The sequence below is a fragment of the Zonotrichia leucophrys genome, chromosome 4 (assembly GCF_028769735.1).
Source record: "Zonotrichia leucophrys gambelii isolate GWCS_2022_RI chromosome 4, RI_Zleu_2.0, whole genome shotgun sequence".
NCBI classification, from domain to species: domain Eukaryota; kingdom Metazoa; phylum Chordata; class Aves; order Passeriformes; family Passerellidae; genus Zonotrichia; species Zonotrichia leucophrys.
Genome location: NC_088173.1, coordinates 3887910 through 4032088, shown reverse-complemented (window position 1 = coordinate 4032088; position 144179 = coordinate 3887910). Strand labels below are relative to the sequence as shown.

Below are 144179 nucleotides of genomic sequence, written 5' to 3'. Positions count from 1 at the left end.
GACTTGTGAAGTAATTATCCCCTTCTTTATGCCTACCTTGCAGGGCTCCTCCAAGAACAAGCTCAGCCCTATCTGCTGATGATCTATTTGAGGAAAACCTTTCCCAGCCCCACCCTTCTGGGTGTTGATAGGGCAGCAAATTAAAAATTCAAAGCCTCTGGCATGGGGGTGGCTGTTTCAGATACAGCAGAAACTGAAGATCCCTCCTCCTATCTCTCTTTGATGTTAATCAGTTATCAAGACATTGGCAGGTTCCAGCACTCTGTCTAAACCAATGATGTAATTTTTACAAGTAGGCTTGAACCCCTTGGCAAACCAGCCCTGTTTGTTTCCCCATCCTTAAGAGCTCTGTTATTGCTATTCCTGACTGAAATTCAGGGACTTCGGAAATGCAGTAGATGTTACAGCCAAACCCAGAACCCTGAAGCTCTCCATTCCTGGACACCTCTTGGGGCAGGGACCTGAGCATAGTTCCTGTGCCAGAGCTGGCAGCAGCTGAGTGACCAGGAACATCTTCTGGAAGGTCACCTTGTCCTTGGCTAAGCCATAAAATCTCTGTAAGAGATTATATGATAAAATGTGACTGTAGCGGAAATATCAAGAGCAGGCATGATCAGTGGGTCAAGAATCTCTTACTTTTCTCCCTTTACTTCTCTCACAAAATGCTCATGCATTACACAGAAGTCCTAAAGCCACTTGCATCCACTCTCCATGTGAAAGAGCTTCTCCCTTTGTGCCTAGTCCAGTGCCACATAACCTTTTTCAGGCATATGATTTTATAAATGAACAGTTATCAATCAATTCATCGTCTCTATCACACCATGACCATGACCAGAGACACTGAAATGAAGAAAACCATGTCTAATTCATACTTGCTCAGAGACCCCACCTGCTCTTCAGTGACTCCCTCTGAGCAGCCTTTTTTTTTTTTTTTTTTTCCCCCTATGTGCTGTCAGTTTTCTGCCCCAGGTAGTGGGAATGCCCTGGCATTCCTCTCTCAGGGCACAGTCACAGGAATTCCCAGGGTGCTCACTGCTCAGAAATGGCAGGCATGGCAGAGGTTACACACAAGACCAAGATGGAAGTAAGTGGAAAACTTAACTTAGCTATAAATAGGCAGAGCTAGTATTTAAGCTTCCACATATAGGAGTTAGCTACTTTAAGGAGGACCTTTGGTATGAAAATTCTCTAGAGAGGGTAACTGGAGAGGCCCCAAATAACCTTACTTATGTTTGCCAAGTGACAAAAGCCAGTAGTTTGCTGTTTAAGGGGTATTGTAAAGGACTCCAAAAAAAGAACAAAATATCCTTTTAAAGTCTAATAAATATAAGGTGATAAGTAATTTTACATTATCAAAGATAGTATGGGCAACCCCATCTCTGTGGGGAGAGAGCATTTTTCACAGTAGTTACTACAGAGCCTAGCAGTAAGGTCTGGCAATGTAAGACTGAAGCTAGAAAATTTGCTATTGGAATTGAAGTACAAAATTTTAATTGCAAAGTTAATTAAAAATTGGAGGATCTCACTGTGGAGTGGGGTGGATTCTTCACCACATGAAGTCTTATATCAAGATTGAATGTCATAGAAACCTTTTCATTATTTCCTCTTGAGATTACTGGACCTTATACAGGACTCACTCAGAGAAACTCTATGTTCTGTATTTTGTCAGAGGTGTCAACATGGTCCCTTTTGACCTTAACACCTGTGAAAAAAATCAGAGCCATTTTCCCTCTCAGTAATAAGAAGGCATTCCATGACCTGTCAGAGTGTATGAATGGAGAAATGTGATAAACTTAACCCAAGAAGAAAAATGTGGTTTAGTTATGAAAGCAAATGTCAGTGTTACCATTGCTGTCACTCTGTCACTGCAGCACACAAGATCAGGTGCTGTGTTTATACACAGAAGGAAGCCAGTCTCTAAGGCAGGTACTCTGATAGAAAACTGAAAGTCTGACCAGAGGAAAACATGCTCCTTGGGATTACTGCTGAAGTACAACTGCAGAGGAGGTTCTTGAGGCCTCCAGTCTCCAGGCTGGCAGGAAAGGGCAAGGCTGGGTTCGCTGGAAAGGGCAGGCTGAGTTTCTCAAATGTGTGGGGACAATTATGTAACACTGACTGCTGACTTTTACCATCAAATTTTATATATTTGACTGCTACTTTTATTTGTTGCCATTTTTAAAGCCATTCGTTTCTGCAGAAATAGGGTTTGGCTCTTCAAATATGTGTAGAAATGGAAACCTGAGCTTGATCCTGTTTTCTCTGCCACTCCTTTAAGAGTAGGACTTTAGGCTCAATAGAAAGGTTTTCTGGATAAAAAAAAGTAAGAATATGGTCCCATGCTTTAGGTTCATTCTGAAACCATCATAACAGAAGTAAAAGCTGTTCCATTTTCTGGGATAGGACAAAGATTGGGAAAGCAACCCCCTCCAAAACAAACAATGTAATTACAATGGCAGAAGAGGACAGGTGAATAAAGCAAACTGGATCCACCAAATGAAAACACGATGATGCTGTAACACTACCTTCCCTCACTGATCTCACCCAGTCCAACGTTCACATAAATCAGGCAGGGGTGTGCCTGGGAGGCATCAGTTCACCGAAGACATCTGACCCAGGTCAGAGGCTGCGTGATAAACTGGAGCATGGCTGCAGGCACTCGCCTTGGGATTGAGCAGCAGCCTGCACAGATATGCCCAGCTGAAATGCATCCAGAGGATCTGGTTCATCAGGTCAAAGTGATCCCAAGCTTCCCACCCCACCCTGTGTCCCATCTGGTTAATCCATAGGTGAGGCTTACCATTGCTTCAGGCTCCTGGTGGCACGGGGCTGAGGAGAGCTGGCAGAGGCTGCTGGGCAGCTCTCTTACAGTACATGCTCCATTTCACACAGGCAGCAAAGTACACACACACGTGGCATTTTCAGAGAATCTGCTCCCTAAGTCAACATGAGAATCCCTGCTGATGTCAGCAGATGAGGTGTAGGTCATTGCTCGGTGCTGTTATGCTCATTCAGTGTCCTTGCAGTGGCAGAGCAGCACACAGCACACACACCTCAGTGCAGCAGGCCCAGGGCCCGCAAGGCCTCCTGGCGTTCAGCAGCCTAAGACAGGAAACGCCGAGTCATGATGGCTGAAGCCCCTCTCCCGGCCTTCGGACACTTGCTTGTCTCTCTGTAAGACTATAGGTCACTTTCCCTTTGACCCTTACTATTGGACAATTTCTAAAACTCCTGTATCCTACAAAAAGCCCTACTTTTGCCCAGCTCAGCAGAACAGCTGTCCCTGAGAGCCTTCGTGGAAGATTCAATAAAGACGCTCCTGTGGAACCTCCCACAGCCTTCTCCTCTCTCTCCCTGCATCTGCCTAAGGCACTTAGCAAGCAAAGAGCTGAAATCATAAAATGAGCTGATAATCATTAAGAGCTGATATCACCTCAGCTTGCTAAGGTGGCCTGCAGCTAGGAGCTGCCTGGGAGCTCGGACAGGCTGTGCTGAACAGGGCTGCGCTATCGGGATCCATTGCAGCCTGCCGGGGTTGCCCGGAACCCGGGGGAGGCCGCATGACATCAGTGTAACATCGGCGTGAGACAGTGACACAGAGAGCAGTGCCAGCCTCAGCTTCAGCTGCCTCAGTTCACCCCAAAACAAAGGTGTGGAACAAACCAGTCCAGCTGGTGCTGAGGGAAGGTGGCCTCCTAAAAGGTGCTAACAGCCTGAGCACACTGCCCCGGTGGGAGGAGACTCTTCCTGGGAGATTCCCAAGGGAGAAATGCCTCAGGACAAGCTCAGGACCCGACCACTTAGAAAAATCAGATGAAAATCCATTTGTCTTACTTCATATGATGGAAGTTCATTTTTACCCAAAATTGAAATGCATTTTCATACATTTTCTAAGTAAACATATGCTTACACAGTGAGCAGAGGCTTTCCTCTGTGAGCATCCCCTTTCATTTCCTCAGCAGCCAGTCAATCCACATCCTTTAAATAAAAACATTGATAGGGCAGTTGTAACCAGCACTGCCTTTACATGTGTTTTCCCAGAGCACACAGACAAAAACCTCTTTGCTGGAGGCAGCTCAGGCTGTTTAAGATGGAAATAGTTGTTGGGATAAGTATATACTAGAGCTCTACCTTCCACTAGTCTCCAGGCAAGCCATGCTTTCCTCCTCCCCTCACCTTTCTCATGCCCTGGGGAAGCCTCTCAGCCTGCCTCCTCTGTTCCCACACCCAGTGCACATGTCCTTCTTTCCCCTTACACAAGGGTGAGGGAGGAGCTGTGCTCTGGCTCAGACATCCCAGGCTGGAACTCTCTGCAAAGCAAGCATAGCTGGAGATGAACGCTGTAGCAAAATCTCAGGTGAAATCTCTGCACGTGTGACAGTCCCTTGTGGTCACCTCTGGAAAGGTAGCCCTGTGTTTCTGAGGAACACCTACCAGATATTTGTGTTAAGAATGTGATAGATGAGTAATGTGATGATTGACTCTCACAATTAATGGACAAATATCATGTATATAGGTTAAGAAAAGTTTTAGGTTAAGAAAAGTTTTATAGATTTATAGTTATGTTTTACCCCCTTGTGTGGTTATCAATGGACAGCTGGAGTTGGGACATCTGGGAGGGCTGGCTTGTCACTATGGGGACACCTGACCTCCAATCAGGATTTGAGGAAGAGATCTCCACCACTGGACAGTGAAGAAGGGGTCGATGGACAGAACTTTGGGAGGGATTAAAGGGTTAAAAAGGGAAAGCCTCCACTATGAGGGCGCTGAGCACATGGCAGGGAAAATATTTTGCTCCCAGCGCTGTAACCTTGTTTCTTTATTCAGTCTTCTGTTGTATTTTTGATAAGATTTAATAAACCTTCCCAAACTGTGAAAAGTGAGTAGCTATTTCTCACAAGGGGATCTGGCTGGTCTTACCCACACTGAGAGATAGCCCAGGGAAGTGGTGGCTTTCCCAGCCAGGCTTTCTCATGCAGCTCCACACTGTGATGAGGTGTGAAATCCAGTCCTGAGAAGGGCACTTAATGAGTAAAATTATATGCTTAAAACCCTTTCAGACTTCACAAAAATAAGAACAGTTACTGGCAAAGATTAATTCTGCTGATGGTCCCTGGAAATGCCTGCGTGTCAGTGTTCTTGTCAGTGGAGAAAACTCAAGGCAATTTCACCTGAAATCTCTCTCAGACAACATTGGAGCATCTTTGTATGCAATATTTGTATGCACCATGAGAAAGCACCTTTGTGTGCAATATCATAAAGAAATTTCAGCAAGGTATGTGGTGCATGCCAACCAGCATTGCCCCAGAAGCTGTCACTGTACCACCTGGTACTGCTGACTGGCAAGGAGCACTGGGAGACTTTCAGTTTCTCTAATAATTAAGAGCTTGCTCCTGCCAGCTGCTGAGCATGCCCATCTTGTGTCCCTTTTGGCTGAAGGTAAGGACAGTCATATCTGCATGACAAGAAGCTTTGGCAGGATGACAGACCAAAATTTCATCAATAAGATCACATTAAACGTTTACATGGTAAAAAAAAAATCTGGAACTAAAAAAAAATCAACACCTCCGTCCACCAATACACAAATCTCTTCATTTTCTTGCCTTTCTCTTGATCTGGGTTTTAAAAACATGCTGAATTGTGGGGAGCTGTTCCAGACCCTGCATAATGAAAATGCAGTCTGTGGAACTGATGAATTGCAGTTAGCTGTTAATATACAGGACATCCAACCTTAACTGCTGCCACAAGCAAACTTCTTGGCAAAATTTGGAGAAAGCAGACAATGTTATATATGAGTAGAAGGACGTATCTTTATTAAATACCTCAAGGAGAAAACTTGTGTCTATATCATGCATGTTCCTGTCAACAACAATCTGGAGAATTTGAGACAACCAATGGATTCCTAATTTTGAAATTATGTCAAATTCAGAATGCAGAAATAATAATAGGATGGTAAGATCATGTTATGGTCATCTACTGTACAGAGCATTCTATGGTACTCAAATAAATAAATTCATTTTATAATCCCTGAGAGCTCATTTGATCTGTGGAGAGTTGGACAGTTTAAGCTTCTGTTAATAGCTTGGAATGTTTTTTATGCTGCAATTGAGAAAGCAGCTTTGAAGTCATTCAAAGCAGGGACTACTTTGAGATAATCAGATTTTTGAACATTCTTGCTACTACTTCTGAATGGAAGAAGGAGGAATAAGGAGGAGTTGAAGAAGGAGGAATTGACTGAGGAATATCAGAGGCAGGGATATGGTGAACATCAGTCAAAATCCTGGAAGACCGAGATTTCACAGGTGATATCTGAATCATTGACCAGACATGTGACTGCAGGGATTTACAATGGGAGGAAACTGAAACACAAACTTGCAAAGCAGGAAGCTGATAGAGCAGGGAAGATAAAAAGGATATTGAATAATGTAGCAAAACACACAGACTGCAGAAGTAGAGTCATTCAGGCTGAAAACTTTGTGAGTTTTGATGCTGTGACATTAAAGCAGATAATAGTACTGGGAATGGAGGGGAACCAGTTGATTTTACTGTTTCAAAGTGATGTGTAAATGAAGATTAATGGAGAAATAAACTTCTATTCTAAACAGAATCTAAAGGAAATTTTATTGAACAGCTCAGAGACACTGGGGACCACAAAGGAACTGATGAGAACACTTCTAAACATTGCTATGCCTCCACATTTTAGACAGTAATGGATGGTTGGATGGATGACAAATGAGAGCACAGCATAGTACAAGGGAGACACATCAAAGCTACTATTAAAGAAAGTGGAAATGGATTACCCACTGTCTGGGGAAATCAGATATCAGAGCTAGCAGTCAAGCCATGGAGTGGAGTCTACAGGGTACAGACAAAAAAGACCATAAAGGTTTATGCTAAAGAAGATTTGTCTGGCTTGGGCGGATATCAAACAGCACTCTAAGAAAAAGATGAGTTATGGCTCATCTCAGAGGCCCTAAGTGTCTCCTAGACAAGTAGTATTAGGAGGAGACTTGTCCAGTATGCCTTTAGACAAGTCTCTGTGAAGTGCATTGGAAAATGGAGCTGTGTTAAACAGGTGGTTCACTTGTTCTCATGAGGGAGACACTTGACTGTGCATTGATGGTACAGTGGCTGCCTAATCAATATCTGGTGGAAATACATGGCAACTGTAATTTAGGACTTTAATAAAAGACAGTTTTCATTTTTTGCTCTGTACTACTATATGGTTGATGGCTGCTAATGTCCAAAGCAATTGTTGTGACAGAGACACATTTCAGCTTTTTCTTACCCTGTCACAGCAGTGACTTCTCTTCGCTTTCCTCCCTTCTCTCCTCTCAATGACTCTCCTGTTTCTCACTTTGTTCTACACTAGCCACAATTTTTTCTCAGCCACTTGTTTCCCCTTTACTGTAGCCACTGGCTTCCCTCACTGCCTTTACATAAATTTTGCTGTGATGAAAAAGCAAGAACCACGAAGTGGACTTCAAGTTATATGGAGGGGAGGAGCAGACACAAGTGGGGACCAGACACAAAGACCTGTATCTTCACACATGTTTTGTAGAAAATACAAGCCACTTTCCTTCATGGAGGGGCCAAGCTTCCCTCCTAGGAATCTACAGTAGAAATTGCTCTCAGAGGAAAAGAGAGAGAAAAGTTTTGTATTCCATATTGGCATGAAGTTAGCTAGCAATTATTTGGGGTGAGCTAACCAAACATCAAAAGGAACTAGATGGAGCACACACAGAGCTTTCATGTCGAGAACCTTGCAGAGTGATTGCACTGTGTCTAGTGCTTATGAGTCGAGGAAATTATCCATCTCACCAAAATACAATCTTCCATCAGGCAGGCTACTGGAACTAGACAGATTTGGAATTATTGACATTTAGAAACTCATTTTCAGAGACAGGCATCAGCCAACAAATGGGAAATATCTAAGCCAAAGAGACTATTGTAATGTGCAAAATAAATAATGCACACACTGAATTATTTATTAATTAATTAATGTTGTCATAAACAAACTTTTACTGCCTAGCCTTTCAAAAAGTGTAAACTCATCTAAGTAAAAGAAAACTCAAGCTAAAAAGAAGGGGAAAATATTCTGGATATTGAAAGCAGTGAAGTAAAAAATCCTAAGGAACATTTTTGCTAAACTTCCTACCTTGGGGTTTACAGTGACTGGAGCTTCCAAAATAGTGATGAAAAAGGTGGTGTCTCTAGTGTAGAGATTTATCAAAATACTTCACAAAAGTCTCAACATACATTGTTAAGAACACAAATTCCTCAGTGGCATTTCAAACTAGTTATCCTAAAATCCTCATCTTTAATTTCCAGTGACTTCACTCAGGCCTTGTTAACAGTTATTGCCTCAAAGAGTAGCAGTGGCACAAGTATTTGTCTAATGCAAACCTTTTTTTCCTTTAAACACATCATTATTAAAACAAGTTTCTATGAAGTGTAAGTTTTCTTACCTTAGAGTTGCTTACAGAGAGTTAAGCTCTTTATCTCCTTGTCTGCTAAACTCATAGCCCAAATGATCCCCAACCCAGTCTCAAAGAGAAATATCCTTCAGCTCAATTTTTAGAACAATGTTTTTGGCTGAAAACACTTTAGGGAACTCTATTCTGTTACAAGCTCACACAGCAATGCAGGCAAAATATGAAAAACCCTGAAGTGCAGTAGACCCAACCATTCCTTGATCCCACTAAAAGTAAGCCTGACACATGAAGACTTTGCTGTTCTGGCAGTTTCCTTGGCTGCTTCCTAACTTGTTTTCTGAGGAATAGCATCTGGTGGAAAATAGTTTCTTCCTCCCACAAAACTGCAAGACTTTGAAATCTTTCCTATCCTGAGTTGGACAAAACCCAAGACTTTTTGAAGCAGTTTGTAGCAACCAAGACATGTCTCACCAGCCAAGAGCCTGGCCTGAGGTGTTCAGCACTGACTGTCCTTCTCCCTGGGCTGGCAAGCCATTTGTTCCACCTGCCCCAAGGTGAGAGCGACCATTCATAAAGAAAAGAAACAATTATGTCTGCAAAATGAGCAATTTTCTCTAACAAGCATGGGAGCTTTCACAGAAACCACCCAAAACACATTCCTTATCACTCCCCAACAGAGAAAACACTTGGGAAGGAAAACAGTGCTGTTCCCTTGGCCTGGAGCTGGCAGGGTATGGATCCAGCCTTGGGCTTTTTTCTCATTCCAGGGGAGGCATCTAATCCCAACCAAATGCGATGTTATGACCAAATAGACTGTTCTGTCCTATAAACACTACTCTTTCTCTCCCTTAGAATGAAAATGAAGGAAAAGGAAAAGGAAAAGGAAAAGGAAAAAAAAAAGGAAAAGGAAAAGAAAAAAGAAAGAAAGAAAAAAGAGAAAGAAAAGAAAAGAAAAGAAAAGAGAAAGAGAAAAGAAAAGAGAAAGAAAGAAAAAAAAAAAAAAAAAAAAAGAAAAAGAAAAAAGAAAAAGAAAAAGAAAAAGAAAAAGAAAAAGAAAAAGAAAAAGAAAAAGAAAAAGAAAAAGAAAAAGAAAAAGAAAAAGAAAAAGAAAAAGAAAAATATTTGTTTGATATATACACATCCTACTGAAAGATTCCCAAGCCTGACCAGAGCAGGCAATATCTAATAAAAAGCATTTGGCTGCAAAATTCATGACCAACTCTGTTTGAAAACTGCTATTCAGAGGTGGCTTTAGCCGCCACCACCGCTCTCTCCAGGCTCCTCCGTGTTTGTTTTTCCATATCCCCGGGTAAATTTGCACAAGGGTTCAAGGTCTGCTGCCGTGCGTGCCCCCTTTGCCAGCCGTGTTTCTGCGACGTGCGCAGGAAGCTCCGGGGTGACATTTGAGTCCCGCTCCATCCCCGGCCCTCGGCGCTGCCCGTGCGCGGCCCGGCCCGAGGAGCGGGATGCGGGATGTGCGGAATGAGGGGTGCGGAGTGCGGGATGAGGGGTGTGCGGGATGCGGGGTGCAGGAGGCAGGATGAGGGGTGCGGGATGAGGGGTGCGGGATGAGGGATGCGGGGTGCCGGGTGTGGGATGCGGGGTGTGCGGGACGCGGGGTGCGGGATGAAGGGTGAGGGGTGCGGGGTGTGGGATGCAGGGTGCAGTATACGGGATGCGGGATGAGGGGTGCGGGATGAGGGATGCAGGGTGCGGGATGCAGAGTGCTGCCAAGGGACTGCCAGTCTCCTGGAGCAGTGCGGAGCGGCTGGGGCTGCCTGACCCTCCGGGACAGTTTGTCACTTGGCCCCCAGCACGCAGCCCTGGGCGGATATGATTTCTTGGCTTTGCCCCCAGCACTCCCTGCCTGCCAATTTCTCCGCATTTGCATTCTGCCGGCGCTCCCGACAGAAAAGGCGCTGCTGCCGCCCGCGCCAGCCACACCTGCTCTGGGTCACAGTGGCCCAATTCACAGCACGAACCTTCCCAAACCTCAGCCTCCCCTCCTGCACCTTCCGCAGCTGCCTCGAGGAGTCCTGCGTGGTGATCTCTCCCAGGATAAGCCCCTGTTCCCTTCACCCCTCTCCCAATGGCACATTGCACAAGCCAGGCATCCAGAAAAATAATTTTAAAGTCTGTGTTAGTTACTCTTCTAAATGTTAAGGGGACAGCAAAGGAAAAAAAAAATCCTACTTAACTTTCAGATCCTTGGTAACAAAAACTTTGTTGAGTCTATAACTAAAATATTAGGGAAAGACGATCAATAAATGAGATTTCTTTGGATGAACAGAAAACTCTGCAGAAAGAAAAAAAAAAAGACAAAATTAGAGTGGGGTAAAATCAAACAACTAGAGTGAGGTGAAATCCACAGTGGGATCAAGTGGTTGGCAGTGACTAAATTAAGAAGACGTAGCTAAAGAAACACAATATTTTAGTCTTGATTTTCATTAGTAGATACAAGCAAGTATGCATAGAAAGTAATCCAGACTCACTGTGCACCAGCTGCTCTGAGCAAGCACAGTAAGGACAGCCCAGGCACTGGTGCAAGCTGTACACAGCCCTAGGGCACAGTCTATCCACAAGTCACTTCTGTCTGCACTGCTTCACACCACAAAGGCAATGCAATTACATGTGCTCTTGCTTTTCCTCATCTCTTTTTTGGTTTTCTGTCTCCTTTTCCTTAGATTCTCAGTCTGTATCTTAAAAAAAAGGATTACATCACTTAGTACAATGTAATTAGCTTAAACAAGGGAAATTGAATTTACTAGGAGGAAATCCTGGTTTTGCTCTAATGCTTCCTACTTGTTCTGGATATTAGGCTCAAAAAGATCTGAGGGAGAGTACCTGTTTCATTATCAGCATGTTTTTCCTTAAAATCTCTAGACATCAAATGTATGCATTTACTTTCCAATTCATCATAGGTTGAGGCATCATCAAAAAGTCAACTTATAGCACATGACATTCATGGTTTAGCCCCTTCCAGTTCTTCTGCAGTTTTACCCCAACCTACACCAGTTTGAGTAGTGCTGCCCTCTTCATTAGCCCCCCTTTTTCCTGTACAAGCTTTCTTCCCTCAGTGCCGCTCACATTTCAAAGCACACAGGTGCTACAGGTGAGGAATTCAGCTCAGCTTCCCCTCCCTTTACCTGCTGCAGGGGGCTCACCTTGATGGAGAGGCTCAAAACAGGTGAAGCAAGGATGCCCTGGGAGTAGGAACTGAGGGAGCAGTTTCTCAGCATCTTTTGTAGAAACATGTGGCATTGGGGTGCAGCTTGAAGCTGGCCAGCTGTGCTGCTTCAGTGACCCACAGGGACTTGGAATGCACCTCTCTATCTCCCACCAGTGATGGGAATGCACGTGGACCCCCCTATGCTGGTTTATGTAAGGGCAGCAGTGCAGGGAGCTCTGCTCCAACTGCAGAGCTGTCCAGAAACAGGTGTTTAGCCTGTGGGAAGCCAAGACACGAGCTTATGTTAGGCCATGGCTCCTTTGACAATTCCATGAATGGCCCAAGAAGTTGGTGTCACCCTCTGCCTGAACTCAGCTTGGTTGCTTGTAGAGAGGCAGCACAGAATCTCACCACACTTGCTCTCAGGCAAAGTGATCTCAGCTCTATCAGACTGCCTTCTCCCAGAGGTATTTCCTGCTTCCCCTCACCTGTTTTGTTCTGCACAGACTGTGACAGGATGTATCTGTCCCCCACTCTGTCTGCCATGCTGTACTCCTGTGTCCCTCCAGGATGAACAGGCAGTGACACATGGGAATAATCTGGGACACCAGCCTGTTCCAGCCTGTATCAGTCATGGCCCAGTGGCTCTCACATGTTGATGCTTTTCTCAAGGCCCCCTCTGCTCTTAAGAGATACTCTCTGGATCTGCCACTCTGCTCACACCAAATACAAAGCTAGGGAATTTTGGAGGGCACTGCTCAACAAAATTGGGCTCCTGCAGTGCCTTGCTCAAGCCCTGCCCTGTTCACACATCCCTGGCCAGTCACAGTGGCCCCACATCAGGCAAGGGGTGTTTGCTGTCCAGAGTGCCCTTGCCCAGCCTCTCATTGCTTGCTGGTGCTTCATATATTTAGCTTGTTGCATGGGACAAAGCATTAGTCTCAGTGTTCTTTGGTGTTTTTAATAGAAATTCATTAATTTGGAAAAAGGAAGTTAATCACCTTTTGCTAAAAATAGGGATGACTGCAGTGCAGACCTAGCAGCAATATAGATCTGTGGTGATTTAGTGTTAGGGCCCACTCTTGGAAGAACAGCTAAATATTTCAGCTTTCCAAAGGTTAAGATACCTGTCTAATCATGATCTATTTAGATAAAATAGTTCAGACATCTAATACATAGCCCAAAGTGGAAGGTATTTGTTAGAGTCTTGGGTACCAAGCAGGCTGCTGCCTGTCCCTATGCTCTAGCATTACTCACATCCCCCCAGCCCTGCAATAACTTTCAACATTTTCTTTCTGCCTCTACAGCTGAGCTTCTTAGTCCTGGCTCAGTGCCACCATGCTCTGCACTTCGATGAGTTTATGCCCAGGAAAGGCAGGGCTGTTTCAGGGTTAGAGTGTCTGAGTGGGGCGAAAGGACTTTCCAGCACCCATCTCCATCCTGCCTCTGCTTCTGCAGAGCACAGTGAGCCCAAACAGAAACATTAAACTCATTATGTTCCCACCACTGTGCTTATAGAGGGGGAAAAAAGGGGACATCCTCTTCAAGGCACTTGAAAAATCTGCAGGTGAGAAGTTCTATAGAAGAGCAGAGGAATGGAATAATGCTTTCAACTAGCTCTTTGGGAACAGAGGGATGTAAAATTGCTGGATTCTAATTTGAAGTGATAAGTTGAAAACATTAATTTTTTTCTAGGTAAGAATTTTAAAAAATTGTCAAATTACAATAGGAAGTATTAAATTTCGTAATATTGAACGATTATGAGACTATGACACAAACATCTTACTCATGTCAACTTGAACAAAAAATCTGCATTTTCAGATCTTTTTCTTTGCATGTATCTAGCAACCGAGCAGTGACCTGGCAGCTGTGCCATGTGTCAGCAATGTGAAACAGGTTCTGCCCCCACACCTGACCCACAAGAAAATTGTGAGGTCAAGTACTGCCTTACCTCTGGCAGTCTGACATCTAAGACATTCTGATGCCCCAGAATTAGATGGAACAGCAGGTGCAAACTAGGAAAAAACCAAGAAGGTTTTCCTGTTCTCTTGTGTATTTTCTCTGGAAAAAGCACGTTTGGGTTGCTCTGCCAACAGTCAGACACTTGCATTGTGTAAGGCTGACTGGGCCTTGTGGATTGCTGTCACCAAGTACAGACAGAAATTTGTATTGTGTATAGAAGATGGGCTGCCCAGAGATTTTCTTAAGGGCTTGTTCTGCAAAGCATGTCAGAAGTGCTGCTCTCTTTATGCATCCAGATGATCACAACGTGAAGAAACAAACAATATAATGCGAATCTTAAATTATCTTTTTATGTTTCAGAGCAGCTGTTTGTGACAGAATATTAAAATAATAAAATCAGCACATGTGCTGTGGTGTGGTGCAAACTGGGAAAGCACGATGCACTCATCATTCTTCTTGGTCTTTGGCCTTCAGAGGCAGTTTTGGCAGAGATAGCATAATTTACAATCTTTAGAAAAAACACCACCTTTGCCTTCTTAAACTAAGGTGTCTGACTTGTGTGATTGCTACTCAGCTGGGCACTGAATTGGTCACAGCCACAAGAAGGTGTCTGTGGTGGTCAAGCCACCAAAAGCAATCAGGGTAACCAGTGTGGAATGCTTGGGATGCCCAAGCATTCCACACAGAGTGGGGGCAACCTTCCTTCAGTTCTGTTACTGCAGCCTCCTGCCTGGACAAACAAATACAATCTGAGCCCAGAAGGATATCAGATGGGTTAGCTCTGATTAAAACTGCTACCTGTCATTGTAAATGCTGCCTCTCTAGATAAGGCACAGGCACAGCAGCTGGCAATGGGACAGTGCCCTTAGAAGTGCCTGCAAAGTCTTCCTTGAGTGTGAGATTCATCTCATGTCTCTTGAGAGAGGGATAAACCTGCTTCTCTGATTTAAAGCAAAACTGACAGTTATCCATTGTTCCATCTAGCAAAGAATAACAAATAGGATCCCAAACGTGAAGCAGAGGCAATACATTTTTCTCATCCAAACCAAATGGTGCCTTTCCATAACTGTATCAACAGCTACAACAACATCTGCAGCCAAGGCTGGATTAATTGATTAGTAACAATGAGATCACATTGCAGAACTATCAAATTCCAGAACTGCTTTTTAAATTTAACTTCTCTTGAATTTTCCTAATCTCTTGTCCCAAGTGAAAGGTGAAAAGTCTTTTTTTAAACTTCACTTTATTGCTAAAAATAAAACTAGCACAGATGAACTTTGAAGTATATGTAATTGAGTCTCATGTGATCAGAGGATCCAGTGTTGACAGGGACTCTCTTACTTTATGTAAGTTAAAAGATGACATTCTCAGCCAGTCCTAGAAGAGAGCTGGTTATTGTTTGCAAACAGCATAAATCTGCTCTTGATTTGTAACATTGATGGGTCACTTCGAAGAAACAAACTGAGCTAATTTTAGGTTTGGATTTTTAATACATCGGTTTAGACCTGTCAGCACATTACAGTAAAATTTAATTTTAAGGATTTCACTGAATTTTATGACAAATCCTAATACAGAAGCTGGAAACCTTGGGTTCCTAAGGTGGAAACAGTGTTCAGCTTTAATGCTATGCGCTATTTAAAGACTTTAAAAAACATTTTCCAGAGCTGCACCGGCCTAGGATATTGCCTGGGAGCAAGCCTGCAGCTGTTTGCTTGCAGCACACGCTGGGACTGTGCTTCTTCTTGTGGGGCAAGTTGGCCCCTTTTTGTTTCACAGTGGTTGTGTTTTGCTGAACACAAATAAATAAATCATGTTTGTGTGACAAGGGCCGTCCTTTGGTCCCTATGCAGCCACATTCCCTGTGAGCACTCAGGAACTGTCTCCTGCTCCTGCTGCTGCTCCCAGCGCTGCTGAAGCTGCCTGGCAGGGCTGCCCTGCTGCTCTGCTGGCACAGCCCTGCACCCGTGAGTGTGCTCGGAGAGCAGGGCCCTGCCAGCATGCAGGGCTGCCACCTGTGCGGCAGGCACAGCGCTGCAGGGCTGCCACCTGCATGGCAGGCACACTGCATGTGCAGCCTCCATTGCAGGCACAGTGCTGCATGTGCAGCCTGCCAAAGCCAGCCCCAGGGAGCAGGGCAAGGGCAGCACAGCTGCTGTTTTGCCCCACATCCTGATGGAGCCAGAGAAGTTTTCTAGCACCGTGGCAGAAGCGTTTTTTTACTCCTCTGTCTCCATTGCCATAAAAGGAGGAGAAGAGCACTTTCCTACTCCCCAGGAAAAACTGTGGCTAAAAACAAATGAAGGATTTTGAGTCACTCAGTAACAACGATGGGTATCGGATAGCATGAAGTAGAGATCACTCTGCTTGTCTTCTGCATTCTCTGTCAATTGATTCATTGCTTTCAGACCTTTTCAAACTTGTTTCAGGAACTAAGACTTCCATGATCCTAGTAATTACAGTATATACAAAGTTTTCATCAAAACCTTTTCAAACCAAAAATTATTTATAATAACTGGAAACTTTTAAATTTTCCAAGTCATCCAAAGATAATTTCTTGGACGTATCTCATAGCTTCCGCTTGCTTTCGGAGTTGTTGGCAAGGAAGCTCCTTTAAACACAAACTATTTGAAACAACATTACCATCTAGTGGAGAATATGATCCAGGACTGATGTGAATTCCTCAATGCAGAAATATACACTGTGTGACTATTGCACAAAGACTGTTCAGCACTTCCTAATGCTGAATTAGGAAGTCAATTAAATACTCATTTTGAAAATCAATGCTTGAAGTTAGTTGACTGGTTTAACAGAGCAGTAAAAGAGTCTTTCAGTTGTACTGTAGATCAGTAATATTAGAAATTTAGGAAATCAGTACAAGAAGCTCTAGATTAGTTTTAATTCCCTAAGATTTTCAGAAGAAAGCTTTGATATTCATTCCGAAAAAGCTGGTCACAGGGCTTTCACTTCCTGCCCCTCCACCCTGCCCTTCCTACACTTTCTCTCTGATGCTCAGTTTGTTTATTGGGTTTCTTTGCTGTGTCCCACCAGTTGCTTCCCCTGCACAGGCTTTGGTAAACAGTCAGCATTCAGTGGGGTCTCCACAGTGGGAGTGTGCAGGACATGAAACAACTCCCCTAAATCTGTCTGGTCTCATCTGTCTCATTCCTGACCTACCATGCTTCCTCCCTCATTGCCACATTTACTTCAGCTTTGTGGCTGAAACCACTTTGCAGTTCTAGACTTGGCAAGTTTGTCAATCCTCTGTGGCCTAAACCCCTCTGATGTAGGTGAAAGTTAACTGTGAGGAAAACACTCCGTCCTCTAGGGACACTAACTTTATACAGTGCTCAACTGCCAAAGTAGAAAAATCAAGGCCAATGGCTGCTTTTAAATCCACCCATGATGAGTGCCATACTTTCACTTGCAGAAGGTTGCCTAGAGCAACATGCACACGTGTGGAAGGTCATACTGGGAGCTTGGTTCATCCCCCACTTTCCCTGCTGCTCTGCACGAGCCCTGGTTTCCCTGAGGAAAGCTGCACTCGTGGGAGTTGCAGTCTGGAGGAGAGGGAAGCGCTCTGTGCAGCACAGCCACAGGGGTTGCACAACACTGAATAACAGCCTTGCAGCACCTCCTGGCCTCGGGGTCACAGCAGCTGCTTTGCTGTGGAGATTACAGGCTTAGGTCTTAAACTCCTAGGGTAATAAACACATTAAAAAATAACCCAGCAGCAACAACAGAGCCCCTCCCCCAGAGGCAGTTTTTATCTGAGGGTGTCATCCTGTTCCTGTTGGAATCGATGATCAGCTTCCTCCCTGGGGATAAATTTGGGTACTTGAATATTAGCCATTAAAAGGTAAGTAAAATGAGACAATAAAATATCTGCCAAAAGTTTTGTGAGTTTTCTTTTTAGAATCAAATTTCTTCCCTTCTGATGAGATGCACCAGGGTAATACTTCACAATTGTTGGTGTTTCTTCACTTACACAGACAGAACATGGTAGATCTGAGAGACAGAAAGCCCTTAAAAATTGTAATTAAGAAGATCATTACAATATGCCCAGGGTAAGACTATGTTGAAATCAGCTTGATTTTTGTGAAGGGTCTGGGAATGAGACATGTTTAATTTTTAAACCTTCTCCAGTAACAGCAATAGCTACATACCCAGGCTAATTACCTGAAGCTTTATAATCTTTTTGCAAAAGATGGTTGGAGAGAGCTGGAAAAAGCTCTTTCAGTACAGTCAAAAATAGGAAAAATGGCCAAATGAATTAAGGCAAGGGAATGAGCTCGGCATTTTCTTTGTGGAAAAAGAAAATAAAAAGATGCAGTAAAGTAAAAAGATGCAGTACATCTTTTCACAATTTTGTTTAACCTCAGTGAGACTCATAACTGGCTTTTTTTGCTTCCAAATTAGGCCAGTTTGGTATCCAGTTAGAAAATTAGACTGGATGTCCAGGGGCTTGGTAAACTAACACAGCTGACATCTCATGAGCACTTGCTTTCAAATATTGCTTGCTTTTAAATGTTGCTCCTACCTTTAAAAAATGAAACCACAATCTGGTCCCAGACAGCTGCCTTGCCCATCTATGTAACAGTGGGGACTGGAAACAGGACTGGGAAGCTGGGGGGTCATGATGTACAGAATTCCAGACTGGAAACTTCCGCGAACCTTGCAAACCTCTGAAGGAGAAAAAGAAATGCAGGTATAGAAGATTTTTTGCCCAGATGATGTTTCAGAAGGTTTCGGATGTTTAGGAAGGTTTCTGACTGGTCTTGATTCTTATAATGATATTGTGTCCTGTGGAAACAAAATGCCTTAATACAGTGGAAATTACATAATTGGGAATGAATTATCTATGCTATAACTACAGAATAAATCTTGGGATGATAAAAAATGACTGAAAAGGCCTTAGGAGCCGTGGCTATTGCCAGCAAATTTAACATGAGTTCCCTATGGGTGCTGGAACAAGAATGCTATCTACAAAGATGGAAATGAAGGACTAACCAGGGGCATGCAGAAGACCAGGGGCATGGACCATCCCATGGAATATCTGTTCCTGTCTTCCAATAATGATGAAAAATGAAAGGTGATACAGAAGCCCACAACATAAATGGTTAGGGGCTGGTAAAATGCTTCATATTACCTGCATGCTCATTGTACTTTGGTGAAGAGAAGTCTTGAAACTGACCTGAAAATACACAAAGGAAGGCAACATGGAATGGTGTAGACAGACATGAGTGAGCTCTTTCTATACTCCAAGCTTGATGGGCACAGAGTAACTCCAAACTGGGAATCATGCAACTCCTGAGTTTGGGACTGCACTGAGCTCAAACCAACAAACTTGGCCAGGAAGCAGAGCAGTAAGTTGTGGGTTCTGGGTAAAATTAAATACCTCTTTTGTAAGGCTTAGTGTATCTGAGATCACAGACAGCTTTTTGTAAATCTGCTTCTTGGGAATTGTGGAGATACACATTGGGAGATAGCCAAGAATCAAGAATGGAAGGGAGGAGCTGAATTTGGAACCATTCATCAGGAATGGTGGGTGCATGTCTTACTTACATCCTTCTTTTCTGACTGAAAGAGCCAGATCTTGGTATGAATAAAAGCTTCAAGACTGCTCATGCCCTTAATTTCCTTTGGGAAGAGGGCTGGCAGTGCCAACAATTTCTGGGCAGAAACCATGCTTGGTAATGAAGGAAATCTGGGGGAAAACATAAAATCTTCCAAGAACTCCATTCCACTGGCTGATCTGCCTCAACAACAACAACAAAATCTTTTGGCTCTGCAGGGTCTTCAATGTTTTGTTCTTGTTTGAACAAAAGAAGGGTCAACCCTTCTAGATCAAACTCTCATGGAAAGTGGAAGAGTCATTATCTCTTGACACTTGCTGGATCATATGCTGCTGGTTTTTTTTTTTTTTTTTTTTTTCTCAGAAGTGCTTCACCAGAATGCACAGGACTGGTGTTAGTACAGAGCCAGTGATGCTCGTGGACCTCACAGCTCACAAAGGAAAATACCTTAGTCCTCAGTGATGCATTTCCTCTTGACTGTTTGGCTCATCAGGGCAGGGTGCTCAAGTGACAGACAACAGAGCTTGCAGATGTTCTGCTTATGTCTGTGTTGTGTGCGTGTCCCACCTTTATGTTGCAAGACAGAATAGTTGGTGGGAGGGAAATGCAGAAGAGGGAAAGTATATCATAACCTTCTCTCTGAGAGAACTTTTAGTCACTGCAGTAACTAAAAATTGCTGAAATTCATAGCCCACAGCAGTGAACTGTTGCATGCTTTTTGCTGGGATTTCTCTGGAGGTCACACAAAGGGTTTGGGTAAATCCCTGCTGTCAGCTCTTTGCTTCTGAAACTCTCATTTCCTCCTTCTCTCACATACACTTATGTTCCTTTAATCATAGAACTTCCTATTTCTTTTTTAAGCAAAAGCTGACAATGGAAGTTTTTATCTTTTGTTGAGGCATGAGGTTTTTTAAAAGGGGAAACAAGAATTTACTGTACTTGCAATATAAACTCAGCAAATAATAATTAACACAGATCCACTCAAATGTCCAAATATATATTCTCTTATTTGTCCACAATTTTAAGCACACGTTGCCTTAATTTGTACCTATTTAGCCATGTCTTTTAAACATTAGCCCCAGTTAAAACAGTATTGCTTTCTGGAACAATCTGAAATGCTGGCTTTTTTTTTCTTTCTTTTTCCTTTTAAACAAATGCTAATAATTTTGGATGCCTAAAGATGTGCTGAGGATAGAAGACACTGTTTATGTCTGCTGGATTTAGGCTAAAACAGACTTATTTCTCCTACCCTATATGGAACTTGGCAGCTGCCAGAGTGTGGGCAATGGCTTGCATGGCACCTTTCCTGCCAGCCAGTGTATCTAGGGCAGCATGCAGCAACACTGAAGTCAGCAGTTATATATGACTCCATCACTCTATCCTGTTAAATCCTGCAGGAGAGAGTTGGGCCACCTGGAGTTTCTGCAGCTACAATTTCTGTTCAGACATGGTAAAACACCTACATATGTTCTGTCTCACCATTCTTTTTCTTGTTTTCCTGCAAAGTCAGTGCATTAAAGCAATCTTTCTACCCCTTTGACATAGTTTAGGAGTTTAATGCCAAACAATGAAGGTTAAGGTCAGAGACATGACAATAAACCCCAAAATTGGGAGTCAAACAATAAACCCCAAATTTGTAAGCAAATAACTTTCTCATTAAACATCAGGTAAGGTGGCAGGTATCACCAAAAAATGGTTCCATTAGGGGCTGCATAATAATAGATCAGCATCATGGACTGCCTTCGTGTAAGCTCCAGCAAAGTCACATGTTCTAAGTGTCTGTGGCTGAACTTGCTACTTAAATTATTTGCTTTCTAGGTACTGTGGAAGCTTGTTCTCAGCATGATGAAGATGTCAGTGCACCCCAGAGATATGCCAGAAGCTCTTGGAAGACATGGAAGATATTTTTGTATTAACAAGTCTTCTTTCATTTTCCATTCTAGCAGGTCATTCTGACCAGATGACTATGTTATTTAATCAGGTCTTACTTGACTTTCTCCACTGCTTGAAAAGAACAGAACACTTTCTTTATCAGAAAAACCCTGCTGACACTGAAGCCTGCCTTTATGAGCTCCATCAGGGACTGAAAAAACCTGAAGGTTTTCTGAGGCTTATCCCAATTATTTCACTCTGCTCACATTTGTATTGCCTCTCAGTTCAGTGGGTATTTGCACTCACATCTCTTTATGGTATATCAGACATCCTACTGCAGGTGTTGAAAATGTCACAGCTTTATCCTGTCTGGCCCTACATGCCTTCTTATCAGTCCACCTCTTTCCATTTTTAGTAAGCATCTTGGTTTTTCCTTCTCTCAAAAATGAGCATAATGGCTGTTAACAACTTGCTGGACACATTTCCTGTATAGAATGAGCTTCAAATGCTCTAGAATGATTCTGTACTTACATAATAATTAGATTGCTATTTTACCATTTGCAAGGTTCACTGCTCCTCTGTATCTCCCTGTTACCTCAGTCTCTAACCACTGAAACCACCATTTAAGATTCCTTATCAAATAATACCAGAGACAATTGGTGTATCAGGCCGTTAAACACTAAACAACAACCACATTTCAGGTTCTGTTTGTTTTGCAGTCAGACTTCTTGTGATATGCCCTAAGAGAAAACTGTGAATAATGAACTGGGAAGACATACATGTACCACTAATCCCAGCAAGAATCCATGACTTCATGAGCTCGAAGTCCCAGCCAGCAGAAGACTCTTGAAGCTACTCAGCTTATCTTAACTAGTACATGGAAGAAATGCTCTTTAAGACAACCATTGCCATGGCAATTTCAAATCTGCAACATTACAAGAAGTGTCACTATCTACAGAGCCAACAACATCCTATGCATCAAATGCTGGAAACACAGAAAAAAGAGACTGAATATAGTAGTGTTATTAGCATTCACTCATCCTGTAAAAATTTAGGAAAAAAAAAGAAATCTGAGAAAAATGAACTTGAAATAGGGTAATAGGATGAACCAAACTGTAGCAAGAGTTTTTTTCCTGAGGACCATCTTGATTAGAATGACTTGCACATAACTACTGAGAAATGGAAACTCACTGCCTCACTAGTAGCAGAGGACCAGACAGATACAAAAGATAATTATCATATTCTGCTTTTACCTAGAAAATGAAAAATGTATTTCTCCACAAGCAGTCTGATGTGAAATGTTAACAAAAGGAAAGGTATTACATAGGAGCTCTAGAAAATGACAGAAACAGGCATTTGGTTGAACCTAGGATCAATGGCTGTTGTCAGAACATTTTTGTCAGTTGTTCCTAACCAAAAAAAGAAATGTAATGAAATTTTTCTAAAATGTCTTTGGTTCTGAAATGATGCACAAGAAAAGTCAGGGATGGGGAACTAGTAAAAGCTTCTCCAGAAGCCCTGTTTTAATAATCTCTGTTCTGTCTGCAAGAGGAGTTTCATCATCTTTTAGCATCTGTAACCCCAACACTTTTCTAGCACCATGAAAATAAATATATGATAAAATTAGACAGAAGGAAAAGTGCATTTATACAAAAGAATAACTAGATTCTTGCACATAATGAAGTCCTTCTTAATTTTCTTTGGGTTATGCTGAAAAGGCCTATTTTGAGGCACAGAAAGTTCTTGCAGCTGCAGGTTTGTCTAGATGAAAGAAATGTTTTCTGGCAGCTACATGAGCAAATGAGTGCTTAGTGACCCACCCTAACTTAGGTTATGTAAAACTCACACATGTGCCTCCTGAAGGCACTGCCTGGATTGCAGTCCCCATGGCTGGCCTGGCTGCCAGAGCTCTCCTCCCTCCCACACACCTGCTCCAGTAAAGCTCTGTTGAAGAAAAATTGCTTCATGTCACAGGGTGTGACACCATATAAATGCTGTGCACTGATCTAAGGTGCCCCAAGCAACCATGGCATTTGTCCAGCTGTAGTCAAAATGTATTAATTTCAGGCATTTTTTCTGGTGTCATCAACACCAAAATTGTGTTTGCAAATACGGTGCAGTGTTTGATGTGGAAAAGAATGTGAACATGGAATTTTGAAATGGATAGCAGACTAGTAAAGGGTTGTGTTACACAGAGCCACCATTGTGCTGGAGGTGCCAAAGCAGGCTCTAAGAGAACAGGCTGGCTTGTTCAGGGAAGAGCAGTGGCATGCACAGACACCTAAACAAGCCCTGGCCAGGCCAGCCCCGGAAACAGGAGCAGGGCAGATATGAAACCTGAGCTTGCGCTGGGGAGCAGCAAGGGCAGGGCTGCTCTGACGGGGACACTGAGCCAGGGGCTGAGGGTGACACGCAGGCAAAGGGAACAACTTACTGACAAGAGGCATGTCCCACAGTACTCAAAAAACTGTGTTGGCAGTTTTGGCAGATGACCAGTCAAGGCTGAGCTCAAGCAAGAAAGCCAAGCCCATAGGCCAGGATCAACAAGGGTACATAGCCAGATGTAGGTGTAGCTGCAACATAGCTCAGGCAAGGACCAAGCACAGGAAATGCAGTTTAAATGCATCTCCTAAAAGATGGTGGCAGTGTGGGAAGCAGCTGGCTTCTTCCAGCTTTCTGTTGAATGGGTTGCAAGGCCAGTAGGCATTGAGGCCCAATGCTGAAATGCCTTTAAGACAGATGTCTGCATTATCTAATTAAGCAGCCAAATCTCCAGCAGAGAGGGGAATGCAGTGAGGGCACTGATAGTATCCCACGTGACTTGGCTACAAAGTGGTGTGCTCTGCCATTTTGACATACCAGGCTGTTTTATTACAGTGGAATTGCAGCACCTACTGTAGTGGGCTTGAAGTAAAAAAAAATTGATTCAGTTCCTTGCTCCACTGAATGATGGAAGAAGATCCCAAAGGAGAAAAAGCACCAGATTTGTTGCCTTCTTTGCCATGCAGAGACTACTGCCCTTCATTCAGAGTCCTACTAGCTGCAGTTTTGTGACTTAATCCTAAATAATGCAATTCCTATCAGATTATTGTGTTTGAAAAAAATTCCAAGAATATTTATTGACTGCTATACTACAGTCCTTGCTGATCAGAATTGCTGGCAGTGCCTCCACTCCAGCATGTGTCAAACAAAAGCTGGTGTGTGCTGGGTACCTGCAGAGGTACCTGGCAAGGACACAGCATGTTTTAGTGGGACGGAGAGAGTTACTTTTGGGAGGGAGGAATAGCTGCCAGTAAAGGACAAGGCTCCAGTGGCTGCATTTCCCATTTTACATTGTTTTGGCAGAGCATTGCCTGACATACCAAGTACATGTCACAGACCTTCTGGAACAATCTTTCAGAAAACCAGTAAGACAGTTTGACATGACTTAGAAGATCTAGATTGCACTGGATGTGAGCAACCAGTGAGAAATTGAAATATTTGGTGCAAATCATTGCACTTTTTTGTGACTCAGTTCTCACTCTAAACAAGAGAACTTGTGCCTTTATGAAAGTGCTTTGATTTTCCCACGATAGGCACTGTATCATTTCTCCAATTCTGTATGAAATAATGATCTCTGGAAATAGACACCAGGGCAAGAAGAAGTACATCAGACAGTCAGAAGCACAGCATGTCCCAGGTACCTACCACAATTACTCGCTGGAAGAAAACCAAACCAGACCTGGTGACCACGACACAGCGCAGCCAGTCCTCCGTCCATGCAGCACTGTTCACTGCAAAGGTTTCAGAGATCCTGCCTTTTTCTTGTTGCACGTGTCAACATCAGTTCTTGCCACATTTCAGGCTAGCCTCTCTCTGGACTACTACATCCATGTAATTCACTAGCACACTTACACTGCATCCCTTGCTGCCTTTGTCATGCACCTTTGGAAGCCTAAGTTGCACATACCAATGAACCCCTTCCTTCCTTCCCTCCTTCTTTCTTCACTGTTTTTTCTTTTCTTCAAAGATTAGGCATCACTGCTGGGGATTTTTATCTGTAGAAATGATATGGAGAAAATGTGGATTATTTCAACTTTGATTTTCTGTGAGTGATTAATTTGCTATTTCTGCTGTGAGATTCAATTCAAATTCCACCTGATTTGCAGGTGGCTTTTAAAAAAAATCTCTGAATCAGAAATTACTGTTAATAAAGAAGCTGGTATGTGATGACAATTTCTGGTGCTCAGAAAATAGGAGACCTAATTTTACACATTTTTAAGGATGCTCAGCTACAGCATAGTTGGAGTATCAAGTATCTGGGACTAGCTCTGGGCTCTATTATTTCTTTCTCATACTTCTGGATGGAAAAGCCCTGAGCTTTTTCAAAGTTGGGAACTTGGTAAGTGGTATTACTTCCCTTCAACTTCTAGTCCAAAGCCTTTACTGAGAATTTGTGTAAGCACATTACTAAGTGCACTTAGATGAGAACTAGAGTCACTGTTCTCAGAAAGCATGAACTGGTAAATAGGTAATAAGCAACTTTAGGCTTTTCCAACTATATAGAAGCAACTGTTCCATTGGACCAGGGAGCTGAATGGAAATTAACAACCACTGTAGACAGCACCGTACTTCTAGGGGAAGTCTCATCTCACGTGGTTTTGAACTGGCACCCCACCAACTGTGGTTTTGTGTTTGAATACCAAAAAATGTAACAACATAGATGTAGGCATAGATTATTATTATTTTTATTGCTTTTGTTAAAAAGTCAGTGAATGAACGATGGCACTATGCTGTAAAAACACAACATTACTGAGTGATCGACAGTATGAGGTCCATTATGACAAGATTTTAAACATGAAGCATAAGCTTCACTGCGGATTTCCAAATTAAAAAAAACAAGCTTAAGAGGTAAATGGATTAATAATAACTGACGTATGTGGAATTTCAATACTAAGTGAATACAAAGTGGACTTGCAAAAACCAAACATATAAAAATCATGTCCTGGGTGAATCTCCATTATAACAAAACACCAGTGCCTATAAACTCAGTGCTTAGTGACTGAAAAAAACTATGGCAATATTCCTAATTCTGAAGTTAACCCAACAACAACATATCCAAGGGTATTATTGCACAATGTTGCTTTAACTGGCTTGCAAACTACTTTTGCATTAAGAAAAGTGAGACTTACTCTTTTAGATATGTAATCTTATTTGAAAGATGCGTTGCAAAATAATGGCGTCCTAATTAGAACTTCTATACCCTTTATGAAACAGTTTAAGCATATCTGGCACATCATAAAGCTCTTGAAATGACTCCACTTCAGAAAAAATCTTTAGATTTCCTAAAGGATGGGTGGGCATAGAGTAGTAAATAAAGGGGGAAAAAATGACAGTGGATGTTACTTTCCCAGAAAAAAAAAAGATGTCTTACATTACACAGCAGATCAGAAATAAATAAGATGAAATTTGAAGAGTCTGAATACAAATCCTTGAATGATGCTGCAAGAGTCACAGGCTTCACCAAATTAATGTCAGTATATTTTGTTAAGAATAATGTAATTATTATATACAGTATGTTTATCAGATAATGCTAACTAACAATACACTAAATTAATGGTAGTTAGAGAAGAAATATACTAAACCAACATACTTAAAAAAAAGGAAGGCAACCCCCAGTTATGCATAGTTACATATGACAATGTCCAGCTCCCCGGAGTTCAATGGATTCACACATTCAAGCATCAGGAAGCAGTTTTCTGAGGTGTAAACAACATAATTAACAGAACCCAGCCAAGCTGTAAGGGAGTTACACCAACAAAAATTTCAAGTCCAATACAAATCACCTGTAAATGTTACCACTGCACAGTTGTAATGGGGCAGTCATCCATTCAAAGGTTTTACACTGACATATTTCTTCAAAAGACCTTCTAAAGGATGTGCTATTTAACTTGGTGGTGATCCAGACACAAACAAAAATGTGACAAACCCAAAGCACTTAGGTTTAGAAGCACTTATTGAAGAATCCATACCATATTTACAGTGTATTGCATATGACTGCATACACACTAGCAAGTTTCTCCTGTTTACTATTTCTTATGTGGCATCTTACTCTTCACAGTATTTCTACATACTAAGAGAAGAGTTTTTCCCCAGGCAACCAGCTTCTCTGATATGGAAAGCCACCATGCCCTTATCTTGCTTTGCCACAGTAAGGTGTGTATAACAAACACGACAATGTCAAATCCCCACGGATCATGACAAAATGACTCAGTTCTTCCCTTTGTTTCTTGTTCAGCTTCTCTGCTCCCTTACAGCTGTGCAGGTCAGTCAGCATCCAGTTCTTGTCTAGTAAGAAGAGGCTTCCCATCTGTATCACCCATCTTTTTTTGCATCTCTTCCACAGCTTTCAGCAGAGCTGCTCGCTCCTGCTCAAGAGTGAGAATGGACTGCTTCAGTTTGCCTTCATTGGTCAATAAAAGCTCTACTGTAGCTTCAAGGTTTTGGATTTTTCCATTAGCCACCTATCAAAGTAAAAAGATAGTAGGGGAGAAAGGATGGGAAGGGAAAAACTGGTAAATTTATTAATTACTGAAACCATCTTTAAACTATTTTTTGAGATGAATATATATAAAATACGAAAGAAATTATGAAAAATTAAACTTAGAATATAATGCAAAGTAATGAAATTAGAAAGTTGCCAAATCTCCAGATTTTATACCAAAGAACTGCAGGTTAAGATAAGCTTCTGTATGGGTCAGTTGGGAGATATTTTTGGCCAGCCACAGTTGTTGCTTTGCAAAACAAAGACAACTCAACATGTTAGCTGCATCCTCATTTCACCTCAACATTGAGTCCAATGAATACCAGGTTTGAAGGCAAAGGAGAAGAGGATTTTGAGCAATATGCAAATGGAAAACACATTGTGAAAAATTTCAAAAGTTCCCCCTCAAAAGGCTGCAAGTACTGGCATTCTACTTCATGGTGAAACAAAGTATTAGATGGTTCAGTCACCATGTGAGACCTGTAGGTACTCTGACAACGTCAGGTATCTGTCTGGAAGTTTCAGCACTGGATAATAACATTTGGAGACAGGATGAGTACAGGCTGGTCTTTGCTTTCAGGAAAGTATTTCCCTTTCTGATGAGCCCACTACCCATCCTGTAATTATGATGGGTTAAAAAGTTCAGCCCTTGGGGACAAAGTATTGACAAATGATATTGACCTGTTGACATTATCTGGTGATGCATTTCCCTCCTATCAGCAATGGGTCACCTTCCACCCTATGAAACAAGGTCTGATGCAGCCCACCTCCAAGACAAAGGGATTGCTCCAACACTACAGTGTAAGATAGTGAAGTTCCCTGCTGTGATTCTAGCTGCTGACTTGCCAGTACTCAGGTGGAGACGAGCTTCATAATAAACTGATTAAGGCTGTCAAGTCTATAGGGACAGGAGTGGGTGGAAGATCCCAAAATCACAGAGTGGATAGGGTTGGAAGGGATCCCTGGAGGTCATTCAGGTGCAACATCCCTGCTCAACCAGGGTCCCCTGGAGCATGTCATTCAGGACTGTGTCCTGAGTGCTTGTGAATAGCTCCAGTGAGGGAGACTCCACAACCTCTCTGGGCCACCTGTGACAGTTCTCAGTCAAGGACATTGCGAAGTTCTCATGTTCAGGTGGAACTTCCTATGCATCAGTTTCTGCCCATTCCCTCTTTTCCTATTGCTCTGCACCTCTGAGTGGAGCCTGGCTCCATCCACTTCACACCTTCTCTTCATATCCTGATGACCTGCTCCAGGAGCTCCATGTCTCTCTTGCTCTGAGGAGCACAGAACTGGGCACAGCACTCCTGATGTGCCTCACCAGGGCTGAGTAGAGGGGCAGGATCACCTTCCTTGACCCACTGGCAATGCAGTTCCTAATGCTGCAGAGAATTCCATTGGCCTTCTTGGCCACAAGGACACTCTGCTGGCTCATGGACAGCCTGTTGTCCACCAGGATCCCCAGGTCCTTCTCCTCAGAGCTGCTGCCCAGCAGGTTGGCCCCCAGCCTGTGCTGGTGTCTGGGTTTATTCCTGCCCAGCTGCAGGACCCTGCACTTGCCCTTGTTACATTTCAGAAGGTTTGTCTGTGCCCGTCTCTCCAACCTGTCGAGGCCCCTCTGAAGGGCTGCACAGCACTCTGGGGTATTGGCTGCTCCTCCCAGCTTTGTGCCATCAGTGAACCCACTGAGGAGGCCTCTGCCCCTTCATCCAAGTCCTTGATGAATGAGACAAATAGTACTGGGCCTAGTATTGAACCCTGCGCAACACTGCTAGTCACAGGCCTCCAACTGGACTCTGTGCCACTGATCACAACTCTTTCAGCCAGTTTTCAATCCACCACACTGTCCACTGTCCAGCCCACACTTCCCAAGCTGAAGATCCTTGATACAGGTATTTACAGGACATCACATCTTGAATATCATCCCAGAAATCCGTCTTCCCCTTACTGTATCCAACAATTTCCTTGTCCATATTTGCCCAAAGCTTTATGAAAATATCTTGCAGAAGAGTGCCTCTCCTGACTTCTCTAAGGCTCAACCTAGAACCTAAAACAGGATCAGATCTCACAGGATCAGAATGTACAGCTGAAGCAAATTTTTGTTAGGAGGGGCAATCTAAATCTGCATGATTGACTGGCTTTAGTCAGGAAAAAGAACCAATGTCTGAGAAACCTAAACTTCCCTCAGCAATTATCTTACTAAGTTTATGTCTAATAATAATCAAGAGGTTTGAAATGTCTGCTTCTTACCCTTGAAGTCCCTTTCTCCGTCAAACTAAATGCACAGTCAAAAGTTCTATAGCAAACATCTGTTATAAAGCAGCCAGAAAACTGACTTCTTACTCAGATAAGCAAAGAATAACCCCTTACAAAGAACAGATACGCTGCCTCTGAAAAAGCTGCAGAATATATATTTTAGAAATTATTATTTCATGTAATGTTTAAACAATCTGGAAAACAGCTAAAAAATTGCAATAGAAAGTATGCTTTACAGACAATGCATCCTTCCTCTAATGTATCCTTAAATTGTGACATTAGAATTAGTATACTCATTTTTGGCAGAGTAGTATCCCTGCTGTAATAAAGCAGTGACTGAAAATATAAAAATGCAGTTGAAAAAGCACTTTATTTTTAGTTATCTTCTACAGATATGATTTTAATTAAAAGAGAAGAGGCAGTGTGTTGAATCTTTTCACTAACTACAAGTATATGCTCTAACCACCCCTCAGAATTTCTTCTGCATGTAAAATTTGAGGGCTAAACTACATAAAACTTAAGTGGCTACATTTTAAATTCACTAGACCAAACACCAATCCCTTCTGTGATGTGGAGTAGGAGAGGCTCTTCTGAAAAGGTGCATAAATTAGAAAATTAGAATGTTAATCATATATGAGATATAAATTGTACCTGCAGTTCTTCCAGGAGATCAAAGTTTTGTTTGCGCAAGCTGCTGTTTGCCTTTTCTAATTTATCCAGTCTCTGATTGTCATTTAAAGATGAATCTATAAGCTCGTCCTGAAGCACATGATATTCAACTTCATAAGCTTGCAACTGCTTGGCAATATCCATTTCAAACACCTGTTGTATAGAAAAATATTATTAGGTGCTGTGCAGATCAAAATTGTTGCTCTCTCAAGGCTTTAAAATCTATCGATCTAGACTCAGATATTTAATCAATGCATACAAAAAAATAACTTATTTTTTGGTATTCACATTTTCTATTGTGGAAATGGCAAGCCTGAGGCAGTAGAGTGCAATACATTGGCATTAGATCTACTTAAAAATTTTGCTACTGATTTGCTGCCTGACTTCAGCAAAACTACTTACACTAAAGGTTTCAAGAGTGTGGACTTTGTAGGGTATTCTCCTTTTCAAATTTAATACATCTCAGTTTGGCACAAACCTTTCTAGTCATACCCAGAATTAGTCGTCAGTTCAGAAAAAGTGTGGTCCAAAGTCCTGCCACATGTGTAAGGCTAAGTAAAATAAAAGCCTTAAATGAAAAACAGTAGACTTTGCTATCTTTATTTATGACTATATAGTATTTTTACAGACTGAAAGAAAAAATGTTCTATCCTTACACTAACACACTTAACAAAAACATAATGTAACATCAAAATAGATTTCTATTATTGTTAAATACAAATCACTGAAACGAATGCTCAGTCTTATCCATGAATATTAAGAAAACCTTTTCTTTTAAAAGCAGATAAATAAATTGAGAAGCAGAATGACCCAAGGGGAAAAAAACCTACTATTTTCTTTTCCTTTTTCTAGGTTTTGGCAAACATCTGCCTTCAAATTATTCATTATTATGACTCCAATTTCCACTACAAGCAGTGAAGAAGGTAGTAAATGAAAAGGACAAGTGTGCCAATCACAGAACATAGAAGAAATAAAAGTTGATTTAAAAATGTATTTGAAAAATAGCCCAAGAAGGGAAATTCCAGGGATATTCTTTATTTTTAAACCTCTTGTATTTTATTCATTTTGAAAATGAGTCAAATGTCAAATCCCATCTGAAATACCTGTTAAAAAGTCACAGGGACATTTGCCTATTTATTTGCTCTGTCTACAAATCTTTAACTGTTGGTTAAAGAAAACATCAGATGACAAAAAGTTTCTGTCACATGTCCAATAAAAAATTTTCTTGTAGTTAAATAGCAGCAGAAATGTATGTACTGAGCATCTAAGCACAAAAGGCTGAAATACAATTTTAATTTGAGTTTGATTACGCATAGGGAATTTTCATTTTCTGTGAATCTGAGCATCTCTGGAGAAGACACCCTGTTGAAATTTCACTAAAACAAGCAGTGCAATTCAGCAGGGCAGAATGTTACTTCCTCTCATGACCTCTGCCACTTTTAGCCTCTGTGCTCCTGAGGAGGGAGGGAAATCCCTGCTGTCATAACCAGAGTATGAAATCTGAAAGAAGGGAAACTTGAGGCAATAAAATGTTTGATTTGAAACCTAGCTAAGTGAAGGCATGTTAAGGCACGGAACCAAAGGCCATGCTGAAGAAGGATGAGGAGCATGGGGATTAACCCAGGAGCTGTGTATGGACTGTGGGCTGGTCAAAGAGCTGCTCTCTTCAGAGTCAGCCCTGATCAAAGTGGGGAACTGCTCTTTCTTCTACTCACTTCTACCTTCCCACTGCTCTTCCTTCTACTCACTTCTACCTTCCCACTTCCAATTTAGAGGAGTCAGGGCTGCCTAAACAGAGGCAGCTCTCCTTCAGCTCAAAGCACACGGTTTTCTGCAGGTCACGAAAGCACTGCAAGTTTTTCAGCCTGGCAGGTAACACACAACCCCCTTTGCCCCTTGGAAATTCCTTCTTTCCTTCCTCCTGCACAGACATTCTAGTTCTAATCTCTTTCCTTTGACAGTAAGCACCAGGAGCCTTTTTTCTAGCCCTAATGTGAGCTGTGTCCCCCTGAAGCTTTGCTGCCAGGGCTCAGAGGGAGCCCTTCAGCAGCCCTCTGCAGAGCACTGTGCTGCTGCTTTCTTTATCAACCCACGGGCTTTGATCTCTGGCAGCCCTTGGGAGGTGTCAGCATCTGCAGTTCTGCACAGTACAGCCCTTATGTTCTGGACCACAAAAGGCCTTCAGAAAAAACTGGCTAAAGCCCATCTTCTATTTGTCTGAAGCAGTTTAGATGTCAAGTGTAAAAAACACAGGATTTTTAAACAAGCAAGCCGTAATAGAAATAAGTTCTGTTTTTTTCATAATACATAAGTATCATCTGGAGTGTTACCAATGTTGCCTCATTTTCCTTGTCTGCTGTTCAAAAGAATTGTATCAAGGATTCCAAGTCTTGCTCTCTAGAGTCACTACTCACTGCAACAGTCTGCACTGCTCCATGTACTCCTGACAGAATTAGAAAGGTGCTGCTGTTACACACTGGGCCAGCACTATAAAGGCCAGAAGAGACAGTGTGGATGTGGGAAGGCTTCTAATTTCATTAAGTAAGGTTAACATTTGTGAGGCTCTTGTAAGTCAATTTTTGCTTCTGATATGAGACTTAGAAGGCAAGCTTTGATGAAATAAGAATTAATTTTCACTAAAGGTTTCATAAAGTAACAATAACCAATGGTTACAATATCATACAAAGCTACTAAGTCATCTTGGTTTACAAGTCATCTGCTTCCAGAAGTTTTCAACATCTTTCAAACTTCAAGGGAGTTCTCAGCTTGAAGGAGTAGCTGTTCTGCTTTTTCTGTTGAGAACTTAACAAGAGCATTCCTTTGCATACCTCTCAGGTTTTCAGTTTATTTCATACCTGACTAATGGTCTTTTCCATCTGTACCAAACCCAAGTTGGGGAGAGTGCTTTTAATAAAATCAACAATAGTTTCTAGATTCTCATGCTGCAGAATCAAGGGCTTGTGGCTTCCCAAAAGGCTTAAAGCCACTTTAAATATAGCCTCTGATCCTTGAAGAAAGAGCATATCTGTGAAAACAAGGAAAAAACAGGTTATACCAAGCAAGCACATCTTTTGACAAGAATATCAAAGCAAAAAATAGTCAAAAGACAACAACTTCTGATAGGAGTGACCTGGAGGTTAGATACACTGTGCTGGACATGTGCTCTTGGCTTTAGAAGTTTTATAGCATCAAGATTATTACTGTCAATACCACACTTGACTAACACAATCACTTATTAATTTGTTTAGTGAGTTTTCACCAAAAAAAGCAATTCAAGTTTAAGCTAGGTCTACAATAAATAAGTAGTCAAGTTTATCAATGTTGCCACTTTTTGTGCATGTAATACTTTAGTAAGCTGTTTTCATGTTCGTAGGAATATAAATTTGAATAGAAATCTGCTCCCAGTGTCCTTTAAAAATCGTAATACAACAGGGAAAAAACCTATACCTGAAGACACAACTGAAGATCTGAAATTCGGTTTTTCTCTCATGTGGTGGAAAAGCCACAAAACCACAATAAAACATTTAGCACATGAGGCTAAATGCACACTTTCCAGTAGCCTCAAGTTTCAGGTGCATGTGTTTATTTTTAGTATGTGTCTCAACCACTTCTGTTAATATGCTAATAAGGGTATTAATAAATACTCTGAAATCTTAGTCATACAGCTTAGGTGTAAATACTGCAGGTGGCCCTGCAATGACAGCACCTGGCATACCAAGCACACTGAAACCACAATATACAGTGACCTTTCAGTGTAATGTCCTTTCCTTTCTTTTACAAAGTGCTTATGTATTTACAGAGTAAAGAAATAGAAGTCTGCAATAAAGGCATCCGACAAGAAACCCAGCCTGTACAAACAGCATTGCCCTGCACTTGACTTTCCTGCTACTGTCAGAATCTGCTCCTGGTCTCACTGAAGGGCTCACCTTGCTACAGACAAAAGCATCTAATGAATTAAACAATACTGATGGAGGTGATAAAGGAATAGAAGATACTGTGGAGTTTTTATCATAGTTCCTAAATATAAAATTACTTTGAAAAGGCTTCTCTCTTGTTCTTTCCCTGCTTTGTATTTGAAGCTGTGAATGCAGCCACAATCAATATTTCAATACACAAACACTTCACATAAGAAGTAGCATAGTGACACACAAAAAAAAAAGAGCCTTGATACAAAAAAAAAAAAAAAAAAAAAAAAAAAAAGAAAAGTAAAGCAAAGAGATAGAAAAAACCCAGCATGCTGGAAGGACTACTAGCAAAACTACAGTTATCTCTGATGTAGTGAAGAACCTATGAAAGCACTGGCTAACAGCCTTTCTTAGTAAAACCAAACTATTTCCAAATTTGTATCATAATGAAATTCCCTTCTTGCACTCTTTAGCTTGCAATGTTGAAGCCATAAGTCATTTCACTCTCTCCCTCCAAGAAAGAAAAGCACAAGTAAAAACTAACCACAAATCTCACACTTTCTTGCCATTTGTCCTAGAAGGGGTGTAACATTTTTCAGCTCCGTGTTGAGCTGAATGTGAACTCCCGTGGCAGAAATGATTAAAAAGTCGTAACAGAGAAGGCATCTGCCTCAATTCTCTACTGAAAATCGTAAGTATGGTAAAACGATTCATAGGGAAAGCTCTGTATTAGGACAGGAAATACTGAAGAACAGCTAGAAACACAAAGTGAAAAAAGCAAAGCTAAAAAGAATGTGTTTTTATGATTCAGCACCTGCCCCCTAATGACATGCAGATTAACTCAAGGTGACCCGAAAGTTGTTAATGAAAGTCTGTATGACTGAGCTGGTAATACACAGCTGAAATCCCTCTCTCATTTAAAACAGCAAGTACTTAACAAAGACCTGTTTGTTATCCACTCCCCATGCTTCATATTAAGCAGGCTCCCAGCCAACAACAACACAGTGAAGGTACCCAAATTAATGTCAGCATGACTGGCAGTCTACAAGATTAAAAAAATTAAGTTTTATCTACAATCTTGAAACAAAATAAACACTATTCTATCAAATCTCCTCTATGAATAAGTAAGCAGGGGTACTAAAGAATGCATCTTTCATAACACGCTACTTTCATCAGCTCCTGCTCAGAAGTCTTCAAAGTTTGGACAGATAAATGAAAACTTAAAAGGAGTTTTGCTATTTGATTCATAAAACAGTCTAACCCATTTCTTTTACATATTGCCTTTTAGATGTCTGCAAAAAGCATGCTCTATGGAAATGCAAAAGAATGGTCTGTAACAATTATATAATTAAATATATAACTGTGGGCTAGCTTCAAATACTAGGGGTTCAGAAATTAACATGCTAGAAAATGGCAGTGCAATCTCAGACTAGTAGTAACCTATAATTCAGTCACTTCAGCATCAACATTCTTTCCTCCCAAGGGTTCTAATAAGTGAGCAATGAAAATCTGTATATGTATGTTCTGCAAGAATGTGTGAAGACATAGATCAAAAATGATTGGATTTTAACTTGCAATGTTGTTGCTGACAGCCATTGGCAGAGGAACAGCTCTAACCTTTTTTGTTTAAAGTTGTGTTTCAGAGTCTTTAGTATGGGTGAGGACAAGACTTTACTTTCTAATGTAAGAGAATGTCCAATGTTCCTAACCAACGTAGCTCCAGTAAACACTGTTTTAAGGAAATTACTAAATACAAAGGAAATACTGAATTTAAGGAAAATACGAAATACAAAGCTGCAAGTGTTGGTCACATTGAACTTTCTAAAAAACATCAGAGGTTTCTAAGAAGCAACAGTTTCTGTCACACATGCTTTTCTCTTCTTGATCTAAAATCAGATGTATGGAGATCATGTATCAGTGCCTTCTATTCTAAGGCAAAGTCTTTGTTTTCTAAAGCTCTACAATCCTTCAATGACAGAGAAAATACTAATCTGTGTATTAAGGCAGAAATCCAAATATACTGGATACAGAAGGCACTTTTACAACATCACTGCAGTCAATTGCCCCATTCAAACACTTCTTACCATGTATGATACTATGAAAGATTAAGAATAACAAAAAGATGAGCTGATTAGAAACTCAGTGTATGACACTTGCATACAGCACCTAATTTGACTCCTACAGATTATTACTGTCAGCTACATACTTGTTGATGCACATTAACCTGCTTTGCACTCTTCAAGGAAAAAAACATGCTGTTTTCCCTGGAGTTTGGATGCTAATCATGGGACATATAGTTTTATTCTATACACCATCCTTTTCACTGTGAGCTTTTCTAGCATTTCTTTTAGCATGCCCTTAAACAGAAACTAGACAGGATTCTCTTTGGTTCTTCCTGAGCTCTATATTCCTATTTGTGGTAGGCAGGACCATATTTTTTTAAGTCAAGAAAGTGTCAGTATTAATCTGCTAATGAACAATTTCTTCATTGCATCTCAATGACTAAGGAAAATGAAACTGGCTTCTCACTAGAAGAGAAGAACTTGGGAGAAAGTTCCAATCCACCCTGCTCATTATGGACAATCCAGTACCACATAATGAAGTGGAAAAACAAACAACTGAAAAGGAAACAAAGCATCTTCTCAGACATCAAACAGTCTATGAAATATACATCCAGAAGATAGCATCAAGGTAAATTCTTAACTGGAATTTAATTAAAAAAGAAAGCTTCTGTAGATATTAAAAATAGGCAACAGAAGTGACTTTAGAAACTAAACCCCAGATGATTCCAAACATTTTTGGAAGTTAAACTGTCAGGACAAGAAACACTAGTTTAAATATCTTGTATTTCTGCAGAGTAAGTCCATGATTACACTGCAAGGGCCATCTCTGTGTGTGTCTTAAAACATAATGCTCAAGCTAATTTTCTGCTGACACTGCTGGAAATTATGATAATGGAGTAAATGGATATACTTCTCAGATTATGTCTTTGTTACATCTCTTTTCAGCTTAAAAATAACTAATTGTTGGTGTTGAAGTGTCATTGTCATAATACAATGGCTGCCTTCACGGCATCAAATTTTACATCCTCTCTAAAAGTGGTTACAAGGTGGGAAAATGTAATAATGGGGATGAAAAGACACTAGGGACTGTTGTTTACTTTCCTCCTCTCTCTTCCACTTTTACTCCTATACTGCACATTCCATAGGATGACCTCTGTTGTTTTTCTTCTGTTCACAGTAAGCAAAATATTTCTCCTGGGTGTCTGAAACTGCTTGGATAGTAATGCTATAATAATACCAAGATTCCACATGTAAGACTTCAGAAAGAACCGAGAGAAGTTTTATGAAGAATTACCAAACACTCTGGATACAAATCCAAGGGGAAACTGGGAGGCAAACATGGTGAGAAACCAGGGGGCAGCATAGAGGCTGGGGCCAATCTCATGAGCCTCCAGGTGGTTATAGAGATCTCGATGGTAGTCATGAAGGAGTCGAGACAATTGGTACATCTGGATCTATATGGAATAAGAACAAGAGAATAAAGATCAACATGTTTTAACATTCATAACAGCAAAGTCCATGCTTCATCCTTGTCAGAAACAGAGAAAGGTATTTGTCAATTGATGTTTGGATGAAATTGTGTGGAAACAAGAAATACCTGGAAGCCACCTAAAAGACACAGGATGGGTCACCTCTGAGCCTACAACAGGCTCATTTGCAGGGTCATTTGAAACTCATTTGAACACAACAGAAGTCTTTTTATTTATAGCTTCCACAGTTTCCCCAGAAGTATTTTGATTTGAAAATGATGCATTTAAGATGATGTATTCTTTTCCTAGATTATCCTTCCCTATTTTTAAGAATTCAATTTAAGTTCAGTTTTTAAATATTATTTAATATTAGCATCTTTTACTTAAAAAAAAATGAAATCATACCTGCAAAATTGTCATGTCAGGACGATATTGTTTTCTCAGACCCATGTCAAACATAAGAAACTTCAGCATTTTAAAAGCATCTTCTTCACTCATATGAAGCAGTAAAACTCCTGCTACAAAACTAAGGCCCTGGCAATATCCTACTTCCTGGTCCAGAAGTGAATAGGCCTTCAAAATGTTGTAGAGTGACAGCTGCCCAGCCCCCAGCTGTGCTGAGAAGTACGGATGTGTTGGAAACGTGCGCCCTGCGAAAAGAGGTGAAGTTAGTGACTGAAACTAAAAAATAAACAACATAACCCCCAAAACCTTGCCATACTGTCAAATTAAACAGTCTTTCAAAACTGTAGATTCTTTTGAGAAGTAGATTTTGAGTCAACCCACAGGAAGACCATAAGAAAGTTAACAAGACAGAACAATTGACTCTTATACTCCACCACTGCTTTGTTATAGATTTTTTTTAAAACTTCCAAAGGCAATTTTTTCACTTTTAGGAAAAACCCTCCCCCTATCAAACTTCCACTGTGAAATACCTCAAGAGGAGAGATCTGAATACCTCTTTTGTTCTAGTATTAAGTGATCTTGTTTTCTGGTTGCCCATTTGTTAAATACTACCCCACCCTTTAGCTCCTGGAATGCTGCTGTGCTACCAGATAATATCAGAACTCCTGTTTCAAGACAAAGCCTGGGGCAGAAGGAAAGCTGCTCTGGCCTGTCACATGGGACAAGGCATTCAGTTCTGAGTAGGTCTCTCTGGCCAGGCTGTCAGAGTTGAATGTTACAGAATAAGTATTTCTAGCTTTCAAATGAGAAGGAGCTTGCATTCCTTTGCTTGAAGGACAAGTTACTACAGCACACTAAAGGCAGACCTGCACTGCCTCACTCAGGCAGCAAAGCTCATTTCTTGCTAAGTCATGAAAAAGAGTTACAAGCTCAGCAAGAATAAGAACGTTAAGAAGTTCTAAAAACCAGTAAATGGAGGAGAAGAACTGCTAAACTAACAAGCTGATATGCTTCTGAGTGCTCTGATGTTGGCTTAACTAAGAATTTTAGCCTTTATTTTGGACCAAAGATCTCTGGCCCTACCCAGAAGAGACTAAATGAACTGTGATATCACTAGAGCCCCAGAATGCTCTAGGTTAGTACCTATTACTTTACTTTTTAAAATGCAATAAAACAAAACCTAATTTTCCTACCATGTTCAGCAAACACCCAGTGATGGATGGTTTCCTACAATGCTAGGACTGTGACATGTAAATTGGGCCAGCAAAACAGCTGCTATACCTTAGCTCTGCACCCATATGCACACTCACAGCCTCAGGAAGCACTATTTACATCTGAGGATGCATCAATTCAACTAAGTGTGAGCAATACTATTACAGCTTTAGCTCACCCTGTGTTAACAAGACCTACTTAGCCTAATTTGGGAAAGATTTTCAAGTATTACAACCACTATATAGTGAGAACATAGCTTTTTTCTTTCAAGGTGTAAGTGCATGCTCTCAGAAGGATTCTTAAAGATTAAGAAAAAATGCTTCTGATAGCCTGAAGGAACACAAGTCAGAACATGCAAATCCCTTCTAGCTGCCTATCCAGTTATGCTGTCTGTTACCATGCAACACAGCAGTATTTCAATGTAAATCATTAGGAAGTCTTCAGCTTCCTGATTCACGTTATGGTTATGACAGGGCCCGATCCCTTGTTCAGCTAGTGGGCTGGCAAACATCACCCTGAAGAAACAGCAGCTTGCATGAAAACCACCATGAAGTTACCAATTTGCCAACACAAGCAGTCATTTGTTTCTACAAGAAGAGCACATGGCTAAGATGAGAAGTATTTGTGTGCAGAACCAGGCAGAAAATATGAACAGCTTGCTGAGCCAGTAAGCCTCAGTCTGCTACCTGAGACAACAAGCTCAGACTGGCTGTGTTCCCTACTGTCCAGGAGTCATCCCAGCACTATCCCTCTGCTAAGGTGTTCAATTAATTTGTCCAGCACAAAACTGTTCACCTCTTACTGAACCTCTTCAGTGTCCCACCCTTCACTGCCAGGGCTATCAACACCAGGTATGCTGGACCAACAGGTATTTGCCAGTAAATGATCTCTGGCTGTATGTTCATGTCTCTCTCAAACACAAAAGATTGTTGTCTGGCACCGCTGGTCCAGGGGAATGCCCAGATTGGTTTGCAAAGTCTGAAGGGAGGCAATTTACACATACTGCCACTGCCCCTTCCCAGCTGGCATTAAAGCTCCTTGGACTGTTACTTTCCCAGTGCCAAGTCAAAACCAGGCAGGTCTGCCAAGTAGGGGAAAGTGAAGGTGACAGCCACCACCCTCTCCCACCTCTGGTCACACCACTTTCTGCAGGAACACACCTGTTCCTTCACATTCCTATGTATTTTCTATGCACTGCTTTGGTTTTTTGACTTACTTTACCAAGTGTTGCAAAAGAGGAGAAAATAGCCTCTTTTTATCTAAAGCTTAGGTCACCATTTAAGCTTGACAAATCTTCTCACAGTTTAGTACCCATTGAAGACAGTCAGCACATTAACTTTTTAATAAAATAATAAATGAGGGCTCCCAGACAGCTCTGGGAAAAGGTAATCCTTCCTTATCAGGCAAGAAAGGGGGTAGATCCACTTGCTGTGAAAAATACTTAAATACTATTTGAGTAGTTATAAAGAGCAGAATTTTGATGGGACAATTTTGTACTACTGCTTTACAGAAAAGATGTAAGAGAAAAAAATGCAATAATAAAAATAAAATAATTCAGATCAGTCCAAGTCCAACTTTCCCCATAAATTTTTATCATGACATTTGGTTACTTGCAGTTCATAATTTCCTTTGATGGAGTTTTTCATTGCAAATCCATTTAATCAAATGCAGTGATAATGGACTTCTTAAACTGACCCATACAGCTCCTCAGAACCAAAGTGTCAGTGCTATGCTCTGCAAGACATTGATTTTTTGCCTTTATTAGGGAAGAGCATAATGAATACTGAGTTCAATGTGGGAGTATCCCACACAAAAGGGCTGTGATCCTCTTGGAAAAACATCAGCTTCTGGTTTCTCACAGCATATTAAAAGCAGTTCTTACCAACAACCTATTATTAAATAGTCAAAGCCATTTTGTGTGTGACCTTAAGTATCTCACAGAGATCACAAACCCTTTTATTAATTTCAGACCACCACTGTACTTACCTAGGTCAATAAGAATTGCATGCTGTTGGGAAGTTAGTTGTTTTAGGAGTTCTTTATAAGGTGTGTCCTTTGGTTGTTGTTTACTTGGAAACTGATGTTTAAGATGGTATTGCTCAGCTAGAAACTTCCAGATCTCCCCACGGTGGTGACGTGGAACTCCTGAGCAGAGAAAGCAATTAAATCAGTAATTTGTACTCCTACTGAGGCTTCTGCTATAGTTAACAGGATTGAGGAAATGAAGATGCCTGTGTGCTACACAGTCAGGCAGATCCCTATTGGCTACTTCCAGTGGACCACAGAAGTAGATGAAACTACAGTGCTTTTACCTCCTCAACCAATAAAAGACATCAGCACCTTAACAGGAGTGATTTAAAGCAGAAAGAAATACTATGAACTGCCTAAGGTGAATGTTTACATCCAGTCTGAGAAGCACTAGAAAGGCATCAAGAATTGCAATACTTGTCTCTGAACATGCTTATCTCAAATTTTTCTGTGTAAAGTACACAATAAAGTACTGCAATAGAACTAATTCACACTTTTCACAAATATAGCATGGACTCTGATGTTATGAGTAGGTTTCAGGAAGGTAGGGTGCACACATATCAAAATATAGATAGGTACAAATGAGACGTGATCTAGAGACTACAACACAAGGCAGATAATCAGATAGCAAACACTGTATTTCTAGTTTTGCTATTGGCTTGCTTAATGATTGGTGCATATAAAAATGTTTTAAAGTTTGAATTTATTCTCTGTAAAAATAGCAGTTGTTACTTAACTATTTCACATAAGTAATGACAGCTTTCGTTTTTAAACTGTATGTAAAGCTCTGACAGTAAAATTAATTCAGCACAAGACTATCACTCACTATTAAATCAGCTACACAAGAAATCAATGCACTTTCACTTGGGGAAGTGTTCCATCTAATCCATAATGTACTGGAACCAGACACTACAGTTTGAAGTAACTTACAGCTTGAAGTTCTTAGGACTGTTTCTTTCTTTTGGTATATTTGTAACATATGGAGGACAATAACAATGGGAGAAATCAAGATTTACTCAAGCATAAAAGTTACATGGAAAGATAACAAACCACATTAGGATTTGATATTGTTAAAAATCTAGAATTACCCAGTTATCTTAAATGGGCAATTTGGTTTAACTTGCTTGTATAATTGCACATAGCCAGGTGCAATATTTAAAATATTAAACTTCTGATAGTGGTTAAATCTTGATACTTCCTTATATGTTGGAAGCTTTGTAAAGAACTAGAAAAAGCCACTTGGACCTATCTTCACCATTAGTCCATACAGCACTCAGCTTAAGGCCTTTGGGTCCAACCATGGCAAACCAACACTGAGTAATAGCCCAATTTCTTAGAACATGTAAAAAACATCTTTAGGTTGTATTACTTTTGCTGCAGTGGAGACAGGGGCGGTTGGTCAGCCCTGCAGTTGTGAGGAAGACTGTAAGTGGTGTTTCCAAGGACAAAGTTCCTGAACTCAGAGAAAGTTCTTGACCTCAGAGAAAAGACAGTTCTGCAGAGACACTATGTCTACTGCTTGTGCACAGACATAGTACACAGCCTGGAATAGACAATTTCCAGAAAACGGTGCAGAGGGCTTCTTCAGTTATTCACACAGTCATTTATTGGCACTCTCCAGGCTTTTTTCTCTTTAATTGTAACTTTTAATTTATAAAATTAGATTGCAAAAACTGTAATGCATTGAGGTAGTATACAACTCTCCTGGTAAGGGCAGATGTTATTCAAAAATGTATGCTGTAGCTCTAGTGATACAACTGCAGCTACCAGTGAAAGGGACTGGTACCTGCATTTGCATAACCATGATGGTACCAAAACTTGTTACTTGTTTAGTCAGCAGCCTGAGGAACAGCACTAGAGAGAATGGTTATAAGGAGTGGTTAAGTGGCCACACTATTCAGATACAATTTACATGCATTTCAACAACTCAAAAAACAGTTTACCTTGTCCAACAGCAGAGTGTATTTTTTCCACATCAAATTTAATCTTTGACCTTCCAGGTGTACTCAACATTTTTTCCCAAATCAAAGTTACATCTTTTAAGCATGGTGTGATTTCTTCATAGTCAAGTTTCAGGCGTCTGTTCTGCAAATTGTTTTCAGATGCTAAAAGGTGATATAATGAATGTAGCAGTTAATATTGTTTACTATTTGTAAAATGGATTCATTTAACTTACAACTGTCTTGTGCTACTACTCAAAACATTTAATATCTATAATTCCATGATTCTGGGGTTGGATCGGTTTGTTTGGTTTTTGAAAGATATTATGTGCAATATTAATTGTGTTTGGCCAGTTAAATTGAATTCCCTACTTCTAATCAACTCCTAAATATGAAGAATCATGAGACATGATGACTAATGAAATAAACATATGATTTTCATAACAGGAATTTTCAATTTCCCAGCTCTTTAGTGCAGAAGACTTTCAGCAAATGAAAACACAAATCCAATTCAGTCATTTATTTGTTATGCATACAGCCCTGTAATAGTAGTAACTAAGTAAACTAAGTAGTAACTAAGTAAAAACAATAGCTGGGAGAGCATCAAAAAACCATGGCAGAAATGAAAATGACTCTGTAGCAGAGTGTAATTCCAAAGTTTAGAAGTAGAGCAAGAATTTCAAAGGTTGTCTTGGTAAAGTTTTCAAGTTTCTTTCCTGTGGGGGCATTTTAGTACTATCATGTGCCCAGAAAACAGGATTTTATAATATTAATCGTGTTAACTAAATAATTAAGCATGTTTTGTGACAGTGCATGGATCTGTGCAGGTAATAAGACCGAAAAAATAGAAGAGGAGAAAAAAAGATGTAGTTCATATGAGATACAGATATGTCAGTCATCTATTTCTAAAAGGATGAAATGATGAAAGAAAATGCTATAAGGAAACCAAGATGAAGTTACAAAGACAGCACTGAGGAGACACAAACAGTGGGAAATGTATGGAGAATCTAACAAAATAGGTTTCAAATTTTTAACTAGGCTGTAATGTGGCTGGGTACTCAATGCACCTAGTTCCAGGACATGAGCAGCTCTCTACTTACAAAAAATGAAGCAGAGCAAAAGTTCAAAATATGTAAAAGTCTGGAAAGGCTCTTTCTATAGTATTAAACAAAAATTAAAAGGTAATTCTCTTACAAATAACATGATTTAAAACTATGTTTATGAAATAGTGTATCATGAAGTGACCATGTTTTTCAATTAATTTGTCCTGATGTATTTACAGTACTTCTGTGTTGTGATGATGCATTACTGTAATGGCAACAAGATACTCTTATTTTGAGGATATTCTGCCATATATCATAAGCCTGCTGCTACTTTTGAGGACTTCACAGTATGAATTCATAGAATCACTCCAATTCATTTCAGTCTTGAGACAATCTATGTTAAAATGTTATTATATTATCTTTTGATAATTTAACTCTCCATTATTTGTATTTTCAACTCTTTTATATAAATTTAGTAAACAGTTAAAGATTGCCTGACATTTACATTGCAAATGACACTATCAACATATTAAACTCAACTTGTTCTGAGATCTGTATCTGCAATTCAGGTTTTTTAGATAATTGAATTCTAAAGTCACAAAGGGTTATCTGGTCCTGTACTCCCACTGATTACACAAGCATCTAGATTTTAAAAACTGAAAAGAAAAGAACTGTTTATATCTGGGAAGGGTACCTGCTTATCCTGTAGCTGCTTTCACATGTGAATGACTTAATTCAATGAGGTTATTCATGTGAGTTGTGAGGTTACCTAAGTGTTTGCAAGATTTGGACTCAGGATATTTAATTTTTAAATATTTAAATATTTAAATTTTATTTTCAGTAATTAACTACAAATACATGAAATACATCCACTCATAGTTTTATTACAGCTGTGTGTTCACACTGAAAGTAATTCAGTCTTTCAAAACTATTTGTCAACTTCTTAATATTTTTGTCAGGTCAAAATCAACACATTTATAAATCAGAATATTAAAAACCTTAAAACAGAAATGGTATTGTATGAATATAACAAAAAAAAAAGCATTTAAATTTCAGGTTATAGGGAAAAAAACCTTGAGAAATCTTTTAATGTTTCATTTTCTGCAAATAAATGTTTTCTGGTTCTTGGCAACTTTTCAGACTCTCCTGCTTTATTCAGTCTTCTTATGCTATGTGCAAAAATGTGACTTGTGAGGGCTGAGGCGAGAATATGCCTTTATCAACAAGCTTATTTAGATACTGACACTACCCAATTCCCAATATCACACGTAAGCACTACTAGTAAAGATGCTGTGCTCACTGCAGCACAGTCCTCTGCTGTTTTCAACTATTGTCCCACCATCTGAGCTCTTCATGCAGCAGCTACCTAGGACACCTTCCTCACCCCACAGGGCACACAGCACAGCTGGGCCTTCGGTTCTGCCAACCTCATTCATTCACTAACAGGCTTTTCAGACATGTTCATCTTAACGCACATGTGATGGTTTTCCAATTTGTTGTTTTGGGAAGACAAAATTGGAGCATCTAGTAAAACTTGCTAAAATGTGTATGGATATCAATGACCTGTACTTGCCAAAAATTTGACTGCAGGCTGTAAATTCAGATAATTTGAATACAAGAGATATTTAAAAAAATCAGGAGTATAAATACACAAAACAGAGAAAATTTATTTCCAAATGCCATAAAAAAGTTACAGAAGCTCATTTACAACAGCACAGTTCTAAGCTTAAAGAGACTGTATAAATCATTTCTCTTAGCACCTCTTCTCCAGATGGCCTCAGCCTCTGGCCAAGGACACTGTATATCTGGTATCCATTGTCATATTTTAGTTTACTGGATTAGCTAGTACATTGCTGGGAACATGTTTGCCACCTGTGGGGTTCTTAGGAAACTTAGGTGTCAGGTGTTCTTCAAATAGGGTTGAAACAGGAGAGCTACACTGCTAGGAGCAAACAGCTTAGAGGTGGGTCGAGTGCTTTGGCAGGCCATATCCAATATCCAAGAGGTGTTCTGTCTTCCCAGCCATGTGTCTTAGCCTGAGTTTAAAGAAGGATTTCATGTTTGGTGTACTGAACTTTTCATACAGCTGGGCCCTCTTTCTAGACACTCCTTGGAAGTCTGTCCCTCTCAAGTTGAGAAAGAAAAAGAAATATCACCATTTTCATGCCAGGTGCCTCCCCTTTTGAAGGTTCAGCTGCCGACTCCCTTCCTGAACATCTAAAATCACCCAGATAAAAATTTTTGTCCTCATCATTCATATTTTCAAAGGAGCAGCTCTCAAAGGCAATCACTTGTGATTCTGCATACACCGGTTCTTTAAGTGTAAAAATTGCCACCAAAATGGATTTGTTGCAGCTAAGTCATTCACAGAAAAATTGTGGTTAAGAACAACTGAAAATTACAGTTTCTCAAGTCCCTTTGGACTGATCTAAGTCATTACCACTCTGCAGAAACCTTGCCTGCACAGTATGGGTACTACTGCAGGAACCCACAGTTTCATGTCCACAACAACCTCTTTAAGAACTTCCTTTGAACCTCAAGACTGGCTAAACACAATGTTGCAATGACCAATACTTAGACAAGGACCTGTGGATGTGAACGTAGAAAAGAATTCAGTTCATGATACTGATCATGCTGAATTCCTTGTGAGGGCTTCTAGACACCAGCCTAAAAAACCTCAGCCATGGTAAAGAGAGTGTCCCTACAGATCAAGTAAACAAATAAAAGGTGAGGTAATAAAAAAATGATCATACGTTGTCACCTACACTAATGAGTGCTGAGGGAGATATTGCTAATCTGATTTACCTGTGGGTTCCTAGAATGTTTCATTAAGTCTTGGTGCAGTCCACTACCAAGGCCACAGAGAAAACAGAGAAAGGTGAATTTGTATTGAAGTAGGGTGTAGTACACAAGAACTTCACCAACCTTGTAACTTCTGGTTTTCTTTCTCCATTCTGAGGAGCAGTATCTGCTGAATGATGGCTTTCTTCCACAGCTCCCGAAGCTCATGGGGTGTCCTCTTCCTTTCTTCTTTCACCGGCCCAAAGGGGCCATCCTCACACACTGGTTCCAATGGGGATCTGGGTGGGAGATCTCCCAGTTCACAGTAATCTGAAAAAGAGAAGCTGCTGTTAACTACTTGGATGTCTTGAACAGGTGAATGGACAGTTTGCACATATACAGATACATCTATAGATACACACACTAACTCATGTATCCATCTATATCTAGATAGATAGACAAGAGGTAGCAATACCAAGCAAGGTTTCCCAAATGACAGCTTCAAACAGACTTAAAAGCTGATTAAGAATAAGAATCATACAAGCTAAAGTCTAGAATATTTTTTCTATAACCTGGTAAAAACATCGTACCACACGCCAAGATCACATCTTGCTAATTAGAACTTTACCTGCAGAGAACTGAAAGGAAAAGGCAAGTTTGAGAAATTACAAAAACATAACCTACAGCTGAAACGTGGCATGACTCAGATAGCAGATAAAATCAAATACAACACCCACATAAATTGAAGAATAATCTCTAAAGCATGTTTAACAAAGAAAACACACGCCCTTAGCTGCACAAACACACCACCACCTAAGGCCATACAATGGGATGATTACCAGCTCTTAAAGTAAATAGGTGGAAAGAGAGGCACTTAAGACATGCTTGTTTTCACTTCTCATTTCATTAACCATATAATAACCTTCTGCACTTTTTCTTTTGGCTTCAGATGGCCTACCACAAAATATATTATTTTATCAAGCATACAAAGCAATTCTAAGACTGAAAACATTACAAAAGAAAGTGAACATTAAATAAATCTCAAGCAAATTGAAAAATCATTTATTTTTAGGAAAAGGGTATATAACATTGTTTTACATAAGTAATCAATGTAAGAAGCACAAGCTGTTATACTTTCTTAATACCTGCTGCAGTATCACTTAATTTTATAGTTTTATACAGCTTCTTTGGAGGCTCAGTAGTCTTTGACACAACTTGTATCTAGAAGAAAAATTACTCAACTCACCAACTTTAAAATGAATGGTCAAAACAACCAATCTCTTCCTAGCAAATCTCAAACAGAAGGCCATAGCAACAGCACTTCTTCACCCAACCAGAATGGCTATGAAATGGCTCCCTGAGCCATACGTGCAAGACAGTGCCTTAAAGTTCGTGCCACAAAATCCATTCACAGCCTCGCCAGCCAAGGACAAGTACATCTCTGTGTGCTACTTCAAACAGCTCCTGCAGAAGGAGCATTCCTGAAGCAATTATTCTGATGGCAGCTCTGTGCTCCACATCTTTATCACTAGCATGGTGGTAAAGATTTTGAATTAAACACACACATCATCTCATCTCTTCAAAACTAAAAAAATAGGAAGGTTTTCCCCCCTTTAAGTCCTGCCCAGACTCATGTCACTCTGCTTTGACTCATGCAGCTCATATGCAGCTATTCTTTCCTTGTTTGTTCGAAGGCACTCGCACAACTGAGCTCAAATGACTAAGAATGGAAATGTTCACAGCTGCTTCATTTCTGCTTTTCTAAGTCTTGCCACTGTCAGTCTTGTCCTCTCAAAGAGTCAGACAGAAGTAGAATGGTTTCAAATATCACCCGTTTCCTTATACAACATTTATTTGCTTGTCACCACAAAGTCTGGGGCTAAAATACACATATAAAAAAGAGTGCAACATTTTCAGCTAGCAGAACAATTTAAACCTTTACAATCTTGCACTCTGGGTCTAGATGTGGATACCCACACATATGATATCTACAGCGTTTCAAAGAACAATGAACATCACGGGAATGAGAATTAGGCAAAGGTCAAATATTTGACACTTTAATGGCAATCACCATTTTTGCAAAGAAAATAGGAAAACTGACAGATGCACTCAGAAATATAGCTGGTTATGAAAACTACCAATACAATGAAGAGACTATTATATTCATTAAAAGAAACTGGGAAACATTAACCTTTTTTCTTTACAGGTAAATGGAAAGACTTTAATGAGCTAAGGTCTGCAATTATGAAAGAGCTACAGGAAAATGTCAGCACACAGAGAAGATACACACACTCGGTAACTTTCAACTTGTATTGACCATGAAAGGAAAATTATTTTTATTTGATTGCTGGTTTTGATGCAATTGTAGGTTTTGATGCACGTGCTATACTGTCAACAATGTTCTGTACATTTTTATGTAAATTCCTAAATACAGTAGCTTTGATCCCAATTTTTCTTAGTGCATATTAGGAAATATTTAAAGGGAAATGCTCTTAAGGATAATACTGGTAGAATTCACTTACTTTTTTTTGGAATAAAATTATAAAGAAATAAAAAGACAATCTTCAAGGGAAGTTGTTAGTTTCCTCCAAGGCTGCAAACAATAATGACACCATAAGAGAGAGGAATCAATAGAAGTGCTCACCATACACCAAGGCAAAAAAGTAAAAATTATCTAGACAGGCAACCCCTTATTCTACTGTACAATGTCTGTGGTCTATTCACATCTTACATTCACATTCCATTCTCAAAGCAGCCAATATGGAATGCAGGCACATCTTGGTGAAGGCAAGTCTCCTCTACACATCCTCCCAGTGGTTTATGTATCTCTTTTAGCATCAGATGTGTATTCTGATTGTATGTTTGCATATATGCACGAATATGTTAGAAAATAGACTATGTCCAGATAAAGTTTATGGCTACCTACTACTAAAAAACCCTCAACCAAAAAAACCCAGGCTGGCAAAACACATGCAAGGAAACTGATTAAACACATTGCATTCCTAAAGCAAGAAAAACCACATTCAACATCTAGTATCTTCCTGTCTTTAATGTACACATCCCACTTCCTCAGGACAATTTTCAGGGATTGGTCTTCAAGTACAAATGCACAAGTTTATCAGAGACATAACTCACTTGTCGTTTTCCAGTGGTCAAACTGTGGCAACACCTGAACTGCTGCAAAGCATTAATTACTGAAGAACACAGTCTTGCTTCCATTTAGGCTGAAAATTTCCCATTTGTTGCTGACTAATCTGATAAAATCAGAAATCATTAAAAGAAATAACGCTTAAGGCTATAAAAGAAAACCAAAAGCCTACAAAATTCTATAGGCTGAACAATTATGATTATCAATCCTACCTCTAATGCTTCTGTGAAGAATCCTAGGATTGATTTTGCCTTCCAAGCAGCAGCTCCTTTTCTATCTTTTCTTTTGCTTCTTATCACTTGCGGACATTTAACAGAAAGTCTAAAGTCTACTCTGATAAAGTGCAAGACATTCAAAAGCTTCCTTCCTTCCTGTCTGCACACTGGCAAGATTTACAGAAAGCAAAATGAACCTGTTTAACTGCTCGGGGGGCCTGTCAGAAGTCTGCAGAGTTGCATCAGCTGCTTGGCTGGTAAGGGAGGCAAGAAGGTGGAACGTGAAGGTAATCCCCCAAAGCAAAATAAAAACCAGACATTTAGTAAGTCAGCACTAACCCATGTCCCTGAACATACAAGGTGATAGAGAGACATACCACCCAGCTTCCAGATGCAGAACAGACAAGAGCAGAAATACTGGGACAAGGAACTGAGTATTGTGTTTGGGATCTGGAAGATAACAGAGAAAGCAAAGATAAACAGTACAGCAATTCAACTGCATCTAACTGGGAGCTCACATTGCACTGAGCCAAACTTCCATGTGTTAACATCCAAGCAATGTGCACCCTTCAGAACTTTTATGAGATTAGGAGGTGCACTTAAGCAGGATCTGAATGCTTCAGCACACACTGAAAGACTGCTTCCTTGTTCATCTGCCAATTTAGTCAGCTTTTGTTGACTCCTATTCCACGTTTGACCTGACCCTAACCCCTTCCAAATACATTGCTTCCTTTGCTTCCACATAAAATTCTACCTCCATACAAGCTACTCCTATGAGCCTATAACACTTCTGTTCTCTAAGGTTCAGGATATGGCAAGGTGACTTGATCACTATTAATAACTATCAAAGGTAATTTTATGGTAATTCTCCATTTGAGGTTCATACTTGGACTACACTCCAGAATTGTTCTTCTGCACAATGGAATTTTACAAGTCTATGTGTCAAACCCAAGGGTTCCCTGAGAAACTGCACTTCACTGGGAAAACCACTATCTTTCCTGGGCTTGTGAGAACTTCTTCAAGGTACTGAATTTCAGATGACACTTCTCATGAACCAGATGGAAATGTTGCTCCATAAACATGGAGCAACACGGAGCAACACATACACACAGCACATCCATACATACCTCAAAAACATTCCTCTTATGCTTCCACTACTTATAATACCCAACAAAGGACAAGGCCAGTAGGAACAATGGACTGAGCTCACTTCACATGGCAGTGCTTCAACCCTAAGGTGAAGAGTATCCCTACACTCCAAAAGGATCAACAAGCACGTTACTCTTAAATGAAAAGATGACGCAAAAATAAAGTACAAAAGATTAAGAAGGAAGTATCACGACATATTACTACCAGAGCCTACACTAAAGAAAGTCTGTACATGGAAAGATGGTGAATGACCTCAGTAGTAATTAAAACAGACAATATCTGATCAGAAATTATATGAATAGGGATATCTCATTTGTAAATCACTAAGAAAAAAATAGTTTATCAAATATTTTCCTAATCAATCCACCTTAGTATTAAACAAGGTTTAAGTGACAAAACAACCTAAAAGCTTAAATTTAAAAAAACATTCTTTCAGAATCACTTAGTCTAACCAAGCTCAACTGTCACAACCAAGACAACAAGATTAATCTTTGATTAGAAACTCCAACGCTTCAAGCAGAAAGGAAGGGCTGGTAGGGAGGAGGCTCAATGACAATTCATTACCACCAACCTCACTACAGAACTGTTTACACATGGTTCTCTACATGCAGTGTTTACCAGTCACATCCACTCTCTGGGGTTAAAAGGTCAGACAACATATGGTGAGAATCTGGACAGAGAATCTATTAAGCCTTTTATTTACTATATTATGTTATTTTTCTTTGTTGCATTTTAAACTTCACAAAATTTAGCTTGGCAAACAAGACAATTTCAAAGGCATTTAAGATTCAGTTGCCAAAAGAAAAGACATCAACATCCTTAGTTCTCTTCAGATTTTCCACTCAGGTAGTACAATACCTTCTTTCACACATGGTACAGAAATAAAGAGAAATGTAAGCTTCTATAACCAAAGACATAATATTCCTATTATTTTACACAGCTGCTGGGAATATTTAACTTCATAACCAGATGTGATAAAATGACCAGGAGCCTTCTGTAATCAGTAAACTTCAGATACAGAACCACAAGAAGCAACAAGTTCTTCTAATCTGACATACAACTTAAAGCAATGGCTGAATGAGGAATTCTTGAAAAAATTGTGTATTTCAACACTGTTGATTAAAATCAGCTCTGGACTGTTTTGGATGCTTTGGACTTTGCCTTTCTTTTAAAGCCAAGACTTTTTAAAAAGTACTCACTAACTCCAAATTAATCTCATTTGCTAATATTATCAATTGCTGAGAAAGGAATGCCCAGATATTTCAGTGGGCACAGAAGCCACCAAACGTGAATCATGTACTTACTGGCTGTAGCCAAACTTCTGTGCTGCAAATCCAAACTGAGCACATATTTGCTCTGAGAGGAGCAGAACTCAGCAAACAATTATAACCAACTGGTTTTAATTAATAACTGTGCTGCTAAAACAGTACTGCCAAACACAATACAAATAGTTTACACCCCATAAACACTCTTAAGCACAGAACGCTAAAGCAACAGCTTATGGTATTTGCAATGCTACTACAAAATGATTTTTAAAAAATTTGCATAAATAATGAAGAGATATAGCCCACACCACAAAGCACATAAACAGATAGGTAGGTGTTAACTACAGCTGGTTTAAAAAATAACAGTTCTTCTAAATCAAACTTTTCTTCAGCACATAGGATTTAACAGTTTGACACCTCTATCTGACAGACGCTGAAGCCAAAATAATTTTAATTAATTAATCAAGTTCATTTTCCTCTGCAGAGATACTTGTGCTTTCTATACCATTTTTTTTTCTGCAACTCAAGGTCTAAAATAAAATGTAGTTGATTTTTTATCTGAATTTATTTGCTGAGTAGAGCTAAGTGGTACAAGCATCTCATTGCTCTGAATTTCAACTTCTTTCACTATTCAACAGGTAACTTCATTACACATTGCCCACATTAAAACAAATCAACCATCCTCCAACCTAAAACTGAGATAACTGTTACAAAAATCTTGTTGTCTACTTCCAATACACCTCCCTCACCAAGAAAGCTACAACAAGCACCACTACTTTCCTACCATTTCCTTCAAAAACCATTCACATCCCCCTTAAATCCAGCAGTTGACTTGACTGTGCTGGGAGTTTCTGACAATCTGCAAAACAGCTCTCCTACTATAACAGTCAATATGTGAAAACTCTAGTTAAAACTATCCACTGCACAGAGATTTGTAGATCTGAACACATGTAAGTGACTATCTTGCTGCACTGCAGTGCAAGGTAAAGTTTCATTATCAGTCTACACAGATTTAAGGATGTCCTGCTTCTGAGCAGAGTAAGGGCACCCACCCTCACCTTCCAAACACCTGTCCCTGCCTGCTCTATTGCTTGTGTAATACTGTGAGTGGGACCAGAAAACTGACCCAAGTGAAAATTAGGGCCTTTGAGTGTGTCCATACTTCATCTGGTTTAAAATGATCACTGAGTTGTGGTTCTCTTCATCTTTTTACCGGTGAACAGAGAACTAAAGGGTCCTGGACCACTTGCATGGCCAAAAAATGTGGCTCTTGAGTGATGCTACAGAAGTAGGAACATCTGCTTGCAAGTAGGGTGGGGAGGTATAAAGGCAAAAATCAAATAATCGAGGAAACACATTAAACATTACTTAGAATGTTTAAGACCATGAATAGGAGAGACAGAGCTTTAGAAAAAGAATAATAAAAACGTTCTTTCAAGATAAATGTAGTATTGTAACAGATCAAAGTGTGATCCATTTGGTAAGGAGACTGCTTCCCTTTTTCCATCTCTCCACTCTGCAGGACTCAACATCCATTGCACTCCCACAAATAAACAACAGAAGCAGAATTCCGAGGATGAGACACTGCGTCTGGAGGTGCCAGTGAGAGAACGCTGCCCCCTGGTGCTCCACAGCACTCGCAGGAGCCCAACTGTTCAGGGGAAGCTGCTAACAGCTGGAGCTGAGGGTGGAGCATTTGAACTGCAGCTTGCTACAGTGGAACTGGCATCAGTCAGCACTACATCCTCTAGCTATCAGCTGTAAAGTATTAGAAGCCTGACAAATCATTTCACCCATGTAGAAAATCTTTTCTACGTCTTCAAATTGGTCAGCTTCATCTTCAGGCTCACGAGGGATCACCTGGCTCTCCTGTCAGGCAGCAAACTGCATCATAGTTCTCTGATGTGCTTAATTGTAAAGTTATGTACAGAAGCAGGGGAAAATACTAGGGGAAGGGGAAAGTGGCAGCACCAACAAGCAGGAAGTGGCTGGAAAAGGGTGTGTATGTGGGGCTTTGCTCCCACAACAACCAAAAGTAATGGTTTCTCTACAAGGCTTTGTATTGTCTCAGAGTGCTTGCCTCATTGAGCATGGCTACTTTAGTCCAATCATCAGGCAAGGCAGCAATCTCAACTGGCAAAAACCCCCATCTTTCTAGCATATCTATCTGCAGCATTTTTCTTCTACTGATTTAGGACAGGATACTCTCCTTCATGTACAGTAAATCCTTCCTTTTAAATAATGGTGACTGCAAAACAAACTGTGCTCTCTGCCTGGTAATTCGTGATGCAACCCCCAAAGCACAGCCAGCAACCATTTTGTTCCACCTGAGCTACAGAAGATGAAGTTTTAGCTCAAACTATTTATGAGCACTTCCTAAAGAATTAAAGGATTCAGAAGTGCAAGACAGTGGGACTCAGTGCTGTTTAAGCTGTTCAAGCTTCAAGTGGAAACTCAGGATATGAGACTTTTATCAAGTTCAGTACTTCGAAAGTGTAAGATCAAAATTTCAGCAAAAGCTATGTACCAGTTCTCTGGGGTTTCTTTTTTTTTAACTTTTAGTAAATATACCTTCATATCCTGCCATGTTAACCACACAGAGAGCAGCAATGAATATGATGCACTTAGAGATTCAGTTCACCACCTGTCTATACAAACAAAACCACAAATGTCAGAGCCTAGGTTTTTCTGCAAATATAAAGCTTAAAGCTGTCTCTAGTTCTTGTGACAACTCACACACTCTCATGTGCAATTTAGTCATTACAACCCAGCGAAATTACAGCCACAGAGCAGTTTCATTTTGTTGACAATGCCTGCCCACATGTGGTCAAAGCAATGCACAGTTCAGGTACCCTGGTGGATTTCACATTTAACACAAAGTTTAGTAAGGCAGCCTAGGTTAAACTTGAAAAACTGTATAATCTCTGAGATACAGAGATCTGGGTCTCTTGGCTGAGAGATTTACTAGCTTTTAAAGACATCCCCTTTCCCAGCTTCTCTCCTTACTCCTCTCCTGCAGATTACTCTGTAGCAGGGTGTTGACCATGGCACCTCAAGGAAGAAACTGGTCAGTGGAGTATGTGTCTATAAAAGGAAACCCATAAATCACAGATGTTCCCTTATTTCCCTCCCTTCATGCTTACTTTTGCAGAACATGACAAAGCATGTTATTTTTAAAACCTTCTTTGCCCTCTGTCCAGTTTGGCTGAAATTGATCTTTTGGTGATATATCAGCTGTTTGTATAAATTAAAGGAAATCAGTCTAAAAAGAGTGAGAAAGACTTAAAAAAAAGACAGAATATGGAAGAAAAAAAAGATGATGAATGACAGGTAGTTGTTTTTACTTTGGAACTAGAGGGGTTTCTTAGTTAACTGTGGTGGTGAGTCTAATGTAGGACCAGCTGTACAGCAGCTCTCTTCAAGCTACAGAGACTGGATAACAAGTGAGTATTCTTCACTGCCAGAAACACTTCAGGAGATGCATAAAAGCCCAAATAGAAAAAACCCAGTATTTGCTTTAAATAATTAAAAAAACCCGCTGACACTGAGTTTTCTTCTGTTCATAAACTAAGTATGTACAGTGAAACAAAAAAGAAAATGAATGAAGAAAAAAGGCCAAATATTTTAAATTGCTGCTCCTATTAATAGCACATCCTGTTTTCCATTTTGGCTGCACTTGTTTCCCAAACTATTCTGCTTACCCAGCTGTAGGTTGTTAAGATTGTATCTTGCAGCTATTATGTCTCAGAGGAAATGCTTGGGTAGGCAATTTAGGTGGATTTTATTTTCCTATTTAATAGGGGAAGATTTTGTGGCTTTCAAAAACAAGTAAGACTATTTCCAGTCACAAAGAGAGACATCACACTTGTAAAAATAGAAGTTTCATACAACAGTCCTTCATATAATATGCCTTTAGGTACAACAGAGCATATCACACCTATGTTCACACATCATGCTCCTGAAATCACTTCACATTGAAGTACACTAAATTTGAGAGGCATCTGTGCCTATATATGCAGCTTATCTCACTGTCAGTCAAATTACATTGCAAGCAGTGCATTAATGATAGAAACACTTCTGTTACGTGCCTACTCCAGTTCATCAAGATCTCACTTTAAGATGCAAGAAAAACATCTCAGTGACATTAAGATGGTTACTTTTTACTACATTTACTATAAGATACTGTTTCTTTCTGTTTCCTTACACTTTTTCATATTTTTCATGGCCTTAGAGGTAAGTCAGAAGATATAGCTTTCAAAACTCATGCTGTGAAATTCAAACTTTAGTAAGCCAAAGGATTTTCTCAGGGATTCTTGGCCCCAGCATGTCCTGTACTATCTGGCTTACATAAAGTGAATGCACAAAATGATGCACATGCATGCTTATACACAATGGTTTTCCTCTAGTCTGTGGTTCTTCAGCTCTACAAAATTTCACAAAATACTTACGGGAACAGTGGATAATTATGACTCAAGTGGCAAATGTCACAGACTAGAGCAGCATACACGAGGACAAAGCATACACTACAGAACTCAAATGAGATCATAAAATATATGTAATTCCTGCTGGTACACCTGGATTTTTCTAGTCTGTAGTTCTATACTCCAACACAGAGAGATGAAATAGAAGCATCCTCTTTTCTTCAGCACAATGCTTGGTGATGCATTTTTTTCCCCAGAACTCATTAAAATAGTACACATAAAAATAATTTCTTCTCTGGCTAGTTAACATGAGACAATAGGAACAATTTACATGTGAAGCTGAAATGTAAAAATTCAACAGCTAATGAGCTGAGCATTACAAAAAAGCAGGTGGCAAACTGCAATGACAGTACAAACAGAACACCAGGCAAACAGATCCCCTTGGTGGACACAATGATTCACACTTCATGCACAACACACACCAAAAAGCTCACAGAAGCAAACCCAGGCTTTACCATCATATCTGCTGGGAGAGTCACAGGCTTTCTGAGGGGTGGCCACTCTCAGGAATATCTGCTGCCTCCAGGAATGCCTTCGAGTCCTCACGGGGCTGTCGGCATCCAGGGCCTGCTGGCTGTGCTTGGACTCGTAATCGCTGAAAGGGCAGAGCACAGAACAGTGTGTGAGGGGATCACCTGGGCTGCCAGGAACAGCCACACAGCCTTAGGGAACACCTGGGCACTGCCTTGGGGGTGCAGTGTGCTGTGCACATGCAGGGCCAAGCTCGCAGTGTCAGGAAGGTGAAACTTGCTTTGTGGCAGAGGCTTACACATGGCTGCAAACAGCACTGGGGTTCACCGACAAGGACTGGCAGCTCTGTACAGTCTACTCTTTCCAGTTTAATTAATTTTCAGTTTTCTTTGCAGCAGTATATTAATCAGAATGTATTAAAGGTACATACACAATAATGTAGCTTTACCATCACACTATTTACATGCCATCCACAAAACTTAGCAATTATTCATAGGAGACACAAAGACTTGCTGACGCCTTTTATCAGTACTCATCAAGGAGCTTTATAAACTTCAACTGAACTTCCAATCTTCTGTGCACAGGGTATGCAATATATCTTCTCCCAACACAGACTGGGAGAAAAACTTTAAACCTTTCTGTTAGCCTCTGAATATGCAACAAACTTGGGAACAAAATCCAAGAACCTTGGATATTACTCCTTTGATGTCATCTACACATGCCATACAGAGGTTTTTACTCAGAACAGAAAATGAAATAGTGAGGAACAATGCTGTCTTCCTATTAAAAATCCCACAAATAACTTTCACCTGTTAGAACTCTAAACTAATCATTGCTTTATTACAGCTATTAGCTCAATGATTACAAGTGTCTTTGTAGAAGCTGAAAGGAATAAATGAAATCCAGATAGCTCTGGCAGCAACAGGCAGGAGCATTTTACAGATTATCCTCTCCTTCCAACTTGAGGACACTGACATTGCTTAGGATGAATCATATATTCTCTTAAGTGAAAACTCTCCTATGTCAGGAATAATCACAGAAATACACAGATGGAAGTTGTAAGGACATTCCAACATAAAAAATGACTAAAATCTGCAATCCTAATGGGAGAGTAGGCTGGGATACCTTAATTCTTTTGACAGCAATTACATGCAGAATACACGCAGGTGAACCATTGCACAAATCAGGTTTTGCAAGTGCAAGAAGCATTTGAAATATTTCAGACAAAGAAATCTTTGAAAACACAGTTTTACCTCTAGGTTTTAAGAGAGAACCCTACCTTGTTGTGCTCCTAAAGTCAGAGGTGTTATTTTCATCTACAGGAGCCAGAAATTTTAAGAAATTTGGCACAGAAGAGGAAGAATGAAGCTTTTTCCTTAAGGCAGTACGGTAGGAGATGCTGAGAGTGCAGTTGGGAGAAGTATAGTTTAGAACAAAGAAGTATAAATCCACAGAATAAAAATAATACACATTCCTAAGTTTCAAACAAAAGGCAGCTAAATCCTGAAGGTCTGAATATCAAGGAAACCAAAGTCAGAACTAAAACTGCTAACAAAGCCCTACTTTGAGATACATATCTGTTTGGGCAAACTAAAATGTTCCAATGTATATAAATGTACTTCCAGTAAAGTTATTATTCTTTGATATATCATAAAATTTTTAGTGCATGTTTCAAATAAATTCCTTTAATCTAATAAGAAGGAATGACAACTTTATTACATTTTTTTTAAAATATGAGTTTCAGTAACTGACAAAGTTTGGGGGAAAAGGTTAGGAAAGGTTGACACTGATAATCACTATGCTGGCAAATGAAAAATAAGACTTTGGCAAAACATATTTTGTAAAGAAGTAACAGGGCTTTATTCAGACAAATCTGGAACTGTAAAGTTAAAAGCTAAGCCTTCTGACTGATCATTTAGGATTGTGGCTCTATTTATGCAACAGACAGGAGCGCTAATCAAATTTCATCAACAGTCTTCTGGCCAACATAATTGTTTTAACAGAAATTCCTTTCATTTAAAATAATTATTTGTCTTTTTAAATAACAAGTCTGAAACATACTCAGAAGAAGGTCAATAGAATGAAGTTAGAACAACTCAGATAATGAAAAGTTTTTTTGCATGGAGTGAAAATATAGAAAATTACTTGGCTGATGATATTAGAAGACCTTTTCTGAGACAAGTACACAAAATCACGAGTAGGAGAATTTAGTCCTGAAAGAGTAAGTTCAAGAAAGAATTGTTTCTAATAAACCATAATGTTCTATTTGGATGGCATTTAGCACTGTTTCCTGAAGATGTGAATGGAATGATGGGGGAGGGCAGAATACTCTGGGATGATCACTAGCATGAAGTGAAGCAGGTTCTTTATTAGCTGGTATTGAGATAACCCTCCAAACAGGGCTCACTTACATTGTAAATCCATTACAATTACATGGTAATTTCACTTACAGAACTGGGACGCTTGACTGTATTGATTTAAACTTATTAACCCATTTGCCATCCCTATCAATTTCCATTTTTCAGTGTTGCTGCTTCGATGTTCAGTATGGCATATCCTTAAGAGACAGGGAAAGGAAAGGAGAAGTTGCAACTGTATATACAGAATCATCACCAAATCACTTGGGAAAAAATGCTTTGAGAATTTAACCTTCAGGACTCAAGTAAGTCTTATTAAATTGAAGAGTGAACAGGATTCTGCAGGCTCGCATTTCCTGCCTTGAGATATGTCATACTTCTGAGGTAAAGCTGAATTAAGAGATTCTAGTTAGTACTCAGCAAGTGCAACTGAAGAAATTGGTGAAGCAGCATCCTCAGTTGAGTATTTTCCTAGGTTTAGAAAAATCAGCACCTTGGGGAAACAGGAAACTTTCACACAAGAGAACAAAACCAAAAAATAAACAGCAACAGCAATAAAAATTTCTTGCCAACGGCCAGTGACTGTTGACAGTGCTTCTGAGGACATTTGTTCTCATTAGCCTTTTGAGCTGAAATAAGCAGTTTTAGCTCAAGAGGTTAAGAAAGAGTTTCACAGTTTATGATTTTTAGGGAGCCACTCAGTTTCAGGTTCTCAGGGAAACAAGTGTTAATGTCCTTTTCTTCAATGCTCTCTCTCTATATTTTAATTCTAAGCAAGAAGGCATGGAAAAGCATAACTTGATACTGCTGCAAGTAACCAAGACAAATGATGGGTTGATGAGTTGGGTTTTTGTTTGTTCTTGGGGTTTTGTGAGGATGGTGGTGGGGTTGTATGTGGTGGGTTTTTTCCTATCAGCTCTCCATATTCCTGATGTTTCTTGCCCCATGTAACTACTTGGTCAACTAGCCTTTGATGTCAGGCACAAAAGAACAGTAGTATGTTTTTGTGTTACCATGAACAAAGGAGAGAACCAAATGCTTCAAGAAGGACAGACAAAGTGAGCTCTCAGGTTCCTGGCAACTTATCCCTCACACAGTTTAAGGAGTGCTGCTGTCTGCTGCATAACAACAAATTGCTTTGGAACAACTGGTTCTAAAGAAAGAGCCAGTGCCTGAAAGAATTTGATTGATTAAAACAACCAATTATGTAAACACCAGCTTTACATTCAGTGGAGGAGCAGTTAAAGAGCTCCCTCTCCCATAAAAATATGCCACCTTTGGTCTATACTAAATTGTTTTAATTATTTCTGCTACAGAGTTTCATATTTACGACCTAGGAAAACAAACCCTACCCCAAACTATTTGCAGGTACTAGCTCACCTTTTTTGTGCAAAATGGCCACTTGGTTCTCCACTTGAATTATGCCTTAGATATTTTAGAAAGTTGGGTGAAGAGGCCGAGGGATTAAGACGAGCTAGAGTAGGAGAACGTGCAAGTTGACCAGAAGAACTTTTAGATTTGCCGACAGATTCGTTCACACCATATAGTGCGGATTCCAACCAGAGCGATGGAGTTGAGGTAGCACAGAGAACAACACAGAAAGAAAGGAAAGGAGGGAAAAAAAAATGAAATCCCTTCTCTAATCTTTGAAATAGAGCTGGCATATGTAAATGAGACATTTCCTGTGCTTTTCATAGTTAATGCAGCAACTGTAAGAAAATGAACTTTTTTTAACCCAATCAGCAAAGTCCCAAATTCCCATTTACAGGCTTCAGCAAGGCATTTCAGAATATAACTTACCAAAAAATGGCACTAACACCCCCATTTCTTTTTCCGTATATACGCTTCTCCTTGATTTCAATGAGAAAGTCAGGCATATGATCAAGAGTTACAATGAATGAAAAGTGAAATACAGAAGTATTTCAACAGTAATTGGAAAAAGCCAGATAGAAGGGAGGGAGAAAACTGTCATAAAGTTAAGAGGGGACTGGAGATGCAGAGGCAGGCCTTTAAAGGAGGACAGCTTGAAGAATATTCATATTAAAGCAAGTAGTAGTTTGTTTTTGTCAGTAAAATCTAGATGGGCTCATTGAAAAGCTAGACAGGAGCCCCACCTCTATCAATAACTAGGCACTTTAAGTTACTTTCATGTGCTATTTCAAAGCTACATATGAAAACACCAACTAGTAAGGTTTTCAGGATCACAGAGGCTACTGGATTTTTCTCTGTAAACAGAAAACAAGAAGTAGCATTTATTTATACTGCTCACAGATCAAAACAACAAAAATGATTGCACGGACAAATATAACTGAATCAAGTAGTTTGTGACATATACTGTGGAACTACACATCTCATGTCTTCTTTACCCTGTGAAGGACAGAGGGCTAAAGGTGCTTTTAAAAAGAATACCTACAAACCTCCAAGGAGTGACACACTGCATCTCTTATCCGTTAAGAGGACATACCTGGTATGCAATTATCATCCCCAAATATGCCCTCAACAAACAAAATCATAGCCTGCTTTTAATAAGGCTTACTTTCTTTTGTGAGGAGTCTCTGTGCTCACTGAGTGATACCTCATAAGTTTTCTCTGAGGAACAGATGGTGATGATTCGACAGGCCCCAGAGACTCCTGGCTCTCTGTTGGTAAATGACTGAGTGTGTTTGCTCGCCTCCGAAAGCTCTGCTGGGGCAATGGAGCAGACTGCTCCAGAGAGAAATCCTCTGTGCTGCTGCAGAGATCATCCAGTGATCCACTGGTCTTGACAGCATTTTCTGCAGGAAGTGTAGGAAGTCTGTCTTTCTCCTTTTCACACAATGGTGGCTCCTAGCAGTGCAAGAAATAAGGTTATCAATATGTGGGTTTAGAATTTATCTTTGAGATTGCAGTACTGTGTCATTATTCACATCCCACAGACATCTGCTTCAAACACACACATTTTTATCAAGCTAGGTCAAAGAAAGACGTTTGATGTTTTATGTCCTTGTTATTCATCACTTAGGCCAACAAAGCAGAGCTTTTATTTTGCAGAGAAAATGTTGAGTAATTTTGAGAGTAATTGTATTTTATACTATGTAGACAACTCAAAAGAAATAGGGTCAGGACAAAATGATGACATTTGGCTAACAGTGAAAAGGGTGGCGTTGCAGAATGCTGTATCTTTAGCAACCCAATCTAACCATATAATATTCCTCTTGTCTACCTACAGATTCACACAAAGAATTTAAGCCTATGACTAGGTGCCTGTTTCAATCCCAAGCCATGCATTTTCTTTATTCCTCATCTGGTATGTTTCCTGCAGAATCAGCCATTCTTTCAAAAACATAAGCAGAAAGAGCAGACTCTTGTTTACACGGCGTCAGGAGTCTGCAGGTGAGCAGGCATTTACAGCAGAATCAATAGCTGTATATCTAAGCATGCAGAGCGCTATGCTGCCTCCAGGAAGACTGGCTCCTTCCCTGCTGTTTGTTTGCATTGTTTTATATAGACTAAAAGTTTTCTAGCCACACAAACAGGGAAATTACTCTACCTTCTGTCTTAGTTTTAAGTTTCTTTTAATACAGTCCTGCATTCATGGTCTGAACTTTCAGGACTAAAACCAGTCATATTAGGATCAGCAGCATGGTCATTATAGCACTTGTTTTGCTGCACACTGTTGTAAAATTCAGATGATGTTATATAATGTTTTATTTCACATATACTCACATATTCATACAAAATATATGTTATATACAGTACAAGGCATTTCTAATTCAATAGCACTTCTCTGGTTTATAACACAGGGAATAGAATGAAAAGCTTGAAAGCAAGTTCAAACATTTCGCATCTGACCATATTTCATACTTGCTTAGTTGTTTCAGGGAATATTTTTTGAAGTGTGTAAATATGTACAATTATCCCAGGCTTTACTTACTTTATTTGTGCTGCTTAAGGTACTTGACATAGAGGTGTCCAAATCCACAGAACCAGACCTGTCCAGTGGACCTCTGGCTTTACTGCCCTGTAGCAAAAAAGCAGATCAGCAGTTAAGATTATGATATATAGGGCACACCAAAGAGATTTGGGTAGCACAGTTGAGATCTGTAATTTTCACAGATAGTATCAAATTTGATTTCCTGAAATACCTAAAAATACCCTTTTTCCCTATGGGAAACAGAAGCATCATTCAGGATAGTCTCTGTCAATCTGAAGGATCCTGTAGAATTAAGGAATTCTCATGGGGATTGATGTGCTTTCCATGATATGTACATAATCATATATTTCACATGTACTAGAACTACTGTTAAAGTACCTTCTGTATTAAGTACTTACCAAGATACAGAAAAATTAAAAGGACGTCTTTTACAAAGGACTAAACCCATGTAAATTTAATACACAGGAAAACATAATTTCTGGTATTATCATTCAGCATCTACAAATCAGAAAGCATAAATATTTCCGTAGAATCTGTGAACAATATTTTTATATAATTTAAGTAACGTTGTTGTGTAACTAAGAAAAGTATCTGATGAATTCTGATGTGCTAACACAATTATGGAACTTGTATCTTCCTAACCTTAAATCATATAATTTTTTAATGTTCTGAAGTTAAAGCTCATGTTCTCTTTGAAGTTTTATTGCAGGTAAAATATAAAATGTTGTCATTACTCATAACAGTGACTCTCTCTCTAGTTCAGCCAAAACTTCTGGCTCCAGATCTGATCAAAATCAGGAGTTTCCATCAAAACAGCAACGGCAGTGAAAATGCAACCAGTGTACAGCTATGCTTACATAGGCAGCTTATACCAGGTCAGGACAAACTGAAAAAAACTAGAACAGTACTACAGCTAATATAACAACACTAACACTATATTTCATATCCTGAGCACAGCTGCAGTAGGATTTTATAGGGGTGAATTCTAGAAATGCTGTCTGGGAAGTAACAAGAGGAGATACTCAAATATTCTTGTCACTGTGACATTAATAACCTTTGGGCTAAGGCCTGGAATGCTAACAAATATGACTTTTCTATCAAATAAACAAAGCAATGACATTATGTTCAAAGACAATAAACATGAAGATACTTACACGTGATAAAATACTTTCAAAAGATTCTGTAAGAGACCTTTTTGCTTTGTTCTTTAACATGTCTAATCTGAATCTCGAAGCACTGCTGGACACTTCATTTACAGCATTCTCAGCAGGAGGTTGTGAAGCCTGCAAGTGTTTAGAAACAGAAATGCAAAATACTCAACAGCATGGAGAAAATCTCAGTGAATGGTCTGAAGACTTCTATAACCTGTATCAATAGTTTTTCCTGGTGTCCTCACCTTGTCATGCATTTTTCTCTAGTGATACTTGTACTGAAGTTTAACAAACTATCCTAAAATAAGGACAGGAAATCTCTTAAAGGAAACATGTTGAGTGAACTACCATGCTTCAGAAGAATTGCCATTTTAATACAGATTAACAGCTCTACTGACAAATTTTCATTTATGCCAATGCAGAATTGTAAAAATTCTAAATGTTTAAGTGTGACAGATTCGAGATTTCTCATGGATTGCCTTTTCTTTAACCAAGAAATGACTCAATATCTCATCATTAACAGAAACTCTCAACATTCTCCATTATAGCCCATTTTTAGTGCTGGTGAATACTAATGCAGTGAACATAAAAACAATACTGTGATACAAATATTACCATCCAAACCCAATATCTGCAGAAGAAACCAGAGCTCAGTTTTCAGTGCTGTTTTGGGGGGTTCTTCTTGAAGCTGACAGGCACCACAGCCCTCTTTACTTGTCCCTAAATTCAGAGACCTGAATGCTTGATCCGTACAATTAGTACTGGGCAGGTGAATGACATATAACCATCACCAAATTGTCCTGCCTAGATGTAATTTTAAAACATCCTATTTCCAGTATGACAACTTTACAGGCCCCTGTATTTTCTTTTTACTTTCTGTCCTGGTTATGCCAGGCCAAGGTTAATTTTTGTAGTAATTGGGAAGGGGCATGGCCAGGACCTGAAGGATATTTTATACCATCTGTCATTGCTGGAGGGAGGGGGAAAAGGTCTCTCTTCAGAGAGAAGGGGCTCCTTCCAGTCAAAAAAATGTGTCAGGAGGGAGCCTTCCAGTACTGTCTATTACTGGGGGATGGATTCTGTGTGAATAATTTCTTTTCTTGTACCCTCTGTGACTAGTATTGTTGCTATTACTGGTCATTTTCTTACCTCATTGATGTTTCCAGTAAATTGTTCTTATCTCAGCCTGTGATCTTTGCCTTCTGTGCCTCCAACTGTCCTCTCCATCCCACCACAGTAGGTGCCTGGCTTGGAGGGTCTTGGTGGGGGCACTGAATGGAGAGTACCATTCCTAAACTACTATAGCTTCCCTCATTTTATTCTCCAAGAGTAAATCAGATGCTGCTTGCTATTACATTCTTATGAAAAGACATTTATTTCCAAATGTTTTTGTTAAACAAGATCCATGTACTAGTATCACATTTAATCTTTTTTCTCCACTCATTTAAATATATTTTTTTAAAAAGGCAATGAAAAGCATGAAAGTGAATATGCAGAACAGAAGGGAACAGGGATATCAGGGTGTGATGGGTTAATGATTGCTGAGATAAATAACAGTATGTCTTCAAAGTTATCTGCTATTACACAGGCCTGGAGATAAATTATCAGAGTAAATATAAAATGTTATGCTGAGACAAAGGATAGTTTATGGGGAAGTCAGTTCTCTTAGAACACTGGCATCTTTGCAAGTGTCATATTAACCAATTTGTTTTCAGGAACTGAGCAAACAAATTGCAGCAGGCCTTAGATATTTTCAAATCATTGAAGACATACTTCAGTACTTCATACCTCATACCTAAAGATCTTATCTCGCTTTGTATATCCCTATTTCCAAGCTGTTTGTGACTGACCATCAGCTAACATTACAGCAAACAATGGTATTTTAGGTATGATGACAGAGGACCTCAGGCAATGTTTCTTCCTCTTATCCTACAACTGAAATGCTTTTTTCTTAAAAGCATATTTCTGGTGAGATGCCCAATACAATAAATCAAAGAGTGAAATATGCAATTTTCCTTCTGTTTACTCAGGAAGGTCAATAATTACTTAGTAAGCTATAAAAGGAGAAGAGATTAACAAAGTGAAAATACAGTAAAGCATGATTTGCTTCTACTTTCCTAATTTCTTCACAGGTCTAATAACTGTCCATGTATTTATTTCCTAGTTTATATCACAAATGGCTGACAGCAATCATCACAGTGGAATTATCAACCAACAGTAGAGGGACAGTCAAGACTTTTAAAAGGGTCTAAATAATTGGAACTGAAAGTTTCCAGCGAGTGGATGGAATCCTTTTTTAAATACTAACCTCCTTGAGTTGTCTCAAGGTAGCTACTCACAAACCAAGGCACCCAAAACCACTAATCCCTTTGGAAAAACCTTAACTGTGCTGTATAAATAGCCAGTTAAACAGCACTGGCTATTTTATTCTCTGATAGAGAATAAAAGGTAGCTCATCTCTTTGGACACGGATAAGAGTCTCTGCTGCTGTTTCTGCAGCAATCCTCATCATCTTAAGGCCACTTCAAATGGTTGTTTGCACACAAGTCAAACTTTCAGTCCTGAGTAAATGTAATAGGCTTTATGACCAAATCCAATGTGTTGTCATTACACTGACTCAACACTAACAGCAAGATGGCACATGTCACAGATCAGGTGGCAGCAATCACAAATTCATTATACATTCTCTCACATATATTGAATTTTCTTTGCAAAGAGAATCAATAAACAATTTAGTAGTCTGTCTTGTTTGCACCCCTGTCTCCTAGGCCTGAAATCAGACTGTACCAGGGACCCTCTGTGAAAAATGCATGTATTCTATGATTGGCTTTTCGCAAATATTAAAATGAATATTATATGTGTTGTGTTAGAAAGTAATGCTGTATTAATTCTCTTAAGTACTGTGTTAAATAGTTTTAGGCTATAAAAATTGTTAAAATAGAAACTATGCTATGTAAGATGCTTTGTTTAACAAGAAGGGCTTGCAGCGAGATAGCAGCCACAGGACACCTAGATCTTTCGGAGAAAGGGAATTTATTGCCTTCTTATCAGAAGAAATTAACTTCTTCCCGCCTTGGAGGCGCTGTTAGGATTAGAGGGAAGAAGCTGACACTGACCAGACAGAATCCTGTGTTTGAATGGAATTTATGCATCATGTATGAGGTGTATGAATATGCAACAGGCTATTGTTCTTAAGGGTTAATCCTTTGTTAACGGGTGTCCTTTTTTCGGGCTCGTGCTGCCCAGAAAAGGTACCCAGACGTCCGTAACTCTTTGTTTTTATTGCCTCATATTGTCTTAATTCAATTTGTCCAAATTGTTATTACTCTAATTGTGTTACTATTTTTATAAATATTTTATTACTATTAAACTTCTAAAATTTTAAAAACAAGTGATTGGTGTTTTCCACACCCTCAAAATTTGAGATATCTGTTTTGGTACATGACAACAGTTTATGAAGCATAAGCAAACCCAGTATTCACCACTGCTTACACACTGAAGTTTCAAATTGCAAGTGATGCAAATTTGCCTTTGGAAAGATATAAAAATTGAACAGAAAAATTTTTTCCTGGCTTCTTGTGGAAACCCAGGGCACTGGGAATATTTCTCTGTCTGCTCTTGGGTGCCCTGACCCCCAGGGGAGCACTGACTTTGACCCTCATTCATGGAGAAAGTTTCCTAGACTTCAAGATAGACTACAATCCACAAAAATGTGAAATAGATTATAGAGAGTAGTGTAAGTGTATCACTTGGTGAGAAATTTAGGTTTTGGGATTTTTAGTATGTTGTGGATGGAAGCAAGATGGAGGGCACAGGGTGTCATCCTCGGTTTCTTCTTCATGCTGCTTCTTCCTTCTTCCTCATGGGTTTGGGTGGCATTTTGTAACTGGGCAGAAAAGTCTGCACTGGGGGCTCTGTGGGATCAGTTATTGGGTTAAAAGGGAAAATAATCTAGGTGTCCTTTCTTAATTGGATAGTTTAACCATAAAAGACCTTGTAACAAGAGACTGTTGGCCATTTTATGCCTTCTAGTGAAAAGCTGCTGAACTCACAGTTGTGAGACTGTTTTACTGATAAGAGATAATCAACACCTGAGTCTGAACATGAACTAACAACTGTCTCAAGTGCCCTCAATCCACACCCAGAGAAACAAACGACTGGTACCCCCACAGCTTCTCCTTACATGAACTAAAATTGAATGATTAAACTTACCTGTTTTGCTTCTCCAATATGAACATGGTCCTTCTGTTTTTCTTCATACATGTTTCTCAAAAGAGAGATAACCAGCTCATTCTCTTTTTGTTCATTTCGTGGTCTTAATTTCTGTAATTGAGAACACCACAAGCACAGTAATTATACATTTGTGTAACAGTTTGCAAATGTTTACACTTTTCATCTGTCACTGTAATAAATCATGAATGTAGGAACAAATTCAGTCTGTTAATGCTACTGCTCCAGTCCACCAGAGGACACCAGTGTCCCAGACAAAGTACTAATACAGCCACAAAAACGCTTGACCTCACTTCATACACAACAGAATTTACACCGAAGACAGAAGACAACTGTACAGATATTGAACGGCCACAAGCAAATAAAGGCTTTAAAAATATTTTTACCAATTTTCTTTTGATATAAAGAAAACTGAATCACTGTAGTTCTGAGTTTGTAGCACACATGGAGCACTGTCCTAGAGATAGGATTCACAACACTTCTAGAAATCCTTCACATTGGACATTTAGTTTTTGGGAAATGACATAGGTCTTTTTTAAATTAGTGCACAAGGTGAACCTATTTATCTATGCTGCATTTTATTTCAATCTCAATTATTGTAAGAGAAGATTTTAAAACAATTTATTAAAGAATTTAATCCCAGAAACTTAACTTTAGAAAAACATATGCTGCCTTAAGCTTGTTGATATAATGCAGAGGATACAGTATGAATCAATGCCAAGGTAGCACATTAGAGTAATAAAAGTACCACAGGAAGACAGTTACCTAAAAATGTGAATCATGGTAACAACACATGGATCTGCAAGAACGCAACATTCAAGACTGTCCAACTGAAAAAGTTAGCTGAGAAAGATGGGCAGGAGATTTCTACTTTACCCTTGGTTTTGCCAAGTTAATGGTTTGCAGACCCTCACCAGAAGCAATTAACAGTTTCCTGTGACTACTGGAAAGAAGCTTTAGACTGTGTGCAGAACACTAAAAGGCAACAGTGCTGCTAGCTGCCCTATGCTAAGAAATTACTCATCTTATGGAATTGGTTCCACAGAGTAACTTCCAAATTTGGTACTGAGTGATAAACTGCCACGTGGAAACACACAAAGAGACTGAAATGACTCAGGAGAGGAAGGAAACATTAATTTTTAAAAAGTCTGACATTTCTTAATCTTCAACAGTGTTTCAATCCCAGTGACATTTCCTACAATCCACATCATCTATTTTAAATCCAGGTATGCTTTCCTCTGTTCTAAAATAGATTTAATTAAGAAGATAGAAAGTTTAACTTCTTTAGTTAGTTTGACAAGAATTAAGATCTAGGATAAACTTTAGGCAAGAAATTTTTTCATCTAGGAATATTACAGAAATTTGTTTTGGTCCAAGTAACAGTTTCAATGTCCTCACAGTACATGTTATTGCCTTCACCCATAAAAAATGTGTTCAGTTTTACTCAATGAGAAGGCAACAGCTCCATGGAAAGCAAGGAGTATTAGGGGAAGAAAAATTAGTAAAACAGTAATTTACATCAAAAACTAAGTTTTTAACAGCTCTAAAAAAACCAACTAAAATTAAAGCACAAGCTGGCTGTCTGTTACGTAAAAAAATGAATGATTCACAAAAAATGAAAATGACTTCTGTGTTTTACACAGATGTTAGCAAAATCATCAGCTGCTTTAAAATCTTGTAGGAAACAAAGCTTACCTGAACCTCTTCAAAAACAGAGGCCTGTTCCTGGTTATTTAGTGTGGTTAGATGCTTTTGTAGTTCCAGTTTAGTCTTAGAAGAGGGCAACCCTACCAAGAGGAACAAAAATGAACAAATTAGAGGGTCAAATTTTTCAGAATTAATCAATCACATAAATCTGCTGACAATTTAAGCCAAAGCTTTCAATTATTTGAGCTGGCCCATTCCATGACTTCATAAGAGGGCATTAGAAAGAACTCTAGGTTAATTTAAAGCTACTACTAAACTCATGCCTTTAAAATGAGGGACATGAACTCTGCAATGAGGAGATTTATTGAGCACAGACCAGGATTATACTCTTAGCTGAAGACTCCATTATGAGACAAGATAAAATAAACCCACAATCTACTGCATTTTAGCAGACTGTTTTGTTGATGTTTAGTGCAGTGCTGCTTGGATACTGTTTATGGTAAAACAGAATTCCCTTTCATTTTCTCTAATTTCTATGTTTTGGGCCCTTCTGAAAACAAGTAAATTTATTGCTTGTTAGTGAAGGTCTTACTGTGCCTTTTGATGAAAACATTTATTGACAGTCTAAAGCAGACTACCCTTTCATTCAGATTATTTTTTCTGTTCTCTTCCTGGATTACATTTTTTTCCTCTGTTTTCTGCGGAAAAACAGCAAACCATCAACAGTATTGTGCACTTCAGTTTCTGATCATGGAATATCTCATCAGAAGCAGATGATACGATTAACAGGATGGCACAATTGAAGGCATTAAGGGACATTGGCCTTTAAAAAGCTTCCCAAAAATCACAGCTAGCTGAAAGAGAGTGAAAGCAGTTTTGGAAGTTGTCCAGTTTCATCAAATTCATCAAATTAGGCAGGTTTTAGTCCAACAAGTCACTGCCACGTGATCTGACAAGCTGCTGTTGCCCTCTATTCACCCCAAGCATCACTTAAATGAACAAAATCTAACAGTAAAATTTGCTGAAACATAAAGAGATTTTTTATGACTTGAACATCTGTTCTGGGTAACAACTACAATTCTAATTTCTGCATTTTCATGAAGGAGCAGACAAACACAGATATTAAAAGCATACTGTCCAGCTCCTGCTTAGTGATAGCATAATCCCAGAATCTAAGTGTACTCAATAGGACAGCAGGTCATAGCTATTGCCACTTCTACCCATCAGAGGTTCCTTATCTACAGGCTTCTGCATTTATAGGGCTAATAGAGCCAAACAAGCTGCAACTTGCTAATGTTTACACTTGGAAACAGATTTTAAAAGTTCAACTAAAACACAATAAAGGAGCTTACCTCTTGTGAGAAAATTCTTCTTACTTTACAGAAAACCTGATACCACAGCCTTCTAAATAAAAGTACCTGGCTCTCAACTTTAATCCCCAAATCCCAAGCTCTTTTTAAGCACTAATTTCCTTAGGATTTTACATACTGTCCCCCAGTGAAACTGCCACAAAAAATATTCAACCAGAAAATTCTTTAAATCTCACCTTCTATCTTTTCGCAGAGTTTATGCAAATTTTGCATAGGACACCCTTCACAGAGCTGGGGCTGTGCCTTGGAATTCTGTTGCACAGCAGCCACAGTGAAAGCCTGTTTCAATGTCATCATGATTTCATCAACCTGAAAAGAACAGCATTAAGAAGAACAGAATTTCACTCTTCCACTGTTTTCCTTAACACAAACACAACAGTCTTTTAGAATAATACTGCCCCTTGCTTGGGAATGTGCTTATGACTAAAAACCCAAGCTGTTCATATGTTGGTTCTGTGCACAAACACATAAGCACAATAAAACTCATCATGAACTCATGTCTCTTCCAGACCACACAATTTTATTACTGTGGTCTAATGAAAGATCCTACCCTCTATCTCAAACCCCTTTCTTGTCTATGCTCAAAAAGCTTACTGCAGTTGTGATGCACTGGTCTTACTTAGAGTACAGGAGTGCAGTCCTGACTTTCAGAACAGGTGCCCTAAGAGAAAACTCTCCCCAAAAAAGAAGCATAAGGTCTAACTTAGTTTGTGAAATGAAGATTTAGTGGATTTTAAAGAGGATTTTAACTTCTGCCCTCAAAACAAACGAAAAGGTCTCTTGCAGACAGCTATATTAGTTACATTTTTGTATTTCTGAGTGGAATAAGATTTGATGACATTCAGCAAAATACAGAGCATAGAGCAATAGAAGACATTTAGGGTCTAATATTCTATTTGGCTATTCTTTTCTTTCACTTACCAGTGCTTCATCTGTACACTGAAACACATAGCAAACAAAGTGGAAGCCTCCATTTTCTGAAGACTCTCTGCAGATGAACCCAAAGTGGTCCACATGTCTAATTCCCTAGGAAAGAAACAACAGCAATGAAACAGTCATACCTACTTTCAATGTTTTGTATCTGTATTACTTTCAGGAAGAAAAGAACAAAATAGCATTACATATAGGTCACTTATCTCTGTTAGAGCTACATTAAAGACATCTGGCCATTAAAATTCTGTCCTGTTATAGAACCTAATACTTCATGAATCTTTAATTTCAATTAAGTCAGACACTGTTTTATTTTTCATTTTGTTTTTTATGGATGAATTATAAAAGACCCATACCGCAGACCCAGAGATTAATAAATTCTATTAAAAATGTACTTTACTCTGAAATTTTCAGAATATGTGCCTGCACGTTTAGTGATGGAAGCTGCAATCATCAAATTAAAAAACAAATTAATTTATGGAAAACAAAACCTACAAAAGAAACCAAAAAAATCTCAGGCAGAAGGACAGAGAAGCAAACCCTGTGGCAAAAAGAACAGGGATTAGGAGCAAGTGAGGAGTCTCTGACACATACCTGCCCACAATGCATGACATATACCACCTCTGCATTGCAGAGGACTGTCCTCATTTAAAAGCATGTAACGTATATTCTTGAAAAGAACATATTTTTAAAGTATTTTTCAGATAACTCTTCCATATAATTTTTCTCCTTTCATTCTCACTTCTTGAAAAATATGGCTCAGAGATCCCAAGACTTGCACAACTGTGAATCATGCTCACTGCAATCTCAAACAAGAGTGTGCTCCTGACCAGTGTGTTCCTTCTAGCTAATATTATTCATCCACTGCACACAGGAGTGAGTCTTCATCTCAGGAATCACAATGCAATGTGAATCACAATGAAAGAAGAATAATGGTCTTATAAAATATTGATTAATTAGCAGCTTTTCAATAGCAATCACTGAAATTGCTGTTGAGAGAATCCATGCGGAGTGCAAGGAGAGAGGATTACATGAGCATTCACAAGTAGAGAATATTTAAACAACAAAAAAAGACAAAAAGAATACACTACAATCTTACCTGAGAACAAAAGGATATTTCTTTAAAGCTTTTCTCAATCGCAACTTTTTTTGTGTCAGGACTGATAAGGTAAACTTCAGACTGGCCAATCTAAAAAGAGCAAAATAAATTGCAAGATGCTAAAAAGTAACATTACACTTCTTTTTGTCCCACTGTAAAATGTTTCCTGAATACAGATCCCAATTTTTTTCTACCTGTATATTTATATCAATTAGCATATTACTACCAGAAAGAATACTGAAACAACACTGATTTGGCATTGAGAGCTCTGCACATTACGGCACTGAGGTTTAATGAGACAATAAAATAATGTTTAAACAGATGACAGCAATATTGTATCACAAGTAACCTGCTTGGCACTGAGAGAAATACACTCACACTCCCTTTTCCTATTTTCTGCAGTCTTGGAATGTACCACAGTCACAGAAGCTACTTAATGAGACTGCTTTAAAATTTAAAGCCAAGCATGTACTTCTTCCTGTAGTCTACCTAATAATTTTTGTGAGCTTTCTTTATTTATTTATGGCACTTAACTCAAAAACTATACAAATGAATTTACTGGAGTATATTTTCTAATGTAATTTAATCTGTAGGCCATTAGTACAATCAAAAGATGACGCTAAGTATTGATGGCAAAGGGCATTTTTATGGTGCTACTGTTTTCATTTTTTCAGCTTCTGGCAACATCTTTGTAAGATAGTAACAGAAAAAATTAAATTCCTCATATTTTATAGCATGTCAGAGAATGCTAAAAACAATTCTCAGATTTTATGAAGGCAGGCAGAATTTGGATCCACTCATGAGTATGACTTGGAGAAACGTGCCTCAATCAAATCAAAGTACCAAATCCCAAAAGAAGCACACAAAACCATCAGCAGCACCAATGTAACTGTACTTTCTTAAGAAATGGGAAGGGACAAATCTCATGTGTGAATAGATTGGGTCAGATGTGCCACCTCTGTATGTCTAAAAATGGCCCTGTGCATTCCTTCTACCTCTTCTTTCACTTCAACCAGTCACAATGGTTCTCCCCAGATGCCTGCTGGTTTCCTTACATAGTCCCTGGGGCTGATCTTGCATCTGTTCATGGGGTTATTCCTCCCAACACCTACTCAGCAGCCTCCTGATTGCTGCTGTCTTCCCCTCCCTGCAGCAAGAGGCTCCTTCTCATTGCTCAGTTTTCACATAATTCTTTCACATTTGGCCCTTGGGCAGTAGTGATCATTTGAAGCCAACTGAACAAGAGGAAAAAATTCAAACCAATTAATCTCCTCCGCCTCACCCTCAATATGCACAGCCAGGAGAAAAACCTAAAAATACCCCCTCCTCAAATCCTAAGAAACTGGCTAGGAAAGCAGTTCTTCAGGAAGAAGACATGAAAATCAGGACTGTTTGAATCAAGTGAGGAGAGCTGCCAGATAATTAATCAGAGTATTTTTCACAGCTCATGCATCAACCAACCTTTGCTTCAATCCTGGGCAAAATCTAACTAAATAAATGAGAATATACCAACCATTTTTTTCCTCTGGATACTAAGCTACTTGAAAGCACTCCGTATGTAGCCACACACAAACTGATGAGACCCAACCATGCTGCCTGCAGTCCCTGACTCAGAACCTGCTGAACACCAGGGAAAGGCAACCAACAAACTCAGCTCTGCCATCAGCTGCTGCCTGTGGATACTGAAGGCACAAACTAGAGTTACTTCACTTCCTTATATTCAGCTGAATTTAGACTGGCTGAATAGGAAAAGAATACAGCTGTGCATACTAAACAATATTTTCCCAGACAGAAAGGAGAGAAAGCAACCCAAGACACAAAGCCAGATCAGCAAACCCTCACAATTCTGAAATGTGGCTGCCAGCAGGTGACTGACATTATATTCAGATTGAAGCTGCAGCTGTCTTTGAGAACTGCTGCATCTATTTAATATAAATTAAAAATTCACTCACTGGAGTAAGAGGATCTGGACCTACCCAGCCCAACTATAATCTCTCTATTTCTAAAATATGTGCCATGAATCAATAATGGAGTAACGATTTATTTAAAATTAGGCATTATTATTACAAAGGGTACTGTATTTTCTATGTGAAATACATGCTCAGGGGAAGAAGGTGAACATGGATGGCTTTATTTTTACTAGGGAAGAAACATCTCTCCACCTTCTTGCACTCACTGTTTGATGTCAGCCTGCCACAACCAAACAGAAGCTTTAATTCAGGTAGAGCTGACTATGACATTTTCTGCATGCTACTTTTTACAGATATAACACGGTGGCAAGCCTCCTCAAGGATTCTCTTTCCCTGCTTTAAAAGCCCTGTAATTGCACACACTCTATTACTGGCCTTAAGAATGCCCAGCTCCAACAGCAGCTCATGGATCCAAGATGACCTTAGGAGAGTCAGTCTTTGCAGAATCAGCTCCAGGTTTGTATTATGAGCTCAGAAGACACAAGCTAAGTAAAATATAGCTTACCATCATGAGGATTGTAAGAGGAGCAAATACCACGTTCCTTACTTGCTTCTCAGTTCTTAGAAAAGAGTTTTGCTGCTCACCTATCAAGGCAAGGGCATTGCTAACCACACCAAAGCAGGGCAGGAGTGGAAACACGTGTGGAGTAGCATAGGAAGCTATTCCACTACTACTCCATCATTACAGAAACATGCTGGCAGCAGGAGCACCCTCATCAATTACACTGCTTATCATGGGACAAAGTCTACTAGCTCTCAGTCATGGTTTGGTCCTTCTGCTCTAGTTACAGATAATTCGCTCCCCTGGAAATTTATTTCTGCTGTTACTAGCTAGTGTAATTGCATTCTGCAATTGCACAACTACCTACTAACTTGCAGTAACTTTCTAAAAGCTTTCTTTAGCAGCCCAAGGTTTCAGGTAGTACTGTTTTAAACTATTTAATATAAACTTATTTAGAATATGTAAGCCAATTCTCACTAACAAGTAATGCTCTCCAGAGAAACAGGCAAGTTTAAGTTAAGCTTTGGTAATTGCAATTAAGTTATCAAAGAAGTAACTGCCATCTGTCAGAACATCTGCTTTGGTGTCTGCCACTCCAAACTCCAAGATGTGAAAAGGCCACCCGAAGCTGCAAATCTTGCTTTACCGTAAACAACATAGTCCGGTTTTCTGCAATGTCAGTTGGCTGCACAACACTGTGTCCATAGATGAGTTGACTTTTTAGGTTCAGTGAAATTGCATCTTCTTCAAAAGACCTGACAAAGCTGTTACTCCTAAGGCTTCCCTCTTGGAAATCCTTCTTAAAAGCAAGGGAACGAAGTCCAGGTTGAGAAAAAGATTTCCTAATTGGCCTTTTTTCCTCCTCTTCATTGACCAAGGGCTGGAACACAGACCGCAATTTGCTGCTGAAAGAGAAACCTCCAAAGTTATTGGCAGTTTCATGTTGCTGGGATGATGAGCTGAAATCTGAATTTTTTGTACAACTTGCACGATTGAATTTCTCAATGCATTCATCTATGAGTGCTGGAGGTGCATTTTTATGTGCTACTGTTACCCGTCCACAGAAGAGCACCTCAAACTTTTTGGTAAAAGGGTCTTCAACATCTGAGAGATTATTCTGAAACTCTTCTTGACGGGCAATTTTTCCAGCTTGTCGAATCGAGCTTATAATCTCAGGCACCTACAAGAGGGGGAAAAAATACACATTAGCATCTGGTATTTTATGACAAACAAATTGCAAAATCAAGAGGCTCCCTGTTGTGATTTTCCTGGAAGGATACTTTGATTTAGTTTCAAAAATAAAAGACGAGTTGAAGTGATCTTGCATTTATTAAAGAGACACATTACAGCAGTTAAACAGTGAGAAGAGGAATTTCTCATTTGTCTCCTTGCCAGGAGTTCATCATCATCAACACTTTGTCAAAAGAACTTTATCCCTTGCAATGCTCTTCTCATCTTCAGTAAAACTTTTGCCACTGAAGCAACCTTTATAATGTGACACATTCCAACCCAAAATGAAAGATAAAAGTACTTCAAAAAGCATACAAGGAGCCATGGACTAATTAATTAGTAAAGTTATTTATTCTGTTATTTTTCACTCCCTTCTCTTACTCAAACACTCATGTCATGTAGGTTAATGAGTCTCTTGCAAATTTGCTTTCCCCTTCATAATACCCTATTACATTGTTATGGCAGTTTGGTGGGGTTTTTTAAAATGTAAATAGCTGTATTTTTTAATAACTATATTCATTGTTTTACATGTTCATTTTTATTCTACTATCCTAGATGACACTTTTAAATATTATTACCTCACATACAGTATGACTTGCAGGGCCACTGTATGAGACAGCAGTCTGCTACAGATCACAGATGTTGTAATTAGAGCCCAAACTGCCATGTGACACATGAGGGACAGTAAACGGTCTCAGCTGCTGATATGGCAGTGATAGGCATATGCTCTCTGCTAAGCTGCTGCGAGGCCAATGCTTGGTTACATCACACTGCTTTGACTGACCCAGGAGATTAAGGTTCTTCTGCAGCCTGTGCTGCTCCTGCAGTAACGAAACGTGTGAAGCCACCATCTATGATTACAACTGCTAATTCTGCCAGTTTTATTTACCAAATTTACTTTGAGAAAAATCCATGCAAAGTGTGCTAATTTCCTGACAAAACAGATTTCCCCGGTCAAGCATCAACTGGAACTTGCTTTACTTACAAATTTTTGGTTGCAGATAGTACAGAAGGAAGTCCAGGAATGTCAGACTAAAATAGCAGCCCAGAAGAACCACCTCCCCTATGAGAAAAGGCATCTCTAAACCTAAAGAATATTTTGGAGACCTGGCCTCTGTTTTTTTTCAGACATTTTTATGGTTACCTATTGCTTAATCATAATGCAGTAATGTGCATAAACCAACTGAGGAAACCGCAAAGGACTTTGAGGGGAAAAAAATCTGAACCGTGAAAACTGAATGAATATTCAGCAATATTCTGAGGTCTCATAAAGACCTCAATTTTATTCCTTTTATAGACAAAGAAACAAAGATATGGATAGATAGGCAGGTAGGTAGGTAGATAGATAAAGAGAGAGAGAGATACATAGATATTCACATGCATATAGCTAGTGGATTTAAAACAGTAACACATTACAAAATAGGAACTCAGGAAGCATTACTTCACCCTTCAGCACAAGGCATGAGTCATTAGCTAATCTTTCAGCAAAGACAATAGGGAAGAATGGGCAAGAAAAGCAGGATCAGGAATTTTTAAGTCCATTCTCTGATATGTCACAAACCAGTCAGAAAGCCTTGGGCTCAGGCAGCTTTGTGCTGAACTTCATCCTATGCAAGAACAACACTGAGGGTATAACAAATCTTTAGTACCTTAAACAATATGCATTTGCTCTACAGTGAGTTTAAGGTCTACCTCAGTTTTATTTACTCAACACTCCTTCATAGAAACAATTCTGAGTGGCATAACATATCAGAATTACAGTAAAATGTAAAACTTCATTCATATTTGAAGCTGCAACTGCTTTAGCACTTTTTAATAAACATGTTTTACTCTTGTGGGAGTGTCAGGACTCACCAGCCATAGGCAATTTTGCTACTGAGCTGCCCAAGATACATGCAGAGACCAGCAATCCCACCTCCACTTTTGCTGAGGCTGCAGAGGCAGCAGCAAAGGACTGAGGCATATTCTGAACTGTGCTTACTTTGGTAAAGCCAGGAACATCAGCTCCCAAAAGAGGACCACTATCTCAACCACAGTTAAGCTTCCCCAGCTATACACACCTCAATGACTGTAAGGACAGTTTCCAGCAGCGCAGGTGCTGCAAGGGTTACTGCTAAGCTAAAGTCCTGACAAGGCATTAGGGATCCAGCACATCTATGCACTTACTGAATTTAACTTCTTCAATGTTTTTTATTAACAAACACCTTGAACATTGACAAAATAGCCATTCAACAATAGCTATATTTTATATACAGACAGTGCTTAGGGAAAGACACTACATCACACAGAAGGACTTTGCAGTAGTTAATAAACTTTGTGTCTGAGGAGACCAAGCAGGCCTCTTGATGAAAAATTAAGGGGAGTATTTATTTATTTATTTTCACACATGCTAGGGCTTGAATCATGTCATTGATAAGTAACAGCTGGCTTCCGTGCTACACTTACTAAAAAACACAGACTCTTCTGTTCTCACTTACAGACCTAAAAAAATTTTCAGCCTGCTAATAAAATTTTATTATTTATGATTAGGCAATTGATGTAGAAGCAGCAGAAGCAGCAGATCATCACCTCACTTTCCTGCGATACTTATGTATGTTAAACATTTATCTATTTTTATTAGTAAAGACAAGTTCCATGATGAATAAAAATACAAATCCAAAATACTTACTGCCCTGGAACTGCTCTTTGCCTAATCAAGATTTGTGCTCTTTTTATCTACCTGTACCACTCCAGACTTTTTATGCAAGTATGGAAAATGAACAATCCGCTTGCCCTCTGTATCCTCTGACACTGGCTCTCCAAGTGAACAGGCCTGGATGCTTAGTAAATAAACATGAAGTAAACAGTAGTTAAAAATAAATATAATTATTTCAGGTTATTAGAATAAAGATGTAGGCTTTATCTTGGCAAATGTTTATTAAGCACAGCTGGAACATTTCCAGATTAAGCAGCATGCCACTGGGTGATCAGTAACCACATCTCTTGCAAACCACCAAAAATTAATTAGGATGTAAACAGAATCAGGTTTTATGGCTCTTCAATTTATATCAAAAAGCAGCAAGGATGAAATTGCTCCTGAATTAAGTTAATGTTGCCTGGAGTCTTTTAAAGGCTGTGGGCTCTTTCTGAACACAAGAATTAGATACACAATATGTTTACGTAAGATATATTATATACACAAGGTATTTATATTTTTAGTTTAATTACAAAGGTAACTTAATTACAAGCTGGCATAGGTTGCCCAGAGTGACTGCAGAGTCTCCATCCTTGTGGATAAGCAAACTCTGACTGGACATGGGCTGAGCAGCCTGCTCTGGGTGACCCTGCTTTGAGCAGGGGGCTCAACTAGATGGCCTCCTGAGGGGCCTCCCTCTGTCACCCTGGGGATTTAGATACCAACTGCTTTTATACATGCCTACTGGTAACTGTGCCTTCTAATCTGAACTTGCTAAGACAGTGGGAAAAGATTGTTGCACACAGTTAGGATTTCTTCCTGCCATGGAAATCCTCTTTTCTAGCATACTTCTATTCTTAAGTGTTTTCTGACTTGTTTATTAATACAAATATATAATTAGTGGATAAAGATTATTTCTGTAGTCAGAAAAACCACTGCTGCTGACCTAAAATTATTTCCCCAAACCCACAAAACTATGTACAGAACATCAGTGTAAGCAACGATGAACCTTTACCAAACACAGCATTACCTTCTTATCACCGCAGGCCAAATACGCCTGCTGAACAGAAGACACAAATGAAATGTACTAGGGAAAAGGTTTTGTTTACAGTGTCTGAATTAGATAGAGAAAAAGATCATGTATCTATAACCATTAAAAATAACACTGGACTTGTGGATTTTTTAAAGCAGACCACATTATTTCTGCTATAATGAAAATGTTTACTTTGCAGAGACAAAGCAGGGAACTGAAATGCTGAGTATTCTTGTGACTTGGCTTGTGGCTATTCAAGCAAAATACAAACCAACACCTAAGACTTCCTAGTGCATGTTACTCAGTTACAAGACAAATAGCTACAGCTTCTATGCCATGCACCAAATAAATACAAAAGGCAGTAAGTTTTAAGCATGCATGGGTTTGCTGCATCTGAAGAACAAAGAACAGCTCTTCCCCCTCACATAAATTGCAGTTGCATTTTTACCCCTTGAAACTAGCAGTCACCCTGAAAGTTTACATACAATCATGTAAGAGGTCAAGGTCTTTATCCTGTCAGTAGATGTAAGAAAGAGTTAGAAAATATTTTAATGAACAGAGCACAGTAACAACTAAATGCAACAGCTGACTTTTGGTAAATAAGACCAGACTAAAAAAAAAAAGATTAGTTTCTATTATACACAGTAGCTAAAAAGGCAAAACGTGCCACAGAAAAATAACTGCTAACACATCAGCTAGGAGGACTAGGAGAAAAAAGAAAAAAGTGGGATAATTTATTATTCTAGATGCTATGCAATGTTTATACCTGCAGTACAAATCCACCTATTTATACCAACCAGTCTCTGCATAAGGCTCAAGCACCAGCTTAACGATTTCAAGGACATAGGGGGTTTTGTTTAACCTAAGCCAGACCTGTGCTGACAGGAACTGGTCTTATGCCACAGACTCCAGAAACTGCTGGAGACTGAAAAACATTAGGGTCAGATTCTTAGGCTGAACCTCAGACAGAAGGTCTCATACCACCCCAGCTAGAACAAAGCCTTGAAAATCTTTCACAAAACTCTTGAAACAAGTAGATGTTTTGATTGAATTTTGCTAGCTTACTCAAGCAAGAGAGGACATCAGAATTATTTTTAAGTGCTTTTATTTGCTTTCCTTTCCTGATCAATAGCAGGCTCAATAAAACATGTCAAGAAATCTAATGCTGTTTGCTGTTAGTATCTTTCCTTCTTGATTTTAGTAGAGAGTATTACTACAGAAAAGATAGGGTACACAGCTATTTATGGGAGAAGCTATGTCATGGGAGAAGCTCTCTATTTGTATCAGGACAGATAGCAATATTTTCGTCACCTCTAAGTTACTTACAATCATGGAATATTTGTAAAAGCAGTAGAATGAAGAAATTAAAATATTTTTTTAAACATATTGTTTTTAAACATGTTGTTTTGTAAGCAACACAGATAAAAGGTAACACAGCACATTATTTACTTGCATTTTTAAAAAGACTGGATAAAAGGTTTTATTTCCGTAGCTTGATGTGTAATAAAAAGCAGCTGGTCTGTTTTCAGCACACTGGTGGCAAAATAACTGTCCAGAAATCAATGCAGATCAGCATTTCCTGCCCTTACCACTCCTTAACCCACAGTAGTGGTCAACTGACTACTCAAACACTTTTCTCCACTCATAGGATTTGAAGTTTGGCATTTTTAAACCAAAAGCATTTTAACTAATATAGTTTACAGATATTCTTCTTCTTTTCAATTGAGATACTACAAAATTTCTCCTTCCAAAATTACAGAATTACTTAATTTGGAAGTGACCTCTGATGGAGCAGTCTCCCACATAAAGCAAGGCAAACGTCCAAATTAGATAGAACTTCAAACTTTGATGAGATGCCGGGGGTCACATACAGCTAAGCCCACATAGGAACCCCAAGACAAAATTTTCTTAGTCTCTGACATTAGCAGAAATTCAAGGTAGAAAAGAGTTATAAACTTTGCAGTTCATTTCTATTTCAGTGAAAGGCTTTTTATATTCAGGTCTTATCTCAAGTGTCTTCACATGCTTTTTCTTCTTCTGTTATCTTGCTTAGAGACTGGTCTACATTCTCCTACACCTCCCTGACTTTTTCCAGTCATTAACTTCAATTCTCATTTTAAAATATTTTAAGCCATTGACCCTTAATAAACAGATTTTATTTGATTTTTGTTCCTCCCACAAAACCACTTTCAAACCCAGATTTAATTCAGGGAACAAGAGAGTTCACAGCTCTTCCAGCCCTGGCTGATGACTGTCCTTGCAAGCTTCTATCAATTCTGTGCATACCAAGTGCACCAGGGGTAGAACTAAAGTGACATTCTTACCAACAGCTCCCTAAGTACTTCAGACTGGCAGGTGCACAGAGAGACAAGTCACCCTTACTCCATGACTTCACTTCTCAACACGTATGAACCAAAATTTTGCTGCTGTATCCTCACTGCTCTTAAACCAGCTATAAACTGGGCCACTCTTAGCAGCTTCACCAGCCACACACATTGGTCTAGCACATTTCTCTCTATAGTGCATAAGATGCACTGGGTGTCTCACTTAACCAGGGAACTCATCAATGTCCTCTGAAAAGGAGAACAAGTTGGAGCACAGCCACAGGGCTGAGAGGGGTAGCCAGGGTAACAGCCAGCAGGAATAACCACAGTGCAGGTGTGTTACTTAGGAAGGGCTGTGAAACCCACAAAAAGCAAGACAAAGGTGTTGTTTCAGCCTTAATAAGGGAGAGTTCATCAGCTGAGTATCACCATGGGCCCATGAAAGGAAGAAGAGTCATACACATATTTATTTGTAGGCATGGTTTCCTTAGTAAAGTTTCAATGGGCATTATACAGAGAAAGGGATAAGTGAGGGTGATAAGACTAAGACTCAAATTTTACAGGGATGCTTTAAAAAGCTGATGAATCTGCACTAAAATTCAGAGAATATTCTGTGTGGGGCAGAAGAGAGTTCTCTATTTAAATCTAGTTCTTTTTGACCTGGATGAGAGGATAAATGCCACTAGCATTGTTTGAGATGACTGACACAGTAAGCACAGTAGGCTGAAGAATGGAGTCCCATGTAGCCAACACATACTCTTTACAGTTTACATATTATCATGAAGAACTGTAAAGAGGATAGACTTCCCACACACATCAAGTGCTAGCTCCAGAATATTGCTAAAGTACTGCAGATTGATGTCATGAGTACTGCATGCCACTTTCACAGTATCACATTCCTTTTAATATTACAGGCAAATCTCAGCTTGAGAACATTCCTCATGATTCCTCAGCCAGACAGAAAAGAGCATACTTTTTGCAAAATCATGTGAGTTTGAGAGCACTCCATGTAATTTAAAGAGGCACAAAAAGGTTTTCTTTCCTTTTAGAAAAAAAACAAACCAGTATTTGCAGAATCTGTTGATGGAGTATTGTAAACAAGGTCAGAAGTAGAACTTAAGTGTACTCAGTACTCTATTGAAGTTGGACTGCTCTGTTTTGTGATGGTGCTTTCTACTCAGGAGAGATGCATCATGTTGCTGATACACTTAAAGGGTTTCTTACACATGCTTTTAAGGCGTACCTTATTTGAAGCCTGTAATACAAAAAAAGCTGGCTACTCTCCATGAATAAACTTCCATGTTGTAGATTGCTTCTTACTTTCAGACCCTTCCCCATGAAAATGCATGACCCAAAAGCAAACTGCAGTTGGCAAAATGTGTGTTTAGAATACCTCCAAATGCAACACCACCTGACTGGTTCAGAAGGGGTTGTTCCCAGAAGGTGTGCTTTTGGAAAGAATACAGGTATACTCTGCCATACACTTGGTGTGCTTATTACATGGTGTTCACTAATTCATATTTGCCCAGTCCTTTCTGTCCTTACAAGAAAAACCATTTATTTTCATCCTGCACAGTTTTATCAGCTCCTCCATTTAGTACCACAAACTTATATGGAACAACTGTGAAATAAATGAAAAGATATTTCAAATAAGGCATTAACATCTTCAGAGGTATTTTCTCCATATTTTGTTTCAAAGGTTTCTTTTCACACAATTTCACAAATGAAAACAGCATTTCTAGTCTGGTCTAGTTGCTGTTCATACCTACAGAATTCCTGGCTCACATTTTATAAGGTGAGTACTGAACAACGAGGCAATACCTGTTGTAAAGCAATGCCTAGAAATATCTGTGCTCATTCATTATCAACAGAGATGAAATCCTTTTTTCTGGGAGAGGTGCAAGATGGAACTGCAAGCAGCTCCCTTCACAGGGTTGAGACAGGTTTGGGACTTTGCTGGAGGCCGTGGGGTGGGAAACAGAAGGAAGCCTATTCTTAAATAGCTATAAATGGAAAAAGACAGCAATGGCATTTCAAAGCTTTCAGTACAAGAGTTCTTTTCTGTTTTGATTTTTTTTTGAGGCAGGGTGGAGAATTTGTGTTTTATAACTGAAAGGCAATATCAGGACTTAAAAAGGAAATTAGGTAGTAACTTTTTTTATGAATGATTAATCAGATTAAATTTCATTTTTACAGTAGCATACAGGCTCTCTCCTGGTCTCCTTTGTTCCTGGGCTTCTGGCAGTTATCAAAATTGGTACAACTGGCAAAACAGGGGTGAGCAAAACAAACAAAAGCGAATATAATTTCTTTACAAATTAAAAAAAGCCTGAAATTCTTCTGTCCTTCTAATCAATATCCAACTCAAATCAAGAAATGAAAAAAACTCCATGTGTATCCTCACTACAACTAAGGTTATTTCTGACATAATGTTTTTGACAGCTGACCCAAATGTGTGTCAAAATCTCCCTCCCCTCAAAATGTATTTTGATGTTTTCACAAAGGAAGGTAGTGGGGGGAAGTCAACCTATGAATGCTTTTGGTTGACATGATGTGTAAGCTTTATCTGCAGCAGAGTAAAACACCATCTCTTACTCTGACAACAGAGTTGACAGACTTCCAAAGCAAACAGCCAGCCACACAGCCCTTCCTCCCAGGGCTGCTGGTGGGCGGCACAGGGACAGATGATGTTTTTAATTGGAAGAATCTTACTTGAAAATTAAACTTACAAAGGCCCCAGGGGAACTGGAGCGAAGAAGCTGATCAGCTTTTTCCAGCATTCTGCCTGATTGGTACAAAATTCTGATTTGCTTGTGGATGAGCACATTTGCTGCTTTGTCATATAGTAACAGATTTCAGCTGCCTCAGGTCAACTCTCAGGAGAGCAGGATGGGAAAGTAATGACTAAACATCTCATGAAAACTACTCTGACTTTCACTTAAAAGAGCAGTTGGTTCACCAGTTTTCATCCTTCTCTGCTGCCACAGGAAAAAAAACAGAAGAAAAAAATGCTGATGGAATTATAACAAACTACAATAAATAATTTTATATTATTCCATATTTCATAAACAAAACCACATCAGCTGCATTAACTGTTTGCATACGAAAAAATATGCTTTAGTCTAAAATGGACAGCCCTCAATGACTGTATGTCAAGCAGAAATTGCTTTCACAGAATGATAAACTGTAGGTTGTATTCCAGTGGGACATACCCTAATCTGAAATTCCAAAACATATTACTGGTTCAGGTTCTGGGTAAGTAACAACAGTTTTAAAGACAGGCCCCTTGTACATAATTGTCTAAAACTCCAAAGCACTTCTACAAATTCTCTTTTCCATGACTTGCATTTGAGGAGATTAGAAGCTATAAAAAGCTCCACAGAAACAAAACCAGCATGAAACATTTAGTGCCAACCATCCAAATTTCCATGACAACGGCTTCAGTGAGCTCACCTCATTGGTACTACAGCGGCAGACCAATAGTTCAGTAAATATAGTGAGCAACTGTTAAGATCTGGTAAAAGTAAGACATTTGGCTATATAGCTCCTTGAAATAAACACATAAATTCCCCAAAATGGTTCATTGAAAAAGAAAAAAGTTGTTCAGTTTAGCTCAGCTTTGCCATTTTCAGTAGCAGGGGATGTGCCTGCGCAACTATGCATAAGCAGCCTGTTTTCCCCAAACCTGCAATTTCACAGAATATCTGTACCTGAAAATCCTGTTTGGTAGCTGCATATCAAAGGTTTTCCCTGGAATAAAACCCATTTTTTGATTACAGTGATGGTGCTGCAAAGGTATAAAGAGAAACATTACATGTCCAAAGCTAGCAACTTTTTGAGTTGGAAAGAAGCTTCTAGATACTACAGAATAATTTAGTTGGTTTTAAAATGTGACCATCAACATGTGTGCTTACATACACAGTGCCCTGAAAATGGAAGGCAACAAATGTTTTTATATCTCTTCACAGTTCTTCAGTTAGTTACAGACAGAAGTCTAAGGCACAGAAATTCCAGATAACCTCTTCAGGCCTGATATTTTCACTAAGCACTAGCCAAAAGGTCTATATCTCAATAAAGCAAAAATTCCCTGATGGGCCCCTAATTCCTACATCAGAGCCATCCATTGTGCCACCGTGTGTCCACACAGCCACACAGCCACGTGTATGCTGTTTGTCCAGCTTCTCTAATTGGACTCTCAAGTATAAACTGGTGTGATTATTTAACTATTTTATTTTGAACCAGGAATGTGTTTGAGAGTGGATTCTTCCATTCCACTTCTTGTGTGACAGACGACATTATGGGGATGTCTCAAAACACCAGAACTGTCACCCATTTACACAGAACTAAACCTTCATTTTGTGATACATTTCACTGCGAACAGGCATTTGGTTCAGAGCACCAAATTAGGGCCAATTTGAAGTGAAAGTCACTTCCCAGAGTGAGGCACAGAACCCATCCTCAGCACCAGCAGCCCCCCCTTGAACAACATGTTGCTGTATGGCACTTACTGACATAGATGCAACCTACAGGGGATTTCATCCAGGCTAAGAACTGCAGCTTTTGTGCCCCTGGCCAGCTGATCTAGGAATACTGGCCTGGCCTTTTGGGAACTTGAAAGCACAAGGGAAAAGAGGCAGCAGAAACCTGTTGTTACACACTAGCCCACTGAAACAGGTCCACTGAAAAGGTGCCTGAACCTCCCTGTTGCTTCTCAGCAAGAAAACCATGCTTTTCAGAAAGATTTTACTTTAAAAAATGGATACTAAGCAAGTTTGCAGATGATAGAAAACTGGGAGGAGCTGTGACCCTCTCAAAGGCGAGGAGGCCCTGCAGAGCAAGCTCAATAAACTAGCAGACTGGGCAATCACCAAATCTAGAAGTTTAACAAGGGAAAGTGCCAGATGCTGCACCTGGAATGGGGCAAACCCGGATGTACAGACAGACATGGGAATGAGATGCCGGACAGCAGTGCCATGGAAAGGGATCCGGGGGTCCTGGTCCGTAACAAGTTGAACATGAGCCAGCAGTGCCCTGGGAGCCAGGAGGGACAACCCTGTCCTGGGGGGCATCAGGCACAGCATGGCCAGCCAGGCAAGGGAGGGGATTGTCCTGCTCTGCTCTGGGCTGGGGCAGCCTCACCTCGAGTGCTGGGGGCAGTTTGGGGTGCCACAGTATAATAAGGGTACAAAGCTGCTAGAATGTGCACAAAGGAGAGCAATGAGGATGGTGAAGGGCCTTGAGGGGAAGCCGTATGAGGAGTGGCTGAGGGCACTCGGCTGATTCAGCCTCAAGAAAAGAAGACTGAGGAGAGACCTCATTGCAGTCTACAACTTCCTCCTGAGGGGAAGAGGAGGGGCAGACACTGATCTCTTCTTTATGATGACCAGTTGACAGGATGTGAAGGAATGGCCTGCAGTTGTGTCAGGGAAGTTTAGGTTGGATATTCAACAAAGCCCAGACGGTGGCTGGGCACTGAACAGGCTCTTCAGGTAAGTGGTCACAGCACCAAGCCTGACAGAGTTCCAGAAGCATTTGGATGATGCACGTGGTGTGATTCTTGGGGCTGCCTTGTGCAGGGCCAGGAAGCTGGGCTTCATCCTAGTGGCTCCCTTCCAACTCAGCTTATCCTGTGAAAACACTCCTATTAAAATTCTATATTTATGCATTATTGCATCTCATGATTTGTTATTGTAACTTGATTTAAAAGCAAGAATAACTGAAAGCAATTCAAATACAATTCAGTAGAGTTAACTCAGTGACAAAACCAATACACAGTAGTTAAAGTCATTCCTCTGCCTAAGCTTCTGCTCTTTAAGTTCTGGCTGCTTTTCCCAGCTCTGCTGCCTCACCTCCCCATACAAATTAGTAAGCATCTCTTGACATATTTTGTGTATCTTAACTGATATGTAAAATACTACCAAAACAGAGTCTGAGAATGTTTTTCCTCTGAGTCATTACCATCCATAAGTATTTCAGCTTGAACAGTAGAGCTGTAAAAGGCTTCTAATTAAAAAAAAAAGCCAAGCTGTAATTCTATTAATTAAATAATAATTTAATAAGTCCATTGAGGATTTACTTGTTAAGTCATTAGTCAACCTCTGTACACCATACACAACCTGAGCTCCTTCAAATTTAAAATAAAATGGTTCAGAAGACTTTTTAAAAGTATTTAAAGCTTTTATTAGATAGCCCAGTAAAAAATTCCAACAACTCCTTAAAGCAGAAGTTTCTCAGAAATGCTGCAGCTTCTACATGCAGGACGATGGGAAGTTAGGAACCACAAAGGTTCCTTTACCTGACTTTTCCCTAAGGATATTTCTATTTAAGGGACCCAGAGTGGAACTGGTGCTTTGGTGTTCTCATGAATACCTCTAGTACACGACTGCTTCGTTACAGTAGCCTTTCAAAAAAAGGCTATGATGTGAAACAGTCTTTTAAATCATCAATTATAAGGCAAATAAAGTTAAAATGCAGTGCTGCAGACAAATGTATATATGGAAAAAAAATCCAAATAAACTCTTAGTTGTATTATCTATCTTTGATACAACCTGGGGTTTTCCCTAATCCTGCAGGATTTACTAGTAGTTTTACTACTGGTTGGCTCAGAACATGTTAACCACATGAAGACAGCTAGCACCAACTTCCAGAGTGCCTGTCAGCAAAGAAAAACAAATGGTGTTTGACTAGAGGCTAAAAGTTCTGTTTTGAATTGCAGAGGACAGAACCTGTACAAAAGAGCAAGCTCAGCTACCTTGTCAGGCTTGGCTTGTTAAATCTGAAGGTCAACATGAACCTGAAAGAAGATACTCATGAGAAATTAATTCAGAAAGGCATAAATGATTCAAGAGAAAAACCTTGTTAAACTGCAATCTACATGGCCAGGAATTTCTCTGTGGAAAGCTCTGCTCCTTACTAAGCACCCCTAACATAGCTGACAAATGCAGAGGACACTGCCCTGCTACACCTGTGCAGCCACACAAACGCCATGTTAGCGACCATATTCCAGCCCTCTCCCATCAAATGGGGAACACCTAAGCACAGCAGGTGCAATTCGAGCCTGGCACGCAGAAAAAGAACTGGAAGGATGAAGAATAAAAGCAAATAGTTCCAAAGAGAACTTAAGTGCTGAGTAAGTGAGGGGTTTCACCACAGGGCTGACTTCATTTCCAATGCTGAGCGCATATTCCTCAGTCATCAGCCGGGCCCCCGCAGGGGCGGGCGGGAGTGACTGGCATACAGAGAGCAGAGCATTTCAACTGCTCCGTGTTTGGTGATAATCAGCATTTATCTGAAAGCTGTCAATGGGCAACAACATTTTACCCCAACAGAAACTGACCTGGAGAATCACACCGAGCCGAAATGTAGTGTTCTCTGACAAGGGCATTGTGCAAGCTTGGGCACCAAAACACAGTTCTGGCAGAAATCTGCACTTTCTCTTTGCTCCACTGCTGGCACCCAGCCTGGGAGACAAGCGAGGGTCTGTCCTTTCAGCCCTACCCACAGCGTCAATGGCTTCAAGGAGATTCTTCCACAAGCAAAACTGTGGCTTTTGAGCCTTCCCTCCTCAGCAATTCCCAATTCTTCCCTGGCACTAGCTCTCATTAACTACTTGATTCTTGATACAGTATGCAAGTATTCAAATTCCTTTACAATTAGGGTTATCAGGCATAAGTGCACTAGCACAAACAAGAGTTGCACCCCACAGAATACCACTGCCACTTATTCACCTACTCAAATAATTTATCATAAGTAAGATGAGCTTAAAAGTAAGACAGGTTTAACAAATGTTTAAGTTTTTTTGGCTCTAGACTGTTTTAAAATGGCTGGTTATGAGGGCTCCTTAAGAGACCAAAACTTTATTTGTTTGGCTAAAATGTAAATCATTCACTGAGGGATTAAAGATGACCAAAGGTGCTCAACTTTGCTGGAAGCTATGGGGAATAAAAGAAAGAGGCATGTCAGTTAAAATGGAGCAAAACATCCTCATAAATGAGTGGGATACACCCTAGAACAGACCAGCAAAAAAAGCCAAAATCATCCTTTCAGAACACTCTTAAAAAGGACAAAAAAAAAAAAAAAAAAAAAGCAGGAGGGGGTTACTTGGCCATCATGATTTTTAGTCTCTCATTCCTATTCATTCCTTTGCAGAAGGCAAATTAATTTCTTTTGTAGCTTCTGACCTAAACTAGGAAGTATATAATTACTCCCATGCATGCTCCTCCAGAGGTCTACTAGGCACTCTGTTACACAAAGAAAAGGAATAGTAGGAATGATGGCAAAACAGCAGCAATATCAATTCTAACACAGAATAAAAAGCTGTATTAGGATTACAGGAAACATAACTGGCATGGTCCAATATTATGATTACTTTTTCAGTAATGTTTCATGGCACAAGCCAAGTAACCACATCTTGCTGCACTGAATAGGACAGAAACTTTCTTTGTTGATGGCTTGAGAGCTTCCCAAACTGTGGAAGGCTCACAGGCCCTTCTGAGTCAGAAATCCTTGAAAAAAACCCAAACCAAACTAAAACTTACTTCTTGTTTTGCTGTTGGAATTCCAGAGCGTCTACTGTGAATACACCCTAAAATCTGATTTTCATAGGAGAAGGAATCCAAACAATTGGCTTTCTCAACTCAAGGTCCAAGAGTAGCCAACCCAGCTGGGGACAGCTACACTGTAAACCCATCCTTTTCTTCCAGCGCTGGTGGCAATAAGTGAGGTTCCTCAAGCTTCAGCACCAAACTCTATCACTTGCAGCTCCCCTCAGGAAGGAGCATCGCTTAATAATTATAGAAGAAACTTTGAATTAAATTGTGTAACTTTGCTTTGCATTCTATCTTAGTTATTTTCTTTACTGGTTCCTTGTTGGTTTATAATCCTTCAGACAAAATAAATTGAACACAGTTATTAAATTATATACAGGGGGGTTTTTTGTAGCTTGACAAACTATATATATTTCATAGCTAGCTGAGAATCTGAGGACACATTTACTCAAAATTCTCTATACAGTTTCTTGCACTAAGAACTGTGCTGAAGAACAATTTCTTCAGCAATCAGTTCTCTAATTCTGTAAAGCTGCTTCTGAATAGAAACTTGCATTATAAAATTAAGCAATTTGTAAAGAACTAAGACAAATCTCTTTTTATACTAAAGCTGTATTAAATATTATAGGAACAGAAATAAAATTATTTATAACACTTGTCACGGTATTATTACCTCCTACTAATGAATTAATAATGTGTCAGCTTGCCACTAAAACTCTGCATGTGTTTTTTGTGATATTTTTCAAGCCCACAAAGATTACTTTTAGTAACAGTTACTTCAGTAATCTAAATTGAATATGAATAGTCTTGGTGTATCTACCAAAGCACAAAACTGTATTTTCTACTCAGAGCAGTGCAAACATAGTTTACACTTCCAAGACTCTGCTTTCAGGTGCTTAGTCAGAGGTTTCCTTTAAGTCAGTTGTCTGACTTTGTATCAAACCATGCAGGAAAAACAGGTATAACTATTCTTTTTTATTTAAATAATTGTATGATAGTAAAACAAGTAAGTTCTTTAGAATTCATTACCCACAGAGCCATCATACAGGGGTTCAGCCAGCATCCACATGGCCAAAGGGGGCAATGTTAATCCACATGTGACTCAAGTGGGGCTTTATCCTCCAGCCCAGAATGGACCCATGGCTGAGCCTGGCAGCACTGCAAAACTCAGCCCTGAAGGAGCCTGTGTGTCGGTAAGAGACAAGCTGGGTGCAACTGCAGGTAAAAATGTGTAAACAAGATATATTAAAAGGTAATGTTTATACAAACACCAGGGAAGACAATTTCATAACACATGGGAGTAAACTGCTTCACATGTAAATATCTGCAGGCCTGGTGACTTAAGTAAGTGGGAGGTCACTCATTTTTAAGTAAGAGATGCAAGGGGACAGCTTTCCTTTGAGGGGGGGCAGTTTCCTCCTCCTACAGTCCTTCCCTGTTCTCGAATGGGCCATCATCTTATAAATACTGGAAAGGCTTGCATTTGTGTTGAAAGCCCACAATAGCTTATAGTAGCAATAGCTCCTACAACTGATCAGATTTTGGCAGGCAGGAAAGTTTTGTCTATTAAAGAGCCTGATTTTATGTTTCTATCAAGGTAGTACACTGCCTTGCTTTCCCTCCCAAATTAGTGCTGACAATTAATGGCCATCAAAAGAATAAAACTAAGTAGTTGTGAAGAACCAGCACTGAAATAATTGGTTTTGAAAGCACAGAAAGTACTCCTAAAAGCACTCTGAAGTGCGTTTGTGCAAGAGATTGTTTCTCTAAAAGCACAGTGAGCTCCGTGTGCTGCAAGTTCTGACCTCCTCCGACACCACCTGCTCTCTGACTAGCTGCCTTGCCCAGCTGGCAAGTGAGCAAGGAGGGAAGGAAATGAGCCATGCCTTGGGGGCATCCTTGAAGTACGTACTCAATGGCATCACCCGTCCTTGCCAGCAGCCACCTGTACAGGAGACCAGCACATTAAAAGAGCTGGGAAGGGGATCAGCCGGTGTCACTCCTGCAGGCTGCACGGGATCCGGGTGTGAGGTTCTGCACGGGACAGAGCCTGAGGAGCGACAGGAGAGGTCACTACAGGTGCTTCACCCAACAGGTCTTCACCCCGAGGAAAAAGGCAAGTGGAAAGACAGAAGGATACATTTCAATTTTTCAGGGTGTGTCTAAAAGTCAGCAGAATCTTTTCAAAACAGAATAGAGCAAATCCTTCTATCTGAGAATCTGAACAAAGGCAACAGTCACAGATCAAGCACTTTCCTCTTAGTATCTTCTGAGGGTAGGTATTTCACCTGTTAAATATTCAGGAAGAGTGATGCAGAAGTAATTAAGCAACTGACCACTTACACCTGACAACAGAGTAGGGAGAATCAGGTTTTGTGTTGTCTGCCTAGCAGCCTACACTGTCTGCTGAATTTCAAGATATACGTTTTTTCCCCCAGCTAATTTATTCAAGGGACCTACAATTCTTGACTGCCGTACAGCTGTTTCACACACTTGTCCTTTTCTACATGTTGAACTGTGCCTTGAGACAGAATATCATTTGCAGCTCCTTCATAATGACGGTTACTTTAGAATTTTTTTAAACACCAGCTCAAAACTATATTCTAGAGATCTTTAACCATCTTTACTGCTTTGCATCCATATGTAATTTCTGTTACAGTGGAAAACCCTACTGAAGCCCTAGACACACAGATGAAGAAGGCAGCACGACACATGCATTGTCATAGTAAAACATGTAAGTGTCCCACTAAAATCCAACTTATTGTTCTTCATAAATTCAGAGCATGACAAAAACCATGGGAAAAAAAAAAAGACTCCAAAACAAACAGTGGGAGCGCTGTTACACATTCCCCAGAGTGCAAAAGTAGCGTTAGACTTCAAAAGGCACTAAGATCGGGCCTGCCGAGCAGTTTTAATTTAAGCTCTCCCCTTCTGCAGATCCGCAGCAACGTAGAACAAGTCTGCAGCTTCGCTTTTAACCCCTAAACCCAAGCCATGTCAGACAGCAGGTTGACTTTACTTTGAATGCTCCTCCTTTTCCCTGGCTGAACAATACAGCAGGGCTCCGCTCCCTTCCCGGGGTGGGTGACTTGCCTGGAATTACACGCGAACATCTGCAAGCCCTAAGGCTGGACTTTACTTCCCGAGCGCGGAGGGCGGCGGGCGCCGCGCCGCCTACCTTGGCCACCCAGCTGAACAATGGTGACATCCTAGGGGCTCCGGCGCGGCGATCCCCGGCTCCGGCCGCTCCTCTGCGCCTCTCCCGCCCGCCGCTCCCGCCGCCTCATGCACCGGGAGGGCCGGGCCCGCGCGGATCCCGAGCTGTCCCCGCCGGAGCCCTGCGCGCCGGGACACTGCCCGTGGCGGCGCCGGCTGAGCCGCGGGGCTGCGGGGCGGGAAGGGAAGGGAAAGGAAGGGCCGCGGCCGCGTCCCGCCCCCGCCGCGCTCCGCCTCCGGAGGGGCTCCCCGCGCCCGGGCCGCGGCCGCCCGATCCCGGCGGCGGGAAGGGAGCGGGCTCGGCGAGGGAGCGGGCTCGCCCTGCGGCAGCGCGCCCGGCAACGCAGGCAACCGCCGGCCGCCACCGCGCGCTGCCCGGCCGCGTAGTGCAGCGCTGACCGCGGGATTCCTAACTAAAACTTTCCGGGAACATCCCGACATCGAAGCCATTCCTGAAATTAAAGGATCGAGCGAAAATCATCTGTTTGAAACCACTGTGAAATGCTACACTTCCAGTCTGTCTTGCCATTCGTGTTAGCTAATGGCATTTGACATCACACGCTAGCAGCTCAACTTCCAGAAATCAGACTGTCGTGGAAGGCCAGGCAGTAGTGTACATGTTCCCGGCAGGTCCAGGGATGTTACTTGCCACTCAGCCAGGAATGCTCATTCCCGTCGTTGCTCTGGCTGAGCTGGCTGTGAATATCCTCCTACTCCTACTCCTACTGTAGGGCTGCCCAAGACAACTATTTTTCCTGAGTTTGGAGGAAGGGCACAGAACCAGAAAAGGAAAAAAAGGCTTGGAATTCACAGGAAATAATCCACTAGGCTCAAAACAAAAAGCCCTTTATTTTCCACCACCTCAGAAACAACATGAAGAACTAGATTTGCACAATCATAACAGAAAAGCATAGGGGTCTGCTATGCACTTCTCAATAAAATTCAACTGGTCCACATTAGATGATGAACTGCCAAATTCAACTCTTCTTTTTGCCCAAAGACACTCTCACTGAGACAGCTACCCCACTGTGAGAGTGCCCTGCACATGCTTGCACTTGCACACTTATGGCCATGGAATGATCTCCAGGTCAGAGCTGACACTGCTCCAGTTGTCTGAGTTATTAAATTAAAACAGGAGGGGAAGGTTGACATCCACACACATGGGTTGGGGTGAAGCAGAGCCAATCTCACAGCTCTCTGAGGCAGAAAATGGGTAGTTTTGTCCCCTGCCCCAGACTGCATGACCCTGCAGCCCTGGGTTTGGTTCACGCAAGGCAAACAAGGGAGCAGCAGCCAGAGAGCTCTGTCACCTCCTAACTGGCGCTGGTGAGTGCCCGAGCACTGCTGCATCTCTGCAATGGGCCACAGACAGATGAGGGGGCAACACAAAGGCAATTCAGTTTCTGAAATGAAAACCTTAGCAAATGCATTTCAGATCTTCATAAAAGGAGAATGGAGTTCCATTTTCTAATACTACTACACATTAGAGATAATTCACAAGGATGGCCAATGGATCTCTCTGTGATTATGATAGTGGCCATGGACATTTTGATTGTACAGATGCTCTTAGCCATAAGTCAAATAAGTCACTAAATATGACTGATCCCCCTTCTGGTAGCAGTCTCTAAAGGCTTGCTGGCATGATAGAGGGAGAAATTTTCACTGCTGCTACTACTGTTCATGATGTACAGAGCACAAACATGAAAAAATAACATCTGTTCTCAGAGCCTTAAACTCAGAACCTGACAAGAACTCTACTTTTATTTCATAAAGTAACTGAGGGCATGAGCAAGCAAGGCAGAATGCTCCTCCTCATTATGTGCTGCTCATAGTTGTACAGCATAACCGCTATATTTGATGGCAGCATGAGAGTCTCAAGAGTCTCATTTCTCTCACGCTGAGTGTGAACAATATTACTTCTAAATAATTATTTCTTCCCCTTTCTCTGAGGAGATCCTGCCAGCTTGGGAGTTTTTCCAGCTCCCCCTTCCTGACTGACATCTTTACACAATTTTAAACTAACAATACATACACCTGCCCAAGAGTCCACATTAAACTGATGTCAGTCAGGATATCTGGCTTCTCACCCTGTCTGCAACTGGCTCAAACAGCCATCTCCAGTGTGTCACTTCACACGACTTAACTTTGAAACCTGCTGCATGTAGTTGTTATAGTGACATTTGTATTTCAAATGCACCCTGAAAACTTCTACATGCTTCTATAGGATTGGGTAGAAGAGTGATCTTGTGGTGAAGATACTGAATTAGGAGATAACAATGAATGAATTCCAGTTTCTGCTGTTAACACGACTTTCAGGCATGCTACATAACTGCTCTCTCTGCTTTAATTAATCTGTTAAAAAAAAGATGATAGATGCTGGCCTTGAAGAAAGGAGAAGTGGGCACAGTTTGGCATTTGGGAAACAGCTGGAAGTGAGGCTTAAGTGTTCAGCTATAAAAACCTTTAGTAATGCATTAAATTCTTCTGTGTAAATGAAAAGGTCACTCTGTTGCTTACCTTCCAAAAAAGATGCATTTAGAAATGTAGTGGAAACAATACTGAGTTAATTTTTCAGAATGCTCAAATTTCTAAAAAGAGAACTTCTGTATTTTAGTATTTTAAGTTTGGCTTGTGTAGATAACTGTCTCTCCAAAAACACTACATACCCATTTTGGGGAAATGGAAAAATTCAGGGTCAGGGAATAACATCTGTATTGCATAAATAGTAAGTAGCACTTGACACCATCTTATCCAAGTCTATGATCTCTTAAAAATCAAAACAAACCCCTCAGTCCTATAAGCTGTTTCATGTTATTATGGAAAGTATTAGCAAGATATTTGTGGCTGTTTTTAAAATAGCAACAATTAAAATACTTCAAAGACACAACTTAGAGCTTCCATCGTCAGAAAGGTGATCTTTCTGTTCTACAGATGTCCTATATAAATTTACACAAATACCCCCATGATTTTTTCTCCAACAAAGTTTTCTCCATTGAAAGAAGCCGTCTGGAGAATGAAAGAGATAAAAAGAGAAGGGAGACATAAGGAAATATTAAGAAAGGAAGGTGCAGTTGACCTTTCAACTCAAAAGAGGAGTATTCCTGACTAATTTTCCTCTGATTTCAGTTTCTCTAGGTTTAATGACCATAAATATCTTTGTGAATCTTCACAGTGTGTCATCACTGAATGTTGTCTCACAAAAACTTGCATTAAGGGTATAGCCTCAACTGTGGTATCTGAGAACTGGCCTCTCCTGTTGCTCTAGTGTTACCACTAATGGAGATTTTAAAGCAGATCCCATTCCTATATAAAGTTTTTTCTTCTGAATGGTACTTAAACATACTTTGGCAGTTATTCTTCTCATTAATTATCCCTCTGTCCACATTCACTTGCAACTTTCACTTATCTCCTTCCTTCCTGTACGCAAGAAGGTCTTGATAAATTTAGGTGGAAAAAAATGCAAGAAAAAAGTACACCTGCCATTAATTATCACTTTCCAATATTTAGTCTTTGTTTAAAAACACCCACAATTTTTATCCTTTATCACTTATTTCTCACTGTTCTTTAGGATTTCCCTGAGTACTGTCTCATCCTTTCCCAAAAGTTCCAGGTGAGATGGTTTCTACTTTATAAGAGAAAAAAGAGAAAAAGAAAATAACTACTGTGAGAGTACTGTTTGTGATGTGAATTCAAAAATTTAATAATGTTTTGGTTCTTAGATGCAGCTGTAATAAATCATACCAAAACAAAGGTGTCTAAGGAAACACCAGACTTCTATGGCACCTTCCCACAATGCAAGATGCAAAAAATTATTTATCTGAATCCTTCAATGGAAAAGAGTAATGAATCCTCTGGATTTCATCCTATGCAAAGACTCAATCAAGCCTAACTCAGTGGCTTCTGAATAGATACTGTGGTAAAGAAAAGAGTAAGCTTTGTTACTTCTTTTGGCTAAATTATAAGCAAACATTTTTCTCAATACAAAATGAAATATTAATCATAAAACAAATTACTTCACCAAACCAGATCTCCACCAGCCCCCTGATGAAAGACAACAGCAAGATCCAACACCTAACCACAGGCTAGTAGTGGCTGTCCCTTTGAATTAAAGTGCACAGGAGCCCACTGCCCATGCTAAAGATGAAATCCAGCTTTCACCAAAGCACCTGGGATGACTTTCTTGATGGTTTCTAGATACTCAGTGGAAACAGAAATTACACAATTTGGATAATCTTCTTAGTACTGTTAGTGAAATTTTCTGGCTATTTGCTAACCAGTAACAAATATGAAAAATGCTGACATTGGGCTGGTGCCCAGAGATAACTTGCAATTCACTGCCCCTGTGGCAGACAGAAGAGAACAGTTCCTCACCAGACTGCTGGGCACTGATTCAGCACCAGAGTCCTTTAGCTTACATATCATTGTATTTTCCACCACAAGATTTGTAATTGCTAAAATGCTTTGATTCACGTGATATTAGGATTCTCACTCAGGAATGGAAAGTCATGTTGGTGATGTCCTCTTCTCTACCACCACTATCCCTTCTCTCTCCAACAGTGTCAGAGCATAAGAGGGTTACCATGTGCTGAGGCTCAACTGCACCTCAGCAGGAGGACTGAGGGAAAGCAAGATCTGCAAGGGAAAGGTGATCCTACACCTGTAGGAGAGAAGTGTTAGAGCACACGGGCCATGTTGCTCACTCAGCAGACAGTGGAATTGAAGACTTCCTTGGGCAAGTCATATCCTAGAGGCAGGGTTACATCAAGTGGAGTGAGGTCATGAGAATTAGAGGATAAAACACCTCATAAGGTTGAAGGAGCTTTCCTGATTGGCTACCATCATCTTCAGATTCTTTCCCATGGGTCTGTTTTGGACCAGAAAGTATTTAGGCATTCTTTTTTTCATTTGAAAAGTTGTATCTAGAGAAAACAGTTTGTGCTTTTCTTATGCCCTGTTAGAAGGCAGTTGTGGGTAACAGCAGATGCTTGGATGATCCGTCAGTTACCTTGAATGGAATGGATAATTTCTTAGTACTTGCTCCAGAAAGTTGAGAGTGGAAGGGTTTTCATGAAATCCTTAGTCAAACAAGGGACTGGAGAAAATACTACTCACAGCATGTGGAACCCATCATCCTGTAAAGGTAACCAAGGCCATACATAATCAGCTTAATGGTTACACAATCTAGCTTTGGGTCCATTGGTGCCCATTCATAAACATTAGGGTCATCTGATGCAAAGAGCACACCTGGACTGAAATCATTGTACCACTTCAAACACTTCTGAAAACATTGATGAGCAAACTTTGGATTGGCAAGCTTTATGCTGGATTGAGGATTTTTTGTCTTCCCACAGACAGCAAAAGAAAGCTTAAAGCTGTCAGGAACTTTGCCATGGGTTCTGACTAATTCCACTCAAGCATAATCATATGTCTGCATTTGACCAAGATGAAATGTACACTGCCGAATGATCTAATTGTAATCAAATTATCAGATATCTGTAAATGAGTGGAAAAACACTGCCTGAATCAACAGGTAAGTCCAAGCAAGATTTACAAAGATATCTTGTGAGGAGATAATTTTGATCTGAATAGCTGGATGCAGAAAACCCACAAGGACGATGTGGCAAATGCGCAACAGGGGAAACTCAGAGCACAGAGGGAATTGTCACAAAAAGACATCAGAAGTTCCATACATTTATTCTATTTAGTAATGAGGGTTTTCTGGAAGCTGTGAAATGAGCAGGAAGAGCAGAAAGCAGGTAGAGCAAGCTAGCAAACTGCAGAACCAAATCACAGAGCTCAAAATAAATGGGGTGCTCCCAGTGTGCAATGACAAACACACGTCAAGCCTTTGAGACAATCAGCTAAGTCTTGACTGCAGCTGAAACAGCTGGAAACCTCCTGTTTTTCCTCCTTGTAGGGCAGTAGCTTTTGGTCTTCCCAGCGTCACCAAGCTGAGGGATAACTTAGCTGAGCTGTCCATGCTGAGGGGGCTCTGGGGAGAGGGCAGCAGATGCCACAAGGATGACATACACCTGCACACACACCCTGATACAACTGGTTAAACTATAAAATATTACTTATGCAAGACTGCTTATTTTAAAACTCTCCCGGCACTGGGATGCAAAACATGTGAAAATCAAATTGCCATTAATGTCCCCTGGCACTAGACACTTGGCCCTGAAAGGACTTTGCACCCTTTTCTGTCAACTTCCTGCTGCTTCCTTGTGACAAGCACCACGGGTCTCAGGAGAATAATAAACCTCTTAAAGTTTAAAAAACATTTTCAAAATGCAATTAGTTAGAAGTTATACTTAAAGTGCTTGTTGATCTTGAAGCTTATATGATTAACTCAGATGGGAAAAAGACAATTCATTTGAAGATAGGTCACATTTCCCTTGTAAAGAAGCATTACCTCACAGTGGAAAAAATCCTCCAAATTACTAAGCACTTCTACTTCCAATAACAGATAAGTTATAGAGTAAAAAATGTCTAAAAATATTGAGGGAAACCTATGAACAGAACATGACACCTCTTATTTGACTGGTTAAAATCAAAACATAATTATAATTTTATCAATTCCTCATATGCTATGGGAGACATATATATTATGAAAGTCTATTTCCATTACATGGGACTTCATGTTAGTTAGTCCATATTTACTGTAGCCCACTAGAACATTCTAGTAATGAGTAATACAAAAAAAGGAATAATGTATGCATCATTTTACAGAGTTATAGCCTAGCTCTTTGTTCACATAATTAATTATATATACAAAAATAGTCCCACTGTCCTAGACATATTATTTTGCATACCTCAGCTGCAACAGTAGGAGACATGGGAAGTATATTGAGCTCCACAGAATGGAGAGCTGTGGAAAGTAGCCAGTCTTTTCAGTTCTCCACAATTTACTTAAAAAATCTATTTCTAACAGCACCGACTTCTCATTATTTAATTCAGCCACCATCCCCAAAGCCAGTACACAGATTCAAATGGGCTTATATTGTAGTTCCCTAAAGCAACCCCCATTTCAGTAAACTGAAAAAACTCCAACAATTAAAATAAAACTTTAGGTGTTAACTATTCTACTGCCAAACCAAAACATTTCTTGGTTTTCCTGGGAATTGCTTAACAATAAGAACTATCAGTTCAGGTTTATCTCTCAGCAAGTGTAGGGTCCAGAACTTACCTAAAGTCAATGGAGCAATATTGCAGTTCACATATGATAAGAAGCTGAGTGTAAAAGCTATTTATTTGAGAATTGCCCCCACTAAAATCACAGACCAAGTTGTTACTATATTCTTACACATCTTAAGCAGAGATAACAAAAAGAGGAAACAAATACCATATTGTCCTGTTCTTTTCCAGAATCAAGCTGAAGAAATTTTAATGTCTGTAAGGTTGCTCTCATACCCTAAGCCTCTGTGCTTGGGTGCTCTTGGACAAAACCCTGGTGGAAGAACTGTAGCAGCCTGCTGAGAACTACTGCAGCCCCTTGCAGCTCATTAAGAAGTGCACTCAGCTGCCTGCCCAGCCCCTGCTCTGCATCACTTCTCATCACCAGCCTTCCATTTGGTTACAAGCTGCAGCACAGTCCTTCCTCAGGTAGCTCCAGTGTAATGTGAAATTGAGAATACCACTGGAACCTAATAACATAATAATTTGCATGTACAGTAACTTTGTATGGAGCATATAAATCTGCCTTTTTATTAAATTATCTGTGATTTTCACTTTGCTGTGTTGTGCTGTTGATTATATTCCTTCTCAGCTGTCCCGAAAGTGGAAAATTTTATCGGCTATGTTCCCTTGCACACATTTTTAACTGTTTCTAGTCTCTCCCCTTTCTACCCTCTTCTGCAGGCTTATTAACCCATCAAGTGTATTTTCGCCAGTGATGTGGACTCTTTTGCTTTTGTATATTTGGCTAAATCATACTGTCTTTCAATTACAGCAAAAGCCACAAAATGGCAATAAACCATCTTTCAAACCAAGATTCAAACACTGTCTTTACCAATCTGAAAAATCACTTTCCCCATGATACAGCTGGCTTTCCATTCAGAAATTTACAGTTCCAGGTTTCTTTACAAACTACATTCCACATTTAGTTACTTCAAGACAATTCTGTTTTAACTCCTAAAATACACACTGGAAAACATTTGTGAAATATAACACACAACAGAGAGGCTTTTAAAATACAGCAGCAGGATTTGTCCTTATGGCTCTTTTGTGGTTTTGATAAAGCTACATTGCTTCAAAGGGCTCAGGATGCTCTACTGTAAGTCACTGCTGCACATTTCACCCACATGTGCTGACTGCGCTCCCAGCCCTGTGCCAGAACAATGGAAGCCTCTGCGTGCTGAGTCAGCCTTCCAAAAACCACAGATCCACACAGACCCACACAGCCCCTCACCACAGGCTCTGTTAACCATCTTGTCACCAAGAAGGGGAGAGAGCGGCAGCATTTCATGTAAGACTCATCAAATTTGGAAATGTGTACATATTTTCAGGAATAAAGTCTGAAATATTAGTTGACATGCAATACACTATTGAAATACATAAATAAATACATAACTAATCATGGGTCAGTTTTGCCATTTCCTCCTTTCTGGGTATTCGTAGTAGCAACAGGGAACTCTAGCATTCCAGGAGAAACCTGCACAAAGCTGGATGGATGGGCTAGAAAGTTGAATTCTTCATTGAAGTGATCTGGTAAGTTCAGATACCGCTACAACTTGCAAGTCTGAGCTCACATATTCGAATAATTTTTAAGTCTTAACTCACATATCTGAATGTATTCACTGGTGCAAAGACTCAAATGGATAAGTGAACCTCAAAAGTCATCTGAGCAGGTCTTTTAGAATCATAGAATCAATTTAGGTTGCAAAAGACCTGTAAGATCATCAAGTCCAAGCACTAACTCAGCACTACCATATTCACAACTAAACCATATCTTCAAGCGTCACATGCGCACATTTTTGAATGCTTCCAGGGATGGTGATTTTACCACTTCCCTGAGCAGCCTGATCCAATACCTGAGAACCCAATTACTGAGGATTTTTCTTCCTAATATCCAGTTTAAGCCTTCCATGGTGCAACTGAAGTCACTTCCTCTCATCCTGTCACTTGCTACCTGGGAAAAGTGGCTGATCCCCACCTTACTACAACCTCCTCTCAGACTGTTGCAAAGAGTGATCCAGTCTCCCCCGAGCCTTCTCCAGGCCAAACAATCCCAGCTCCCTCAGCTGCTCCTCATAAGCTTTGTGCTCCAGACCTTTCACAGCTCCCTTGCCCTTCTCTGGCCCAGCCCCTCAATGTCTTTCCAGTTGTGAGGAGCCCAGAACTGAACACAGGACTCAAGGTGTGCCTCACCAGTGCTGAGTCCTGGTCCTGCTGGCCACACTACTTCTGGCACAGGCCAGGATGCCATTGGCCTTCTTGGCCACCTGGGTACACCCTGGCTCATGCTCAGCCAGCTGTGGCCACATTCCAGCCCAGTCCATAGCATTGCCTGGGATTGCTGTGACCCAAGTGTAGGATCCAGCACTTTGCCTCTTGCAAACTAGCCTTGCCTTATTTATCCAGCCTGTCCAGATCCCATTGCAGAACCTTTGTGCCCTTCAGCAGATCAACATTCCCACTCACTTTGGTCTCATCTGTGAATTTATTGAGGGTGCCCTCGATCCCTTTGTCCAGATCATTGATAAAGATAATTAACAGAACATTTCATGCAGGGTATATTAAATTCTCAAGTGTCCCATTGCTTTCAATTATCATTTATTAGTCGAATGAAGGCTCGTTTTAATCAATCTTTCCGGCTTTTTCTCTTATGCAAAGTGCTGAATATACAGTCAAACAACAAGAACTTAATAAGAATCAAGTATTACTTTCTCTCACTGTAGATCCACGTCATCCCCATACAAGTGCTTTGAATTTGCTCACAACGAAAGACAAAAACCCGTAAGTGTAATTCAGCAGATGTTTCAAGCTGGCATCAAGACTTCCAGAACAGGCTGACATGCCTGTGAAACGTGTGTACTTGCAGTCAGATCACTGAGGGTTATCTGGCTAAGGAAAATTTGTCACATATCTAGGTTTTATATGACTTGCTGGAAGTACGTTGTCTCAACATGTGCAAAGAGGTTTATCTTGAGACCTTGACAGTTTCTGTTCTGTAACTTAAACAAGAAATGCAATCAGAAATCTGTGTTTTGTTTATTTGAGGTTCCTGGGAAATCTTCTGACTCTTCTAAATCTAGCATGCTTATGGGTACTCTATTAAACACAAAAACTGAAAGACAAGGAAAAAAAAAAGACAACTCCATTCTAAAGAAAAAACTTGAAGCATGTCTTCTGCAATACATGAACTCCCTGCAGAAACCCCACTGAAAAACCTCCTCCCAGTAAAGAGGAAGCCTACATACAGGCAATGCATGCACTCTGAGATGTAAAAGCTATTCATTTGAGAATTGCCCCCACTTAAATCACAGATCAAGTTGCTACTATACCTTTATGTGTCTTAAGGATGTATCTTAAGTATGTTAATAACATACATGTAAAGAATATCCAGAAGTCCTGCAAGTTCCTAGAATATAAACTTTTGTCTTTGCACACATAAAAACTTTATTCTAGCAAGCTCCTAACATGATCAAGAGCTAATGGTTTCACATCTATCAGATATTCTGCTGAGGGGAGCTGAAACATCCCAGAACAGTGGCTGATGTCAAACACTAACCAATGTTAGTGAAATTTAACACACAAGAATGAACTCCAGAAACTGCATTATTTCTGTTCCACAAACTTTACATAGTGCTGCTTCTTGTTATGTAGTAAAATGCAAACTCATTCCAATATTTTTAGAGGCATTGCAAAAATATTGAAAAAACACCCCAATGAAAAACAAAAAATCCAAAAACCCACTAGGAGAACCCAAACAGAACTTCAGTAGGACAATTTGGCAAAAAAAGTAAAATGGAAATTACACTACTGAAACTTCCTAACTGAAAACCCACCAGCATCTTTCAACTGATTTCTACCAGTTTTAGATTAAGCCTTCAGTATCTCCACGGTAAGATGAGCAATTCTCCTGCTAGTGGAAAGCAGAAGAGGTGAAAACTGTCACAGCAATCGCAGGATCTTACATTTGCTCGGGACAGCCACTAAGTGGCACTTAAACACCTCATCTTAAACCCTGATGAAACTGCAAACTTGTGAAGGGATAGGAGGGACAAAAGGAGTTATGTGCTCTGGGGAATAATCCCTTTCAAGAACAATGAAGTTATCTTCCTGCAATTAGAAAGGCTTCCTACCGGCCTGGCTACGAATGCTGGTCAGGAACAGTAGAGGAGCTGTACGGACCTCCACAGCAGCAGAGATACTGCAGAGAGCTCCTCAGAAGCAACTGCTTTCTCTTCTAAGTCCCAGTCCTGATTTGGGAATCAGTGTCCCGTTCCAGTGTGTCAGCACCCACTACTGTGTCGCTTTGAAATCTGCATTAAGTCAGGAAACCTGAAGTGCCTCATCGCTGCTGGACAGCTGGTCCAACAAAGGCAATCCTAACATGATAACTCCTAGAAATGCCTCTGAATTCAGCTGCAGTGAGAGACCTCTGAAGGTACCAACACTATTTGTACTAGGAGATGCACATTAGAACATGGTCTTTGTAGTCTGCAGAGAATTAAAAGTGATGAACGGGGTGTTGCTCTTCTTAAAACTTTAGTAAATTATTGCTACATAGACATATGGCATACTTGTATTTGAAATTTTAACTAAGGAAAGAAACCTAAGTTTTGTAATAGTGCTGTTGAATCAACCATGTTAATCATCCTCAATATATTCTTGTATTTGAATTACAATTTTTCTTGTTCGGTTTTAAAAGTATTTCTGTTTTATTAAAAATCTTTCTAAATGAATTAATTATAGGTATTGGAAACCTTCTTTTTCTATGTGAACAACATAATTGTCATAGAAAAAAATCCAGGGCTAAAACCAAGCTGAATGATACGTTGTGTATTATAGGTGCTAACCAAGCAAGTATCTACAAGCATGTTCAAAGTCTTGCTGCAAGTATATCCATTGCCTTCAAAGGACCTAGCCTGAAGTTAAAGTACATACAGAACTCAGCCTCAAAGACTCAGAAATAAGATTTATGTACAATTTGCTTTCTGACTCTCAAAAAACCACCTCCATTTCAGTTAGCCACAGGTTTAGATGCAAATACACCACCAGATATTCAGTGCAAGCTCTGCTTTACACCTTTGTGCTGAACATAGCTTCCAAAAATCTCAAATGAGGAGTTATAAAATCTAGCTTTTATTCCCTCTTCCTGTGCAAGTACTTCACATTGTAAGTAGAAACATAGCATATAAGGAACAAAGTAACACAATAAACCACATAATGATTACTAGAAATACAATTTTGAAGCACATTCTGCCTGTGTGAAGCTAGTTTTGTGGGGGTCTTTTAAAGAAGCTTGCACATGAAAAGTGTCCAATTAGTTATGCAGAAGGACCAAACTTAATCCAATGCAAGAAGAATCATCATCAGTGAAGCAGTTTTTATGACTAGCAATAGATTTCAATTACTGTCACTCTGGAAAAAGTGGGGGGAGGGTGGGAAAGAAAGGGGAAGTCCACATTGACTAGCAGCTTCATACAAAGGACAAACCAAGTATAAGCTGGCATTATCCACTCAATCCTTGTATCAGATCCTCCATGATCAACCTTTAGGGCAAACACACATATCCATTTAAGCCTGTATTTGTCCAGTCACACAAATCATTCTTTAGGAAAATATTTCCCACAGCCCTTCCCATAACTTGACATCCACAGAGAGGGTAAAAAAAACAGAAATAGAGAACAACTGTGTCTACACCAGGCAAGGGAAAGCACTGATTTTATGACAATGATTTTCTACCATTATTCACTTTGACATATGACAGGATGGGAGATTGTGCTGCTAAAGTAAATACAGCAGTTATATATGCCTCCTCTGCTTTGGTTTTCTGCTCCACTACAGCCAAAGAGCCCCCATCTGATGACCTTGAGGGCACAGCATAAATGTCAGCCCGGGAAAGGCAAAACTCTAAATGAAAAGCCAACTGCATGGAAACATAAGGAGCTATTTCAGGAAGATGATTTACTCAGTATCAAAATTTATGACTTGGCATCCTCATATTTGAATGTGGATAGCTTGCATTTTAAAATCTGAAAAGAAGAAAATACAACTGCCTGAACATGAATGTCCATGTTTAAGTAGCTCCAAGTGAGCTAAAGCCCAAGCTTCCTAATGAAACTTGCAAAGCAAATTAAAAAGGAGGTTTTGGTTTTATTAGTCTTGAGGAAAGATAACTGGTATCAACCAGATAGGAGCCAGAAGCACTCTTGAGTCTGTCTGCAGAGACTGTACTAACCTACATGACAGATACAGCCTTTGCTTATTCATGTATTTGACAAAAATTATCTTCTCAGTTTTGCTAACTAAATCTCACTGTCCTCGATATGTTATTGTATTGTGCATCACAACAACTAACACTGTTTAGGGTAAGACTGATTTTTAAAATAAAAACTGTTATTTTCAAAGCACTTTCCCCCCCTCTCTACTTTCTGGCTTTAAATTGCATACAACTACCATTGCACCAAGTATCAACAAAATTAATTTAAGAACTTCACAACTGTGCATACATTTTAAGAGTGTTGAGTAGTTAAACAAAAAATAAAAACCATCCAGTGAGTCTAGATTATGAAAATTTTATAAAAATAAAAACCATCTAGTGAGTCTAGATTAGACTTTCTGGCTTGAGTTCAGAGATCAACAAAACAGCATTCAAACTTCCAAACTACTTCTAGTCTTAACTTCAGTAAGCCTCAGCAGAGGATAACTCAGAAAATACACTGGAGCTCCTTCACCATTAAGCATTTCTTTATATAGTAGTGTGTATGCAGCTTATATTCAATATTGCTACAAATCAAACAATATTTTCTGAGCTCTTAATGCTGTATACACAATTTTTATTTCCACACTCCTTCTGTTTCTCAATCAGAACTTTTCCATGGGCACAAGTCTCTCAGTTTGGTTTGGGATTTTTGATTTGATTTTTGATTTTTGATCACTGTCTGCTTGCTGGGTGTTTGTTTGAAGTGGTAGCACTGATGAGGCTGCAAGGCAATGAGGGACCCATTCACTTCGTTTGTGTCTCGCATCCAACACCTTCGCAGAAATCAGACTACTATACCACAGTACGGTGAGCTGGATAACTTTGTTGCTAAATATTTTGTTATTGTTACAAGTTGTGAAGCTGAGGACTTTTAAAATGATTAGTCTTTAGGCAATATTGGATAGTCAGTTTCCCAATTGAAGACCACCCACCCTGTAATGTTTGTCTTTTTAGAGCAAGGCTACTTTGGACTCATTAGGCAAGTATGCAGTGATTTCTTCTCACACATGACTAGCATGACAGATTTCAATGTCAGTGACACTTTCAGAGAATATTCTGAGTTGGGAAGGACCCACAAGGATCACCAGGTGCAGCTATTCAGTGAATGGCCCATATGGGGATTGACTCCACAACCTTGGTGTTACAAGCACTGTGCTCCAAACACGGTGGCTCTGTGTGCAGAGGCCAAAGAAGCCTGCAAGTGTCCCTGCACCTCCATCCTCACAGTCTTACTTTTAAGATCTATGTCATCCTACAAAGAAAGAACAATAGGTTTCTGCTCCACAGCCCAATCCCTTTGGAGTACTCCTGGTGTGACACTCTCTTTCCCTCACCTGCTTATGAAAGCCTTGTCCCAAAACATTTTATTTATAAAATTATTTATTTATAAAATTTATGTCTACTTGAAATTTGACAAAAAACATTATGGTGATCTAGCAAGGTGCACCAAATGGGTTTTGGAGAAAAATGAAATTAATTTCTTTTACCTTAGCCCCTAAAGCAGCTCAACACAGAGCTGGACAAACATTAGTGCCACCACATGGGAAAACACCAAGGAAGAACATCAAGGGATGGATCAGAAGAGAAAAGAATAACAGAACTGCCTTTTTTTTGACAGAGGACAGCTATAAAATCTCCTCAGTGTACCATCACAGATTATACTTGAACTAAAACCCCACAGCAGTTTAAGACTGAATGAATTGGGGATCTGAGGTCAGGCTCTAGGTGGCTATGCCCTGACTCTCACACAGTGCACATGAAACTGTTCTGTGATCATGTTAGGATGCTGATTTCATTGAAACTTTATCACTTTTCCTTTGGAATATTCAAATTACTCTGAAACATACCACTGAGTGATACCACAGTATAAAGAATAGGGAGAAAGGTGGGAATGTGCAAATCAGCAAACAGAGGATTACAAGGCCACGAAAAGCTGACTAACTTGGTTAAGATGTTAAGAGTGAGCTTCTCTTTGGAGATATGTACAGAAGCTCTTCTCTGTGTGAACAGGAGCTTTTAAAGAAAACTCTTCTACAGATATGGAGGATGCTTAGATATTCATGGCTCCAGTTACCTGTGCTGGACATCACAGGCCACAAATAAGACAAAAAGAGTGGTTAGAAATCAGATGAGAGGCCATCATAAATCCACTAATTGTGTTTTTGCCTCAGTTCTACTGTTTTGTATTTCTGCTACAATCTCCACCAGGAAAAGTGAAGGAACAACTTTTCCTTGGTCCTTAATAGCCTTGAACAATAAATAGCTTTGGCATGAACTCTTACCCTAAAATCAAGTGCATGTAACATCATAAGTAGAACACAGCTACTTTCAATATTATTTAAGTTGAAAAATACATGAAAAATGCCATCTGATGCAGTTTACTATACAGTTAACTATTACATTAAGATATGAAATCACAAGAATATATAATTTTTATGTTGCTGCTGCCTTAAGAGAGGGAATAGGCAACTCTTTTTGCAAACCTTGTGATTAATTTCATCTTCCTTGCTCAGACATTACCTCTGACTGTAATTCAGCAGCACTGATATTGCACAAATTACTTCCTCCATATGGCAATCACGAAAAGTTTAGGGAAATCCCACAATATTTTTTTATAAAATGAGAGTGAACACATGAGCACTTAGCTGATGCAGCATGTCACAAAGTCACTCAAAGATTTGACAAGAGCCCCATAAAGGCTTGGAATAACGCTGCTAGGGACCGGGTCACTGGCCACTGAAGGTCCCTGACGGAATAGCTCACATACACGGATTGTTCAAACAGATCCCAGGATAGAACTGGTGTCATCACACTCACGCTCAAGAAGCCTGTAAAGCTTGATTAATTGTGAGAGTACTGAGAGCACAGCTGGTTGGTTGCATTTTACAGGATATTCTGCTAGGATTTACACAGCTAAACTTTGACCTACTTTATAAACTGGACTGTGTATGTGCACATCACAAATATGTATTGGATTTTTCATTTGTTCTGCTGCATTTTTTTTTCTCTTTCTGTATTTTACATTTTCTTCAGTTAGTATTTGGGAGACAGAAGAGATGTCCTAAATCGAAAAGCAGTGCTAGCACTTTTCAATTACTCAGATTCAATCAAAACCCCCAAAGATGCATAAGGAGGCAAAAAACAGCCGAATTAAGTTCTCACTTGCACTGACATTGGTCCAGTTACGTAATTTTGTTTCAGTGTTTTATGTTTTTTGCAAAAGAAGAACCATGTTTTAATCTCCCTTGACTCATCAGGCAGTAAAATAAAGAAAAAAAAGATCACCTCTACCTTTAAAATGATGTTCCCTGAATTCTTTTAAGAAAGGGAATGGTGCTATTAAAAATAGATACTTAGGGAGGCTATACCTTAAAGTCCAAAGTAAAAACAAGTTGTGTAAGAGCAGACAGCCATGAAGCCAAGCCTCACAACAACTGCTTAGGAGTTCACTGGGCCCCTGCCATTCCTTTTATAGATGAATAATGTGAAGTTCAGCTCTGTGCAGCCTCACAGAGAGCTAAGTGTTGATTATCTGAAACCAGCTTCTTCAGCACATAATCAGATCATAAACAACATGTAACAGAGTGCTGCATTCCAGGTAAGACAGCATGATCTACTTAAGTGCATAAGCTATTTTAACTCATGAAAGTAGGTGAAGGTTGTTTAAAAGCAAAATAACTGTTAAAGCAACGGGTGAACAAAAACCCGAAGACCTCAGACAACAGAAGGCATCACAGTTGTAACTAAAAAGCTCCGCAAGAGGCCAGGTGCTGCATTTCAAGAAGTTCCTCAGTGCAAGGAGATGGGTTCTATCTGTGTTTGCCTTGGGGCAGATTTGGCACAGGTGAAGTCAATCAGCAGGCCCAGGTTTCCAGCAGGTGTCCCAGTCTGCTGCAACCACACAGACACTGCAACTCTCACAGTGACACCCTACAGCTGCCTGGGCCAAAAGCTGCCCCTGACTGATGACACCACAGAGAAGATTCAGAAGCACCACACAGACTTGTGCATCTCCTGTGCAGCTGTGATCCTGTTTAAATCACAGGCAATATTTTTCTATTAAGCAGAGAAGTTCTACCCAGTGTTTTGCCATCACAGCATTAACTGCTCTGGTAAACACAAGCATATATTACAGGCTGTTATGACAACTTGTGCGCAGACTCTTGGGGACCAAAAAAAACCCTAACCCACACAAAAAAAAAACCACCAGTACAAAATGTAACCCTTTAAAAATCTGACCTGAACTTTTTACCTTTCTTCATACTCCAGTTCTCCATTAGTAATGTCACAGAAATATTTTCCTTGCAAGACATCAGGCTCAAGTTTCTAGGCTTTCCCTCAAATTCTCTAAACCTCCAGTTCATATCACAAAATAAAACAGGGGAAACTTTCAAGCCTTCTGAGCATCTGTCTCACTAAAAAATAAACTAAAAAATGACAGCGTTGTCTGCCAATTTCTGCTCCACATACAGGAATTTATTTTACCCTGTGATCAGAAAGAGTAGGTGGATGATGCACTCTCTAGACAGCTCAGAGTAGCCTCACACTGGCATACCCTGGTCCTGATGAAGATCTTCAACCACTCAAATATCTGCTGTAGGAAAAACACAGCAGGGCATAGTCAATCCAGCCAGTTTCCAGAGAGCCTCGATAAGAATTTGCCAGCCCAAGACAGAGACATGATGAGGAAAGCTGAAGTCGACCTGGAATTGAATCTAGCAAAGTCTTTATAGCTATGTAGGTGACAGAAGACAGGCTTGGGAAAATGTGAGCCTGCTGCTGAATGGAGCACAGGACATGGGAAAAGGCTGAGATACTGAATGTCCTCTTTGACTCAGACCTCTGTCAAACCATTAAATTTAGAACTGTTAATCTGCATTTACAATAAATATAAAAGTAATAATAAAGGACAGCACAACCTTAACTTGCCTTAAATCTAAACTAACTCAGAGCATGAGTCAGATAAACTAGTGACCCATGTTCTAGTTGCCAGCCCAAACATCCATCAAGTAAGATTAAATATACCTAAGTAAAACAAATTATTCGATACACCAAAGAAGGATCAACATAATGACATCTGGAATTACTTTTCCAAGCTGAAAATAAGAACAGCAATTACTCATCCTCTGTAATGCTTTGGGTACTTTGCATCTGCTGGAGGGGGAATCCCTGCTACAGTATGCCCTTAGCCTCACATTATTTATCTCTTTCATTTATTGGAGGGAATGATGTGATAAAACAGGGCTTCATACAGAAGGAAAGCTGGGGAGAATGAGCTCAGGAAGGAATGGCACACCTCACCTGCAGCTCCAAACAGTTTAGAACTAGCACATCTCAAATGTAGGACTCAATTGCCAATAATTTTTAAAGCATATAGTTTTCAACAACAGTGAATAGCATCACACTTCTGTAGTACATAAGCAAATGTCAGACCAGAGGCCACTGGGGGGACTCAGAGGGTGGAGCATGAATGGTTTCATTGCACTCCTACAGTAGGCAAGCACTCTCACCAAGGTGTTCAGCAAGGCTGTGTTCTTATCCTGAAGGGACTATTCTGCAAACAGATTTAGGGGAGATTTAATTTTTCCCCATCTTCCCCCACCATTACTCATCTGACCTATAACTAGCCTTCATAAGCTCCCTGCAGGCAATATAATTGAATCCAGCTCCATTCCTGAGCACCTACAAAGAATATTCATTAATGCTTCAGCCCCACCCTCAGGCAGAAATTACTCAATCATGAGGCCACATCAGAACCTCTGCAGAATGAGGGTGTAAGGATAAGGAACTCCACTATCTGTAACTAGTGGAAACTTACTGAAGTTATATATGAAGGAAGAAACACTGCAGATCCCATGTCTGACAAATTGACTTGGAAAGAAGACTCTAATCCATAAGAGAAGCTCTCTCTAGGCATCCTTTAAGCACAAAGTAGAGTGAAATCATCTCCATATTCACATGCTTCTTTTCAAATAATGTCATCTCATCCTTCCCTACTTACTGCTTTCCAGCAGGGAAAGTGAGCCACACATTGCCGCATGGCAACAATTACAGCAGATCCTACAGAGGGAAGACAAAGACCACGATGGGGCACTACCTTTTCTTTCACTGCTACAGAGCAGGATAACAAAGAATTCCTTGCAAACAATCCTGACATTACTTAGTGTTAATTACCTGCCTACGGATTTCTTCTCTGAAGTGGCTATGTTGGAAATGCAGCAACAAGAACCCAAGAGCCTTGTATTCAGGAAAAACATTGCATGGCATTGCATGCACCACCACCAACTCTAGAGCTGAGCTAAATATGACCCAGTAACATTAACAAAACTCTCATATTAAACAGTAAAATAATCCCTCATTAAGAAGATGTATGTTCTTGCTCAATTTCGATCTATAAAGGAGTAAAACTACAGTTAATGGATTGTAATGCTGATGCTAAAAGCCTGACCATTCCTGGATTTCTGTATTTTCTACCATCTCCAGTGCTATGCTTGTCTGCATGACTTCCAAGTTTCTTATCCTCCTCTTAAAGGCTTTAATTGTTTAGTCTTCTACTCAACTGCCTTTGTCTTAACATTCTAATCTTCCTACTGTACTTCTCCCACAGACACACTTCTGCCCCCTTTTATTCTACTTATCTTAAGGTGAGGATATACAAGAGAACTTATTTGCAAAGCCACAAATTACCTTCTACTTCAAATCTTCAGTCAGATGTGACTTAATCCAAGAACTCTTCGTCAAATACAACCCTACTACAGATTTATACATGCAGGCGCAAAGAATTGTAGCTCTTGCAGTTTAAAATATTATTGCAATTAGTAATTATCACAAAAGTCTGGATGTCCAAGATTGTTGGCTAAAGATTGTAATGAACATGTAAATTCTGTTATTAAATGTATCTGGACTGCTGTGATTCTTTTACAGACCTGAAGCAAATAGGAAAAAAGGGTTCTTACAAACAAGAGTGCCAGCACAGGAATCTGCTGAGTTGCACAGGCTGCAAAAGTTCAATTTCTAAAATTTATTTCTTCTGAAACTGAACATAAATTGCACTAACAATCCTAAATCCTTCATCCCAACTCACTGGTTTTTAACAACAGCTCCTTCAGTTTGTAACAAAGGCACGTGTGCACTCCCTATCCTTTCACGTTGGGCATCTGCACAACAGGTAACATCAGTTCCCTCCTCCTGATAAATACACAAACATCAGTTAGCTCAAAAGCATTGTATGACCATATTCAGGGCAAAGTAACAACACCCTACAAAGCACAAAGAACTTACTTTAAATATGGAAATTGCACAAAATGTAAGTTAAAGAGGCAGGGTTTCACTTTAGATGATAAGAACACCTGGCATTTCCACTACCCTTTTGTTAAAACATAGGTCCACAAATGCTGATTAGATGTCTACTTAGACTGCAAAGAAGTCAAGAGAAACAACTCTTACACACGAGGCAAGTTAAGAGACCAGGTGGAAGGCAGTGTTTGAAAGGATGGATATCTGTGTGAACCAAGTAGTTAAAACAAGCATACAAAAATTGTGGGTGTTGCCTCCAAAAACATGCAGACACAGCTGCAAATTTAACTAAAGACTTAGTTTGTTCTTGATCATTTCAAACATGTCCAGGAATTTGATCAAACATAAAGAAAAAGTACATGAATCTTTTGTTGCAAAAGAAAATGCTTAAGAAAATGTACTGGAGGTGATCAGTGCTGTGTTTTCACCATAATCCTGGAAAATCACAAGCACAAGTAAACACAGATGCAAAATGAAAAATGCATCACCAGCTGCTATCCGATGCCAAGTTTTGAAATAACTATTCCTTATTTCTGCTCTTACATACATAAAGTTGGTATTCCACATTTAACTTGACAGGATTTTTCACTTGAATGCTTATGATTTACAATGTATTTGCCTTTTAATTTACTGGAACTGCAGTTTTATCTGGGGGGATTTAACTAAAGCTGTTTCCATATGTTTTGAGCTGTAAGCTTGAGACCATGGATTTGGAACTGTACAACGTTTTGCTATTGGGCAGGTTGGCATAAATCCCATGTGTGGTGAACATTCACATAATGCCTCCAGGGTTCTTCAGCAGGACACCTCCTATGGGTCAAGTGAGCATTCTGTTTTCCAACATTATGGAGACCAGAGTTGACATTCAAGAGGTGAAGGATACATCACCATTTTGTCCTCAGTAGTTCACAATAACTTTGTGTTAAATCTTACTCACTTTACTCACTCATGAGAACCAGTGTCTCACATTATTCTCAAACAGAAGATATCAACAATTTTAAAGCTTCCACTTTTTCAGCAAAGACACAACTGGTTAGGAACTGGTTAGGAAATGCAGACTAAGCCAAATCTCACCCACTGCCAGACATGCATACCCAATTCCTGTCTCACACTATTCAGCAGCAAGCCTGTATGTCACAGAGGTGCAAACACTGTGCCTTTCTCCCACTCTTTAAACTGCCTGCCAGGCTTTGAGAATTACAGAACTAGGAAAAGGTTTCCATAGGGTCCTGTTGTTAGAGATATGACACATATGGAGGCTCCACACTACCCTCTCCTCTTTCTGAGAAAGGAGGTATCTCTGTTTCCCAGTCACATCAGGAAAACAGAAATTTGAGAGGTCTGAGTGCAGGATTAGATAAAGTTCACAGTGACTTGACAGTGAAATACTAGCCCTAGTGACATCAACAGAAAAGCTCTCACTGACTTGAGGGTCAAGATTTCAGCCCACATCACAAACTAAAATGGTTTTTAAGCTGATGAAATTCAGGCCCTGATCCTGTGGGAGATGTACATACCTTTCACTTCACATATTGAGCAGCTCGCTCAAATTTCACTGAGCAATTAACTTCAACTAAAGTGAGTAAGTTTTAATGAGATGTGGCCTCTAATTGTGAGTACAACCTTAAGGCTTTACAGTGTAGTGAAAGGATTCAAACAGCACAAAAGCAGCTCCAGGGATGCTTGCTTTAGCTCTTTTCTGTTTACTTACTTTTGTCTGATCATCAGCCTTAAATACATAGCAGATACTTTGCTGATTTGCTGCTTCATCCTTTATCAGACAAGCAAAGTAGCTCGGATCATGGCTGTTGTGAATCAGTTTGTGGACCTGCTGTGGCTTGTATTCAAATAAACTTGAACAAATTAAAGGATCCCACTGCTGGGTTTCCCCTGTGTCTGGCTCACACCGCAAACTGGCTGGTGAAACACAAAGTCGAATTTGGCTGGCGCTGGGTTCTTCCTTGGAAGACTTTGCACTGAGCAATTGGATCTCGGCCACAATCCAAGGCAGCATTGACATAGTGGTTAGGGAATGCACCGGGAGAGAGCCCACGAGCTGGAGACTGAAACTTGCTGAGAAATCACTAGATGTTTGACACTTTTTAACTTTGAAAGTTATTGGCTCCATTTTTCAGTCCTTTAGGGAACCTGGACTAATTCACAGATATTTCAGTTCCATGGAATGACATTATCTGCATGCTGGATGGCTCCTTGGATTAAGGAACAGAAGAGTTCTGAAAGGAAAAGAAAGAGTTATGTAGGTGCTGGAACTCTATGAAAAACCAACTCTCAATAACACAAATAATTAATAGCTTAACATCAGAAGAGAGCCACCATGGCCCATGTAGCAAGTTCCCCCCTCTTTACACTGGGCCTTACTATTTCAGATCCAACAAACATAATTGTAATAAATACATTGTTTGGAAAAGAGACAGTGCTGATTTAAAATTTGCTTTATAACCTTAGCGCAACTATCTAATGAGTAACTAAATGACAATGAACATTCTTTCTAACCTGTGTCTGTTTCATGGGCAGGCACATGTGGATCACATGGGCCTATTTCAATCCTGTTATCACAGGAAGAACTCAGCTGAGCTATTCTGACCTTCATGACAGTTGAAGTCACTGCCTGCTAAGACACCTTTACATCTGGGGAAATAGAAGGGTCAGCTTGACAACTTTCTTGTCCATATGTGGATAACTTTGACTTTGGCTACTAACATGAAGCTGTTTCCTTAGGTATAGTTTGCCCATTGATTATTTCAAACAGATTTTTTCAATAAATAACACCCTAGAAATCACTGTCATGCACCTGTCAGGCAGCAGTCACAAGCAACAATCCTTACAGCATTCTAGAGCCAGATGACAATCACAATTATGGCTGCATTTTAACACTGGTCAGCCAGACAGGAATACTTAAATGTTAGCCAGACTGACATTGTATAATTTCCATTTCTTAAAATATCAAATGGAATATAACCCTGTTATACCCAGCATCAATGACCACTACTGTTATTATGTATTAGTACTTTTAGTAATGAAATCCAATAATTGCATTTCTTTATAAATTCCATTTCACTAAATGCAGTCCATGAAAACACAAAAATTGGCATTTGTTATATACCATGTTTTAATTCCTCTTTAATTGCCCCTAGCTTCAGCTGTTACATTTTATTGTGTGAGACTGATGCAAGGCTGACAGGCCTGTAATTGCCTGTGTTTAAATACAAGGACACTGGCTTACCAACAGTCTTATAAGAGTTTCCCATGATAAGACCTATTAAAAACAACATAAATAGTACCAATATATCTTTAAATAACATTTTAATTACATTTGAACAAGTTTTGAATAAGTGCCATCTGTTTACTGTGGTAACAGTATTTATTTTCTTTGTTCATCTACAAACATGATCAAAATCAGCACTGTTTTTCTCAAGAGTTTCCACTGAACTTTGTCCTTCTTTTGCTCTTATAATAACATTTTCAGACTGAGGTTCTAACAGTCTTTCATCTTGTTGAAAATGAAGAGAAATTTCAGGATTAAAGAAGTCCCAAAAATTTCAAGATTGAAATTAATTTTGAGCTGTTTAAAATGCAACTAATCTCTAAACGTCCCACTGGGGAAAAATGTTTCTGCAGTAATTGCCAAACTGTAAAAACAAGAGAGCTGCAGAAATCATCTTTGGATACATTTACCTTTTTGAAACTTTTTCATCTTTAGACAAACAAACACTGTGCCAGCATTACTAGTTCCAAGAATAGCAAATTTAGCAAGAGTGCAAGTTTTCAAGATACTATTCAACAAATTAATAATAAATAGCATTCTAGATGTGTAGATCAAAATTAATTCTTTTCATAAACTTCTCTGTGTGTATCTGGGCATGGGAGGTATGGGAAAAAGAGCCATGAAAATCAAGAATTTGTACACCTCATTTTAAGTATACTGCAGTTGGGAGGCTTTTTTGTTTATTTCACAAATGAGCAAGAAAATAAGCATCTTTGAGATTAATATGAATACATTACATCCTACATGAAATGGCATTAAGGGATGTGGTGGAGTCACTGTTCCTGGAAGTGTTCAAGGAACAACTGGACGTGGTGCTTGGTGCTATGATCCAATCCACCTGGCGGTGTTCAGTCAAGCGCTGGACGTGATGATCTTGGAGATCTTTTCCAACATCAGTGATTCTGTGGTTCTAAATGGGATAGCGGCTGCAGGAAGCATTTTTACACCTTATCAACACAGACTGCTAAACACAGTTACCATTATAGTTTTCCTTCAGCCAAGAATCAGAATGGTCTCTTCTTTCACAAACTATTACAAACCTTTTCTCCTTAACTGCAACAATGAAAAATAGTTCAGCAACTGCAGGGAAGACTGGATTCATTCATTAACTACCATGTTGTGTAGTCTAAACTACATAAAAATCGAGGTTTTAGCTTCCACTGCTCTTGTCACTTAGTGGTATAGATAATAATCTCCAGATAAGAAAGCCTTGGAAAACTTCATTCTTAGTTGAAAACAAGAGAAGTGAGCTACCCCACAGACAATGATGTATTAGCCACATACTTTTTGTAGCCAATTTCTTATTTGTGTTTTCTGAGAACCCTTCTTAAAAAAATGTAATTAAAGGCATGTAGAAATACAACAAAGTCATCCTTGCCTCTAGCAACTTTTCAAGTTTCTTTTTGCTCCTTTACTCTAGATCTATGAGGCAATGCAGCCTCAAAGAGAAATGGATATCACAATATATTACATTATTTTGCATGCTAACTCTGAACAGTATATAAAAAACCCAAGGTTGATACTATGTCATACTTAAACAAACATTGTACTGCTGGAATGTATTTAATATAAATGTGAAGCTTCTTGGCAATAATCTCTTTTTTAACAAAAATAAACACCTTGTAAAGTCAACAGCATAAACACTCCAATTTGTTATTTCCAAAGAAAAACACTTACGACTAAATCAAACCAGTTAAACAGAAGTCAAAATGCAAGGGTTTTTTTCCTAATGTTTAGGAGAGGCTGAAAGTGCAGTTTCTCAGAGCATAAATTTAGCAGCATCAGAAAGTCTCCTTATCTAACCTGTATCATTCTGTACATTACTGCTCTGCATGTTCCATTTCCCTTTCCCAGCCATTCTTTCTTTGTTTCCCCCTCCTGTCACTTGTAAACAAATCCCACCAGAAATTATGCCAATTTCAAATTTCCACTGAGGACTAGGTTTTACTTCAAGACCATGAAGTATTTATGTACATGCTTAATTCAGACCTAAAAATAGTTTTTCTCAACAGGCCTATTCCCAGCCTTAAAATTAAGCACACATTACATCCAAAGAGTAGCCATGCTCTCAGCCCATCCATGTCTGCCCTGACTCCACTGCTTGGAATTGTAACAACTTTAGCCATCTCTGATTGCCCCTCTGAAATTGGGCTCTGCAGGTGCCATGGGTGTTTACCATACACATTAGTACAGTAGGCTCAAACAAGTTTCCTCTTCCTCCCAAGTGTCTGATTAACTCATGCTTATTAAATGTTTATTTCACCTCTAATCCTAAAAGGGAATAGAAAAGATATAAAAATACAGCTCTCCACTAGTTTTCTTCTACCTCAACTTTGATGTTCCTTTGACAGCTCTAAGCACCACCCAGCTTCATTACTCTGGGCTGTCTCCAGTTGTTCTCCCAGTGCTCACAGACATAACTGGGACAGTTCCTCTTTCTCCTCTCCCCCAGCATCTTTTGAAGGGTGTTGGTTGCCTGTGCACTCAAAACTGAGAACAGCTTGAGTGGCACTCCTCAGCTGACAGCTTTGCAGCTAAGACACAGTTTATAGAGATATAGGGAATATGAACCTTATTGCTCCTACTGTTTAGCCTGCTTTGATTCAGCTGTATTTGCTCCATCAGCACAAAAACAGCCAGTTGAACTGTAACACATAAGATATTTTCACAAACCACATTAATCTATCTATCCCTACCTTCTATACTAGGGAACACCAGGCTGACTTATTAGTGTGGAAGATACACATGGGAACATATGTGTGCCCTTTGTCCTCAGCTTCTCTTTTGCTCTGATCAACCCAGCCACTCCTCCCAAATGGAGGGGCTTAGAAAGCATGCAACAATACACTGATGGTCGTGCTCTAGCAAAATCTGATAGTGTGTGTTTAAAACCCCAACCGAATTTAAAAAAAAATTAGCCTCTTGCTCTTCAAAATCAAGTAACATTCTCAGCATGTTATGCCACCAAGTTAAAAGGGACCCCTTCAGATACAAGACAGCATGAAAGGGAGAGCCACACATTATTATTTCTCTATTGTGGACCCCATGTCTAAGCAGCATTGCTTCATTCAGGACAGCATTCCTCAAAACTCACTCACTTTCTCTCACTTCAAGGGCAAGGTACTGGCTCCAGGTGCCAGTTAGTTAGATGGGGTCAGGTAAGCATTGAGGTTAGGAAGGAGAATCTTGTGAGGTTATTGTGTTAGTAACCTGGGAAAGGGAGGTACTGAAAATCAGGTTTGTGTACCTGGGGGAACACCAGGCAAATCTGGGATAGGCTCAAACCAATACAGAAAAAAGAGAGGAGAGAGAATGTTCTAAACCAAAAGAATATCACCCCCCCATAAAAAAAAACCTGCAGAAAATTTGACAGTGGTGAAGTGTTATCCTTCTTTTGTCCTTTCTTCCCAACCAGACTAAATTCAATACATACATGCAGCCAAAAGTTCTAAACTATTGTTCAGAACATTGGTAACTGCAGACTTAAGCAACTCTTCACCTTCCTCCAGCTCCTTTCCTGCTTTGGTAGCAGTTGGAGTGCTGGGACTCACAGCAGAACTCACGAGCTTGGAAGATGTGTCATGCAGGGAAGCAGTCAGGGCTTTCACACAGCAATGAATAAATGAGGGGTTTGACCTGGGAGCTGAACAGAAAGATGCCATCATCCTCGACCTTTGCAGTTCTTCTGAGTAACAAGTGCGCAGTTACTCCATGTCAGCCTCAGGACATAACAGCAGCTTCAGTTTATGTAAGTTTCTGTAAATCAGTTTTCCTCCCCCTCAAGAAGCTAAGCAAAAAATCAAGCATGCAGCAAGCTCTTATGAAAAACAGCTGGTCTTAAACAGCACAAATTTGTTCAGCTCTTCTCTGCATGGCATTAGCACTGAACCCTGTTGACAAATGGAACCAGAGGCACTGGTACTGACTGCACTTCACCACTGATTATTTTAGCAGAAATATCATACTACTTAAGGATTATGAGGGGCCCTGGCCTGCAGCCAGAACTCTGGAACACTAGCCAGAACTAAATACCACTTGTCTCCCTCTCTTTCTGATCCCTAACTGAAATTTACATTGTCTTTGCTCAAGCTGACAGATTTCTCTATTCACCTGGCAGGATATACAGAAAAACATAAATGAGAAAATGTATTAAGTATGTCACGACATGGTCACTGCTGAGAACAGCGTTCAAAAAGTTTATTTATTTAATTCAAATGGGCACTTGGAAGCATGACACATCCCTCTTGTTGCAAGGATATTCTTTCTATCTCATAGCTACTTATTATCTGCTTTTTCTTTCTGAAGCAATTGTTTGCTGAGGCCAAAAGCATGCACAAGTCCAGAAACCAACTTGCCTCAGAAATTAGTTTTCATTAAATGCTGACTTTTAAAAGACTTAATGCTTAAATGCTGTTAGCAAGTCAAAACTGGGTGCTGAATAACATAACCATATACTCTGATACTAGTTCCAGTAATAAACACACCTAAAATATTTACCAGTACAGCCAGCATTTATATCACTCTTCAAGTAAGTTTTATAAATAGACTATTAATTAAAAATTGCACCGAAATGGTAGTGTGTTCTTGATTACAAGTATACACATTTAAAATCAACTATCAAATGAAGAAAACAGTTGACTGTTCCTGCCCTTAACACCTGTTGCTATTTCCTTAATCAAGTCCATGGAAATTAATATGCTGATGATTGAAGTCTTCTGACTCAGCCTCACACAAACCTGAACAAAATATTGAGCTATTCTATGAATGCAATGCACTAAAAAGAAAAAAAAAATTGTAAAAGAAAGCTTGCTAGGTAAATTACATTATGAATACCATTCATTTTTATTCAATTGCATATCCACAGCCAAAATGCCTGCATGCGACTTTGCAGTTAACCAAATTAAAGTGAAAAAAGTGTCAAGTCATCCACACATCACTGAATGTGTTTTACTTTCCTTCCATCCTGTCGTTTTTCTCACCTGCAAACATTTCTACTTTTGTGTATTACCTATGATTTTCAGCATTCCTATATAACAACCCGTGAGAAATTTCTATTTCAGCACTGACAAAGTGTGTTAAAAGTACTGTTAAAAATACAGTCATATGCATCAGCTCAGAGGTATTCGCTATTCAGAAAATATACAATTTATTAAATTTACCCACGATGTTCCATTCAATCTCTGGGCTTAACGCAGACACAAATCCCACCATCTGCACTACTAAAGGTTCCTACAGCAGATCTGCCATGTTAGGCTCTCTCCCAGATAAAACACAGCACACAAAGGCCTCGATCTTTCAAAGTACGCTATAAATAACCACATTCGTTTCATACCTCTCGTGAACGCAGTTTCAAGAGATCATTCCCCTGTTCGCGAATTTAAAGGGCCATAAGGACACTGCGCCGCCGTGGGCAGACTGAAAGTTACACTCGGCCGTGCCGCGGTGCCAAAGGTCCGCGCTCCCCGGGGAAAGCCGCTCGGTGCCCCGAGACCAAGCGGGCTCTGGGAGGAGTTATACCCACCTGTTTTGCATAGATGGGCCAGGAAACAGCGGACAAGAGAGAAAAGGAACTAAAGGCACCTCAGGTCACTGACTGATTAAATTCAAGCTGGTCTTTTGGTTATTGAGACGAGAAGCCAACTCTCCCAGAACAGCGGCACCGGCGCCCCCGTCCCCGCTGCGCTCCCGCCCGGCCGCCCCGTCCGGCAGCAGCGCTGTTCCCGCAGCCAGAGCTGCGCCTTCGCCGGGAGCCCCGTTAGGAGCGACGGGACCGCCGGGAGCGCCGGGAGCGCGCAGCGGCACAGAGCGGCACGGAGCGGGGCCCCGGCCGGAGCCGCCCGGCGCCGGAGGCTGCTCCCCCCTCACAGCGCGGGTGCAGGCACGGGCCGGCCGCGGCGGGTGCCGCACTCCTCGCCACAACTCTTCACTTCCTCTGCGCCGAGAGCTGCTCTTCCTCCTTCCCCCCACCCTCCCAAAACGCTGCTCGGCCCCGGGCCGGCCCACAGTGGGGGCACGGCGAGCCCCACCGCCGCCCCCTGACAGGCCTGGGGCCGGGGGTGCCCGGGCGCCGCTTACCGCCGCAGGATGTGCTCGCCGCAGGGATGTGCCCTCGGCGGGCAGCGGCCGCGGGCTGCCAGGCGCGCCCGGGCACCTCCCGCGCGGGGAGGCGGGCGGGGCCGGTAACGGGCGCCGGGCCGGGCCCGGGGCTGCCCGCCCGCCGCCTCCTGCACTGCCCCGCTGTCTCCTGCTACTCGCCGCTGCCCGCCACCTCCTGCACTGCCCGCCGCCTCCTGCACTGCCCACCGCCTCCTGCCACTCGCTGCTGCCCGCCCGCCGCCTCCTCTGTCCTGCCGGCTACCCGGCCCGCCCCTACCTGCCGGCGGGCCGGGACGAGGAGGGAGCCGCGCCGCACACCCGGCCGGGCCGCTCGCCAGCGCGGGGAAAATAGCAACAGGCGGCGGGTCCCGGCCCCGGGGGGCGGACGGCACGGCGACAGAGGGGCGCTCCTGTGGCGACAGCGGGCAGCTGAAGCCTCCTCCCCTGGCCCGTGAAGTTCCTCTCGAAGAGCATTTCGACGGCGCTGCCCCTTGTGTTTGGCACAGCCTCTGATCTCCCGCGGGAAGCGTGTCGTTGTCGCCTTGCAGTAGTGTGCGGATGGCGGGGTCAGCTGAAGTGGCGAGCGAAGCCGGCGAGCGAAGCTGCCTCACAAAGCTGGAGCTGGCCCGGCTCACAAAGCTGGAGCTCGCCCGGCTCTCGAGCTCTGAAGCGGTCGAGTCCCCACTCGGCTGTGGGCCCAGCCCTGGCCGCAGGGCAGCCTTTTGGGAGCTTACCTGAGTCACCTCGATGGCTTCCTCAAAGAAACCACGCTTGCATACGCATAAAGTTATTTTAAGAGTAGGTATTAGTTGGTCTTCCGGTTGCTAGAAATGATAAGGCATGAATGGATCCAGAGACTCAATTATACTTCTCTGCAAGTGGAGAAGATTAAGGCATCCTACGTCCCCGTTGTGCAAACCACTTCTGCACTCAATTAATTTTCAATTTCTACTGCTACTTCTTGGCAGTAAGACCACTGATTTTCTTACTTTTAATCCTGTGCACATTTGTAGAATCAGAGCTTTCTACAGGAAATCTCTTGTTGCTGTGAGGGAAACAGTCAAGCAGTTAAATGCAAGCACAATGTTGCCCCAGATTATGAAAAACAAGTCAGATTTTGGTATTCAAGCACATCCCCTACTTGCAAAATGTAGATGCACACGTAGATACAAAATCCATTGTGTCTCCATGACCTTAGGCATCTGGGTGTACTTCCTGGTACAGTAAATTACCGCTTTGCTGGAAAGTGAATTGAGGTGTGTAAGTAGCAGCTCACCCAAAGAGCTTGTTGCCAGCCTGTGCTCAGGTCAAGGTTGCCTGCTTCCACTTCAGACATGGGAATTGGTATGAGTGCCTCTTGATTTTCGGTGTCACCTTTACAGTCCTTGGAAAGAGGAATGCCATTTCCTTGCAATCAGTGCCTGTCTTAGTTTTTAAAACATCTCAGCTAAGGACAATGCTCTTACTCCAGTTATTACCCAATATGAGTACCTGAGTCAGGAATGCCCTTTTGCTCATTTTAAGCCTGTCTGAGCATTATATACCTCTGATAACCATGTTCTAGCAGCAGGTGAACTGCAGTTCCCACCCAGACAGCTCCAGCAATGCTGCCAAGGCTCATGCATTCCCAAATTACCAGCCAATGATCTTAGGAAGATTTTTTACTGCTTTACTGTTGCTTTTCAAAAAAATGTAATGAAACAGAGAACAAGACTATTTCTCACTTTTTGGAAAATCCTTGCACAATAATAGAAGTCAATACTAGAGTGTCACAATTAGAAATACTTTCTTCTTTCTCCTCTTTGATACTGGGAAAGAAATCAGCCCCAGAACGTTCAGCCTGCCTGCAATGAATGTTACCTAATTATCACCTTTCAGGCTGCTTTGGACAGCATTCTTTCTCTGTTTCCTGATGAAACTGTTACTAAAGTAGGGGCAATAAAAAAGAACCACAATGAGTTTTTTATGTTCCAGTCCCTATAAATTAAGCACTTTTATGTGTTCCAGGGACTGGGATCCCAGTATTCATTTGAAAGCTATGAGCACCAGACTTTCTAATAATTTTCTATTTTCTGAAAGAGTAGATCTCTGTTCTTTTTTCCTTCACGGGTTAGATTTTTCTTTACAGTAGCCTATTAACTAAAGCATTTACCACCACGTTAACTTCCTCAGACTGAGGAGGAAAATCAAGTGCTTTCCACATCCTGCAAACATGATGTAGAAATAACACCAGTTTAACCATTTTCTCTTTGTCCAGTCACGTTCTAAAATAATGCAAGGAAAATCCCACCACTGCCTTTTGTACAGAACCTGAAATTACAGGCTTGTATGGAGCACTCTGTGAGAACATGTGGGTAATGAAGCTTCTTTTGCAGGTTAAGGACCAGAGGTATCTACTCACTTGGTCTCAGCTGGGGTAGGATTGTAGAGCAATATAAATTCAGGCTGAATGTGCCAGGCCATGAGTGAGGGCAGAACTTGGTGCTGTACCCTTTGGAGTACCACAAAGAAACAGGAAGTTTCCACCCACGATGCTTTCAGAGTTCAAGTTGCTCCATAGCTGGGCAGCAGCTGAGCAGTAATGTTCTTGGATTGTGAATTTGAAGACAGGCACCTCTATTGTGTTTCAGTTGCCTTGTAAGCTTCTGCTTTTCCCTCTGTTACCCATAATAATGATTTTCAATTGTTATTATATAAAAGGCTTTTTTGTGAGCATTTCAGATGTCATGTAAATTTGTTTAGTACATTATTAAGGAGTGTTACTAACTGTTTTGCAGTGCTTTGACTTAGGAAGCTCTGGATGAAGTACTACATTCTTATCCAATGACATTGTATCTCCAGATGCTATTTATATATAACCTCAATTCATAAACAAAATTTGCACAACTGTTATTATAGCACATTTATCTACTGCATATGCTGTAGGAATACATGCCAGTGACACTAATTAGCGATTATCTTTGTAGACAAGAGGCTTTCTATTATCACTGATGAGTACAAGGAGTTGAGCTACTGTTACAGATCCTGCCTGCTGCTGTCTCTGCATTTTTGAGCATTTCAGATGTCATGATTAATCCCCTCTCTCTTTCATTCCCATACATACTTTTGAAAATTACTTACCAGTGTTTATGTGAGTATTTTAAGCTTCTCCTTTTTGTCTGGAAGCTGCTGTTTCTATGCAATCATCTATATTACAGTTTATTTAGGTGGGTGTTAGGATATTATGGGAGAGTTTAATAGTCTCATCCCATAATACACAATGTTCTGATGGTCCATGACCTCATTTCAGTTACCTGGCAATTGCTATAGAGCAGAGTGATGTTGGCTTCTACTTGGAAGTTGATCAGAAATACTAACACCATGATGAATGTATATCTTACATAGTGCAAAAATGTACTGGGGAGGGAAGCAATTCAGCTTAATTACTTTTGATTAGTTTTGTACTTAGAGACAGGAAACTGTTTTACTGGTGATTGTTTTTATTTACAATTAATTAGATATACATATGACATCCAGATGTCTTCAGCATCAGAATCCTAAAAATCCCCAAACTTGTTAATACTTATGCTGGTGGTTAACAACTGTTAATTTAATATCATTTTAATGTTGCTAATCAAGGACATAAGATTTGCTTATTGGTAGTGTGTGAAAATAAAACCCATGACCACTGGAATTTTTAAAAGGATAAGCAAAGAGAAAAACTTTATTTACAGAAACTTTGTAGGTGAATCAGTTTAAGCACACATGTACAAAATGAAAATAAAGCTTCTTATATAATAAAGCTTCTTTTAGAATTAATTCCAGTTAACCTGTATGATTTGTTGTATATAGCAAAATTATTAAATAAATCCTTCTGCAACTCAATACTTGACTATCATAACAATACTTTTACATAATATGCTGTGAACTAAGTTCATAGTACTTAGATGAAATGTATTTACTTCCTTCCAGCCAAACTGTTCCAATGCATCCCTGAATCTTAATTTATTCAGTAAATGTTATGATTCTGGGACTTGTAAAAAACTAATAACCTTCAAGTGAAGTCCATTGGTCTACTCTTGAAGCATTACTGTTTTAGGGTTTTCTTTTGGCAGAGTTTTGAGTACTGTGCTAATTCTTCTCAGTCTTTCCCTCTAGCCCCATAGGCCTGATCCCCCATAGGATCAATATTTATAAGTGTCACAGGAATTGTGTTTCCATCTGTTATAAAAAACAGGCTAATTTTACATGTTTTTGGTAATGTAGGGATGTGTCTTGCTCTAGAAACAGCTAAGAATTCCCCTACACCCAAGTTCAGTCCGGGCTGCAAGCACTCTTTATTCCAGTCATGGCAATTCCCATTTCTGGATAAAATACTAGTGCACCTGCTCCCACTACAAGGCTGCTTTTTTACAAACTACATTTGTCTGTGTTTTAATATCTGTCTTGGGACTAATAATGTCTAAGTAGGCTTCATAATCTTACACAACACTTTAATGGAAGAATTAGACCAGCTCTGAAGAAACTGTAGCTTAACACCCATTCTGACTTGCAATACTAACTTCTCTCTTTGCCATACTCTTGCTGCCTTTGTTTTGATTCTTTATTTCAGGTCTAGATCCTCTTTCTCTGATGCAAGACAAGGTTAGTAAAGACTTTAGCAATAACAAGTTTTCTCTTGTAATTTTGTAGTTTGTTGTAATTGCTCAAGCAGCTTGATAAACCACTGTGGGTTTGGCTAATTTTTTTGTCAGGCCCCACACCCCAAAGTTGTGAACTTCTGTCTGGAATAGAGACAGGAATGGAGCAAGTAAATTCCCTAACCTTAGGAAGACAAAATGATAAAGATCAGGTCATTATCCTCTGTCTGTACTGTTTCTGAGGATGCTCTAAAGCCATCCTAAGGATGTTTCAGTATACATGAGCGCATTTCAGGTCTCACTTCCAAACTTCTAACATTAGCTAAATCCAAATCCAGGTTTGGCATATAAAGGCACATGGAAAATATGCCTCTCTAGCCTGTGGAGATGTTAAGATAAATACATAAAAAAAATCAGGACCTGTCATCCTCCATCTTCAGGCCTTCCCCATGAATTCAGTAAAGCATCCTTTATTATATTCTGCACTAAAAGAAATGTGAGCCCTCCCAATAAAAATGAAAGTAAAAGTAATTATGGAATGGTTTTGGTGTAATGGTCCCCTTTAAAAATCACCTAGTTCAACTTCCCTATATGAAGCAGGGGCACCTTCCACTAGATCAGATTGCTCAAAGCTGCATCCAACCTGGCCTTGAACACTTTCAGGCATCCAACAGCTTTGCTGGGCAACTTGTTCCCATGTCTTACCCCCCTCAGTATAAAAAAAAAAATAATCTTTCCTTGTATCCAATTAAATCTATCCTCTTTCACTTTAGAACTGTTTCCCCTTGTCCTGTCCCTAGTCTCTGGTTAAAAGCGTGTTTCATATAAGCCCCCTTTATATATTGAAAGATCTCACAGCCTCCTCTGCAGGCTGAGCAACCCCAGCCCTCTCAGCCTTTTTTCCCAGCACAGGTATTCTAACCCTCTGTTTCCATGACCTTCCTCTGGACCTGCTCTAACAGCTTCACATCGTTCCTGTGCTGGGATGCAGCACTCCAAGAGGGCTTTCACAAGAGCAGAGTGGAGGGAGAGAATCACCTCCCAAGGCTGCAGGCTTGTGCAGACCCACAAAGCTTCTCCAGCCCTGGGTGTAGCTCATCAAGGCCCAGATTGAAGGCACTGCCCCAGCCTGCCTCCTGAAGAACCATTCCTCTGTGCTTTCAAGCAAGGAGGAAGCCAGAAGCAGATCCTTCATGCTGGGATAGTGCTTTTTATCCTGCCAATGTCCCCCCTTACACAGGCTCAGGCACAAAAACTTCCCTCCAGAAAAGCACTGGGACATGCACATGGAGGCTTGAAGGTATTATATTCTTCTGATGGGGCATAATTCACTCAACTAGGCTGACTTGAGAGGCCACTGTCATGTCTTAGCAGGTGTCATAAAAAATCCAAAGATCCCTGAAGCACCCCCAGACTCATTTCTGAGGCCTCTCACCACAGAACTGCACAGGATCTGCACTGGTACATCTCAGATTGTGTAAAAATTCCTCTCCTTCCACTTTTCCCAGGGCTGCCTCCCTGTATCCAGCTGCACAACTGCTGCAATCTTCAAGTTGCACTGAAAATAACAAGCACAGAGGACTTGAATTTTGGGAGGATAATCAAGCTTAGAAATTTTGCATTTATAAGAAGTATGTAGCTGTGGTTGTGACTATTACTGCTACACTGATATCCAAAGCAAATACTAAAAATGCAGAAAAGCCCCATATTAAAGTCAACTGGCAACCTCCAAAAAAACCCCTCAGGCTTTGCAAACACAGACAAGAGCATGCAATGAAATTGAAACTTCTGCTCTAAATCAGACATGCACCAAGTCATGGCAGCAGAGTGTGAGAGGCTCCAAAACTAGGCTATGCATTGAACTAATTATACTTAGCTCAGTGAGGCAAAAAAAAGGTATGTCGATATACCAATCTTAATGGGTTCATGGTATTCAAAGATAGTTTAGTACACTTTGTATTCCTTGCCTGGAATATTATATATAGTCCCATAGCAAACAGATATTGAACAAATTTGCTGTGAGTTTCTTGTTTCTTTGGGCCAAAATCCCTAGGAAAAGATCACTACTTCTGAATCATCTGCCCCAGGTTTGTCAGTGTCTCACCACAGGCTTTAAATACTTCCTGTTAACAAAAGAACTTCCTTTGCAAATCTAAACCTAGACAAAGTTGCATAGTGCTATCAGATTATATGCACACAAAACAAATAAGTCACCACAAAACAGGCTGTTTGAGATATCAGAATATTACTCATATTTAATTAAAACAAGTTTTGATTGAAATACATTTGCAATCAACTTTTAGTTCATAAAGCTTTTAGTTCTGATTGGGTTTTTTTGGTCCATTAAGAGTAAAGGTACTACTTTCCTTCCAAAATAAGATATTAGAACCAAGAGTACCCAAAATAACTCTTAAAAGCAGAAGTCTTTATAGTCAGTTCTCAGATGTTTGGTCCTAAAAAACCTTAACTTCTTAAATAATGCAACTTCTAATTCTGCAAAAGCCAATCAAGGTAGTAATTTTGCTATTTTACTCAGTCTTTCGTTGAAGTTTGTTTTTTTCTGGTTGAAAGAAGTGTTTTTCAAGAGCATTGACCAATTCATCTAGTTCTTTCTTCAGCTGTTCAACATCACTGGAAAACAAAAATCACACAAACACAGAAAACAGTGAAACAATGGAAAGGCTAAAATATATAGTTTTAGTGTGAAGAATTTTTATATCTGTGGCATTGCTTTAGACAAACATTTAATATTAATGCTAGAAGTCTACATATTTGAGTTCTTACAGCAATCCACTGATGTTCACTTTCAACTGATATGCATGAAGGCTATGAAGAAACAGAATTGCACAATATAATCTAAAGTAGTATGACCAATTTGAGTTCAGAAGACTAACCATTACTAAATCTAAGTGACTAGAAGTGTAATTTTTATACCTGTAGCAGTATTCTCAGATGACTTTTCATCTGTGGAAAAGTATTACTTTCATTATATAAGTTAATAATAATCTTTAAGATTGTATGATTTCCAAGGCTACTGGTTAAGGATATAATTGCTAAACATGAAAGGATCTGAAATATATTAGAACACTTTATATTTAATTAAATATTTTTAAAGCAACTATGTACATAAAAAAGGGGTGAAAATATTTACATTTATTTAAGGCAAAATGTTTTTCCTGATACTGTTTTCACTGAATGTAAAACCAAGTGCAAAGTAATTTCAGTGACAAGAATGTGTCAACAAATTTTGCAGAGCTGAAGCTTTATACAAATACATTCACTAAAATGACTTTAGTAATATTATTTGACCATGGAGAGCTCTTATTTCTCTAAAACAATACCAAAAAGCCACACAGACTCTGTTACACCAAATGTACGGCTGTAAGTGACAATACCTGTTCCCAGGGGGTGCACAAAGTTCAGAATAGTATTTGATCTTGGGTTCCGTCCCACTGGTTCTCATTGTGGCCACTCCTCCATTAGCAAAAGTGAATGTTATCATTTGGCTGCTTTTACTAGTAGGAAGTATCTAGAAATATTAAGAATAGTTTTTTTAAAATCTTGGGAAGAGACTATATATAAAACCATGACTTGATGTTAAGTAGTATAACAAAAGTATCAGCTAAAATTATAGTTTAGATCTGTTTTCTTCAACCTTGTGGTCTTGAGACCACAAGGACAGCCTTGCCCTCAGCCTAGAATCTGGTAGAACAGCATCACTGCTAGGTAGCTCATTTCAAAGGTAGGCAATTTTTTACTGCTAATAGAAGTTGAGCTGTCATGGCATTTCCCAGGAGGAAAGGAAATGGAGATTGTGGAGAAACAAAATCCACATCTTAATAGACAGTTTAACTTGCACTCACAAGAGAGCAATGCAGATTGTTGTAGCAAGGCAGCAAGATCCTCCTACTGCCCTTCACAAAACTGCCATCTTGGAGAGAAAAACACCACAAAATACCCAACACCCTCTTGGCTTCCCTTCCTCTCACCAAGGCATAACAATTGCCACCAATCTAAGTTGTTTTATGACTCAGTATGTAAATATGTTTAATGTTTCTCCACAGAATGCTTTATTTATGTGTATATACATATGATTTACATGAATTTAGAAAGATACTTACAGCCTTTTGATCTGGCTGGCTGCTGTCATACCCAGTAGTCAGATCCCTTATTCCAGAAACTTTAAATCTACCACAAGATTTTGGATATGTATTTTTTCCATCAAAATTTCTAAGGTTGTCAAAAAGCTGTTGGATAACTTTAGGATCATGGCAGATGAAATATGAAGCTTTGGTAATATGGAAGCCATATCTGTGAAGATGCAATATTAGTGAATCTAGGAAGCAATGTCTTAAGAGTTCAACACCAGACACTTTATACAACCTTCCAAAAAGCAATACTGTACTCATGCTCATCCAGCTGATGCATCAGTTCTTGCCCTTACAATTTTAAAAATGTCCAAACAGCTTAATTATCCCATTTTACATACTTCAAATAAACCTCTCTGCTGATTTCTTTTATTGTTAATTATGAAAATTAAAAGTTTACAGCAACACCAGAAGAAAAAAGGATCCCATTACTGCCTTGAAGTGCTCCAACCACCATAGGAAGGGAAGAGATTACATCTAATAGCTTCTTTGAGTGGATTCCAGCTGACCTTTTCTAAGTAAGACAAATTCTAGACTGGTTTTTCCAATCACACTTCATGTGTCTCTACTAAGCATTAAAGTAGAAGTGTTTTTACTAAACCCAACTGTTCTGAACGTTGTCTCTCTACCTCACCTGTTTGCTGCCAGGTAATGTGATGCAAAGACAAATGACCTGGGTAACAATGACTTTTCAAAATATCATGTTGTTGAGAAACATACAAGCCTGGACTGGTTGTTCAAGTGAGCTCCTGCTACAGATCAAGACTTGATAAATATCCCTGATGGCAGTGAAAATCTGTGGTGCAGAATCTTCATTAGTACTAGGATGTTCACACTAGAAATCTGAATGCCTTCTTAAATAGGGTTATGTTTATACCTAAATGGACATCTTGAAGGTTAATAGTTAATTAGTCTTAAGAATTCAGTAAAGGAATTAACAAAACCTATCCTGTATCTGAAAGAAGTGATAAGCCTACTAGGACCACATCCTTTTCTTATCTGCATTTACTTCGAGACAGATTCCCCTTGTACATTTCCAAAATACAAAAGACAATTTCTTCTGCTTCAACTCACAAGGCAAATCTGACATAAAAAGTAAAGTAGTAAGAAGTAGGAAACTGCAACCCTGTATTAGCCACAAAGAAAAACATCAAACACATGCAAAACAAGCCCCCAAAACAAAGCAAGAACTCCCCTTCCAGCTCATTATCAAACAACAGTTTAATAGGGCAGATTTGTATCCTTCCCTCTGTCTTGTAGCTTTGCCACAAAGAGTGACCATGTGCAGTGACATCTTACAGACTGCTTCTATGCTGAAGCAGCTCTGAGTCCTTTTCAGTGGCTATGTACACAGCAGCACTGTGGCACAGCTCAATTCCACTCAGGCAAATACTCTGAGGTCAATCTGAAGCAGGTGTTTACTGTATTAATTAAAAAAAAAATGCAATAAAAAACCTCAAGCCAGAGGATGAATATTCAATTCTTGAATATGTACTTCCAGCTAGTAGCATTTAAGGGAATTCTCACATCAGACACTGTATCTGCTGCTCTAGATATGAATTCCTACTTCATGCTTTTATATCATACAATTTATCTATGCAGTCTAAGTAAGTCTTTGCCACTTGATTCCTTCCTAAAGGGACAATGAAACAAGCATGGCACACAAATGAGAACTCAGGACTGGCAAAACAAGCAGCACAAAGGCTGGAGTTTTCCAGTCTCTTGGTAGATTCCACACTCCCTTGTTAGTGTGTATGAAGAGCTGGAGAGCATCAAACAGCCTGTGCTGCTCCTTCCTTTAAAACAAACAACCCAAAATCTCCAGAAAACCCACTCCCTGCCTCATGAAATCCAATATTCATCTTTGCTATTGATTTCTTTGAACCCATAAAAAAAGAGCAAAAGAAAAGTAGTGCCTCATATGAAATGCTCTCAGAGGGGTACCCAGCTGTATATAGCCAAGAGTAATGGCCAGTCACAGCACTTCTGCATAATCAGCTCAAATCTCATTAATCAGGAGCAGAAAAAGAAAAGGAGAACCTAAACTCAACAACAATAATCTATCAAAAAAAAAAAAGACAGAATAATACAATAAAAAGCCTAACTTTAGAGCCAACTAGAATTAATTTAATCATAAGTAGCCCTGCAAGGACAGAAGCTGGCTTCTATGCCTAGCATAAATAAGCCAGAGTTACTTAGATCCATTCAGTCATCAACATTTTTGAGTGTCTGGCTCATTTAAGCAGGAAGAAGCACTATAATCTCTACAGCTCAGCAATAGAGCTACCCAATCTTCTGTAAAAGGACGCAAGTGCAGAACTTCCCAAAATGAAAAAACCTTTCAGGCAAGTGAAGAAAAACACCACAAAGATCTCATTACTAATAGAGAATTCGTAAGGTAATTATTGTTATATTTAAAATACCTTAAAACAACATAAAATAATGTCATAAATATATTCACATCCACAAGGCAGGAACATTTTCTGAAGATTACTATTACAGAATTGTCTTAATTGTACAATAATTCACATTTTATTTCTTTATAACTATAGGTTTCTATTGAGTCCCTATTAAGCCCAGTATGCGAAATCGAGAAAATCTGAAAAATAAAAAATTAGAATTGAACTCACTCATCATAGACAGCTTTCAGCTGCTGAGACAAAGACAAATTCCTGGTTGCCAAAAAGCTGGCCATCTCTGCAGTTATAACAGCAGCACTGACACCATCTTTATCCAGAACAGCAGGACAGCACATATACCCTAAACAAGAAACATTAGATTTAATTAGACATTTTTAACAGGAAATAGGAAGAGGAGGGAAGGTTAGCCAAACATCTTTGAAAGGAGAAATGCATATTACCATAGTACAGACATTTTAAAGTCAAACCAAAAGCAGAAAAAAAAAAAGTATCTTCTAATCAATGTTAATTTTAATAAGCAAGGTATTCAATGGAATTTCAAGACAGAGATTTGCATCATATCAGTGCCACATGCTCCCAGGTCTTTATGCAGCTTTCTAGAAAGAGAAATGCCACACTGCAGGAACAATGCAAGTATAGCATTGTCTCAAATGTGATTACCTTATAAGGTAGTGTAAGGTAACACTGATAATTATATGAGAAATTAGCCACATTTTCTCTGGTTTTCAGGTATTAAGATACTTAAAGAGCATTAGAGCTTTACAATTTTCTCCTCATGAATTCATAACTTTCATTTGTGGCTTTCAACCATGGCTTTCCAGTTCACAAATGTAATTTGGGGTAGTTTTTACTTTATTTTATTCTCATTTACACTAAATTTACACTTAAATCTGTCAGGTAAAAAAGCTCAAGTTCATGTCTGAAAATGTGTTTTTTTCTTGTTTTTAAAAAAAGTTTATGCAGAATTTGCAGTCCAAATCTGCACAGCCATGCTACTGCAGATATATATCCCTTTGCGCTAAGCAGAGATACAAAGGTTTTTAAAACTAGTATCAATTAGCAAAATAGATAACTATCTGCTACTAACTGGAAATACACCCATTGTATTGAGGACACCATTTTAACCTTTTGTTACATTTTACTTCATTACTGGGATGCTAACAGAGCACTGGCAAAGGCTGCCCAGAGAAATTGTAGGACATCCTTCCCTGGAGAGATTCAAGAACCATCTGGGTCCAATGCTGTGTAACATGCACTAGGACACCCTGCTTGGGCAGGAAGGCTGGACCAAATGACCTCCAACAGTCCCATCCAACCTCACCCATTCTGTGACTCTCTGCAATTCTGTCACTTTTTGTAGTAGTTCTATTTTCACTGTTTTGCAAGATATGGAAACAATTCTGTCTCTTACCTATAGCCTCCTCAAATGCAAAAAGAACAGCTTTCCCCTGGTCCATGAGCTGTTTGGCACGGTTGCCCATCCACTTGAAACCTGTCAGTGTTTCCTACAGCAGAGAGGAGAAATCAAAGGCATTAAAAAGAAAAGTGATGTTTTACGAACATATGACACTTTGTAGGAAAGATACTAAAGAACATGGAATAATGTGCAACATGTTGCTTACCTCAAAGTGAAAACCTTCCTTTAGTGCAATTGCTCTCAGGATTTTGGAAGAAACAGTACTGGATAACATGTAGACATCTTTAATGGCACGAGCATCCCTACTGTTATTTTTCCAGCAAGTGAAGATCCACCAGCCTAAAAGAGCTCCTAGTTCATTTCCAGAAAACACCTTCCATTCACCACTATAGGCAAAGAAATATTAGAAAGTACATGAAATCAAAGGATAATAGTGGGGGTTAAAAAAAAGAATCTACTGGTTCTTTTATGAATGAATATTAACAAATAAACCACTGCCTTGGAATTCCACATAACAGTAACAAGGTATCATGTGCTCATAATGAACAAACAAAAAAATTCCTTCCCCAAAGCATTCTGAAACTCTTACCTTTCTTCTCCATCATACACATAAGCTTTTGCAGTTATCCAAAGATGAAACAGTAATATTTCCAACACATTTTAAGTAAAACAAAAATGTTCAGCATACAAATTATAAACTCAGTGATTAAGACAAGCACAGAGACACAAAAATACAGTTCTCATGTGATCAGTATTTTTAGTTGACCTAGTGACAAATACTTTTAATTTAATCACAAATACATCAATTAGTCATTGGGAAGACTGGAAAAAAATCTTAAATGGGTTTAAAAGATTAATATTGATGAATTGCTAGAACAGGAAAAAAAATGAAGAAAAAAAGAAAGACAAATGTCAAAATTGCCAAAAAAATTCCCAGTCACAAAAGGGGACAGAGACACTTCCAGACTGACAAAACTAAGACCTACAGAAACAGTACCTGTTGTGAAAGAGAAGCAGACTCAGTCTCCTGCATTTATTGATGCCAACAGGCACAAAGCAATGCACAGCTTAGTGTAAGAGTGCTGAGAGAGTGTGCTCTACAGGAGGTTCTGTCAAAGAAGAAGTACAGATACTGTAGAAGCCTATATTAATATTTGATTAGTGTATGAAAAGCTAGGGCAGAAGTCTGAGAAGACACAGGACTGGAAGTTAGGAGACAGCTGAGACTGGCTAAACAATGAGGCAGCAGAATGAGAGATCACACTCTCACTGGTAGTGGATGCAATAAACTAACACCCCTCTTCAAGATTCTGGGAGCTCAGAGTTTTCAGACAAAAAGCAGGAGTGATTTTGCATTCTTGTTTTAACCCATCATAACTAGCATAATCTGAAACTTTTTATACCTTTTTCTCAATGCTGAATTGCCAACTGAGGCTGGCACAGACCAAAACCATTGAAATTAGAACCTTCCAACTAACACTGTCCAAGATACAGCAGAGTGTCCACAAAAGACCACTCTTCTTCCAAAGGCAGAGAAATCTTCTGAGTTCATGCTGTGAGGCTAATGAATTTAAAAACATCCCAAAACCCCAAAGAAAATACTGCTACTTTTAAAGCTACTACTTCAGCTTTTTTGGTTATCTGTTAAGCAAAATGGATATTTGCACTATCTCCTTTAACTGGACTTTTGAAATTTTTGAAAATCTAACTGATACAGATTCAACTATTTAATTCATCCACAACCACTGAGGACATCTAGCAGATGCCCATATCAGGTCTTGGGTACCAAAGACTGTTGCCATAATTTTACATCCTTCTCCTGGCTCTAATGCTCAGGAAACTCATATACGCTAGCCCAGCAGCAGATTTTTTTTTTCTGCTCCTCTGTAAGTTGAAAACCTTGAAGCTTATTTTCACTGAGGATTTACAGTTTATAACTGGTCAGATTAGTTTCTGCTTTATCAAGGAAGATAAAGGACAAACACCACTATTTGTAGATATGATACCAAGTGCTTGAACTTCAGCACTTGGTATCATATTTTCACTTTCTTTTATCAATCAGATAAAACCACAATACAGAAATGTAAACAATTGTAGAAGTGCAGGATATCAGAGGGCATGAAATAAGGAGACAGCCATATTGAGTCAGAACTATAGGTTACATCGCACAAATATGAACAATTTATTTTAAGCCCCTGACTGAGCAAGTTTGCCTTTTGTGATCCCCTTCTTTGACTGGGTATGCAAAGATAAAAAAATGCATATATAGGTGGTTCTTGAAGGGGAGAGTACAAATCACAACACTGAGAAGTACCAAACTGTGAAAAACTTTAAGGTGAAATGCAAATACATAACATTATGTAAAGAAGTGGGAAATTGAGCAAGAGAAGCCCAGATCATCTAATGTTTGGTTTAACAGGATTTGAGAAAGAAGATACTCATACTAAAGTACAAGAGATTATCAGGGAACAATACAGATTCTCCCAAATCCAAGTTATTGTTTAATAAATCTTGAATGAAAAAGTGTTTATCAGTCGTACGCAAAAAAAATTTAACTGAAAACCTACCTTTGAAAAAGTATAGCACAACAACAATTCACATGCTTCTATGCATGCCTAAACAACTGCAAGTGTCAACTATTTATTCAGGCTTCTGTACACTGTCTAACATTGATCATTATTTCATATCCTGCCTTTACTGTGGTCTGCTTCATACAGTCTTCTCACATTTCCGTGTGTTTTCAATAAAAAAAATTATTACTGTGACTATTTTTCCTCTGCAACACAAGCAGCAAGAATTCTCCAAATGAGCCTAACCTTGAGAGTAAAAAATGTCAACGGTTTGCATTACTTTATTACCATACCTCTCTTGTTTCTCTGCCACTGCCAGTCGATCAGCATCAGGATCATTTGCTAAAATGATTCTTGCCCCATCTTTTTCAGCCAAAGCAAAAGACAATGTCTGGAAACGTGGCAAGCAGGACCAGATGAGTATTAATATTCCCAAATAATATTTTCACTTTCTTTATAGGTTTTAATTCATTTTCCCAATTTATTGAATCTCAAACACCCAAAATCATTATGTGTCTCTCAAAAACCACAAAAACTTCAAGCCTGGCAGCAGAAAAACATAATCAGGACATTTAACTTCACCTACATCATTCCACTACTGTAGCCCAACTTAAAAGCTACCTAGATTTAATGGGATCCTTCAATAATAAAGTGTAACAAATAGTAGCAGAAATTCTAACCACCTGTCAGGACCTCTCCTGGTGTTGTATCAGAACAAAAGAGTAGAAGCCTTCCAAAAAGAAATAAGAAGATTATTATTTTATTTTTTTTAAGTAACTATCACTTTGTCCCATGTGCAGAACCTGCCCATTCTGTTAGAGAACAAAGTAGGTGAAAGTTAGAGCTGATTACTACCTGACTGATTCAAAGAGGGTTATGTCAATGAAAGGATACCAGCTAACTCTTCACTAAATGTAAGGCTCTGAAACAGATTAAAAATTGACCCTCCACCAGTATCTACAGCTGTGACTTCTGGCAAAAAGGAAACCACTGAAAGACATCACAACTATTAAAAAAAAAAAAAAAAGAAACCTATTTACCAGAACACCTTTGCCTTCCTCAGGATTTGGATACTTCACTGTGGGAAAGTCTGGATCAGGATCTTTCTGCTCCGGAACAGCAAAAGGAGGGCTAAGATCAAATGCCTTGAAAGCCAACTGCACAAATTTATGTCCTACGCCATGCACAGAAGTATGAACAAATTTCAGGTTTGTTTCCTTGTTGATGTTCCTGAAATAAAACAGGAAACAGTAAACTTGGACATGGAAGACTGTTCTGCACAAAACTGACTATATTTAGAAACAGATACAACTCAGTATTCTATATCACTGTTAAAATTATGAATTAAAGGAGGTCAGATTTTAAAAGCAATGGCTTGAAAATTGGCTTAGCCTAATTTTTCAACAATATGAGTCACTCTTGGCATCCAATATCCTAGTATGTGCAAATCACTGGAGTAAGAAAGTACAGTCTACACATTCCAAAGAAGTTGAGTGAAAAACAAATACAACTGACTAAAGAGGCTCTTCATCCCCAACTCTAGCATTTAAACCCCCAAAGACTGAACACAGTGAGTCAACAGCAGCTTGCCCAATTTGAGCACACCCATTTTTAGGAAGAAATAAGTGATGGGCATGTCTAAAATCATGCACACTCCTAGGGAGACATTCAATTCCAATTCTGGAAAAGCAGGGTAATAGCCCCAGCTTTCTAGTAACTCCTGACTGGTTTTAGCAAGAGTAAGAACATGGTTACTGCTGGTCAAAATTTCTACATAAAATAAGCAGATCTAAAAGGTTGATACTCCTCTACTACATAAATCAACCCTAACTGTTCACCAAGAGAAACATCCACTACATTTTGCTAAGTAAAGATTTTTACTGAGCAAGTGACAGGAGTAGGCTGTTGTAAGGTACCCACGGCTACCAGGAGCATAAGCAAGGCTGGAATGACAGAGCAAGACCTTCTTGTCCAGAAATGGCTTAAAAAACTGTCTCTCTGAGAATCTTGTTTTAAGGCTGGGGGGGCATCCATGCCATGTCCACTTCCAGCAGCCCCAGTCTTGCTTGGATAATGCATGGCCATGAAAATACTGGGAGCTATCACCAGAAATTTGGTCACTCTGCTGGGTTAGACTTCTCCCAGGACAGCTTTATGAACTGGCTTACGACACCACCACACAGCTGCCAGTGCAACCCCAAAAGATGACAAAAACACACAGGCAGAAGAACTGGGTCATGGCAGGATTGTGGCCACCCTCACTTCCATCAATTTGAACTGCCCTGCTAACATACTAGATGGAATATCCTGTATTCTTTAAGGAAGTAACAGGAGTCACCTGTAAAAGCATTGTTTCTGTATGTCTTTGAAGTACTCCTTATTGACCATGGCATATGGATCATGAAGCAGTGGGCTGCTATCAATCAGTTTGTCATCCCAAGCCTGAGGCCACGGCTCTTGGTTCTCCTCAATAGCCTGAGAAATTCCTTTGTCATGAGGGGAAATGATCTGAGCACCATTTTCCCAGTAAACCTAAATAAAAAATAGGTAAGTGAGTATTTGATCATAAATCTTATAAGATAGTTTTATGTTTTTTGTTGGTTAAGCTACAGTACATTCACTAAAGTATTACAGTAAATTAGGCTTAGGTATACCCAAAGTATCCTGTTAATATT

The 144179-nt window shown here is 39.9% G+C and overlaps 2 protein-coding genes and 1 long non-coding RNA gene across 15 annotated transcripts in view; 1 reads left to right on the top strand and 2 right to left on the bottom strand.

The window, feature by feature from the left end:
* Positions 1-25737: 25737 nt before the first annotated feature.
* On the bottom strand, positions 25738-126751 carry TBC1D1 (TBC1 domain family member 1). Of its 12 annotated transcripts, none has more exons than XM_064710265.1 (22): positions 126608-126751; positions 118660-119182; positions 77847-78380; positions 74729-74818; positions 73621-73725; positions 72876-73008; positions 71378-71469; positions 69665-69775; positions 65456-65584; positions 64302-64388; positions 62925-63214; positions 61769-61897; positions 59311-59430; positions 58016-58155; positions 47447-47632; positions 43482-43643; positions 41497-41655; positions 38299-38543; positions 37719-37878; positions 33312-33481; positions 30439-30609; positions 25738-27511 (listed from the first exon to the last, which is right to left on the bottom strand). In XM_064710265.1, the coding sequence occupies exons 2-22, from the start codon at positions 119074-119076 to the stop codon at positions 27314-27316; spliced, it is 3828 nt and encodes a 1275-aa protein (XP_064566335.1). In that variant the 5' UTR covers positions 119077-119182; positions 126608-126751; the 3' UTR covers positions 25738-27313. The 12 variants fall into 12 exon arrangements, with proteins under 12 accessions (XP_064566335.1, XP_064566334.1, XP_064566332.1 ...); XM_064710264.1 differs by lacking the exon at positions 126608-126751 and adding an exon at positions 126310-126393; XM_064710262.1 differs by lacking the exon at positions 126608-126751 and adding an exon at positions 125756-126124.
* LOC135446475 (uncharacterized) lies at positions 94984-96200 on the top strand. Its single transcript, XR_010439821.1, has 3 exons — positions 94984-95123; positions 95667-95741; positions 95945-96200. It is a non-coding gene; the product is annotated as an uncharacterized LOC135446475 (long non-coding RNA).
* A 6426-nt stretch (positions 126752-133177) lies between the features above and the next one.
* Positions 133178-144179, bottom strand: part of PGM2 (phosphoglucomutase 2) — a 20975-nt gene continuing 9973 nt past the window's right edge. For both annotated transcript variants that reach the window (XM_064710259.1, XM_064710260.1), the window contains exons 6-14: positions 143843-144036; positions 142545-142734; positions 141798-141895; positions 139140-139320; positions 138929-139022; positions 137728-137857; positions 135071-135260; positions 134345-134478; positions 133178-133580 (exon numbers count right to left, since the gene is read on the bottom strand). In XM_064710259.1, coding sequence (XP_064566329.1) covers positions 133478-133580; positions 134345-134478; positions 135071-135260; positions 137728-137857; positions 138929-139022; positions 139140-139320; positions 141798-141895; positions 142545-142734; positions 143843-144036 — 1314 coding nt within the window. In that variant the 3' untranslated portion in view covers positions 133178-133477. The remainder of the gene's footprint in view (positions 133581-134344; positions 134479-135070; positions 135261-137727; positions 137858-138928; positions 139023-139139; positions 139321-141797; positions 141896-142544; positions 142735-143842; positions 144037-144179) is intronic.

Bases quoted from the DNA above. Each gene is read 5' to 3' on its own strand.
- TBC1D1 (XM_064710265.1), bottom strand. From the start codon at position 119,076: ATGGAGCCAATAACTTTCAAAGTTAAAAAGTGTCAAACATCTAGTGAT. The intron at 74,819-77,846 runs GTAAAGCAAGAT...TGCTCTTTTTAG, and splicing joins ACCGGACTATGTTGTTTACG to ATTGGCCAGTCTGAAGTTTA. The intron at 69,776-71,377 runs GTAAGCTTTGTT...TCTCAATTACAG, and splicing joins CTGTTTTTGAAGAGGTTCAG to AAATTAAGACCACGAAATGA.